Source organism: Eleginops maclovinus, chromosome 24, assembly GCF_036324505.1.
Source record: "Eleginops maclovinus isolate JMC-PN-2008 ecotype Puerto Natales chromosome 24, JC_Emac_rtc_rv5, whole genome shotgun sequence".
NCBI classification, from domain to species: domain Eukaryota; kingdom Metazoa; phylum Chordata; class Actinopteri; order Perciformes; family Eleginopidae; genus Eleginops; species Eleginops maclovinus.
This window is the reverse complement of record NC_086372.1, coordinates 8,674,755-8,796,650: the sequence shown is the minus strand read 5'-3', so window position 1 is coordinate 8,796,650 and position 121,896 is coordinate 8,674,755. Positions and strand designations below refer to the sequence as shown.

The window sequence follows — 121,896 nt, the reverse complement described above, 5'->3', positions numbered from 1 at the left end:
AGCACCTCTTTTCACCCTCTGTCTGAAACCAGAGCCCAGTCTGCTCTGATTAACTATCCACCACCAAGAGATGTCCCACCCCTTATCCTATCACGTACAATGTGTTGGAGTGCTAGCCAATAGAAGCGCATGTGTTACTCACTATGGTAAGGAAGAAAACAAAGGAGTCCAATGGAGGCATTTCAGGCGGGGGGGAAACTCTCTCTGGAGGGAGCTCAGGGATTTTAGCCTTTGCAGCCCGTTAACAAGCACAGAGACCTACATAACACACTACAGGAGAGGGACATCCCCCAAAAAGCATAATAGGGCAGTTTTTAACACATTCCTACTTTCGACATCTAAACATAACAGCAGAGTAATGCCATCTCCTATGTTGATTAGCTTTGAATTACTTTCCCCATGACCTCCTAGTTCAACTTTGTTATGTAAACCACGTCTGATTTCTGACACTGGAACTCTTTTATTGACATTCAAAACCACCTGGTGGTAACAGCCATCAGCAAATACATAACCGAGCAGCACCAATGGTCTTCAGAAACATCGTTCTATTGTATCAAATGAATGAGAATAACTCTTTAGACTCTGCAGCTTTTAAAAATCCTTTTGATTTCAATTAATACAATAGTACACCCACCCAAAAATGACTACCACGCTTCCGTCTGTGTAGTGATACGGTAGAAAGTAGTTCCTACATCAAACCGCTCACAGAAGCCATTATAGTGTACATATAGATTGATAAATACCGCCACATGCAAAAGAAAATAGATCTATTTTGGATTTAACTTGGACCATTGACTTAGAGAACCTCTTCCACATGAAGTCAAGCAGCGAACCTGCTGACCTTGTCTCCACACGAGGTCTCGGCTGAGGAAGATGGAAGGGGAATTTTTTGGTGCTTTTATTTACACCAGAACTTCACCTCAGGACAAAAAAAAAAAGGGATTTCAAACAGCTGCTGATGGATACGTCGGCAGGGTTGAACCTGTGACCTTTTGTTCTCGGACAGAGAAGCTGTCAGCCCTGATCTCCAGACAGGTGTGGCTTTTTGTTGTCAGGTGAGGTGAGAAAAGGGCCGGGATCCTTTTGTTGCACCTGAGGAGATATTTCCCAGTGCCGCGTTTCCTTTTTCTCCCCTTTATTGGTTCAGAAGAGTTTTGCTGAGCGGGCGCGCTCCCCTGTGGAACAAGACAATTGGATGGTCCATTCTTTCTTCACATGTTATAAATAAAACGTGCCACACCTCCCAAAGTCACACCTAGGACTCGCTCAGTATCCCCACAGTCTGCTGCTGTTGACCGCTGAGTGCATTGTGTGGGTTGGGGAAATTGCTCAAGGGTACTTCTGACAGTCAGTGTTGAGAGAAGGATGAATTATGCATTTTTTTGCTACCTCTACCTCAGGCAGACTGGGGATTTAAGCTAGCAGACACACGCCTCTGTGTTTCCAGGCTACAGTAGGAGTCTGTGATGACGACCAGTGTTCATGATTCATCGATTACTTTGCCAGGTGCCGAGATGAATGATTATAAAACCGATCTGCATGTTTATTTTGTTTAACGTTCAGCTGTACAGTGAAACACGGCTTTCCTTTCAGGTCCCTGTATATGGAACAGTTTTGTAAGTATGGGGCGCTACCAATTCTCCATATTTCAGAGAGGAAGTAGAACCATTTCCCAACCATATGAAAATAAAGAAATAGCAACAATTTCATCAATAAAATGTCTTTACAATGGAAATACAGCGTCCTTTTGCTAATTAGGGTGTTTGTATGAAGGGAATAAAATAAAAGGTTATGGTTGGCAGGCATATTAATTTCAGCTAGCGAGGAAGTCTCAAAAGGGTCCACATCCCTGAGTTTCTGGCTGATAGTGTCTGTTGAAATGCACTTTGCATTAAATTGAGGATGGCTCAGGAGGATCCGCTTGTGCAGGAGCATGCAGTGCACCAAGCTGCTCTTGATTCCTAATCAGGAGCCAACAGGTGATCCGCATTACCTCCAATCAACTCAGGGGAAGTGTGACTCATCTGAAATCAGTTTGAAAAAGGCAAAGACAACGTGTACCAAAGAGTGAGCGACCAAGTTTACAGAAGCAAAAATAGTTGGAACAGAAGCTACTCAAGAAGAAGATTGATGAATTTAAAGGGGTACTCTGGCTGTTTACTGGCACACACTGTACAAACTGAAGCACAGATAATCTGACTTTGAGGCCATCCTGCAAGTGACATAACAGAACTCAACAGCATCTTCATTGTGACACCATCAGGATTATTTTTCAGATTTAGGACAGCCTTCTCCAGAGTCACATAGGACATTACGTAACATTATTCCGCATTAGGTATCACAGGCTAAGGAGCATTCCTCAGTACAAGTAAACTGAATGGATTATGCCAGCCTTGATCCCATAATCTCTGTCTGTCATGCAAGACGCGTCAGGAAATTGTCCGATATGAGAATTAAATGCTCACTGTCAAAACCAAATGCACCAAATTCACCTCAAAGGTCAATTTACGACACGCCCAAATGAACCAGCATCAATGACAGATTTCTCCAGGTTTGAACATTGTTGGAAACATTTGGGATAAGGTCAGCACAAAACTCAACAGAAAACATCACCTGTTTTACTGTTGAATGCAGAAACGTTCTGAATGTAAAGCAGAATGTGTCATTTGGTTCACTTGTAGAAGGAGAGGGAAAGAACAGAGCAGAGCAGGGTGATAAAGAAGGCATTATGAATTAAATAACGAGCACATACCGTACTGAAGATACAGTATCATATATGATATCCTGTTAATATAAAACTCCTACTTTGCTGAAAGCATTCCTGCTACGTTGGAAAGATTTACAATGTGCAGTTTACAGATGAAGGAATTTACAGCATATACAATGTGCGGGGTGTTTGAACGTGCATACTTCTCTGTCTGTTTCTTCAAACACAATTATTTTAAATGGAGGGGAAAAAGCAGAATAGGAATCCAAGTTTTGGATAAAATATGATGTTTTAAGAGGAGATAAAAAGGCGTGTTACGATTGATACTTTTTTTTGCAGTTTCCTGCCAGCTCCCTCTCTGAATGAATGTGTCGAGGGGTGTGGGTTCCATCGTGGAGGAGATCGTCTCGATTTTTATTGCCATTGGCAGAAGTCATAGACTAAATAATGGTTGTGTAATGGAATCGGTGCTGCCTAAAACACAGGGAATAAATGTTGGTGGTCATGTTCATTCATGCTGGTAAAAATCACTGCCTATTCAAGAAAAAAAAACCCTATTCAAAGCAAAGAAATTATGAACTTTGGAAAGACACTTGATGGTGCTGCATCGATCCAAGATTTAAAACCACTTGTGTGTCTGGTACACTCAATGTTACGATACAAGGCAAGGAGAAATCGCTCCAGCTCTGGGAGCACATGTTCACCTCAAAAGGCATCCCGAAGCCAGATGAATCTTGAAGTTAAAGCATTCTTTTCCTTCTTTCTGCTTTGGAGAATTTTCCAGGAATAAGATCTCAGATGTGGAGACAAAAAGGCGCCTTGCAGATACATGGCACATGAATAATATCACCTTAGAAATGTTTGAATAAAAGCTTCTGAAAGGAATTATGCAGGTAACACCACACATTGTGGCGCTTTAGAGCTGGCCCGAGGATAGAGCCCTGAGGCTCCTCAAGGGCCACGTCGTAAAAGAGAAACACTTACGCCCCGACATGACTCAAGTTTTGGGAGTTTTCACATTTATGACAGTAGGTGTTTTCTCTCAATGAACCACCCTCATGTCTGTATGCTAAATATAAAGATGGAGCCAGGAGACAGTTAGCTTAGCTTAGCATAGGACTGGAAGCAGGGAGGAGTAAGTAAATTATGCCTAAAAACATTCAAATCCAGCTACCAGCCTCGCTAAAGATCACTAGTTAACACCTTTATCTTGGTCATTCTGTTCAAAAGGGAAGGAAATCGAAGTTGTGAGGGTGCTTAGTTTTGAGGTCTTGTCAAAATTCGAATCACTTGGCCACTTTACAAAATACAGTCGCTTTTTTAAAACTCAACCGTCTCTGAAACCACAAAGTAAATACAACGTCTGCATATATTCTTGTGGCAGGGACAAGAGGAAACATCCTTATCCTGACCCTCGCTGGATCAAACCTGCTCCTTCCAAATCTAAGTCAATGCTTGACTGAGATGCCTCATAGTCTCCTGTCTCATAAAACTTGATAGCTGAGTTGGATTTGAATCCTCCCACGTCTCGAAAATGTACGTTGGTGCAGCAGATATGAACGCTGATTGTCTGATGCAGGATCGTTGTTCCGGAGAGATTTCACACGAGCGTGAAGCTAAAAGGGAGTCAGTGAGCTGTTGCGGGGACACTGCAAGATTCTAACAGGGCCTGTTCTGCGGCTTTGGCGAGGGAACAGCTGGCTCGTCTCAGAGCTGAGCTCTCTCCGGCCTCTTTCCGACCAACATGTGGATGTGAAGAGAAGCCCAGTGTAGCATTTCCACCCCTAATAAGCCTGCACTGTTATCTTAAGGAAATCCTCAGGAGCTGAGAATCAGTCAAACTGCGGATGTGTCAGGGGTTACGAGTGTAGTCCATAGCAAATGGGCTAAATCAAAACTTCTCTTGAGAAGATTACCACTGGCAGAAACAGCACTAGAGCAACAGAAAAACAATGATGAGCTTTTAATAATTTCCTCAAAGATTTCTCTTCATTACACGCCTGAAAATGTCATCACGTCATGGACGATTGGTAGTCAGCAAAAAAGCCTGTAATAAGCCCTCTTTGGGAGATGAGAGACATGGAGGAGGCGGGGTGCAAACCAAAACAAGCAGGTTGATCTTTCCATTTGATAAAGGCTGAGTGGGAAGCATCCCTTATTTGAATATTTACAGTCCAGTGGCATCTGCGTGTGTAGGGATCAAGATTTTCCAAAACGGGCCTGTGTGTAGGAAGGTCATACCTGGGTGAGATGCCTCTCACAGATGGTACCCATATTTCCACTGTGTACCTCGGTTCAAGTTCTGTACATCATCCAGCAGCTGATCTCTGGTGTCAGTACAGCCGGTGATAACATGTATTTTCTCTTGAAGTGGAATATCTCCACAACTGCTGGAGGAATTGTATGTCATTGACCTTCATTGGTTAAGGTTAGTATCAGTTACAGGCTAGATTTTAAGCCTTGATATAGGGATATGGCTCAGGTAAGGCATTGGTCGGTTTCTCACAAGGGTTCTCACAAATCTGTTCCCATCTAGATTCTAACTACAGAGAGGGACCCTTGTGCACCGGCTGAGGCTGCATTTACTCTTTACTTTAAACAAACCTGGCCATTGCTATAAACTGAAGCTTTTATCCTCCAGATCTGAAGACTGGCGAAGGACTGGTGTTTTATTTGACGAGTAAAGTCCCGTAAAATGCTTGGTCAGGCCTTTCTGAACCTTGGCTGATCACAGGTCGTAAACATTTAATACTTCTCTCTCTTGCCGCATGTTTGTGGATGTAGAACACCTTCAGTGAACTTTAACCTGGACCATCACGGTGGATTACATCCAGGCCGTCCTCCTTCAAACACGATTTCAAAGCAGAGAGGCATCTGGTCCTGATTTTTAATTCGACGAACTGTCCATCGATTGAACCCCCGAACCACACGGTACCGGGGCGTCACGCCTCTGATCCGACGATTGCACTCTCATTTTTGTTTTTACAGCCTAGACATATGCTAGGGTTGGAGTGTGCTTCTTACGTATGTTGCACACAGGGGATCTCTTGTAAAAGAAACGTTGCTATCAATGGGATCTCCTTGTTCAAATAAAGGTGCCAAATCAATTCAAATCAAATGTGACGCAGACAGGCCCAGGAACATGGCTTCCAACCACCGCATGGGACCATTACGTGTCCGTCTTGTGTGAATGAATGAATCTAGGCCTATATGTAGTAGTGTCTATGAACTGAGCCAGGATCCATGATGTGTACCTCCCTTACAGCTCATAATGTGCCGCGGCGAGGCAAAAAAAGCAACAGCGCGTATGTAATATGTCAGGGGGAAGTGTGTCATGCATATTTGGGAGTTTGAACACTGTCTGCAGCCGTGAGAACCTTACAGAGTTTTGATTACATTTCTTTATTGGCTGTCCCTCATGAGTCTGACTCTCGCCGGTCTCAGGCGTGGTGGGGCTAGAGCAGTCGACAAACAAACAGACGGGGCTACTGCTTGGAGAGATGCCTGGTTCACTCTGGACTTCCCCTGACTGGCTCAGCGTCTCGGCCTCAGACACACACCTGCTATCAATGTGTTTGTGTGGTAGTGATGCGGTATTTTGTTTTCTGGCTTTGTTTTAAACCGATCTGGTTTGGGAAAAACAACGAATTAAAAAATAACCAAATTTTAAAAGTTGGTAGAGATATCACATTAGAACAAAAATAACAAATGTGTCTTTTAGAGCACTGCTAGGTAGTTATTCTGTTTGATATTCTAAAACAGACCTTTTTATTTTACATGTAGCATTCACCAATGAACACGTGGAATAGGCTGATATAATTTGGGTTTTAGGAGCCTTTTTGGACACGAACACAGCACACGGGCATGTCTGTTATTGGGGATTTTGCCACAGTTTGCTGCACACCCCCTCTTTTGCCGGATCTGTCTCTGTTAGCAAGGCTTGGATAGAAATGCATGTTGAAAAACACACAACTTCTACACATTATGAAAGACTTGGATATCGACATGTTTTTGGGATGTGCACAAACATCGCAACGCCAAACTTTTCAAGAATGTGGTTGAAGGAATGAGGAATGCTGTGGTTACACGGTCTAATAAGTCCACCACTGATGGAATACTTCGGACAGCTGCATGCAAACAGGACCTTTCGTGGACTATCGATCTTCATTAGCCATGTAAACTGCTTTTCCAGGAATATTTGATTTTGGAATAGGGGCCAAAAACGGATCATTTTGTGGGAATAGTATCATCATTTTGTTTCCACAACTCCATACAGACATGCAGGACGAGCAGCAGAACAATGGTTGAATCGAAGGGGAGGAACATTTCAGTTTAAAATGAAAGAATTCAGCAAAATAACACAACAATAAAAAGATAAGGAGTCTCGGAACATGAGGGACGCGCAGCAGGTGTTGCAAATGAGCCTGACGAGGTGATCGAGGTTGAGGGAGAACCACACTGTCTGAAACACACAGAAAGAACACCCACATATCTCGAATGTAACTGATTTGTATTGCTTTAATGTTTTTTTTTTCTCCTTAGGAACAGGTAAGCCATGACAATATAATGTAAATGATAAGCGCAAACAAAATCTGAGACCCTTTTGTACATTCATAGTAGCACATTCATACGACAAGTCCCATCTGTACACCGGGTCACCGAAATCACTGAAACATGGCAACGCTCCACTCAAAGCCAACAGGTCAAATGTTATTTTAAATTTGGAGATGTTTTATTTTTGTATTTATCCAAAAGATTGCATTGTTAGTAGTCAATCATTTAAACCTCCTTGCTTTAAACAAAGCGCCGCCACACACACCTCCATTCTCTAACACTGACTGAGATGATGACAATGACACAAAGAATAAATAAGAATAAATAAATCAGTGACTTTTCGAGAGGGCCGGAGCAGACACCTTTTGGCAGTCTGACAGAGATGCTGTTATGAGACACGTCCAAACTTCATGTACCTCCAGCCGTTTCTCTTTTGGCAATGTGAAGTGCTTCGTTTACGCTCTTCCAACCGGGGCACAGCGGACCTGTTCTTGAACGGGCAATGGAGGTCGACACCAAAAAAAAAGGTTTTCATGGTGAATGTGTAAACCCCAGGCCCCCCCCTGTGTGAATGTAATGACCAAAAGCACACATTCCTGCACGTGCTCGAGCTAAGTTTTGCAGCTAAAGCTGAGCGAAACGTGTGCGGAACAGAACAATGGAGTAAAAGCGACATGCACCATAGTGTTTGAATCTTTGGCAAAATCATAAATGTAACTGTCATGGGTGCTGTTTTCATATTGCATTAGAGGGTTTTGCTCCTGAAATTTTAGCGTGCTTCCCTTTTTCAAAAAATCATCTACCATCTACGACGCGTTAGCTTCTGTGAGCTGTCGAAAAAAAGCGCTCAAATGCTTCTGTCCATGCAATTCAGACGCTTCTATCTCACTCATGCCCTACCTCGTTCTGAGAGAACGCAAAAAGGAAAATGAAAAACATGACAAGCCGAAAAAAAAAAACCCATATACATGTACAAAGTAATGTACACCATATATTCAAACACATTTCAAAATCGTCAGACTTTGAAATCATTAGCCAAAATAAGTATATCTTTTTTTCTCAACCCCGTTAGGTAATCTTCTTTATCTAGACTGTACAATATATGTATATATGAGTAATCATGAGGGACCAAAGCAACAAAAATAAATACTTTTTCGCTATGTCACCTTTCAAAGTAGTATATCTATGTACATTTATATCAATATCAATTTCCCTTAGCTTATTGTGAGTGGTTGAGCGTGTGTTCAACAAGCAGGCATTTGCGCACAGTGTGGAAACTCCTTTAGTGTTTTATCTTTTTGCCCTAAAAGGTATCTAAATGTAAATTTGGACGACACTGTGGAAGGAAGAAAAACAAAGACTGGACTGTCCTCGATACAGTGAAAGGTAACCCTGGCTCAAATGAAAAGAAAAACAAAGGGAAAATAAAGCATCTCACCATCATGTGACTACTTCAACGATGGGTTGTTCTACGTCTTTTTCAGGACTCTTTTTTTTTTTTGAGTACAAAAAGTTTTCATGCAGTCTTTGACAAGTCATACAACCTCAGTGTCCAAAGGTTTTAAAGTCATTTTTAGCACACAGCATAGAATGTTTTCAGTGATGTTGAATGTAGCTATGAGGGAGGGAGGGGGGAGGGGGGGGGGGGTGCAATTTGGGACAACAACATGCATAAAGAACAGTGCATAGGTCCAGGTCATTGGGGCCAGTCCCTGGTGATCTCCAGTGTGTTTCAGTGTCTATCAACAGATCCACTACTGCAAGCAGTTGGTGAAGGGGGAGGGGGTCCAAGCCTGGATGAGTGGCGCCATCTTGTGGTCTCTCTCGTCTGCCATGCGATCAGGAGTTGCTGATTTCCAGGACAGTAATCCGATAAAAGCGAGAGGGGGTGGTCAGGCTTGGACTGGAGGCCGAGGTGATGCATCTGTGCACTGGTTTTTTTTTCTGGGTTTTTTTTCTCCAAAGTCTGGTTTGCAGTTCCCATCAGTCACTGCAGAGCCCTTTCCGACACACATCAGACCTGGAAGCGACCACTCTAAAGGATTTCATGATGAGTTTCGTGGAAGGTAGAAGAACCAAGCTTAAAGATCAAGCTAACATGCATAAGGTCTTCAGACACTGTTTTGCTAAAAGCCATCAAGGCCAACATTTTTTTCCTGAAGACGAGTTCAAGAAGAACATTTTTTTTCTTCATCTTTTGAAAAGAGGAAATAATAATGGCTTAATAGCTACGTCATTCTTGCACTTGTATTGCAACTACCTTTGGTAAATCAATCAACAAAAAACGACAACAGAATACCCCTGAAACATACGAGTCCTCACGCGTTCCTCCACTGAACTTTAGTCTTTAGCCAGCGTTTTTCTTCGAGTACAGGTTTCCCCCCGTTAGTAGATTTCCTCCCTTCAATGGCCTTCATGTTTGTCACGTTCACAGCTCCACACCACACTTCCTCTAAAGCCCGCTCTGGATCCTCGCCAAAATCCTTCACCTCTTCCAAAAAAGTCAAGACAAACCAGCAAGGCAGAGAGAAAAAGAGAGAGAAGGGAAACAGAAACAAACCGACAGGAAACAGAAAAGAAAAAGGACATCATCGAGTCCCGGCGACACCAATGACGGAGGAAGATTTCAAAATGGCCGCTGCCATTCGGACGCCAAAGGGTTCACCGCTTCATCATCTTGGAGGCGAAGCTGACGATGGCGGAGGCGGGCTGGTCCGGGTCCAGCTCAGCGAACAGGTGGCTCACATTGTCTGTTGTGCTTCCTTGTTTCCTCGCCACAAATCCAAAGAGCCTGTTGGCAACGAAAAGAAAAGCATTTTTGGTACTCAAGCACCATTATAGCCTAAAAAAGGTTTCTAAAATGCACAAAATACCAATTAATCCTCATTTTAAAGCAATTAAACTTACTTCACTGAGCCACCTCCTTCTTTGCCCCACCTATTAAAAGAAAACAGATTTATTTTTTTTAAAGAAAATGATCGAAAAGTAGATTCCTGTAACAGTAATAGGGACATTGTTGGTGGGTTCATATTACAAGAAAAAAAAAACATGGACATTCTCTGAGTTAAAATAGTCAATCCAAGAGAAATGAGTTTAATTCATTACAACGTTCAGTAATTATTTATTTTTTAACTTACAGCAGCCATAATGTGCATCATAGATTTGTGTCAATGATATCTGTACAAAAATCAAGTTAGCTTACTTTCTGTCCTGGGGATCAATGTCACAGAAGGTCACCGTGTTGATGGGATAGTGTCGCCGGAAGAAAAGCCTTCAGACAAACACACAGCAGTCAGCACACATGCATACATTTCACAAAGCATACATTTCTATATTTGTAAGATTCCAATGTGATAGAAGCATATTTATAGATAATAACAGAACATTTTAGGTCCATTTCGGATCGTTTGTGAAGTCTGCTGCCTGCAATGATTAAGTCCGCCACAGTGTCTTCTTCAGAATCACCACATGAGGGCGCCAGAGTGCCACTGTTTCTCTGCTTACTTATTGACTCTTGTTTATCAATTTTTTAGAATTATTACAGGAGATCAATAAGAAATATACACACATATAGATTTCCTTGATTTATTTTTCAAAATTATTTAATTTTTTCATCTTTATTTTCAGCTCTTGTTTTTAAGATGTATGTGGCTTCTTGTCCTGTCCTGTCAATTGAATTCACTGGTCGTATGTGTGCAAATCAAAATAAAATAAACCCCATGTGCCATCTTATTGGAAAGTTTGTGCACGTAGACTTACTTCCTCTGACTGTCGGTGAGCGTGATGCCCTGCGTGGACACTTTGAAGTGGACAGTGGTGGCTGAAGGCTGAGGGTTGCTCGCCAGCGTCTGACTGATGGCCTTGGCGATGGCCTGTGGCCCCGTCAGAGACTCCATGTCCACAGAGCTGATGTAGAGAACATTGCATGCTAGGAGCAAACAACACAGAGGCACGGTTAGATAAATAAAGGAACGGGAAGTGCATGCAGTTCAATGTAAGGGGAGGGGTGTCTTACAATGGAGGTGTATCATGCACTGCACAGTAACTGGATTATCTTCAATACATGCGTTTCACTTTCACTAAAGGTCGTTTTAGGTTAAAAGCAGGCAGCATTCACACACAGTGCATGATGGAGCAGAGCAAAGCAGTCTTTATTTACCATGAGCCTCCTCAGGAACCTTCTGAACTGTAAGGCAAGAAGTGAGCAATTTAAGGATAAATGTAGAAACCATGCCCCATGCCAGAAGTGTATTCTTGGCAGTAAATATATATTGTTACATTAAGACAAGTCTCTCCTGATTGAAATAGCCTGGGCTGCGATGGAACAACATCTGAACCGTTTCCCAATAATCACTATTTTTCGTGCCTCCATGCCTCCATTCCAAAAATATTCACGTTGCCTTCTGCCATGATGATGGAAGCAGAGGTGCATGGTGAAACCCTTTTTAAAGACAGCTGTCCACTGCTTACCTGCTCCCTGTTTCAGGAGTTCGACCATCGGATCAGTAGGAGTGGCGAGTTCCAGCGCCTCTTCATTTGGGTCTGTGCATGCCAAGATACAGAATAACTCAGACCAATGCTGTCAGAAAATATTCATAAGTACAATCTAAAAGAGAAAGGGTGACGCTGACCTTTGGTGGGGATCATGAGCTTACAGGGCAGAGCCAGCGGGGTCATGGAGTGTTGGTACACCAGAGCAGAGAGACAGCCTGCAAACACAGAGTCTCTGATGAGAGGGATCACTTTGATTTGACATGATAACACACAGGACTGGATGATGGGCTCACCAAAGTAGGGCTCGTTGGGACAGCCCTTCAGACGCACACCTTTAGGGCTCGTCTCGATCAGGAAGTGCCTCACCAGCTCGTTGGTCAAGTCACCAACTGAAGACATATTCAGACAAGCTTTGGAACTGATGTCCTTTCTTTCTTTAAAAAATGGTCAACGTATTTTGTCCCCTCTTCTATACGCACCCATAAATGTATCTGGAAGATGAATTAAAAACATTTGAATAAGACTTTTTAAGACTCCCACACTGATCTCTACCTTTCTTGTTCTGCTGGATGGTGGGCGGGGGGCAGGCCACCTTCATGGCCAGTCCGTAGGCTCCTCTGAAGGAATGGCTGTCCCTGATGACGAAGGCCCCCGGCTCCCTGTCCTTCAACACATTGATGGCTGGAAGGAGGAGAGAGGGGACGAACAAGGAGGGAAAAACAAGGACATGATGACTATTGTTATTTCCTCTCCCTCACTTGGAGATGGATGAATTGGTAGCGGCTGTAGTTTGGGATCCCTCACCTTGCTCTCTGGTGATGTCCGGCTTGTACCAGTACTTGGACGTGTCCTGCACAAACTTGACGTTCATCTTAATGTCCGGATAACCATCTGTTTGGAGACAGGGGAACGATAAGTGGAGAGGACACAAACATCCTGTGAGGCAGTAAACTCCTGTAAGCTCATGTCCAGCTCACCGTATATGGACTTGGGGACGTCGGGCAGTGTGTGCGTGCCGGACAGGTTTGGTGTGCTGCCCCCGCTGGCCGGCGTCAGGTTCTTGTGGTCCGTCCTCTCTGCGTCCCCGCTGGACATGTGCCTCTTCTCCGGCAGCTGGGGGGAGACGGGGAAGGCGGGGGTGGAGGGGGGTTGGGCGCTCCCCTGACGGGAGGCAGCACCCAGCTCGTCGGGCGTGCTGTGCCCGCTCCCCGCCATGCGCCGCCCCATCAGGGGACTGGGGGGCACCCCGCCGCCTACTGTTTTAGGGCTTCGGCCAATTAGAGGGCTGGAGGGGACGGCTGGAGTGGGGTGTCGGGCCAGCGAGGGGCTGCCCTGACCCAGGCGTCTCTGCAGGGCGGGGCTGGGCGGCGTGTTGGTGGCCACAGTGCGGTGCAGCGTGTTGGGGCTCCCGGGGACCGTGTGGACCCCCATAACGCTGACCTGGGAGCCCTCAGGGGACGCGGGTCTGTTGGAGTAGGAGGGGGAGGGATGAGCGGCGCCATCGGAAGAACCAACCCTCCTTCTAAAGACAAAAAAGACATCATTATTATTTGCATCTTTATTACGCTACATTTGATTTAGCTTTTTCCAAAAAGGGAATAAATCAATTAATATCCTGATTATTTCCCAGAATAACCAATTCATTGTTTTGTCAATAAGACGTACAACATTTGTGCAAAATGTAAGTCCAAGGGGATCCAAGGTGGTCTTTAAAACTGCACTTAATGATATAGAAAAGAAGAACGTAATCATATTTAAAGACTTTAAAAAGAATTACACTTCGAAAACGACCTTTAATTGATTATCACAATAGCGGGGGAATATTTATCTGCTGGTCTGCTAATAGTTGCAGCTCTTGTCTGTTTTAAGGGTCGACAGCATCACAACCAATCAATACGCTGACTACCGTCTGACTATTGATTATTTCATTTGTTGCAAAAAAGGTTTATATCATGTTTATTTTTATTTTCTTCACAATTTGAGTTTCAAAGGTGCTCCACTTTAGCACAATGACACCCGCGTGCATGATAAAGTGACACAGAGTGTGACTGCACTCACCCATCAGCGCTGTGGATGGGACTGCAGGAGGAGAGAGGAACGTTAAACCCTCTGGACTCCCCGAAATTGCGATTATCTGAAGAATACAAAGCATCGGAAACACACATAGTAAGTGTCAGCTTAGCGTCTCATTCAACATGTGGTCCAGAAAAGAGAATCTGAGGAAACCTGGGGTGCAGAAGTGAAAAGAAAGCATTTTGCTTGCAGTGTAAACAACAAAGGAAGTGTGTGGAGGTCAGGAGCTGGTGCAGCAATGCCCTTACCTTGATCTCCATCATTAGAATCAGTGTCTGACAGCGAGAAAAAGCAAGAGAAGAAGAGATGTGTGGAAGAGGAGGAGACAAGGAGGACACGTGAGCGAAAAGCCAGAACTGCAGAGCTCATTTAGTGGAACCACCTGCAGGTGCAGTACCACCTTGGAGCAGCAGGTGGCAGCAGAAGCAACAATCACTGTTAGACTGCAGAGCTACAGGATGACATAATGCAGAGATCCTGCACAGAGCACTATCACAAGGTACACAGTGTTTTATTGCACTTTGAGGCTGGTAAACTAATGTTATCGTCTGTCTGACACTATGAACTACTCTGTATGAGCAAATAAGGGTTATAATAATTCATTACATTTGTGTTTTTAAGTCCGCCACATCATTTAGTTTAATTTGGTTATGAGAGTGTGTTTGCTCGGTTTGGTTAGTTTTCAGGTGTTGTTTGATTTCAATATTTAGATTTAGGAAGTTGTGTTGTCTTTCGCTTCCAAACTAGGAAATAAACAGTTTCTTTGCATTGGATCTACAAATGATTTGAGATAACGCTCATTACGTAAATCCACAGCTGTGATTAACTGTGAAATGTTGAAAAGGTAATACTGTTTCATTTTCTTTTTTCTTGAAGGATGTCTTAATTTTGGTTTAGGACAGCATTTTTAAATACTCTATTGAAGCATTATTATTTTTACCCTGAATAAACTTCGTGCACGTACCATCAAACACAATGTCTTAGTGGTTTTGAACATCACATATGCCTGAATTGAGTTAGTATCTTTGGATTTTCCACAAGAACTATGACATCTGCATGAGAGACAGAACATGAATAAGTAATATTTAATAACTGACCTGATCCACCGTGGTGGTGAGGCTTCAGGCCCAGCGCTGACAGAGGAGTCTTAGTCAAACCTGGAGGAGAGCGAGCTGCAGGGAGGACGAGAGGAGAAAGGAATATTACAACAAAGCAGACACACCACGATGGCAGTGGGATGAGAAGTGTACACAGAAGCCATGCAAGGATGAAACACAACTACCTTAAGGAATGAAAAACAGTTCTGAGATATAAAGCAGGAATTAAAAACAAAATCAGGTACAAATTCAAAACAACATGTAAAAATAAGCGCTTTACAAACATATTCAAAGTAAAGGTGTTTACTTTTTTATACGCTCATCAAAATCTGAATGATTTGACATGAAAGATGTCAGATATCAGCGTCACCAATAATCCGAAATCTTTTTCAGTGATCTTTTTCCGGAAAAGTACAGGTATGAAGTCATGTGAAGTTTGGCAGATTAAAAGCATGCTGTCATTAAAACATGATTTGGTCCAGGTTAGATTGTGGACGGATGAGTCAACAACACTGGATTGAGGTTGAGGATGAGGTCGATGTTGCCATGCGTGGCGGGGAAGATTTACTTCCAAAACAAGATGTCAGAAAATGTCTCAGGTGCCAGAGAGGAATCTCACTTTGTGTTCCATCGAATAGACATCAATTCTTTTGGAAATTCTTCTTTTTCAGGAATGCTTTACTCACTAAAGAACCCAGATCAATATCGCGACAGGGATTTGGGATATTTGCTCACTTAAAGGGACAGTTCTGATGTTTTTTAATGGGGATGTATGAGGTACTATCCATAGTCAGTGTATTATCCTTTATGTTTTGCTGAAGTTTGCTTAGCATCTTGGCTAAAGCTTTTGTCTGTTTCTCCAAACTTGTGGTGATTAAACGCCCGTCTACAGAGGTAAAACACTGGCTCTGTTTAAGTACCTCATAGTACCCCCTTTAAACAGCCGAACTATCCCTTTAAGGTGGCATGGAGAGTGTTAGATATGAACCACAGAGAAGATTCTTACTGCAACAGCTGTGTATGTTCAGGACTGACTGCAGGAGGGGGGGGGGGGCTGGTTAAACAAAAGTATCCTAACAATCCGTCAGAAAAAAAGTGGTTTGTAAATAAGTTTCATTGTGTGTGAATTTCATAGGAACATTTGTTTTGTTTTTTAAAGGACATGTAAATGAGAAATCATGAAACGTGACATCCTATTTCTAAATATCTGGAGTGTAAACATTTTAAATATGCAGAAGAAGGGAGGAAAGAAGGATACGTCCTGTTCTCTTTACATAAGGACACTTAATTTGCCTCCTGAGGGAAAAATCAAAGTCAATCTACATCTCGTGTCCTTCACAAATACGATTTGCACACACCTGCTCTGTGCTGTGCTTCTCTGTCAAGTCATGCGGGGCTTCATGTTTCCTGAAGCAAATTCATCATTTGTTTAACAGTGTTGCCAAATATGCAATGTAATGTAAATGCTGGCTTTATAAACTAATATCATGTTCATAATAATACACCTAATATCACGCAGATAATGCAGGGCCAACTTTTGCTCGTTTTTGTACAGTTCTTTCAATTTATTGGCCTAAAGTTTAAAGTATATTCCTATTGAAATATTGTAATGTCAATGGCAAAAACATCTCCCGACTCCGGCCTTCACTCTCCGACTCTGTGGCAGAAACACTCGCCTTCATCACGTCCCGATTGGACTACTGCAATGAGGTCCTCTCCGGGGTTCCCAGCAAAACCCAGGAGAGGCTCCAGCATGTCCAGAACTCTGCCGCCAGAGTTCTCACCCGAACCGAACCATGGCAGCACATCACCCCCCACCCTCATCCACCTTCACTGGCTCGCTCCTCAGTACCTATCAGACCTCCTCCATCCCTACACCCCTTCACGGAGTCTGCGGTCCTCGGACACGGGCCTTCTCTCTATTCTCTATAATTTAAAACATATAATAATTGAAATTTTCCTTGTGTGGGAAAAATACTTCTGGACTTTGAAATGTTTTTTTGATTCTCATATCTGTGCTATTTAAAAAAAATATCAAAGAAATCAGAGGAGGTTTGGAGCTATATCGCTTCAAAACTAGGAGTGAGCAGCTGTGTGCTCTCATTAAAACACGTGAGGACCGAAGGAGAGGGCCCGCCTTATGCAAAACAAAAAAGGGTCACATCTTCAGCAAATACATTTTTTAAACCGTTCTGCGCCTCAGTGTGCTGTCACTCCTTCTCTAACACGAGACAGTGATGGATCGAACCTTCATCTTTGCTCTGCTCCTGCTGAGCTTGTCTGCAACTCTCTGCAAGTACGTCTACATCCAACAGCAAAAAACGTGGAATGAAGCTCTGGACTATTGCCGGCAGTTTCACACAGACCTGGCTCCTGTCAGCAGCAATCATGACAACAACCGCCTTATGAAGCTTGCAAATTACTCCTCTGACTTCAAGTGGATCGGACTGAAAAGGGATCCTATAAACGCTGGGAAATGGACGTGGTCCGGAGGTGCGGCGGTGTCCAAATTTTTCTGGGCTCAGGGTCAGCCTGACCATGTCTCTCAAACCCATGGCTTAATTTCTAACTACCAGTGGCACGATATAGCAGCAGACAAAAAATTGTACTTCTTCTGCTACAGAGTGGTGGTGGTGCGGGAGAGGAAGACTTGGCAGGAGGCTTTGGAATACTGCAGGGAGCATCACAGGGACCTGGCGAGCATTACCTCGGACACAGAGATGTTGCTGATCCAGAGGGAGCTACAGAAGCATGGAAGTACGGAACGAGTGTGGACAGGTTTGCGTTTCTTCCCCGGAGGATGGCTGTGGGTCGACAAGAAGAAGCTAAGTTACCAGGCCTGGGGTCAAGAGGGCCAACCCGAGTGTCCTGAAGTGAAGCTGCACTGTGCGGCCCTACAGGGGACGACATTTTCCCTCCATGCCTCAGCTGGGACAGTGCACACTAATGGTACAGGGAGTTATGGGGTAAATATTGCTGCAGATGTCAAAGAAGGTGTGTGGGCGGCTCTTGACTGTGCAGAGAGTCTTCATTTTATTTGCTACTGAGCGTATAAGCTGGAAATGTATATGTGGTACTGTTAGAAATATTTCTGAGTTTAGTAGTTCATTTCTTTGGCTTAAACTTATTCTTTTGGCTACTTATGTTAAGAAGTTTCTGAAAGAGTTAATGATTTAGCATTTTTTGTGTGTTTTTGTGCCTTTTTTGAATCATTTAGTTTTTATTTTGAACTGTGCAACTTAACTACAATTATATAAAACATAATTAAATAATGAGTTCAATAAAACAAATTTAAAATGCTGTCCTTTCCTGCTTTTTCAAAAACATTTTCTCACCATTTCGACTTAAAGAAAGTAATACAGATCAATTTAAGAGAGGATTTGAGAGTGCCCCGAGTCTGCAGGCAGGGTGAACCTACACAAGTTGAAGTAAGGAGTCTGTGGCGACACGGGGAAGCTGGGGGTCTGGGGGGAATTCTCACCACCACCTCTGAAGGTGGGACTGTTGGCGAACCCTTCCGCATTGTCGTCCTCAAACGCCTCCCGGTAGCTGTGCATGTGACCCTGGAAGAGGTGCAGAGGGGACAAACACACAGATCGATATGACGATATGGAAATTGCACTGGCACTTCCTCTGAATCACATCATCACCACTAAATGCTGACCTCTCTGGGTCTTCCCCCCGGGTTGAGGGTCAGATTGTGGGTGAAATCCGGTGAATCCACCATCGACGTGTTGTCATGGCTGCTCTGGTACTGTCCCTCACTGGTGGTCCGACGCCGACCCTTCTCCTGAGTCACTTCTGGGGTCATTCCTCTGGAGCGAACCCCTAAAACGCCACAAAATATTATCCATGTGGAACTCTCCTCGGTACATTTTGAAAGCAGCTCTTTTATATTGCTTGTGCACCACCCTGGGGTTATTTTCTGAGAAGATTAACTATGATAAATAACCCGCTTTTATCATGAGAGCCAGACAGAGAAAAGGAATATGGGAAGTCAAGAAGTGAAGGGAATACAAAAAGCAGAGGATAAGGAGAAAAATTGCAGAAATGATTTAAAAAAAGTCAGGAAAGATTCCACAAATGCAAAAAAAAAAAAAGGAAATAAATGAAAAGCGAGGGAAAGTGGACAAACCAGAGAAGGAAAAGGAGCGATGGCGGTCAGATTCTTGCGATGTCATGCTATCACTGATGCCCCGAATACGAGCGTTGTACTCTGTTCCCAGGGAGGGAGGGAGGTCAGGGTGGTGGATGGAGGGCAGGAGGTGGAGGAAAAAGGCGGAGGAGGAAGGTGAGAGAGGTGCAGAGGTGGGAGCAAATGGTGGGAAGGGTTGTCCATACAGCAGAGAGATGGATTGAACAGAAAAGGGGGGAAAATATCAGAACAGGAATGGATCTAATGAAAGTGAGGAGAAAATCAAACGATATGCCAATGAGATGACAACTTGTTTATTATCCAATTAAGTGTTACTGCTGCAAGGTGGAATGGTTTTTATACGTCTATATGGTTCATAATGATATCATAAATGGTTAAAAAAAGGATGAATCTACACCTTTCCTCCACTGGGAGGCGCCTGAGAGCATCCACATGGTTTCACCTGAATGTAGATATGGATGTAGACCATGCATGAGAGCTGGATCTTCTCTAAACTCTTGGCTATTCTCACTCTCATTCCATCTCCACTCTCACCAGCGCTGGTTTATTTCAGCTGTAGAGCTAATTTTGCGACTACAGGTCATTCCTCTGGTACGGCGACCCATGACGAAACTGCTGAAAGCTGCATGGTGCTGGACACTAAAGATGCCTCCAGTTGAAGCTGGAACAAGTTGCCTATTAACAGCAGATTACAATATGATAAAAGCCTACTCATTTACTCCTCTCCATTTTTTCAATCATATTGGCAGAAAACCTGACCTGAACCCGCCTAAGATATGCAGCGTAAATGAACTTCATGTCTTCATTAGTTTATCCTTCTCCTTCGAGACAATAGCCCTAAGCCTTACCAGCGATGCGTTGGGCAACCAGGCCCTCCAGGTTAAGCGTCTCCTCTTCTGCCTCTTGTTCTCTCGGCAAGGATGAAGAAGACGTATCCTTGGGCTGGGGGGTGATTGTAGGGAGAGGAGAGGAAGAGGCACTGTAGCCTGGATAAGGAGACGAGCCCCGCAGGTCTGGGGAGTGGGAAACCCCTCCCCCTGTGTGGGAGTTCACAGGCTTAACTGGAACCTGCTGGTTAAAATTAGAGGAGGGATCTGATGGGTATTGGTGGGCTGCTTGGCGTGTGTGGAGGTAGGGCTCTGGGGTGTGCGTTGGGGTGATGTTTTGGTGTTGATAGCCAGCGTTGGACCTCTGGGGAGAGTATACTGGAGACTCCATCACTGGGCTCTGGTTGGGCAACGCTGAGACTCTCCCAGGTGACCGCTGAGGCTGATGGAAGTTGCTGTTGACAGACCCCGAGTTGTTGTAACCATGGATAGCAGAGTCCGCCTGGTATGACGGTCTTGCAAGGGTCTGTGAGAAAGGTGCCTGGGATGAATTGAGGCTGTTCTCCCCAGGAGGAGCACTCTGGGACTTGGACATGTGGGAGTTGATTGGGTCCAGGTCGAGCATGAGCATGTTGAGCGCCTCGATGGACTGCTCGATGTCCCGCTGCGAGGCGGAGGTGGGGAAATGGGGCAGGCTATGGGTTGACTGAAGAGGGGGGCCAAATGGATCATCTGGGAGGCTATACTGGTGCCAGGTGTTGAGACCTCTTTGAACAGCCTCCCGGCTGCTGGTGCTCCTCTCCGGGGCCCTGGGCATCAGTTTGGGGTTGGTCTCAGGGCTGCAGGCAGGCTGATTCCCAAATGACTGTGATCGGTACATCCCGCCTCCATTTTGGTAGTTGTTGTATCCCCCCTGTGGCGATGCAGAGTCCACAGACCTCTCTTGCATCGCCGTGGGCGTTCGTGCTCCATGCACAGGCATCTCGCTCAACTTTTCCCCAAGAACAACTCTCTCAAGGTAGGGTCCGTCGTTTGGCCTACTGCTGGGCGTCTGTGATTGGTAGTAGAGGTCAGCCGGTGTGGCGTGGCCCTCTAGAGACGAGAGTGTGCCTAAGCTGTCCACGCTGTTTCCCTCTTGGCTATTGGGAAGCTCGTCGTCTAGAATATCTGTCTCACGTTCCTCTGTTGAAGGGGCGCCAACAAGCCTGGTGTGGCCCCCGTTCACATGCACCTGCGCTGGGACCAAGTGTCGGACACCACCTCCTGGACTGGTGGACGTGGACAGGTAGGCTTGTCGCTGGTGAGTTGTAGCTTCGAGACCGCTCAGAAGCTGGTCGAGCTCTCTTTTTTCCTGCGGACTGAGCGGCGGGTGGGTCGCTGTTGGGTTGGTGGGGTTTACGGCGCCCTGTAAGGACTGGCTGTGCTCATCAGTACGATCAGTCTTGACGGAGGCGGTAGAGTTGCCTGAGTCGCTGCTCACGGAGAGGGTGTGGTCAACAGTGGGAAGGGAGGCGTGGCCTGTCACTGGTATGGTTTGGTCAGTGGTTTGGAGAGGATGGCTGGGGTTTTGTAACGGGTTCTCAACATTGGTCAAGGGGTTTTCATGGACTGGGAGGCCATTGATGGTGACAACTCCCTCCAGGGAGTCTTTCTTGCGGACCCGGGCATATAGACTTCCATCAAGTGGACCTTGGGTGTGAACAACATCTGAAAGAGACGTATACTGAAGTCATTAAAGAAGTTCCATGTTTTTATGCAGGTCCAACCATACACAGAATTGAAAAGTAGAAAAAAAGGGACACAGTTTGTCTTTTTTGAACTGCATGATGATTCTGATGAAAACAAAACTTGCTCGAGGTGATTTCAACCATCTTGTCTTCACACACAAAAATGTTTCATTGGCTCAACCTACATTAGCATGGACTTGCATAACACCAGAAGCACAGTGAACCCCCTCTGCACCCATCTTTTTTGCCTCTCAGGTTCAGCATGTAGCGCAGCCACCAGCAACACAGCCCCTCCGGCTCTATTAATAGCAAATTTGCAGGGCTCAAGCGACTGTCACGTTGCGTCAGAGCAGGCCCGCATGGTCTGACGTGAACCGGGGCGACTCCTGTCCAACACACTCAAACAGCTGGTCTTTGCGAGCCAAACAGAAGAGCAGCAGTGCCAGTTTGAAAGCCCAGAGGATGAGCTGTCTTCAAGTTGATTTCTGGCTGCTGAATCATGCTGGTAATGTCATACTTATTGCTTACAACTAAATTCTGTCTAAAGACATTGGCATACTTTTAGACAGTCTTTAAGCTTCTACAGTAAGTGCCATGCGATCTCTCAAAAGCCACGTTATTAGTCTGAAATAAGGTTCAAATTGTTTTGGAAAGTTATCGCTGCTTCTTGGCAACAGTGAATACGAATATGGAGGAAATTCACTATTTTTTTCTAGTATCTGAAAGTATTTTGTAATTAATTCTCACATATGTTATTTAAAAGTCTGTGTTGAAATGTTGTAAGGAAGAGCTTTGAAAAACACTTCAAATATAAGCCTCATTTGTGGCCCATGAACACACAAACAGAGGTATGGTACAATACTGTATTTCACACAGAATATGTACTTTAATTATAGGCCAGGGAACCTTAAAAATAATATACTTGCTCCCATAAAACGCAAAAATCACACATGAAAAAGTTCATCCTGTGGTGAAACTTATACACACAAAGGAAAGCAAGACACCAATCCTCGCTTCCCAAATCTAGATTACATTTGCAAAGCGAAACAAGACATATACATGACCGCGGATGGCTCATATGTGCGGTATTCCAATTTCGGCGACCCCCGCAAGCAGATGGTTAATCGCTTGGGCTGCTGCTATTTCAAAACCCATGTCAACAACAACTTATAGTCAGAGTAGCAACAACAACCAAAGGGCAGGCGAGGAAGTTGTAAACACAATTTGTTCCTGTGGTTGTTTTTACTGATGACATGATGATTAACATTATGAGAGGAAGTGGAATGGTGCACATTTTATTTGGAGCTGTGTTTAATTTGGTGTGACCACAATGTATTACAAAGTCTTATCGTCAACAAGACAAGACGGAAATATAGTTTGAATAAATAACTATATATATATTTTTTGATATTTTTGTTTTTGCCAGGAATAATGAATTCAATTCTGGATCTAAATTATTATTATTTTTAAATATATATTTATTACGGGACTTCTATTTTTGAAACGCCTGGTATCATAATTACATCACATCAACGTATGGAAACTTCCTCTCTTACCTGAACTTTAGGTCAACCCTCAGAACCCTCAAGAAAGGATGAAATATTCCTGTTTCTCTTCCAATTACATCAAGAAAAGAAAGACACTTTTTAGTCCACACTGTCCTGTCCGGTAGCCTCTCAGTGACTGAACATTCTCCTCCTGAGCTTCTTCTCTTACTCTCCCTGTCCTCTCTGATTCATGTCCTCTCATCACCCAACATGTGCTTTACTGGAGTGAGGCGGGGCCGTAGCGCTGGAGCTGCCGAAAGGGGTGAGCTGGCACTCTGGGATGATCTGTGGCTGTTCCCGGCAGCGGGGGAGGGACTCCACCACCGCCGCCACAGCCACCACCTCCCAACTGCCTTTGAAGCAACATCATTTTAAGTAAACTACATCTCCCACTACCACCTGTTTGACTGCAGCACCCCTGCCTGGTGAGGTAATTAGAGGGGATCCCCTCACTCACCGTAACCCTTGTCGGACTTCCAGCCTTTCTACGGAAAGATCTTTCACTGCATTGAACACATCCTTAAAGACTAAATTGGTTTACCTTTCAAGTACTCAGGATCTGATTATTAACAGCATTTCAAGATTTTTTAGAGAACTTGGTTTACATTTTCCACCAGCTGAGCGCTGACTGTCTTTGACTCTTTTGTTTCTCGCCCTTACTTGCAACGAAATAGGGAATTCCCTTTTTAGAGGCTCATAAAAGATGATCTTTGAGTGCTTTGTGGCGAAACACACAGCTAAAGTCATTTTTTTCCAGCTACTGGTTAACCCCTCCCGAGGTCATATCAGGGGAGACGGTTATATGCCATGTCACGGCTCATTGAGGGGAGAAAGGAGCAAACCCAAATTGTTTTCTTTTTGGTGAGAGGCTTAAGATGCTGGTGCGGTATCGCCGTTATTGCCTGTTGTTGGGGATGTTGCCACTGAACAACTAACTTAACTGACCCAAAGGCGTCGAACGAGCTGCTCTTCCGAATCCAATCAACCAGTATTTGCACATTGAGGTGTACGAAGAGTAAAACATCACCATAAACTATCTTTCCGAGCAATCATTTGCAAAAAATGACGTTTAACTAAGAAAAATCAAAATCAAAATGGTTGACATTTTGTGCCAACAGGACTCAGTGGAGGCAGACACTTCACAGGAGCGACTCACAGGTCAAGTAGAAATGTTTCCAGAGTCTCATCTCTAACACTTTCCTCATTATTTGCTCTTGCTCACACTCGTGTCCAGTGCGCACACATTTTTTGTTTGCGGCCGCAGAGGTGACTAGAGTTAAAATAGTTCGCCCTTCAACGCAGACTCCATTGAATTATGACCACTGGGATCCAGGTATAAACCAAGCATGACGACATAACAAAACCATCTGATGACCCTGCGTCGCTTGCTGTACAGAACACGGATAGCTTGAGATCTGAATAGCCTAGCATTAATTCCACCGGCACAATCAACTACCTCTCCATCTGAATAGAACAAATACCTTTCTTCTGTTGTCAATAAATAGCTGCAGCAGACCCCAAATTAGATCGGTTGAGTCACCAAGGCTTGGCTAGCACTAATACCTTAGGACTTGTTTCCTACTATGGTTTACAAGTGTAGCATTCTCTCTGCCCTTCTCACCAGTTTTCATTTACATATTTCATGACATTTAAATAAGGTTCATGGAGTATTTCCAAACTTAAGGATAAAACTGAATGTTAATGTGGCATCTTAATTGGCCCGTTTGTCAATTTGGCACTATATCGGTCACTCGCACAATCCCACACCTGTCCATTCCCTATATTCTCTCGTGCGACAGGTGCTAACCTCTCCTGTGTGAGGCGCATACAGTGCTGCACACACCCACACACACACACCCACTGCACCTGCCTCTTGGCTGTATTCTCTTAAGTGTTCGCTTGAGTGTCTCATTGCCACACCGCAGCCTTGGAGGCCATTAAAAAGCCATTAAAACATCTGTGGCCAATGGTTTATTATAAATAGACAATATGCTACACAACTACTGTTATTGCTGTATCAAATGCACCAGCTGGGATGTTGATAATATACATAGTTAGTACATTTGAGATTAACACGCCCATGGTGATTGAGGCGACCCATTTGTCATCGCACCTATAAAGCAATAAGAGCATGAGTGTGTGAGCCATTTTGGTCCTGGCAGTGTGGCTAAATGTGATTCATGCACACACATTACTTCCTAGTTCTTGGTGCGTAAAGCTGGGCTACTTTAGCACCAATCTTAGAACCCATTGGCTTTGGTCTGACTTAGATAAACCTTTTGGGCAAGGGACGTATACCCAGACCAAGGATTTCTTTTTTCTGTGTGAGCTTCATATAGTTCACAGTCAGAGTAGCCAATTAGGACAAAAAAAAAAGGGAGTTAAGAGACGACGCTTATGACCGGATTGTTTCCCAAGTCATTTGTTTACACGCTACACTTACCTCCGGTGATCATACTTGCCTTTTAAACATATCTATTTATTTCATTCAGCTGGTTTTAATACCTATCACTGAATCCAAAGGTCCTAAATAAGTCATGTTGATTAATTGATAGTTGTTAGTTTCCAGTACAGAGGTTTCTCAGTGCTCCGTGTTAGGGCCACTTCTGTTTCCCCATACTTTAATATTTGTAGTCATTTTATGTTGAGCATGTTGTATAGTAAAGTAACTTCTAGTAACTAGCACCTATTGATCTAATCGAGTCTAAATGAAAAACAAAAGATCCACCACCAACTATTTTAAAATGTGCTTGGGTGTTTCCCTCCTTTAGGATTTTCTCATTAGCTGCTCTAGACATTTTCCGGGGATGATGGAAACTTAAATATGGGCTTTACACTCTGAAATGGGACACGATGACCTTATAAAAGGACCAAACCCTTTTTTGCAAAACGCAGACACCTATAAATATAGAAGCACACCTAACATTTACATGCATTATTAAAAGAGGCCATGGTGGCTGTCTGACCCTCTAAGGAAAGAGGTCCGCAATCTTAGCTTTACTGGCTATGGTGTTCGATTACATACTGCATATGCTTTAAATGCTAATGTTTACTCACATGCGTGCAGGCAACTACTGTAAGAGCTATTTATAGTGGGAAGTTGCCTTGTGGAAGAGAAAGGACTCTTTGGGTCTATGGGTGAGGAGGAAACTGGGAGGTGCGTGTGAGCCAGTAAAACTGGGAGGATAGGAAAAGTAAAGAAGCATGAAAGGGGGGACAATATGATAGAGTTTAAAAGAGACAGAAACAATGCTACACGCTAACTTCAAAAAGCAGGAGGAGAGTGTGAACTGCACAAAAAGCCTTTAAAGGAAATCTATTGGAGTCAAAGACTTCTGAGGATAGTAATTTTTAGTAAGCAGTTGGTATGCATCTTAATTATTAGTAACATTTAATTGCCATTTTCATTTGTGGCTACACTTTGACTCAGACAAACTCATTTTTAGTAAGTGCCAGAAAAGATTAAATAGCCTAAGATGGATTTTTTTTCCCCAGTCAGGCATGTACAGTACTTTCCCAAACACACAAGGTGTTGTCATCGAGCCACCGAGTATCTCTCAGCAGTATGTTTACAACTTTCATATCGCAGTGACGACGGCAAGTCTGCATGCCAACAGTGGGTGACTGGGTTTGACTGACGACTGAATGAGATGTCCTTAAAGAAAGTATCTCCTTCAAGAATTCCACGCAACGGGGTGAATAAATATACAAGTCTGGCTTTTTCAAGAAAGAAATAAAAGGGGTAATTGAACTTATTGATTGCAAGGCTTGTTTTGGGCTGCAAGTGAATCAGATCACAAGACAGAAGGAGCTCCACCGATCGAGGTGAGGTTTGACAGTCCATCAGGGTAAAAGGTGTCATGGTTGGTGTATCAGTGACTGGCACAAGGAAAACTGTCCCGGTTTTATATTTGCCAAGTCTGCCTCTCAGTCATCTATCACCGAGTGTCCAGCTGTCACCGTTTGAGGTAATGTGACGTGACGGAATCAGAGTCTGTCTCCACGATTGCTTTTCAGGGGTGATGTCATCCATCCGCCTGTCTGTCTATGAGTGACTGTCATAAAACACTCTCTGCCTGGCTGTCTCTATATCTGACAAACAGCTGCACTGCACATGTGATGCATGCAGCAGCTCTTTGCAACAGATCCAGCTGCAGATTGGGATTTGGAAGCCAAATCAACCCCTAACGAAAGTTGAAATGTAAAAACGTCGCTAATGTCGCGTGGTATATTAGTGATAATAAACCAAAATCATCATCAATGAGGAAGAAGCATCCATGTTTGCATTTACTGCATTTTTTAAACCAACTGTCAGTTACTTTGCATCATTTTAAAAGGACGATGAAGAGGAGGAGTTGAATGGAAGAGGATGAAGCAGATGTGAGGAAAGGTAAAGAAGGCTGATAATAGGGCTGATGATAGGACAATGGAATATGGAGAAGAAGGGGAAAAAGAATGAGGAGAGGGGCAGGGAAAGGAGAAGAAGCAGGATCAAATAAAAGCTACATGAAGGAAGAAAAGAGGGTGATGAAAAAAAAGTGAAATTGCACATGGAAAAGAAAAGGTTAGGGATGGATTAAAGGGGGGAAATAAAGCAGAATAACTAAATGGGTAACTGCAGAGACACACAAGGTGGTTTCAGACAGTACCACTTTTATAACTTTTCCTTCATTTCTAGAAAATTCAACCCGGCACCTTTTAACCGAAGCCTCTCAAAATGGGTCAAGTTAGCATCTTTGCACAAGAACTTAATCATATAGCCAGAGTAATGTTTCCTCAGACATAAAAAGAGGACCAAAAGGACGGCGTCAGGGTTTTTTTTTGCTGGCCTGCCTGTCTGCCTCTGTACGTCTGACTGTCCCCTGACTGGCGGGTTGGTTTCCTGTGCATCTGTCCGTCCATCTGTCTTTTACTCGGGAGGATCAGTAGCTGTCATAAAAGTGCATCTGCCTGCTGTCTACCTCCATGTAGGTCTGTCATCTCTGTCTGTTTGAGAGCTTTGGGGTGCCGTGTTTATACATACTGTAAGCACGGCACTTAAGGGATACACTATCAATCTGTGGCATTTGGATTAATACACCCGCATTGATAACCTTTGTGGATTACCTTTAAGTAAAGTTAAACAAAGCAACAAAACCAAGACTTTCCAAACTAATTTCTCTTCTAATTTTGGAAAAGAGACACTATTAAAGTGTACAAATGAAGTTAGCTCAATCCACATGGTGACATTCAAATATGAAAAGGACAAGTGGGACACAGACGCTAGGAGACATCTATGCAGACAGTAGGAGAAAGGAGGCATTAACGGATGAGGAGTGGCTCAGCAGGGGGTTCTACAGCAGGGATTTGAACCTGCTGCTGCAGCTCACCGTGCTGTCAGCAAGAGGTTGAGTACAAGCATTATGTGCTCATGCAAGACACACACAGAGCGCTTTAAAGTGCCTCGCTTGGTGGCCACTTTCAGTGTTCATGGGTTTGACTCTAAGCGACTCTAAGGTGCAATAAACGTCTTTTTTTATGCATGTGGCAAAAAGTGACACACATATCTTTATGGCAAGCCGCGTTACTGAAAGTCAGTTATGATGTTTAGGGTAAAAGATAATAAAAATAATGACACATCCTACATCCTACATCCTGTTTTAGCATGTTTAAAGACTTTCGATCCTGTTTAAGTCTTAGTTTTAGTGTTCTACGATTAAAACCACTTTTGCAGCAACCAAGAATAAAAACATGTATAAAACAGTATTGAAAATACATACAGTACAGACAAATACACGTACACCGTGAACAACATGTATCCTACATCTCATCTCCAGTCTCTCTGCAGCTCACATGTTACCAAACCAAGCTGCCTAATAGTTTTGGTGCACCCAAATTGCAGCTCGCTCATAAAATGTTCCACACACAAATTGCTCGCTCCATGACTCACTCTATACCATATCGGAGCCAAACACACAGGATGTAACTGCGTTGACATGGAAACGCAATAAACAGACAAACACACTCTTATATCTGCAGACCGAAGGAAACAAAAGCTGTCTTCTTGTCATTTTGTCTCCGTGTGAGAAGATGGGTAAAAACCTGCAGGATTCCACAGAGAAACACACAGCAGTGTTTGACTGTGTAACAAGCAATAACACATTTGAGGTTCAAATTGTTAGAAAAAAGCGAACCCTTGTATTTACAGTTCTACTCACCAACCAACGCTGGTCAGCTGCGTCTGTCTCTGCTCAATTTCACTTCGTTCCTTATTCTCTCCTTCATTCAAACTCCAGCCCTGTACACAAAAACTTACTTGGCAAATCTTCAAAAGTCTGGTGTTTCTCTGCTTCTCTCTGCCTCTCTGCGCCCGTCTCTCTATCTCCGTCTCTGACTCTGTCTCTATCCAGCTATTCCAGACATGTTTCAGGGCTCGGCCCCAGCCAAATATGGGACGAGGGCGGTAAACAAGGAAGACAGGCTGTGCTGTCACTGGGCCCTCTGCCCTACTGTACACCCTACACACACTGGAACACACACACGTATTCTCCTGTGGCGAGACGTTATGTTTAGTGGTTATTTTCCTATTTCAGAACTCAGGGGATCCTTTTATTCCTAGAACACCTTTGACAGTAATTTGATGTGGCGCTGAGTACTTTTGTTACTTTTGGTCAAATTAGGAATGCAGGAAACATCAACTCGAATCACCAAAGCTGGGGCGTGATGCAGACCATTTCAATTATGGAAGGGTAAACAAATCAATTAATGTATTTTGAATGACTTGCACAAAGTACAACATGGGCAAATATTACCTTTTGGTTAACGACGAGGGCTAGGTTTGATCGATTTGGAGTTAAATCAGTACTCCTATAGGCTGAATCCACAATCCATTTTGTAATACTTTGCACCCGCAACAAAATGTTCTCTGATTTAATTTCTATATAATACCAAACAATGTTTTTGGGCCTTGGTTAAAACCAAAAACGGCCGCCAATGGTTCCGTCCATTCATTAGATTTCTTGCTTTTCTGAGCTTTAGATGTTTTGTGATATAAAGCTTTAGAAGTTCTGCAAATGATGCGACAGTGGCAATGTTTTTCTGAAGTTAAAATGATTCATATTACATTTTTAAGAAGCAAATTTGCCGGAAGCAGTGCCTTCGCTCTATGGCCCAAAGGGCGGCCTTCTGACTGGTCTGACCCTCGGGTCGACAGCTGCCACCACACCGCGGTGCTATTAGTGGAGCAAAGGCAAGCCGACAAACACAAGGTGCACTGCACACACTCTTAACATACCACATAAAAAACTGCAGAACACCCACACAAACGTACAAACATTTAAAGGCATACACAGACCCTACTAACACAAACAGCTGGACTAATACAGCACTGTTGCACGCACACTTCACGACCCCCCAAATACCTTCCGTTGAAGTACACTAAAGACGCCGCTCCTCACGTTCCCCATGAGCATGTACATCAGTATGAAATTCACACAACTCTAAGCTGCATAATCCCACCGACCCTTTAAAGACACCCATCTTTCGTTGAGTCCTCTCAAATGGATTTCAAAGGTCGCGGGGTTTAAAAATGGCGTCGGGATGAGTGCAGAGCCCCAGATGCATTCAGACATCAACGCCTGAGGATGAAACGTCCGTTTAACGCCCGGACAAATAAGCAAGTCTGGATTCTCCAAATGATATCCGATGAGTGATAACTGTCCACTGTGTAAAAATAGGCCATTATGTCAAGTCAATGTTATGCGTGTGGCATCAGGGTGTGCGGCCACTTGGGTTTGTTTACTCAAATGTATATTAACTGCTATTTTCCCAATGGTGCAATGACTTTTTCCAACAACAAACCAGAAAGGCAAGGTCTTTTTCTCTCATTATTCAAACGCAAGTTCGCCTAAACAGGTCAATTACCTGCATTTCAAAGCCTCAAAGGGTCTACAATTGTCTCAAATGAAATGTATTAGATCTTAAACAAAGCTCTACTAATGTGTCAACAGTAAATAACCAATGGGGAAGTCCAAATTCAAACAGGCTTGGATGGAGATTTCTTTACAAGATGGTTGAAGAGAGAAGAGGGGTCCTATGAACCTCTGATGCTGCCTTTGTATGAAGACGTTAAAACTGGAGACAATAAGAACCAAAGCGTAGGCGTAACTTGACATGTGAAAAACATCGAGCCACAGTGAGAAGTTGGAAGAGACGGCCAACATATCTTGATATCGTTTGGTGGCATTCTGTGTTTCTGCCGGTGGCTGGAGTCAAAGAGAACGCCGGACAGCGTCTGGATCTCAAGATCGTCCTTAAAAGCTGTTCCACAAAACCAAGGATGATATCAGTAAGCTGTATTGATTCAGACAAAACAGTCAAGTGCAGGGCGGAGCAGCTGAGTAGGGATATGTCACACGTCCTTTATATGCCTCATAGTGAGACTGCCAAATACATAGAGCAGGGGTGTCCAAACCTTTTTCACCGAGGGCCACATACAGAAAAATACACGGAGAGCTGGACCACTGATAGAGGGGAATATCGCCCCATAAGTTAAGTTACAAGTTAGCAAAACAAATCAAACGTAGGCGAATAATGCGCGATCATTTCAAATGGTTTAAGGAAAAAACAGCCCGTCTCTCTTTAGGGTTTCATTTATTCTGTTGGCAGCTCATTCCTTAAAACAGAAGCCTCAGATTGCTGATAATAAGAGTAAATATGAAGGTTCAATTTGAAGCTGGTTATGGAAATAAATTATTGGGCTTTTTTTTTTCTATCAACTCAGATTTGTTAGAAAATGTTTTACGTTCTAAATGACTGAATTTATTTGAAATTGGGCTCATTAATATATGTGAAGTACAATATAAGACAAGCAAAAGTTTAATTTGTGGGCCACATTCCATTATACTTTCAGAATTTGCTGAGGGCCGATTCAAAATGGCCTGCGGGCCGCATTTGGCCCCCGGGCCGTTGTTTGGACACCCCTGACATAGAGTATCATTTCATGTCATTGCAAAGTCTTATATCTAACATCTTTACTGCAATTGTGTTACATTTCCATTTGGGTCCGGGCAATGTCATTGCTACATCTTCCAATACAAGCAGGATATACTCCATTCCCGCACCTTTCAACTGTGCTCCTGCACCAGCTCCCTCCGAACGATCCCATTCTCACGTCCAAAGCTGCAATTAGATAAATGAATAAACTGGCCGAGAGGTTTTTTTTTTTCTTCTGCTGAGTGCATCAGAACCAAGCCACCCATTCAATTAGGATCAAACTTGCAGTGCTTGGCCATTCCCACTGACCTTCCTGCAACACAGCAATTACCGCAACGGTTCTCTGGGGATGTTCATAAAAATGAAATGGGTCTTTGTGAAGCCGTAAAAAAAAAAAATCACATATATAAAAGTGGATGCAGCGCTGCAACGGCTGCCAACTACTGACTCAACTCAAGTGTGAGTACACCCGCCTGTTTCTTAGATTAACAGCAATAAGCATAAATCTCATCATCACGGATTGCCAGTTATGTTAACGGGCAACCCTCAGGATAACACTTCTGACAAACTCTAGGCCCAGGCATTGAAATTCAGGTAATACTGAAACTAAATTAAGAATTCATTTGAATTGAAACCAGTTTGCGTTTATGGGGTGATTTTGATGAATGAACAAGAGGGGGAAATCAAATTATCACAACGTTGAAAAGGTATGCAAATGGTGGTTATCATAATGTGTGTGATTATGAATCATGTCGGGGAACAGAGTGGTTCAGCTGTGAGAGTACACAAAGTGTAAATCAGCCCTAACCCTAACGCTGATTATTGGATATGTTTCTCGTTATTTTGTTCAGAATAAAGTATATTCAATTTGGATAATTTCTGATCATATTAATGTGTGAAGAAATTCACGCTCAATGGTGGCCGAGTCGTTCCTTTATGCCATATTTGGGGTATTTGGTATTTCTTGCACTGATACTCCAATGGATGACTGACTCGTTAGGAGGGGGGCACATGATACAGGCTGACCAAATTTCAAATTCCTGCAGCAAAAGCCAGGAGTGAATGGAAGTTTGGATTCATGTGGGACTTGCCGGTGGTGTGTCAGGTTACACCCTCCCCCTGGGAAGTGGGCAGCAGCCACCGGCAAGGCGACTGACGCCCCCCTATTTCTGCAGCGGCTATTTAAAGGACTAATTGACAGACCAGGGGGGAGGAGGGTGGGGGAGAGCTCAAAGAAGTGTTTAGAGGTGGAGAGGAGTAGAAAGACACAGATGGATCTTGTCTTCAGTAGAGTGCAGAGTGCATCAACACCACATATTTGTACGTGTGTGTGTGCGTGTGTGTTGTGTGTGTGTGTGTGTGTGTGTGTGTGTGTGTGTGTGTGTGTGTGTGTGTGTGTGTGTGTGGACATACCGTGCTCTCCGTCCACAGTCTCCTCACAGCGTTGGCTGAAGCTCTCGTATGAGTCCCAGCGGATCAGAGGATCCTGGGTGTTGTAGTCCACAGAAACGCTTGGCCCGTTCTCCAGGTGTCCTAGGCCTGAGGAACATATGGCATGATGGGTAATGGAGTACTCACACGATTAAAAATGAAAACACTTTCCAATATCTTTAAGAACAGCTGTGTCAGAAAGCTATCCAACACATCACGTCGGATAACTTATGGTACGTTCTACACCATTTCCCCCTTCTGTCAGGTGGAATGGATTACCTCGGATTTTTTCTGGTCCATATGAGAAAACAAACTCCACCTTCCCATACTCTGGGAACCTCTCATCTGCATAGAGACACAGTATAAAAATAATATTTTTAAAACAAAGGACACAAACACACACAACACTGCATGACGATAAAAGCAAAATACACACAAAAAATAAAGAAAACATGGACAGATATTTTTAAATTTAGAATTCATAACTTCATTAAAACAAATGGATCACAGAGACATATTCAACAGGGCAATCTATCTGCTGTCTTCATTCATTTTATTAATACATCATAATGCAGAGGTGCCTTCACCACCAGAGGACCCTTTAAAGGGCCCAAAAATGTTCAAAAAAATACACATTTTCTTCCATTTAGTGCAATTATTAATAGAGATTTTGGGCGATTGTTGGATCTTAGCGTGGTCGGCCTTCTCTCAGATATTATTTAACTCACACCGAAACAATCCACAAAGAAATGTAGCACAAAATGTAAGAGGAAACGTATTGTTTTGTATTTAATGTTCTGTGATTGACATTTGATCACACACACACACACACACTAACATACACACTAGTACTGTAAATTCACACCCACCCGAAGAGCCGTTACCTTTGAAGGTCTCGTCCAGCTCGTTCTTCCCGAACACCACCCCCAGGTCGTGGATGGCGCAGGTGTGGAACTGCACCCTGAACATCACGTCTCTGGTGGAGTTCCTGAACCTCTTGTGGTAACACTTCAACTACGGTGGGTAAGATAGAAAAAAGATCAATCCATGATTCAACTGAACAATCAGTACTGTCATGGGAGTATAAATAATGGAACCGTACCAAGATGTCTCCCTTCAGAAGCAGGCCGGGTTCAATAGTGATGCAGATACTGGTGTTGCTGTCTCCTTGCACATTGCTGTAGTGGAAACATTAATAATGTCAGGTTAAATAAACGGGACGATAAAGTCATCCATTCAAACTACACTGAAGCGGAATGAAGGTTTCCGTACTATATTCCTGACGTATACACTGGTTGCATTGCCTGGTAGATCTTCAGGAACGGACGGCAGCCTGTGAAGCGAAACAAACAAGGCCATTAAAGCATTTCAGAGACAAAGAAACAGTAGGTCCTCTCTGTGTGCGCAGCGGCAGATACTCGCCTCCTTTGGCCTCAAAGTTGGGTATGCCGTGCATGATGACGTGATGCAGGAACAGGGGCTTGTTGTTGATTTTGATGTGTCCGGAAAGAAGGCCGTTGAAGTATTGCACATACCTGCAGATAAAGAAAAACAAGAAACGTCCCTAAAGTCAGAGCTGTGTATGACTTCCACAATATATAACAAGTGTTCTTAGATCACACCTGGCTAGGAAAACACACCAAATCCAAGCATTGAGGTCTCATCCTGTGTGTCTAAATACAGTGTATTAGTATCAATGATATTGCTTTGTTATTTTGGTCCCTACCTGAAAGCCCTGCAGGTGAATCCCACTCTGACTATAAAAGCAGCTGTACACGCTGCGGGAAATGTCAGAGTGAATCGGTGTGTACAGAGGCCAGCCGGGGTCGGTTGAGTTAGTGTGGTCTGGTTGTTAATGATGATAATGATGATGGTACCGAACGCCACCTTGACCGTGGGGTCCCCCCCCCCCCCCGCTCCTTGGGCTGTCAGTGGCCAGATGGTTTAGCCTCGCAGAAATTCAATTAAACAGAGCGGGGATGCCAGGAGAGCAGAGCTGGGTGTGTGTGTGTGTTTTTTATAATCAATGAATGATTGTTTACCCTTAGCAAACAAGGAAGTAAAAATAGACGGAGGGAAGTCCCAAATTGAGCTAAGCAGGAAATAATTGCACGTCTCTTTCCTTCTGTTGCATTTAATACTTTAGTGGCAATTACAATACACCAAAATGGAGTTTCTTCCATTATATGAATTCATTAAATGTCTCTTTCATCTGCTTAATAGTGCCCCTTTATGGCTTACATTATTCCTCAATAAATAGAATAGAATCGGAGGATGAAACCCTCTTTATTGTCACATACATGCACACAGCAGAGCACACACAGTGATTGGTCCTCTGCATTTAAGCCATCCTAGTACTAGGAGCAGTGGGCAGCTATTGTGCAGCGCCCGTGGAGCAATGGGGAGGGTCAAGGGCACCGCAGCAGGGCCTAGGAGGTGAACTGGGACCTCTCCAAGTAGCAGTCCACTTTCCATATTTCAAGTCTGTTCGGGGACTTGAACCAGCGACCCTACGATTCCCAGTCAAGCCCCTACTGACTGAGCCACTGCTGGACAAACACAGTACAAATACAGTATCTCCACACTTCTCTCCAGACTGAATGAATACCCTAAAGTTGCGTCTACAATGTCAGCAAAAGAGCAATACCGGCCTTTTCTTCATGTCCTCCCCTGTCTCTCACCCTTTCCTGTCCACTTTTTAGCGGTGCTCCTCTCACCTCCTAAAAATCGTTTTTATTTCACCCAGACCCCAAAAAAAATTGGCACTATTTGAATTTGTATGTCGACATTAGCATCGTGAAAGGGTTGTGTTATGTTCCCTAAATCTCTATCCCGGTTCTCTTGGGAGCATTGAACATAAAAACAAGGTAATGGTGTTGAGAAACTCTCATCCCATTTCCAGTTGACTCGGATGAGAGCCTATCCTCCCAGCGTGGGCTTGCTATAAAATGCAACAGGTAACACCTTTAATCCAAACTTTTAAAAGGCTTTTATAGCAGCCGCACCGGGTTAAGCTCATCTCCTACTCATGATGTTAATGTCACACATTCCAGACCATAATACTTGAAGACTCCAGGGGCAGAGATAATTATATCCGAAGCAGGAAATAGCAGCGGGGCAGAGGGCAAGCGTATAGACCTGTTAGAGAATGGCTGAAATGAAGTGGTGTTGAGTCCCCTGCTGTTTCCTGTGTTTCCTCGTTTATTCCCTGCAACCTTTGTCCTGCTCATCTTTTTCCGAGAAGCAGAGGGAGAGGGGTCGAGTCTTCAAGCTGTTAACTGTCTAATAATGCTATTAATATGATAGGTGCAGATTTATGAGTTAGAGGAGGATGTTTGAGATGATACTCCCCCACAGAGGGAGCTGCATTCAAAATGGTTTAAATACCTTTAAACCACTCTTGATTGGTTTGACCCGTTCTGGTTTCTTGAGAAGGCCATTAACTCAACAAGTGGAGAAAAATGAGAGGGAAATATGCTCTGATATGCTGGAATGAGCTGCCACCAAGCCTCCCCAGAGCCACTAGAGGAATCCCTCAGACAGACAAGATAGACGGCTTCTATTGAAGCTGTGACGTTCAATCACAATTATCCCAATTAAAATTAAACTGGAGATAAACAGTGGAAAAAATGGAAGGAATGCACTGTAAAATGATACTAAACCAAAATGGGAGACCCGGACAATGATCAGTCGGTTTGTCTTGTTATTAAGTGCTGCAGGGATTGTTTTGTAGGCCAACCCAGAAATTAGCATAGTGGTGGTTTACCCGGCAACAGCCAATTGGGATCTTTTCATTGGATTACTGCAAAAACTAAGATCACTGGCAAAGATTATGATACTCACAGGTTTCGTTTCGCAGGAACATGTCGACAAATGAAAAGTCTTAACTAACTTTATTTTGAAAATCTAGTAAAAAAAAAAACCCATTCAATAGATTTTTGAAAAGAGGAAACCAGAGGTGATAAAATGCTGACTCATTCCCGCAGCACTCTGTTGACCCTCTGCGGAACTCCGGTGATTGTCCAATCATAACCCAGCAACCACGGTGCCGTCGTACGGTTAGAGCGATACACCTTACAGGAAGTGTGTGGTTGTCTTCACAGACTCACAAGAAGTGAAGTAAAGACTGACCTTATCTGTGACGGCTGACCCACAGGAAGTGCTTTGTCCTCGTAGAAGCGCCTCATGGCGAACCTGTCCAACGCCTGGTCAGCACTGCACGGCACAGAACGAGACTTTTTGTTATTATTTGCCATACTTCAGCGCAGAACAGCCTGTGTTCTGGAAGTCATGCATATTTTCCCGAAAGTTAGAGATTTAGAAAATATCCCCTGGCCTTCATCAATTACAAAGCAGCATTAAATCCTCCTGGCTCCCTCCCACCTATTAACATCTGGTTGTGTTAAAGATTGATGACATTTTCTTCTTCTCAGTGCCAGAGAAATAAGCTGGATTGTTTTGCCATAATAATCACAACGGTGTTTAATAAGTCCCAGACCTCCAGGCCTTTCTGTGATTGATTCATTTTCCTGTCCTTATAAGACCTTCTGAGGAGGAGATTCATGGCACCAATGCAGTTAAAATTCCATTTTTTAAATATTGGTTCTTTACCTCTGCTAATCAAGCTCTTCTACAGTCAATAAAATGTGATGCTGAGTTTCAACAAGGTGTCGGATGTGTCTGTTGGTGGTTTGTACCTTGCGGATATGTTGCTGTAGTGCATGTACGCAGCCACCACCACGCCCGTTCGTCCTCGGTTCCCCTGTGACACAAAAAGGAGAAACGTATTATTTCAACTTATTTGAGAATGTAATAATTTCAGGGTGGATAAAAAGATCTCTGTATTACTCACAAACAAACACAGGAACAAATAAATGCTCCGTTAAATAGCTTGAAATCCCTCTGCTTGTGTAAAGTGACTGCTAGGACTCCAAAAGGCAACAAGTACAGCAAGATGGGATGGATTAAATAACCATAAGAATGTATGTTGATTTTGGAAGTTCAGCAGCCATATGCAGACCCTCACCCTACTTTGCTTTCCATTTTTTTTCTCCAAAATCCAAACTTTTCCTTCCTAAATCTTTGTCATTCTCCTAAATTCACTATCAGTTACCATCATCAGATAATGCCTAACTGCTAGTTAAAACAACTTGTAATACAAGACACTCATTTCCTCCCAGCTTCACCTTGTTGTGTAGCACCACCACGTTGCGGGGGTCTCCATTGAGCCACGTGTCGATGGCCTTGCACATGCTGCAGATCTTATCCAGCGCCGGTGCATGGTGGTCCGGCCAGCCAAACTCCAGAACCTGAAGGGATTAAAAAAAAAGGATCCAAAGTTATTTTAAGTTTAAACTTCTCTCAAACAAGAGCTCGCTTGATAGTGTGTGTCTCGACTAGAGCTTCAACCAGTTAAACAAATAATGTTTTCAACCCCTCAGAGATTTACTGGACCTTTAAAGATGGGAACTGGGATGGACAAGGTTTTAGAGACAATTTGCAGCTCTATTCTTGATTCAAGCAACACAGAGGCTGAGGTGTGTGTACCTTTGGGTTTAACTTGGAAAGGTCGCTCCTCCACTCACTCAGGTTGAGGATCTGAAATCCAAGAGAGACAAATATAAACACTTCAAATCACAAAGAAATGCATTCCTCAAAGTCCCAATACAGAGTCACATTTGTGCAATAAATAAATAGCATTCAGTCCAAAAACTCTCAAGCGATTCAGTCATGTTTTCTGGCTCCTCTTGGTTGGGTGGGGTTCCTCACCAGATAGTGCTCCCCGTGTTTGGACCGCAGCATGGTCGCCACCTCCTTGAGGTTGGTGGTGTAGCTGCGTTCCTCGGCGCCGGCGGGGAAACACACGGAGATGATCCTCTCCGTGATGTAGACCAGGTCCACCTCATAGCTCTCCTCCATGGCCTGGACCACACTCTGAATCCTGGAGGGTGGGGGGGGGATGGGTGGGGGGGGACAGATGGTACCAATGTTCAGCCTTGTTACAGCTGCTGTGAGAACATCTCTCTCTGATTTCTCTCGTGGACTAACAGATTCAAAGTAATCAAATGTAAACTCCCGCAGCTCACTCCTATATTTCTTGGAGAGGAAAAGATATACAATTCCTGACTGGCTGTTGACACGACCTCTGATGATAATATGCAATCTATTTCACCGGCCAAACAGCGATCCTGTTTATTGGCCGGTGAGCACGCAGTAAAGCCCTGCATGAAGAATATGTGGAATGATAATTTACATTCCAAGAAAAAGGGGGAGATATTTAGCATTTCATCAAGTACAGTTGAATTAAAGATCAAAATGGATTCAACTTCACAAAGGTTGCAGAATGTGTCTCCCTTTTTGTCCAAACAATCTGCATCTATAATAATAACAGTAGTTTGTCTCACCCCGACTGCTTTCGCCTTATCTCCACACTCTTGCAGGACCTCGTGGATCCCTGCAGAAACACACACAGATATGATGCAGAGGGGGAGGGGGGTGGGGGGGAGAAAAGGATTCATAAGCAAACTGCGTCTGGTAACGATGAGGATGTTATTGAATTACAATCTGACATAACGTGTTAAAGGAAAGAGCGATCACAGAAGCGACACTGAAGCTGAGGAGGAGGAATACAAAAGGATTAAATAGGACAAGCGGGAGGAATAAAGCAACAGAGGAAGAAGAGGAGATGAAGAGGACAATAACAAAGGAAGATGATGGGAGAGAAGAGGAAAAAGATAGATGATGATGAGGAGGAGAAAACGAAAGAGTAGAGGAGTAATAGCTGATGGAAAAAGAACAGGAAATAGTGGGATTAGAGGGGGAAAGAAAGTAAAGTAACTAAAGAGGAGGAAGAAGAAGAATTACAAGAAGGATATTGAGGAGGGAAAAGAGTAAAACAACATCCGGACTCAAGCAGACACTTTAATTATCCCTTCCTGTACCTAGTTATTTACTGGGGATATAGCAGCAGTCGGGCTGTTTTACTGTGACAGGCCTGCAGAGGGAAATGTTGCTAAATCCGCCGTACTGTTGAGGAATCGCTGCATTATAGATGCTGGCTCTTCCTCCTACTGCCCAGAGGAGGAAGAGGGAGCCGTCGTACGAGCGAGAGGGACAGCCGAATTTATCTCCTCCACTTTTTCTCCCACAAACTGTGATCTTTATGCTCAAGCGGTGATGTTCTCTAATCGTGGAAGCAAGGTTAAACACACAGCTCAGAGCTCCATATTGGTTCTCACACATGAAGCTAACCCCCCCCCCCACCACAGACAAACACCCCACCCCCACCCCCCACCCAAGAGCCAAAAATGGGAAGCATAATTCTCCGTGATTTGACAGGAAGCAGATGCTAGGCGGACCGCGGACGCTGGTGTTAGCGAAATGAAACAGGCTGTTCACATGGGGCCGAGGGGGGTGTTACGCCGGCACGTTTCACAGCGATGAACAATCTGTTGTCTTGTAGCGACACGGGTACTTGAACGCCTCATGAAAGTTAATTCAGCATGTCATTTTCAAATGGACTTGGGGTTGTATTTGTCCATTGCATAGGCTATTATCATTACCCTCCATGAGCACATTTCTTGGACAGTTTTTTATATTTCTGCACAAATTCACTTTTTTCTAAACCCTGCACTGCTTTCTCTTGTATTTTTGGATCTACTGTACATATTTCTATTAAATTATTTTATACTTTTATTGTCTATTCTTTTGTTTTCAGTTATTTTTAATATTATTCTTAATTCATTTTACCTTTTATTTTACCCGTTTATGTAATGCACCAATTCACCAAAATAAATGCATTGTTTCTCCTGATTCTGATTCAATGAGACTTGTATACAGTATAACCCTCATATAGTGCTTTGAAGAACATAATTAAATACATACACATGAACTCATTTGTACTTACTTTAGTCGCTTAACTTAACAAACTAATTTAACCCCAATCCTAAATATTTTCCTTAGCTGAACCAAGTTCTCCTGTTGCCCCAAACTGTTCTACCCTTCCACAGGCGCACTGATCCTCTCTTGCTGCTAAACATTGGTAAAAAAACACAACTTTATCAAAAGAAAAAATGAAGGAAATATAAAGATTAGCCTGTTTTATCAAACATATCACCAGGAAGACCATGTGGTGTGATCGAATGCTCCAGAAACTCATGGACCTTATTAATGGGTTTCGGTTAAAACAAAATACACATATGCGCACGAGTCAACACTTTCACCTCCAGGGTTAAACCAATTATATAATATTTAGCAGAATGATTGACTTCCTGTGTGGGAGGGGCCTACCTTGCCGAACAGGAACCCCGTGCTCCACCTCCAGGATGAACGCAGGTGGCTGAAAGGTCTTCGAATTGAGCTACCCAGAGGCATGGCTAACAGTCTCTATGTTTCACTATTCAGAATATAAGATTAAAGAAATGTCCTCATGACAGAAGAAGATGCCAGACTTCATCAGCGATTCTATAAAGCACCATCTTCTCTTCTTCCCTCTGGATTGTCTTCCTCTCCTGCTCCCTCTCGCCCACTCTGTTGTCTGGAAGCACTCCTCCCTCGCTCTCATTATCTCTCATTATTTGGGACTCCCTCCCACAGCCTCTCTCGTGTTCCTGACTCCCTTTTTTTCCCAAGCTGTGTGTTTGTGGACTCTATGAGTGTACTGTATGTTTGTGTGTGTCTGCTGCACATGTGTTTGACCACAGTTACCCTTCACGCTATCGAAGCGTTACAAAGCACGGAACATGAAATGGAAACTACTTTTTCTCCCTAATCCATTGTTGGATTTCTTTTTTGATTATGCAGTTAAATGAAAACTGTAGTGAAATTGGAAAACTGCATTCAGAAAAGGTCATTAAAGGACATAAAGGTCAAATATCATACAATACTTATAATTGCTGGCCACTCATTGGCATTTTAATTGCATTCCCATAGTTGTAATACATAATAAAGCCATAAGATGCATTATAATCCCATATTTCATGCAAAATAATCATTTGAAATAAGTTTATAATGCATTATAGCTTCCAAATAATTGTCAGTAAGTGAACACAAACTATAAATGAATGTGTGTGTGCTTCATCCTATCCTGAGCCACAAACTGACTTCAAAATGCCCCACAGTGCCCCAATTATGGTCACAGTGCGGCATTTGAACTGACAACCACCATGGATGTGTCCTAAATGGACAGACAAACATTCCATCAGCACCCGGTCAGCTTTTACCAGGAGCCGAATTATCAACAGAAGTCTCCCCCTCACATAAACAGAAAGATCAAAGGGGTTAAAACACCGACTAAAGGAGTTTTAACCCCAAATCGGTGTTTTTCCTCACACTAAGAACCCTTCTCTTCTCTTTTCTTCGTGTGAAGTCACAGGCTGTGAATTAATCCCAGCACAGACCGGTGTACAGAAACTAATCTATGTTTATAATCTGGCTCTGAATCATCCCCGCAACTTCTGCTGCCGATCTAAACAACCTGACGCCAACACTGACTCACCATCGTGACTCACAAAAGAAGAAGAAGAAGAAGATGATGATGAAGAACAGGGAAGCTTTTATCTGTAGAATAAATGTTGCTTCTGGTTTCATGAAAGGAAAACAAAGACACGAGCGCCCTTTAATCTTAAAACATCTTTGCCTTTGTGACGCTTTTAAAGATTCTCTTTGCATGCCTGGCGGTTCTCCCCTCTCCTATTTTTCTGGAATTCTTGGAAACCCACCGCCCGTGCCCGCACCTTCAATGCTTTTAGAGATGTCAAGCTGAACATGCCGGGTGCCGGGCCGGGCCTTGGCAGCGGCCCCTGGCACAGAACCCACTCCATTTACAGTGAACTGGCAGCAACAGACTCATTATGTAAGGTATGCAGAATCTGACTTTACACTGGCACCAAACAGAGACACGGTTAAACCATTTCCCTCAGGTCACCTGGATTCAATCAGGGAAGTGTATATAATACTCATGGCCTTCCTCATTGGTCACTTTTATTCCTATTTTTGAGCTCTAATTTCAGGTGTCTTAATGCACTTTTATTCAACTACAAATTCAACTACTGGTATTTTATTTTTAATTTATTGACATTTTATGCGCATTTTCATTTCTAATGAACTTTATTTTGAAAGGAAATATTGTACTTTTTACCTATAATCAAACAACTCTGATACATTTTCAGATTTACCTACAAAATACAAATATAATATACTAACATTTATATTGTTAAGATACTCAACAGTAAACCAATTACAATTCAAACGCACACTAATGCAAAAGTAATCCAGTAATCTAATAGTATTCTGGAAAATGGCATTCTGCATAATGAGTCATTTTGGTAGTATATTTTGTAAGGTGCAGTACTAATATTAGAGTATTTTTGGGGGTATTTCTTATTTTACTTATGACTGTTTTTCCTGATTATTTATTATATATAATTCATAGATTGCACAAGAACACCCAAATGTATGCGTAAAAGTGCGTGCACATACATTTGGCCTTACAGAGGACTCTGAGATTTGTCTCCAGGCGCTTTGCTGAATGATAACAGGTATGAATGAACAGCATCTAAAGCATGTCTCGTGGCATTAACACTGAGAAAGAAGAGGTGTTACTCACCGGTGTATCTACATGCTTTAATGCCAGCTGAGGAGTGGGAGGCTGGAGAGAGAAGTGAGACAGAGTCAGAGAGTTAGTCATTGTTTCTCTCACAGCGAGGGAGGAAACAACATGGTGAGGCGAAAAGGATGAGGGAGAGAGAGAGAGAGAGAGAGAGAGGGGAGAGGATAAATCTGGCTGTCCGTTCAATTGTGTGTCAGTTTAAAACACACGGGAGTCCAAACTCAATCCGGATGAATATTGTAATTATATGTTTTACCATATTTCATTATTAGGAATTCAATGCGTTTTTTTTATTGCAATTTTCTATTTAAATCAAGCTCGACTTGCTGGATTTGTTCAGTGCTTTCACGATCTAGTAAATTATAACTTGAATTATAGCAATGTCCATTTATGAAATTCAGGGGAATGTTCACAAATGTCTTGGCGACGAATCCTATAGGAGAGAGGCATAGATGTAAGAGTGGAAAGAAAGTATGGAACAGAGACAGAGAGAAAGTAGTTGCCTCTCCACACACACTCACAGACACACACACACAGCTTGACAGTGATCCATGTGTTAAGGAAAATCTCCTAACTGAGTTAAGTACAGCGTCTTAGGCTCTATAAACAAACCCGGGGACTGTTTAACAAGCTGCTGCAGTGCTTTAAAACGGCCAGCGTCCAATGTAAATAAGTGAAAAGTAGTTACTGTGGCCCGGAATGTTCCTAATTTGGTCCTATCATCCGCAGTTAATCTTAGAAAACACAGAACAGAATGCCACTTTTTACTGCGTAGAAATCAGGAGAATGATCAAATTGCTTTCCCCGCTGCTTTTCTAATCATGTCCGGCGATTTGCTGAGCATGCATTCTGTATGGAAAGTGAACGAGCGCTCCCGTTTCAAGCTCATTAAAGAGAGAATGACTCGAGCCTCTGTGTTGCAGTGCGTACACTTTGTCTTGTAAAGTAGCAGCCCCTAGAGGAAAGGAGAATAACCACTTTGACTGCTGCTCAGTGTCTGCCCACTGCTATTCTGAGGAGCATTTGAATAGCATCCAAATCCAACCTCATCAGTCCTTAGAATACTTCTATTCTGCGGCTGCTTTGTCACAAATCGATACTGCAAACTGATTTTTGAGTATGTAATAAATACCTGCGTACAAAACACACATTAAGTGTTCAGAATGAGGGTTTTACTTCGAGCAGGGATACTTTATAACCTGTCCCAAGATCTAAAAATTGAATGAATAGAATGAAAGCTACATTTTTCCTCCAGAAGTGGGGAAGATTTATGACTGATTTATATCTGTTGTTTTACATTTTTCCACTTATCATCAGCTGGCAATGAAGCCTTGGAACGCAACGAAGCGGCATCGGCGGTGAAGTAGAACCTGCTATGGAGTAACATTCGAACAATGCCAAAGATTTAACATTTTAAGGAACAAATGTAGGAAGTGTTGGATTTGCAGTTAGAAGAAGGTTTATTGCTAAGCTGGTTATTTGAATTGGTATGCAAGGGTCAAGAACATAATATAGAACAGAGAAATTACAAAGAATATCAAAGATATACTCTGAAGAATATAGTGTGTACATATTACAGCAGGAAGCTGTACAGTGTTGTGCAAAACTGTAGCGCCTTGGGTCATTAGAAAAATGAATGTGTTTCGTTCTGTTTGCCCAGAGAAATCTTAAAGAGGTAGATGTTGAGTAACAGTCAGCGAAAAAATGGTCTGTATAACTACAGATTATATCGGGCCCTTTTAATCCTCACAGGAACATTTCTATTTGCTATTTGTGCGTTTTTTAAATTTGAAAAGTTTGGTTGTTAGATATAATTCCTTTTTTTTAAATGATATATATTACTTTAGATCTCAGTAGCTGTGAGGTGAGAAGAATACTTGATTTTCTTTCCTGCGGATACCTTTTTCTGTAAGCTCTAAAAGAAACAGCTGCCTCTGACATCATCACCATCAAATCCCTATCCGCTCCACAGCTGACATGTCGGGCTTGGTTTGCACTGACAGGATTTTTCTTGTGGGAAAAGGAGGAAGCTCTTATGGTTATAGCCTCTGACCTTTGACCTCTCAGCGCTCCCTGTGTGTGGTTCTGCCACAATCCCAGGGAGAATCATTGCATGACGAAGGGGGATTTCAAAGGCCCTTTAAATACCATCTAATTTCACACACACACACACTGCAATGACACACACACACACTCACCGGCTCATTGTTGGTCGTTATCTGACATGATGTGGTCACCTGTAAAGGGAGAAACAGAGAAATCGTGAGTAACGCGACAAAACGATCATCTCTGAAGTACTTTTAAAAACACTACTGTTTAAAGTGCGTCTATTTTTCTGTAGCAGCAGAAAGCAGGAGACGTCTCCTCCTGAGTGTTTCCTCCTGAATGCCTGAGTATTCCCCAAATCACCCTCTGCAGAACAGAAATAGCCCCTGCCTCATAAAGAAGCCTCTTTTAACTGTTCCTCAGTGTGGGAAACATGTCCCGGAAAAATCACACTTGGCACTGATTCATATTGAGAGGGAATGCTTCCTGTAAAAGTAGGAGCAACTGTTAAACCACGCCGTCGGTTCACACACGGGTTGAAGCATTTAGCTATGTCTCTTTAATTCTTATGCATGATGTTTCTGACGGTGTGACATTTTGCGTTTGTGTGACCATCTTTCCTACATGCAATGATGCCTTAAAAAGATGGAATAAGCACAGTACACTTCCATAAATTGCCTATATGTTATCACAACCACACAAATCCCATCAGGGCTGTTTAATTTCCTTAATGAATGGCTTCTTCTGTAGACAAATCTCCAAAAATGATGACAGAAATATATCATTACGCATCCAATGTTGTCAACAAGCACAAATCTTTACAGCACCTTTCATTTGCTAGGATATAAGATGAAGAAAAGACAACAATTCTTCTTTTCTTTCCTTGAAAATCGATTCAAACGAATATTAGATGATCAGAATAGTTGCAGATGAGTCAACTAATTCTTTAATCTTGGGTATATTTAGCGAGCCTGGCTATAACATCAACTACCCTTTCCTATTGATCGCACTTTGCATATTCCATACAGAGTTTACAAAAGCAATATTTGAATTAAACAGCCTATTAATCACACACAATGACACAGTCACAGCTATGCTATTACTGCTCTGTGATACAATTCCATATAGTGATCTTGAGGTACACATTAATGATAAGTTAAGGTGTTGTATTTTTAAATATAATCATCCAAAAGTGTTCATATCTGTGTATTAGCATGATAAACAAAGCACACTGTTGTAGTAGCCCTGATCTCAGGTGTCCATTGAGGTATTTCTAGTGATAGTACTGCTTTTTTTTTTAACAACAAATACAACTGGGTGGCACTCCAGTACTACAGCCTGTTGCCAGAGCTCTTAGCAACAGCATCACTTGTCCTCTAATAATACTATCACCTCAGAATTAGAGCGGTATTGACTTCCTCGTGTTCCGATGTAGCATCTTTAAATAGCGGGTTGCTTTGATACTCAACACATTTCACTCATAGTGTCCATGGCAGTGTGGCTCCCAATAGTCTGTGCACAGCAAACGCTGATTAGGATGCACAAACAGGGCCTCTGCGGCGCGCTGATAGACTTCCATTTGATTGTATTTACTTTAGTGTGCACGACAAACATGCACGTGGGAGCGCACGGACGGATGTTTACGAGCGGAGAGATGACAGCGCGCTATCAGAAGACTACAGGCTCGGGCGGGAAGGAAGCGGCTGTAATTAGTTTGCTCTGGGAAAACAAAAGACTCATTGACTTTGTAATGCTATCATGAAGCGTGTCAGAATACAGGAGCGGGATAGCATCGCAGCAGAACAGATCCAGGGCATGCTGATATGTGATGGCATCAGGCCACAAGCTGAGCTGTGGCCTCCTTCAGCTGACCAACAGTGTGAGTGGGATATTTTAAGAGGGGCCCCAACATGTGTGTGCCAAGAGCTGCAACCATTGACAGAAAAACAATGACCAACTTTATGTGTGTGTGTCATTTGGCATGCAAAAATGGCACGAAATGAACGTGTCCTGCTCTCTTCTGTACTTTTGTTCTGTACTGAAAATATTAAGCTTAGAATGACTATCAAGGTATTTAATCAGGGTTTATTGCCAAACAAGGAATTAGCTTTGGTGTATAATAGTGCATACATGAGTACTTTAAAGACACAGAGAGGAGTTAAAGAAGTACATCTAGAACTATTAAAAAAGTAATATCATAAAAATACATCAAATAAAAAGACTATGACAAATTACTTTCATTAAATTGACTTTGAGACATTTTCTCACTATTTTCTGGTTATTATATTTAGCAAAAAATCATTAATGACTCTGAGAAATAAAAAGCAGATTAATCCTATTTTTGTGGAACAATCACAGCAGCTCTGGTTTCAGACAGAGGGTGAAAAGAAAAACAGGCAGTATGAGAAACATAAAGAGCTTTTTGGACATTAAAGCATGTCCCAGTAGAGACACTACAACAAATATGAACCTGAGCATCATTGGGCCCAAATACAATCACCTTCATCTAATAGATTTGACCTTAAAAGCCAACATTTCAAAAATCCCCCCCAAGGTATGCAGAAACTATTGAGTAAAGATTTGACGACCAAATGTATTCTGGGTCGAACACTCAGCGGCCTAAATGACGGATTCATATCCAGCACACTTGGACTTTATCCTTGTTTGTGTATACGTATCGAGGAGCACATCGAGGAGGTCTTCATTTTGAATCGCCTGGTTAATAAAGTGAATGAGTAACAACTGTTGCAGCTGTGAGAGCTACAGGGAAGTGGATAAAACCAGAGTGAATGATATCATGTTCAGCTTTTGTTGGAAGCACATGAAAGTTGCTCGTATACCAGTAAGCCAGGAGCCAGTCGACTCACGCTCGATCTTTACAGTTCCTGCGCTACCTGGGGCCGTGGCTGACATTCATATATCAGTGTTGGCGGTCCCGGTGGCCCCGGGGCCTCGTAGCAAGAGCATCTGCCTTTTATTTACAGCTGACAGCGCCTGTTCTGTGCGCTGTACTGTAGCATACGCCTGCAAATGTCCTGATGATGACTCCCTCCAGTATTGATGTGAAGGTCACAGGGTTGTAGTAATGACTCTGAGTTTCAGATGCTACTGTGTGTTTAAAAACAAGCAGCTGGTTGGAAAAACACCTTAAGATTCTACCTTAAGTATCACACTTAAGGCTTACATTGTCTTCAGATAAGGGACTTGTCATCAAACTCTCTTAATAGGTTTTCTTAGTTAAGGACTAACTATTTTTACTGCATTATAAGTGGTTTCACAGCTGTAAAATGGGCTTCTTAAGTGTTTTATGCAGCAGTTTTACGGGATTCCCTAAGTGTAAGGCCAAGATAAAGTCTTACATTCTAAGAGAAAGGTGTAACCAGCCACTGATTCACTTTAGAAACATTTTCATGGAATCAGACACACTCCTTGTTGACATCACATCACATTTTAAGCTATGCGGTCATGACAGCCGGAGCAGCAGACAGAGAGAAATCACAGACTTCTTAATCTCACATTCCTTCAAACAACGTGTCTCTAAAATCCGCATCGCCACGCAACCAAGTGAGAGAACAACAGCTACCCTGATTCATCCATATATGGTGGGTGCAGCTGGATGGCGGACTTATACAGGATTCACGTGGTCTCTTCCAGCTCAGACGGATAAAAGTGGAGGGATTTCAGAGAGGCCCTGCCACACGCTTCAGCAACAGAAGTGTGGGACGTTTTTTGCGACTGAATATCCTAAATCAGGATCATTGACCTTTTTTCTGTGGCCTCTGAATGAGTCTCCCCAATCCCTTGCCACCAAGTGAACCAGTAGACCACAAGGAAAGCTCTGCAACATTGAGTGAAAGACAATCAAAGTGGCTTTTGAAACAGGGAGCTTATAATCTCATCGAGTCACGAGGGGCGTCTGGGAAGGCACTGAACTAGAACAAGGAGTCAAGCGAGCCACCGGGGGGGCCCCTGGTGCAATTTCAAGCCAGCCAAGAAGCCTCGTTAGGGGGGCAAGCGGAGGTGAGCTGAGGCGGGACGTTGTTGAATTACCCGCAGCAAAGGTCAAATGTCTCAGGTGAGTCTCGGCGACTTCACGGAGCTTCCCTCCTTTGTCTTGATCTCGTCCCCCTTCACAATAAGAGCGCAGATCAGCCAGAGCTTTAATGATTTAGCAAAAAGTGCCGCTCAGGTACTCATGTGGGTTTATATGGAAATTGAAAAGGAGAATATCAAAGCAGGACTCTGGAGCCTGGTCCACTGAGTTGAATCGTTGTATAATGAGTTAACGTGACGCTGTATAAGTAGCACATGTGATGAATCCACGCCAAGCAGGCTGGACCAAGCATCCGCTGAAAACTAAGCAAGAAGAGGACTGGCTTGCTCAGCAAAATGACACAAAGCTTGCATTGATTGTTGTTGTTCTACTTCAAGAAAATGCACAAAAAACATTTTGGGGTCAACCTTGTTGTTCTTTTTCTAAAGCTCTCACATTGGGCTGCAGTTTTCCCGTAGATGTATGCCCCTTAACCCTCCGACATAGCATTATCACTTGGATCTTACTTTTATTTCAGCCCAATTGATGGGAGAATGCATGTTTGCAACTGTGCATAAATCATCATTGGCTCCAATAAATAAGCCCGCCATTGGTCCAACCACACTCAAAATTCCTCAAGCACTCCTCCTGCCCACACAAGAGCCACTGCCGCGCTGATGGCAGTTTGCCTGAGAAAGTAAATTCTTCACTTTCCAAACGGGGGCCAAATAAGGACTGAAGCTCAAACAGACTCTTTGGAGGGATTTATACATCGGCTGGGTTTCTGTTTAACTTGGAAGGCTAATAAATCCGCGACGGGGAAGAGCCGGTTCCTTCTCTCGCTTTGACATTTTGACATAATGTCAAGTGTGCACCGTGCCACGTTCGACCGAGTGGCAGTGTGTTGTTGGCAAGAGCCCCCCTGGCAGGTTCGAGTGATGTTGTCAGTGGCTGAATAATATCGGATGCGGAATATAAAAAGTTGTTGTAAAAATAATGGCAAAATAAATTAGTCATGCAGAACGCTGCCAAGGAACAATAATGCGTGGGAAAGTTTTACCACTGAAACGCTGTCCATCATTTATAAGAGTCCATCATTCAACGTCTTTTAAAACAGATAATCCACTCCATAAACACATGTCTGGTCAGCTCTTTGTCGGATATTTGGAATAACTGACTGTAAAACATGCTTTTACAGGCTGGGCTCGCCCATGAAGGTCCGAATGCTGTTTCAGAGGCTTGTGCGCCCAAACAGGATGGAGAAGGGCTGGTTTGTATACACATGAAGTCTAAATAATAGTTTTTGTAAAGTAGAAAAAAAGAATCCACGCCAGCTGTTTTTCCACTGGTGTCCATCAACACCCGGTAGCACAACACAAACAAAGTCTTCACCGCTGCATGAAAACCATCCTGTCAAACAAATGACAGGACGGTGACTGGATGGAAAGAACACGTTTGAAATCCACCAAGCAACGAGTTCCCATCTAAATCTTTTTTCATATGAGAACAAAATCACTACCACATGGTTAACACGCCATAAATAAGCATAAATATCGGCCGACGGGCACAAGCGTTTGCTTCCACCCTAAATGGTTCGGACAAAAAATACCACAACACACACGGGGTTGTACACTACGAGATTCATCGGAGTGGATTGCCTTATTATTCCAGCTATTTTGATTGCCTGGGAGCTCCGATTTGGGTCCAACAAGGGGTCTGACACTGTTTGACCTTCTAACCAACATGCCGATGTCAGGTTTGCGGCCCAAAAGAACTTCATCAAGTGGATGCGAAAGAGGCCAAAGACCATGGATCACTGAGATATTTGGTCAGGGTCAAGCCACAGTGAGTGGTGAGTGGGCTCTGGCTTGGCTGCTTCAGCAACATAACTGCGAGCTACAGACGACAAAATACCCCATTAAACAAGGGAGTGATGGATATCAGATGTGCAACTGTGGCTCACTTTGGACACAGGTTGCAAACTTTCGATTGTAAAAGCTCAAAATAATCTCATAAAGGTCATTTTAAATCGTGCGAGAGGTGGGTAACATTTCAAACCCAACACCTGAGTGGGTACTGGATCGTGGGAAACGAGCAGTTCTTTAAAGGCGAGTCTTTCATGGAAGTTGAAAGCATGTTTTCATCATTACTGGATAGCGCCGATGTTGGACGCTGCTGATGGGTCGGTTCCGGAGAGCCTTTTGCCTATCAGTTCCTGCTTAATTAGGGGTGGCTGCAGGATGCTTTCTGTCATTCCACCACTAATAGCACGGTGAAGCCAGATTGGAGAAACAACGCCAAGCCAAAATCAATGGTATACACAGGGAGAGCGCAAAAAAAATATAGGCTTTCTAGAACACAAGATGCTCAAAAGGATTCAGCTGCAATTACTTCTATGGAAGCCTTCATTTATGCATGTCGGCACTTTCCTATATCTGAGAGCAGTTTGAGTCACCTTGCACTGAAATGTCCTTTTAATCTAAACTAGCTTTTTAGTGTTTCACTTGCCAGTCTGTCACTAATTGACAGAAATAAGTTAGTGGGTACGCTGAGCCCTGGCCTCTTGTGTGGTTGCATTTTAAATGCCATCCTCCCTGGTCAGTGCTGCTTTTATAACCCTTACCGGCACATACTTTGGAGCTCACGCAGCTTGAGTTTTCACAGCCTCCCTTTTTGTTTGTGTTTTCCTGAAGCCTACAGAGGAATATCTTAACATTCAATCTGAAAAACAAATGCGCGACATATCAAAACAAATATCCGCACAAACACGTGAGAGGAATTTCTATTTGGCAATCACAGTTCAAAGGTATCTTCTTTGCTCCCTTTCAAGATGATTTCCTGCGATTTATAGGATGATTTTCTCAAGATTTTTCTAAAGGCAGCCAAGGATTCACTTCTGTGATGTGTCAAAAAGATGAACTGCCTTGAGGTATTTTATTAAGGAATGGGAGAGACGAATGTAAGAGACGAATAGTTCAAGAGGGAAAGATCTAGGTGTCGTCCAATGAGCATCGCTCAGAGAACATCTCCGTGTTATGAGGCACGAGGGAGACATGAGTAAGGGCGGTTTAACAGGCTTTCTGGGCAAGGTGGAGAAAGTGGTAGTGCATTTTCCCTCAAGACTTATGGCATATGAAAAACGAGATGCCAGGGCAACAAAATCAGATTCAAGGTTGTGTAATGTATTCAAATCAAATTCAAAATGCGCCACAAGAAAACTGTGCAGCATTAAAAGAAAGACTTTAATTCTGGTGGCGTAATAAAACCGCATTCCTTCCCGTTGTTTTGACTCTGGGGTGGGAGACAGGACATACAAGTCTGGTGACCTCTTGACCATTCATGTTTAACTGCCACCCGCGTGTTAGCTCAAGGTCAGAGGTGAGTGATTGCCATCATCAGTCTGCATCCTCTCTCAAAGGTGTCAGAAAGAAAAAGTGTGAGAAAAAAGCCAAGGATCATGGAAAACACTGTCCTTGACCAACTGCTCCGCTTTATCTCCTGTAACGCCGGAGCAGATGCGAGGCAATCTGAGGCTGAGAGGGTAAACACGTGTTTGCCTGCTGTGTTGACCAGTTGCTCCGCGTCTCCCTGCCTGGCTCTTGCCGCCACAAATCACTTCTCGTCGGGTCATGAAAGGCTGCCGAGCCTCAAGCAGCAACTCAAATGAACTCTGTCCGTCCCGTTCCCGTGGGAGAAACGTTCCCATGTCAGACTACATGACATCCACAAGAATCCCTATTTGTTGGGGTTACAAAACGCCTGCTTCAGCAGATTTTCTATGAACTAAAACTGCACACAATCCTGACTGAGGTACATGTAAAAGCCCAAAAGAATGCAACGGACTAGAAATTCAGAAAACAAAAGCATACAACAGATGGAATACACTGCAAAAAATAAACGCTCTCTCTCCCAGATGCCTTACCTGCACGGCGGTGCAACTTTTTCTCACGCTCTCTGTCCCCCTCTGCCTTGTTTCTACTACTGCTTTTGCTCCCAGCCTTCAGACCCCCCTCCAGGAGAGAAAGAGAGCAAGAGAGGGAGTACCAAATACAGACACTTTCCTCCTCCTCCTCCTCCTCCTCCTCCTCCTCCTCCTCCACCCCTCTCGCTCAAAACAACAGCAGTAATCCCAAACGCGTGCCAGAGAGCTACTGAACTCGATTCTGTGTTTATGTGTGCGCGCATGTGGATGTCTGTGCAGCCTCTGGACTGGACCAGGATACACTCCTTTGTACTGCTGGCTCTGGTTCCTCCCGTCACCTGCCAAGAAATGTTGAAACACGCTATATAAGGCCAAGAAGCGGCTTGGGGCTCCTTAAGATTCTGGTACCAAAAAACGAGAGAGCAAAAGCCGTCCGGGGGCAGACAGAAACTGTATCCCTCCCTCGGTCTGTAGTCCTCTCTCTCTGTCTCTATCTCCTCCCTCCTTTTCCTCACAGCCCTCTCTGTTGACGCATGCTTGACAGGGAGCTAGAGGGAGAAAGCTACGTAGCTAGAAAGACTTAGTTTTCTTCTTGCCAACACTTGTCTTAATTCAAATTGACCAATATTGCTTCTACTCTGGTGTAATATTGTGTACGTTGAAACTTATTTCATGCGGTATTTACATTTGAATGCTCACATATACTCATTAAGTTTGTATATTGTAGTCCTAATATATTGTAAATTCAGTCGTATGTACTTCTTCTTTGTTAATGTATATCATTTCATTAGAAATATGACATATTTATAGATTTTTCCAATAGGTTCTATTCCTGTTGTCATTATGACTTTGCAATTTCTGCATTACCAGTTCCCAGTTGCTAGCTTGCTAAATTGTTAGCCTCTGTTGCTTCTAGGCCCCCCTTGACACCAAAAGTGACATTTACAACTCATAAAGACATTAGAGGCAGCAGAGTGACTTTGTGGAGGACTGTTATTGGAGTTTCCCAAAGCATTTAGAGTCTAGTGTTATGTGAAATACAAACGCTCTAATTATTACATATCATGTCATGAGAAAATCTGGATGTTCCACAGAGCCACGATTACTTTTGCCATTATGCCTTTATTTAACTTAACTTCTCAAGTTACGTTTTAAAGGCTGCATTAAAACGGATGAACACAATAAAGTGGTAGTAGCAGAACAACGTTGCATCTTGGGAAGGAACCCTCGAAGGCAACACTTGTTTTGGAGGTCTGTCATTTTTTCGTGCAATTAAAACACCGAATCTAAGAGTTGAGAAGAAAAGCTGCAAAGCTGTACTTCAGACTTGATCTACTATCTATAAGGAAGCACAGGAAAGCTCTTCTCAATGCTCAGCAGCGGGACCCGAGATCCCTCTTTTCTGAAATGCTTGGGAGGGAAAGATTTGCCAGTCTCCCGTTGGGATTTTAGCACCCGGGGTGAACTCGGCTCTTGACCTCCAGACAAGAACTGAGTTAAATTAGGCCATCAGTCATCTGCTAGCACCCGGTTATTAGGCCTCCCGTACGGTTTGTCTGCCAGCTCTATCTCCCGACTGCCGCGCTGCATCTATACCGCTGAAGGGCGTCGCTATGGAGACGTGCTGTGATGGCTCTTTGATGTGACGCGTTTGCGCCGGGGAAACAGACCTGCCTCTGTGAACGGCTGCTGAGGAATGAGGAGGCCTGGCCCCCGTGAATGTGTGTGTTTGTGCGCCCACGTGTGTGTCTCATCATTTTCTCTCCCCCCCCTTCACCCTCACCCCCGTCCTCTCGCTGTCTTGTTCTACCTTGTTTCACTTTCATGCTTGGATAGTTACTCCCTTTTCCATGCCAACATTCTTGAACGCACCTCATCCCAGCTACTATGCACGTCTTACTGTGTTTTTGGTCTTGCTCGCTGCACTTTCTCCCTTTGGAAGATAATGAAGCAGATGAAAAAATAAAGAACCTTAGAAGGACCTGTAAAACACCACTGGCACGGAGACTGTGTAGTGGAGTTATTTTAACATTTTGGTCGCTTCAAAATGCATTTTTCAGCATTTGGTAGTTCTTTCCTTTACAAGTGTGTGTTCCTTCTGGTTAAAAACAACCAAGATGGCCAAAAACTAAGATGGCAACAGCAGGAATGTAGTTCATTTCACTGTCTTGCTTCAATAATTAAACCATTCATTAAGAAAAGCCTTCAAAACAATAGTCCACAAACCAATGACTTCACTGCGATTACTTCTAAATACAGTCTATGGTTTCTAACACTCAATACACATGTTTGATATCCGCTAAAGCACACATGTCAAGTACATAAATAGTCACAAGTTCTACAGTAAGTAGTAAAACGGGGTTACTCCTGAAATATTAAAGAGCTCCTGGGTTGCACTTTATAGAGCATGTAATTTGCCTGAGCTCTAATTAAAGGCCTCTCCCAGTTTTCACACGTGCACACATGTTCGGATGTGGATTTAAATGTTAGGATGCCAGGATTAAACAGACCAGACCTCAAAACACTTGACCCTTTACATTCTGCACTGGAGGAGGCCCGGCTTAGCTGGAGTCAGGCTGAGACGAGCTTGGAATGTGCGTGATTTGACTCAAAGAAGAAAATGGGGTTTTTTTGGTTTTCTCTGTGACAGTAAAAGTCTGCTGTTGCAGGTGAAGACTTTCCCTCTTCTAAAATGCTTAGCTGGTTCTAGCGCATCACTGCTTTTGTTATGTAAGCTGCGAGCGAGCTCGGCTTGACAGAGGGGGATTTTGGGCTAGTCGAGATGAAATGGGATGTCTGAGTCTCCTCGCTGCAACAATATCCTCTGGATTTTCTTTTTGCATGACAAAGGAACTATTGAATCAACTAAAAATAGAAACTCAGCATGTGACTGGGTTGCCAAATCTGCTTCAAAACATTGAAAACCTTTGAGAGAACGAAGTGCATTTCTCAGTTCATTGAAGTATTAAGAACTTTTTCTTTAGCACACTGGTTTTAGTTATTGATTAAGAGATGTAATTATTACTGTCACTTCTTTTTGATATTTAAAGACAATAGTTACATAACCCAACTGCCCGGCCTTTCCACTATCTAATGACTTCCGAAGATTACTCTGAACAATGCACAAGAGTTGAGGAGAATTACACTCAGAGTCTCCACCTGACAGACTGAAGTTTAAATAGGTCAACAGGAATACGCTCCTTTGGTTTGAAATGTGTCTCAATGCCCTCTGTTATTTTATCCTTGCGTCTGTGACTCACTTCCTGGTCCGAATGTTTCACCCCTAGTGCTGCTCCAAGATCTGTAAACATCTACAACCACAGGAAGTGGAAAAGCCTGAGTACGACAGCACTTTGTTCAGCTCCAGCTGACTGCAGCAAAAGTAAACAAGTCGTGAGATTTTTTTAATTGCCTGATGAACACAAAAACGTGTTGAAAACAGTGAGTGCTGTGGAAGGATGGATGCAGATAGAAAATGGTCCCCGGGGCCTGAGAAGAACCGGGGGTAAATATCAGGAATTCATTGCCTGGTCCAAGTTTTCCCAGCTGACCTTTAATGTTTTTATTCGACTAGAATCAAACTGTTGTTTCCATTGCCTCTTGCTGTTTTACATTTGCCTTTTTACCTTTTTCTAGTATTTTTCCAGTAGAGTTCTGGGAAGCCAGCAGGTCTCCTCTATCTTGTCTAGTTTGTGGTGCACAACCCACCTAGCTTCCAATGTTTTTCAATACTTTTATGCAGAGTGCAAGACAGAGCTAGACAAAATATCAGAAAACAGACGTTTTCCAGTCCAGCAGTGGCTCAGTCAGTCCAGCAGTGGCTCAGTCAGTCCAGCAGTGGCTCAGTCAGTAGGGGCTTGACTGCGTAGGGTCGCCGGTTCAAGTCCCCGAACAGACTTGAAATATGGAAAGTGGACTGCTACTTGGAGAGGTCTCAGTTCACCTCCTAGGCCCTGCTGTGGTGCCCTTGAGCAAGGCACCGGACACCTCCAATCCCCCCTCCCCATTGCTCCCTACGATAGCTGCCCACTGCTCCTAGCACTAGGGTGGGTTAAATGCAGAGGACCAATTTCACTGTGTGCGCTCTGCTGTGTGCATGTGTGTGACTCAGATTCTATCTATCTTTTCCAGTTCAATTTGTCTTGTGGCTGAGGTAGAATTGCAGCAGGAAAAAATGATGGCATGTCCGACTGCACCATGTTGTACTTAAGACACGGAGGATTTTCTAAAATGCAGCCAAGGAATGACAAATACACCGTCCAGCACTGTCGTTTACAAGTGGAATACTCAAAACTTCTTCCCTCGCTTGTTTAGTCCAACCCCACCATTCCCCTTCGGCCCTGCCTCGCCTTGCCAAACCTCCCATGTGTGTTCCAAGCCGCCAGCCCAAAAGAAAAGCAGAAACCACTGCAGCGGCATTCCAGAGCTTCCTCCAAGACATGGCAGGGATAAATCACAAGGAATAAGTAAGCCATGTTTCCATGCTGCGCTATCCAGTCAACACAAGTAAACATGATCCCTTGCACACACGCATAGCCCCGAATTTTGGGTGGAAATACTGGATTCTGATTGGTTTCTGCCATTGAGGAAGACAAGGTGTTCACAAAAATCTAAAGTAAACACTAATTACAGCCTACATTCTATGGGATTACTTCAAAAACAAAGACGTGTTTTAGCACCAGGGCTTCGTCTGGAATTCACCGTTACAATTTAAGCATTGTATTGCTTAAAATAGACAGAGTCACGATCCACCTCAACGTACGCAACCGCAACTACTGCATTAAGGTCCGTCTCCAAGACGATCTGGGTTAAGAACTCATTTGAAGCCCATCTAGAACATCTCCAAAAAAAGACGTTCACTCAAAGATGTTTGTGGTTGTAGAGAAAGGAAAACAGAAAATGAATGGTCTCCAAATACTATGCTATACTTTCAATACCTCTCCGAGTTGCTACACCCCTGCACGCCCACTCGCCTTCTCAGGTCAGCTGATCACCTGCTCCTGAATGTGCCTAAAAGTTAAAGCTCAAAGCCCCTAAACTGGGCCCCCCCCCCCCTAAATATGAATAAACACACATGTGTGTCTCTCATCATATGTTAAGAACATTTACGTTTATCACAGACATTAAAATCTGAACAGGCTCCATTAAAAGGCCGTAAAAACACAGAGATGCTGCATAAAACGTGACGACACGAAGCTTTGGAACAACTGTGTTTTAATGTCCCGGTTACTACACCGAAAGGGAAGTGGAGGTTTTTTTCACGCCTACACCGAAACACTGGCGACGACTTCGTGGTGCTTGATGACAAATTTACGGTTCAAGGTCAGCGTGGAGCCGGCTGAAGGAAAGCATCTCGCTCTGCCTAAATCCACACGCGTGTTTGCACAGAGACTTTCATTTTCCTGAACTTTTACGACCTGAAACAATGAGCCGTACTGTTTCCTGTTTATTTTTAAATCGAGGGGTCATTTCACTGGAAGGAGCCAACACAAATGTTTGGTCTCGAGTAAACCAATTTAGGGATTAGCACATTAGCAAATAAGGATTAGGGAAATGGTGCCAAAGCTGTAACTTTTTAACCTAATTAAACTCAATTTCATCAGTTCTTCTCCTCCCAGACACAAAGCATTCCCTGTCCTGTGTCCGTCACCACCAGAATGAATGACTCATGACTCTGGTTTTCCTGATTATTCCCCCAATTGCCACCACAAATGGCTTTGCCTGATTTAAGAGCTATTTGGGATTTTTCTTTTTCGGAACACGCAGCTTTTGTTCCTACGGTAATATTTGGGTAGAGGAATGGTTTCTGGCCATCTAAAAGAGTAGAGGGACGTTTGTAACGTTTCTCCACACAAGTCACAACTAAAACCACTGAGAGTAGCCTTGTTAAGCTCTGAAACCTCCACCCTTTCCCTGCCTTTTCTCCATCATTCATTCCTCCTTTCCATTTACTCTACACATGCATTCTTCCCCTTTGCTCTGCAGATTGGGATCAAATGGTGGTGGTGAGACTATGAAGAAGTTGTGATTCAATGCAAGGAAAGCACTGATATACTTCATGTTGCTGAATGATGCTGTACTCTCTCGGTTGGAATCCTCTGCGTTTACAACCCCATGTGCCAGCGGCCTCATCAATTGAATGGGAGCGATTGATTTTGGGCAAATGGGCCATAGGAATTTCAAAATAAAGGCGCAACGTGAAAATGATGTTCTGTTACAATGTTTTCAACTGCATTGGAGTCGTATGTTAACGTCTGTGATCATATATCGATGTTTCAAGAGAGAAATATTAACTTTAAGAACCAAAATACAGCTGCTTTTTGAACAATATAGAGACAAACAATTACCAAGGTCACGTGTGCCTACAGAACCAGTATAAACTCAGTAAGAATAAGGAGTGGAAGATTATTGTCTTACCTTAACTTCACATTTTCTGTGAAGTGACAACTTGCACGCTGGAAGACAAGAGACACAGTTAGGTTAACAGAGAAGAGCACACCTGGATGAACAGAAAAAGACACACACAATCTCTAGTTTAGACCAACGCAGGAGTACAAATCAATTTAAGAGAGCACAAAGTCACTTTTCAGAAGTCACTGGTTGTCAATTGCGGTTGAGAATGTCATGCACTGTGTCTTTGCTGAATGTGCTGCAAAGGAAACAAGGTCAGCTCCATCCGGACTAACATGCTGTGGTGCTGCCCCCAAGTGGCCACATAAAGCAAACATCCATCCATACATTAGTGTTTTTTTCTCCTTTAGAACCTTTAGAAAGAGGTGTAAAATGTTCAGACAACATGAAACGCCTGGATTATCCTCAGTAGAAATAGGACTTTGATCAAATATTGATGTCATAATGAGAAACAGAGAAAGGGCGGACCTCTAGGTGTGAAAAGAGTGCGTACAGGTAGGAGAGTTGACCCCCCACACCTGCTCTGTAGGTGGTCCCCAGGTGGTGGGGGGTGTTTTTTCACGTGTGAGCAGAAGTGACGACGGTGTTGGTGCAGGAATGTTCCGGGTGGTCTCAGAGAGAGAAGCTAGAAAAGCACTCCGGTTCATTTATGCAGGCCGGTGTAATGGTGATGAGCGCTTGGTCAGTGTGTATGTGTGTGTGTGTGTGTGTGTGTGTGTGTGTGTGTGTGTGTGTGTGTGTGTGTGTGTGTGTGTGTGTGTGTGTGTGTGTGTCGAGCTGATTGGTAATTATTTGAATATTTGTCCATCTAATTATCTACTTATTACTGACTCCTATTTCATCGAGTTGGTCATGTAGGTGAAACCCTAGCTTATTTTGATAAAGCAAAATGCGTCAAATCAGTGATTTTTAAATGATAAAATGAGCCAGGAGTGTATGAAAAAACAATACAGATCTGACATTTTACAATCATTTGGGAAGTTATACAAAATAAGCATCTATCTATATATGTATTTGGGGCTTAAGAGGATAAGAATCCACGTTTTGATTCCATATTTGACAGGAAAGTTGTTAACATCTAGTACGACTCTGGCGAAATGTCAATAAATCTGCCTCCCAGCCTCCCGAAAATCTCACTATCTAACATCTCTTTTGTTAAACCTGCACAAAAACCGTGTAAAAACTTCCCCTCACAGGCCCATTGTTGCCTGGCAACTGGTCCCGGGTTATAACACCATGAGAAGAGCGTGCAGGTGACAGAACAACCTCAGTCACTTAGGCGTGTGTACATCCCCAACACATCTGGATGTCAATGACACATCTGATCTCTTTGTCCACAAGCCCTCTAGCAATGTGGTCTTTTCACTGGGGCGCCTAGCAACACTTCCTGGTATCTGTAAAGGGCAGGGAGGATGTCCATGTGTAGTGAACATACAGTGCTGTAAAACGCTCAGATTTAATAGCACTTCTTCGCTGATTAAACCACATTTGCGCACATGAAGCAGCTCCTGGAGGCTTTTTTTTTGGGGGGGGGGGGCTTTCAGCTGGATGACTTTAAGCTTTGGCAGGGGAAGCTTACTGTATTTTAACATAGGGGATGATTGAACAAAAGGGGGATGAAAGGGGAAGTAATTCTCCCGTGCTCCCCTTTGCTCTCTTTTCCCTTTGTTTTGCATGCCTATCTCCCAATCCCCCTATACCCCAATTTCTCTGTCTTTATCCTGCCTCGCTCTACCCCCCCCCCCCCACCACCCCTCTCCCCTCTTTCCCTTTTTTCCCTCTTATCTAGGCTAATGCAGCAGCAGCAGCAGCAGCAGCAGCCATGCTAATTTTAACAGCAAATCCTCAGCCAAAGCCCTATACAGGCCCGCTCTGCTACCACCGGGCTTCCACTCGGCTCCTGCTAAAGACGCAGTGTTTGTACTTCAAAAGGGAGAGTGTGTGAGAGAGATGGATGGATGGATGGAAGGAGGGAGACAAGAAAGAAAATGTAAGCTGCCCGGGAGTCCTTTCACGTTAATTTCCCCTGGACTTTTTCTTCGGAGTGACAATAAAACCTTCAGTTCTTCTAAAATTAGAAACCAAAACCGTGCGAGGGGATAGTGGAGGGAGACGGGGCTTAAAGGGCAGGGAGGAAGATGGGAGAGACACCGAGGGAGAAAAACAGCAGACACATGCAAACATACACACTGTTTGCACACATTGGAATAAAACAGGCAAAACAAAGGAGATGGAGACTGAGAGACAGATGTAGAATACCACTGTCAGACACATTTTACATCACTGTAAACTGAACGTATTTAGACTTTGGGACTGATATGATCAAATCAGTTCATCAAAATGTGTAAAATAAGCTTAAAGGGGCCATATTCTGCTCATACTGCCTGTGTTGCAGCACCTATTTTTCCCCTCTGTCTGAAACCAGAGCCCAGTCTGCTCTGATTGGTCAGCTGGCCGGCTCTGTTGTGATTGGTCAACCACTTAGAGATGTCCCGCCCCTTAGCCTATCACGTACAATGTATAGGAGCGCTAGCAATAGAAGCGCAAGTGTTGATGTCATTATGTTGGGGAAGTAAACAAAGCAGTAAAAATGCATTTGGCTCCTCGATGCATGAAGCATGAAAAAAAAAAAGTTGATGCACGAGGCATTTTTATTCTTGCATCTGTTAGTGTTTCAAAAAAATGTGCACATGCATGATCTTGTGGTCATATAGAAGAAGATGTTTATACATAATGTTAAAACCTTATCTGCCAACATGTTTCCCTACTTTATTGAACCCCATTGGTTCAGACTTGCTGTGATTGCTCGTGTTTTTCCCAGCCTCCTGCCCCAACAGGAATCAGGAGAACATACACATGAATGAATACCTCATCTCCCGTCTGCTCAGAGTCGGAGTTAAACTCACCTTTGCAGATGAGGCCCTCCTTGGTGATGGCCTGCTTGCATATATCACAACTCTTGGCCTTCTTGAACGGCTTCAGCTTGAAGGTGTGTGTGTGGACGCCCTCCAGCTCGTCGGGCTGTGGGAGGAAGAGGAAGGAAGAGAGATCAGGAGGGAGTCGGTTGAATGGATGCCAGCAGGTCCTCGGCCAATAGCAACACATTTGGGATTCAGCTATGATATACTGGCCTACGGCCGCTGCATGTTGGGGGTTCGATCTCAGGCTGTCGAGTGTTTTAATGAATGTTTCTGGCCTTTTTTAAAACCAAAAATGCAACATTATTCAGTAAATGTCACATTTTAATATAATACTGTATTTCAACCAATACAGTGTTTTGTTTATTTAATTAAAAAAAGACACTTTCATAGCTGACATGATTCTGTGTCACAACGTTGCATGGACATGCACACACACTGACACGCACTGACACACACTGACATAGCCCGCCCACCAGCAGAGGATGTTTTTCACTTTGAAGTTTTTAATTAAAAGACTAATTAATGATGAAGAGGAGAGAGAGGGGGGGGGGGGGAAGAAAGAAGCCTCACAGCAGCCAACAACCTCAAAAAACTCTAGGAATGATGTACGCCTGGGTGTGTATATAAGTGTGTGTGTGTGTTCATACTGTACTGTATGCATGTGTCTGTGTGTGTGTGTGTGTGTGTGTGTGTGTGTGTGTGTGTGTGTGTGTGTGTGTGTGTGTGTGTGTGTGTGTGTGTGTGTGTGTGTGTGTGTGCTGGGATATTTCCTGCCTGAGGACACAGAAGCTCTAGAAACTGCACCAAAAACTGAGCAGAGCAGAGGGAATAAAAAGTGCTCAGCGTTTTCTGTATACCTCAAAGCAATGATATTCAAATGCAGATGACCGTGGTGACGGTGGGGTTGATGTGCATGTGGGCCGGGAACCCTAGAGACCATTGCAAAAAAAAGAATTCCGATGTATTCCTGATGAGTAGTGACATTCCCAACACTTTCAAAGCATCATTACGTCAAAATAAGATTGTCCCTCCAAACAGCTGCGCCTTGCTCAATGTTGATTTTAACGAGGAGGATCCGAAATGCAGCAAGAGGACTGTAACTGGGTCACTAGATTTTCCCTTTGATGGTACTTTAACTCTTAAGCAGCTCAACCTGACACAGAGCTTAAACACATCACCAAAAAAAGAGAGGTTTTGGGGGAAATTATCATTCAGTTTGGGGCCTGAGTGACGCATTGCACACAAGTCATTTATATAGTTTTAATTAAAGCCGGTTTGATACTATTTTCCTGATCTGAGGGTAAAAAAAAAGCTGGCAGTTTGTTCCGCTTGTTTCTCACCTTCCACCACTTTACTACTGATTTCGTTTCGCACAATCCTTCTGTCTGAACAACCCCCATGGTGAGTCATAATGATGATGTCATTTCCTCTGTGTATTTGTGCAGCTGGGCTTGTCTAGGCTGGGCTCTGCTGGACTGTAAACTCGATTGAAAGCAGCATTTTAAAGACACCTTGTTCCAACTATCACCTTGAAAGAGTCTCTTCATTGAACTCACGTGTCAGCAATCCCTTGAATCATCTGAGAGGGAGTTGTAGTTTTTGTCTAATCTACATTTTGAAGGATTCTTGTAAATGCCGCATCGATTCCCAAATAAATAAAGTGATTAGGATCTACTTTAATAATAAATCAATCAAACCCCAAAGTCAACAAGCTGATTTTTCTTCCAGCTACGCCAATTTTCAGGAATGCCAATTGGACCAACCAATCAGCATAGAGCACAAGCTTCCCTCAAAGCTGCCCGGAAACAAAATAACTATGGAGTAGACTATGCAAATACTAGGGTCGCACCTAAAAAAATATTGGGGATTTATTTCATATTTTATAAAAGATATAAAAGATTTCTCAGAGACAAAACAATGACAGACGTAATATATGTTAAGCTTGAACCAAAAACATTGAGAATACCTTTTTATTTAAGGCCATAAGCATTAGAGGATGAGACTTTGAATGCCGGTCGGTTTCGCTGAAATAACTTGTGGTATTCCGTAAAGTACCTCTTTCTAAAACTGGGCAATCCCAATCCCCTACTCTTCATATCACGTGTATCTTCTTATAATTTAAGTTAAAACCATCTGCCATCCCAACTAATTCTAACCACTACTTCTACAACCAGAACTACTTCATCTAAAAAGGACTCCAGGTGATGTGAGGCCCACTGATGAAAGCAGGACAAAGTATTGTAATCCTTAGCTTCTTTGTCTTTGAGCTCATTTTCTCCCCGATGCTCCCCGGTCTTTTTCTTTTTTTCCCTCTCCATGTGCCGCAGTCAATTTGGCTCAAAGCTATTACAAAAGTGTATTTCTCAGCGTTTTCGCTTCACTATCTCCCTACATCTTAATGGCTTTTGTCACACTGTGACCCACTCGCCAGAAGCTCCACAGAAGAATCATGGCTGACCTTGGCTGCACAGAGCCGGACGCAGCGGGCTACAACAGGTAGCGTTCACCAAACAATAGGCTGTGTGTAATCCGACTCATTAAAGACGTTGTTCTTTCACGAGCAGGTAGATATACTGAACAGCAGCTCAGGTTCAAATACAAACAGACACTTTCATTAAAGGGAAGGGATGTAATCTGAGCTGAGTGATACCCGTCGTGATTATTGGAACTGCTGAGATGGACGAAATAAAGAAGACGGTGCGAGAAATGGAAAACAAAGGATGGTATAACCATGCCAATGAAAATAAATACAACAGATGAGTGTTTTGTGAAACTGTAACCAAGCTGGAAAAACCTGACCTGACAATACCCTGCTTTGACTGAAACCTCTTTTTTTAATTGCCTTCTCTTCTTGCTTTTATCAGCGCTGTCTCTTTGCTGTCACGATCGACACTTCCTGCTTTGGGACAAATAAAGAATTTCTGATTTCTGGCAAACCCAATTAAAAGCATCAGACTAAAGTTGAGAGTAAACAGCTAAGACGGACATCTTTTGCAGTGTGCCGGTCTAGGTTTATAAATAGCAGTTGAAGCACCTTGGTGCCACTCTCCAGCCCTGATGTTAAAGATGACCTGGCAGAAAGCCGCCAGCTAAACCAATCAGACACCGCCAGCTGTGTCACAGGCAGGAGCCATGGTTACCTGGCTGCCACAGCAACTGAGGTCAACGTGTCCTGTCAGACAATGATGGATGAGGTAGGAGTTTTTCAAAAAAGGACAGAAAAACATACAACCACAAGTTTGCACGCACGCAAACATGCCCACGTTGAGTCTCGCCACTGCACATGGTTGTTGGATGGCTGCCATGTAGCATCTGGGATTCTACTAAAGAGAGGGAAAAGGGCCCCAGCAGCTTAAATGGCGAGTAATCAAACAAGAGTATAACAGGGATCATACTTAGTTTGAGTGGAAATGACCCTCAGAGTTTCACAAGCTCACGCACACTGGGTCCCGGTTCTTAAAACTTTTCATAAAAGATGTTGCTAAGGCTCACTATTAGGCCTGTAATCAGAAAGCCCCTTCCCTAATGAATGCCATCAGCATCTTAACCATCCATGACAGATTGTATTATCCGGTACGAAACAACTTGCTTCCTGAGGTTCAAATCGAGGAAAAGAGGAAGTTTTGCCAGGGAGGGAACATTGGGATAACTTTCCCAAAAAGTTGACATCACTTACAGAATAGCCAGGTATAAATGTTTCAGATGTTTTCTAGATGCTCCTAAAATGTTTTCCGCATTAAATCTACTGCCCTTGTGAGATTTCTCTTGAATGATCTGTGGAAGAAATATAATCGAGATACGCTCATAGTTCAAACTCCAAGGTATTTTGCCGTTTGTCACCACGGGTGTCGCCAAAATCAAGAAAACCAAGAGACTCAGGACAGTCATGAAGAAATCCAAAATGCCATGCTGAAATCTCCTCCGTGTCGTGTGAGGAGGAGAATCCCCGGAGACGCCGCAGAGAGAAAATGGAAAGGGGCGATGTGAAGTGAAAAAAAAGAGACAGAGAGGGGAAGGAAAATGGATGTAGATGGAGAGAAAAGGGGGGATAAAGGGAAAGAGTGAGTGGTCTAAGAGCAAAAGGATGGAGGAAGAGGAGGAGAGTAGGTGTTTTTGTGAGAGTGTGTTTGTGTGTGTGTGTGTCCAGGCTTATAGACAGCAGGCACAGTAAATCAAGGCCCTGTGCTCCTCTCCCCCAGTTGCACTTAGCTAATGAAAAGCATCACTACGCTACCTCGACCGCGACCCCACTTAGAGCCAAGATGTGGGAGCAGGAGGGAGTGGGGGGGGGGGGTGGCTCTCATAGGCAATGCTGTTTTCTTCCGCACCGGGACAGGGCACGGACACAAATTAGTCCTGGCGCATGGCATGCATGTATTCTGTCATGCGTGTACACCTTAAGACATAAACCCCACTCATTTGTTTAGATGGTCAAATTTATAACCCCCCCCCCCCCCACCCTCTGCCAGATTCATCAATGTGGTGTTTTTTAAATAAAACTGTTAACAATCTAGTTCTATTAGTCGTCCTGTTTTTCCTGGAAATACTTTTGGGAAGAAGAAATTCTAGAGGCTGCAGCAAATACTCTTTCCTTCCTAAGGCTGTCCCAGGTAAGATAAATACCATGTGACAGAGAAAGTGAGTGAGTGAGGTGAATTGTTTTCTGAGTTAGTGACTACCTGGTTGATGGACGAGGTGAGCAGAGGGAGCGAATGAGTCACCCGGACAAAAAATAAAGAAAGGAACGAGCTCCAAACCCAGCTAGAAAACGCTGGATGACACGGCTCGATGAAGTCAAGCATGAGGAACAGGCCCCACAGACACTAACAGGCCGGGGGAAAACGAGAAGCCCGGGATGAAGAAGCAGAGCCACACCTGCTTTCAATTTCCACCAAATTGAAATTCTGTCAGACACAATGGGCGCCTTTGTGAGACAGAGGGAGTGAGAGAAAACGAGCAGGAGAAACACAACAAGAGGGAAAATGGAAACCAGGATGATATTTGTCATATTTGTGTGTGTGAGCGTGTCAGCATTCACATGTTTACCCCTCCAGAAAGTTTCATAAACACATACAAACTATGGTGGAGTTTGCAGGGGAAGAACTTAGATGGTAACAGATTTGATCAGAATACTACGGAGACAGAATTTGGTAATAGGAATAAATTATGAAAGAAACTGTATTCCGTGAAGTCTAATCCATGCACCTTGAAAAAAAACATCACTTTTTACTCATTTATTAATAATCCTATCCTCATAAAGTGACCTTTTCTCTCCAAATGTTACCACTTCTCCGAGAACACAGTCGCAAATGTGCAGAAATGTGTGCACAAATCTTCCTGAAACACATATGAGCTACTTAAGTCCAGGCATTTACAAATGAATGTCAAAATGTCATTTCAATTCAAAAACGCGTTTGGGTGTTCGATACAAAATCAAATAGAAAAAAGCTGAGGAACATATTCCTATGTTTTGTGGAATCAATCATATTTTTACAATTTTCGGACCCTGTCTACCTCCATACTTCATTGGAGTATGGATCTGAGTACAAGACCATACACGTGAGCTCAGGATGATTTATTTACGGCGCTGAATTCAGCCGAACCCACTGGACTGACACTGTAGGGCGGTGGCCAGGTTGTAGCAGATCCCTCCTTGAAGACCAGAAACGGTCCTGCTTTAATGTGGGTCTGATGTCTTACGGATGCAACAAATAATCCACATGCATCTGTGTGTGTACGTGACGGTGTAGCTGTTATGCTGTTTGCGCGATATGATCAATACCAGGTGCAGACGAGAGAGACACGAAGATCGATGAGCTGTGATCATGAAGTCTGGGCCGCTTATGATCATTAGCCAGCTGCTAATGAAGCTCTCCTCTCTTGAGTCCATCTCGGGGAAACACACACACACACACACACACACACACACACACACACACACACACACACACACACACACACACACACACACACACACACACACACACACACACACACACACACACACACACACACACACACACACACACACACACACACACACACACACACACACACACACACACAGGACAAGAGCACAACAGAAGCCCTTAAAGGTATATTGAAAGCCTTTCCATTTTCCCTACATGTTGATACACGTGACAACTAATACATATTAAAGGAGACTATTAAACAACAGCAGTAGCATTTTTTCCCCCCAGAAATGAAAGTTTGGGGACAAAATATAAACATAAATTGGGATTTGTTCCGCGGATATCTCTAAGGATTATGTTTTTGTATAATATTCATTCTTTGTACTTTCTTCCATTATCATCTTTTAGATTTGGTTCATTCGTTCCTTCCATTTTCATCAGTGGCTGACTCGGGTTTTGCTATCTATTCAAGCTCTTAAAAATCTTAAACGATACAACATGTTGAGAGTGCCTATGGTTTCCTGCCAATAAATAAACACTTTTCCATCCAATGGCCATCACAACTTCAAGCTTTTCCTGATGTTTGATTGTCCACAGATAGAACTTGGGCAGAGATCCAGACTTGGGTATGAGATGCGGGGGCAGAGTGCCCGGGGGAAGTGTGCTCAAGCTAGGTCGCGGCATGGCTGGTGTTGGCCTGGGGGCCTAGAGGGAGGCGCCCGGTCACATCGCATATAAATCATCTGGTCACGGGTACACAGAGCGTTGTTTAGCCAGAGTGACGGCTTAAGCTCTCTGAGGACAGTCTGACTCTCAAAAAACAGTCCCACACGCAAGGCATGTATATAGTAGACACATGCACAAATGCTGAGAAAAAAAGGAGAGCATGGAGGAAGCTCCGGTGAGAGTTGGAGGGATCTCTGGCTGTGTGGCAGCTGAGCAGTACATCAGGTCCCTTTCGGAGGATGATGGCCAAAAGTAGGTCTGAGTGCAGTTCCATGTCTTTTGAAGGTGGGAATCATCATCAAAAGCAACATTATTATTACGTCTAGTAAAAAAACAACTTTTCCTCATATTCTTTTACCAAAAACAAACTGCAAAGAAAATGGCGCAGTCCGATTTTGAAACCCCAGAGGGTCAAACCAGCAATAAGTGGCTGATGGAGCCACATGACAGTCTGCCGATATTGCTTATCCCTGGGATTTTTGCCAATATTTGTAGAACTTCAAATCACTCCGTTGACTGCAAATTAAACAATTAAGAAAAGTATTTTCCTTTTCATGTTGTCAGGGAGAAAGCTTCCTAGCCCACACATACTGTAGAGAGCGCTTCATTACTAAAGAATGTCCTCACTCAACGCAAGCTAATCACCAAGCATGGGTAGTAGAAACGCTTCTAATAGCAAAGGAAACATACATTCCTAATACACGCCACACACACAGACATACAGAGGTGACACATACAGAGGCTGGGCAGGCAGTAACGGTACAATCAAAGGCTGATTGATTTTCAGAGCTCCCCGGGGGTTCTGTTCAGTCAATAAGGAACTCTGTTCAGACAACTGAAGACATGATGAATCTACCATACATCTTTACTTACAGTTTTTCACCTGCCCAGTGCTGGACTGCGGCATGAAGGAACTGTTGTTTGTTGATCAGTCCCATAAAAGTGAGCTGATTATTATGCAATCTGTAATGTCCAACGGTGTCACAACAACGTCAAGCGACGAAATCACAAAGCAAACAATCACCAGTGTGAAAACAAGCTGTTGTTTTCCATATGCATGGACATTCAACCTTATCTGCCATACTTTGTCCCAAACTGTGATCAAAATCTAAACTATTGGGAAGCCAAAGATAAAAAAACCTGGTTAGATTTAGTTCGACATCGTTCGTTTGGTGGCGATTGGCTTTTGTTTTCATCATGAAGTCACAGTAGTGTCATATTCAAATGTATGGATGTATAATTATAGGTTATTTATTGTCCGACGATGACAGATTATGCCAAAGCAGAATATCCAATATCCTGTGGTTGCAAAATGCACTAAAATTGCATAGAAGTCTAGGATAAAATGAACCACCTGTGATTCCCCAAAAAAAACAAAACAGGATTGGCTAAAAACCAACATGGCGATGAGCAAAACGCTAAACCGAGGCATTGAAACAACAAATGGTAAACCGATAGGTAAAGTCACGGTGTAATCCGCCAAACAAACATTTTGACTGAGCAATGATTGCGCAACACCAGGTACTTGCAGTATGTTATGTTTGCCGTGCAATTTTACAAAATAGAAGTCGAGAGTAGTTAGCATAAGAAAACATCTGAGGTCTGCACTCAAACTTGTGACTCTGCATAATCCCAGGTCTGGCAGCACTTGGGTAAACACAGACAGGAAATTCTTCAGTGAATTAGCAAAAAAAAAATCATATTGCAGGTGCTGTGTCAAATAACGGTTGATGTTATTCATGGCAGAGCTGCTTAGCATATTGCAGAGTAGTAATGAGCACACAGAAGTATATTTGGCCAGTGCTGTACGAACTAGCCTTCATTTGTGGCTGTTTCTGTCAGCACGTCAAATCTAATATTCTCTCTCTGTGTGTGCGGGGTGATAAATAATTAATAGCGTGTATTTGAGGAGCTTTCTTAGAAACCGCCTTTCGCACGTCACTCAGCTTCCCCTTGCTACCCTCCTTCCTCTCTCTGCTGATGTCACAACGCTCATGTCCCCTCTCTGTTCCTCTCCATCATTATTTTGGTTGGATTGGAAGCCTTTGCATCCGGACAACTCAATGTCTCGCTTTGCATATGAACTGCGTGGGAGATTCTCCTCCGCTCTGCCTCTTTCCCCTTGCATCTAAATGGCCCTCTCCCCCACTGCAAGCTACAGAAAAGTAGGGCAGATGCCTCATTTAACACTTGGGTAGGATCATTATACGCTGAGTATACATTATACCAGAAAAAGGGCAATAAATACACCTTCTTCTTCATTAAAGGTGGTGTTGCATTGCAGCTAGGAGCATAAAAAGGTGTTATGTGGGGTGAGACAGTATGTTTACATACAAATGCTCATTGGATTTTAGGATGAGGTGGCATCTTAAAAGGCAGACTTCAGATGTGGAGGTTTCTCAAACACAAGAGATATCAAAAAGATGTCCCTATTCACCCTAATTCCAAACCCATCATCACACATGTCCAGAGGTGTGTTGGCGTGCTTGACTTTTTCTTTCTTCTTCTTTTTTTTCAAACTGAGATGCTGCGTGGAAAGCCCCCGGTTCCTGACACACTCAGTCAGTCCCAGATAGCAGGAGAAGTGAACAGCAGCAGATTAAATTATACAGGAGAAACCAGAAATAGCTCGAGTGCCGAGGCCGCGTGGACCCAACGCAAGAACGCGCTGATGCGAGTCGCCACAGAGCAGTCAACTAGATTAGTCCTGCAAAGATCACGGGACCGAGTCAACCGCTGTAGATCTGCCGGCAATCTTGTCATATGTGACGAATCTGAACTCGACCTGTAGTGACCAGAAGATGGGGAGTGGTGAAATCTAAGTTTGAATTGCACTAGACCCGAGTCGCTTTTTGACCAGATGTCCATGAAAAAAAGTCAACTGGGTGCCAAAAATAACAAGAATCAGACGCAACAGGTGTGCTGCTGTGTTCTCAATTCAAAGGAGCTATTGACCATGAACTCCTAACCTCCTCAATACTTCACACATCAACATAACCGCCCACTTGACAACACTATGGAAGGGCTATTAGAGCAAATGTCAAAACATGGGCTGAAAAGAAGCATTCAGAATTGTGATTGTGTCAGGCCTCTTTTGGGAAATCTGCATCCCAAATAACTACATTTTAACCCATATCCCCTTATTTCTGGACCCGAATGCATCCCTGCCTCTGAGGTCTTACCCAAAACATGCAGGAGAGGCAGACCCAGGTCCTGGCCCTCCCTGCCAGAGCAGAGGGCAGAGACAGAGAGACCGAGGGCATCCTGAGAAAAAAAGAAAAGGGCTCTCCAGGCTCACGGAAGAAATCCACGGTATTCCAAGACATTCCCAAAGGTTCCACGCACGTTTTGGCGATGTAGATCCATGATCGAGGTGCACAGAGGGGAGGGAAGGGAAGGCTGCTCTCGTGTTCTCTCTCTGACGGCTTCAGTCAGTCTCACGCATCTGCGCTCCCTCCCTCTCTTGCTTCCACTCCTGGTCCTTCCCTCTCTCAGTCACTCTATTGTTCGCTCCCTCACTTCTGCCTCCCTCGCTTGTCCCTCTTGAAGTGTGGTAACTTTATTCCATGTGGGAAAGGGGGGAGGTGAGTCTTGGCCTTTATTTCTTTCTCCCTCCCCTCTCCTCAAATGATCCCTCCTTTTCCCTTCCTTTTTCTTGAACCCTAACACACACACCCTATTCATTGACCACCGTCCACCCAGTTTGGCTTCCCTTGCGCCGCATACCTCACCTCTCTTTCCCTCCACCTCTCCGCTCAGAGCATGCTCGCTCATGTCTGCGCTAATGTCACTTCAAATTTTCATCGGCAAACCCCCTTCCTGTTTCCAGATCTCCACTCTCCCTTCAGAATATCTGCAGGACTCGACAGCTGCTGTGACGCAGCTGAGAGGCCGGACAAACAGTGGGGAGCTAACAGGTAAGGGCTTCACAAGTTGGCAGGGACCATTCCAAAATATAGCTGAGATCATCACTGTGGTGTACAGACATTGCATACGCACATGCTGTCTCGTGCACACACTCAAAGAAGGGCCATGTGCGCACAATAAGGACCATATGGCCGTGCAGCGCTCTCCAGCAGTGACATACTTTATGCAAGAGAACTGACATAACTTGTCCTGAAAACCCATAAGGAATACTTTATGGGGTATTCTGCTTTAATGGACTGTTCTTGGAAGCCCTTTACTTTGTCTATCTTTCTTTTATTTTGTGAAATGTAACTTGGCGTCTATGTGAAAAATAAAAACTGTCTGATTGATTTTTAGTTAGTAGTGTGAGTTGAGCTCCAATAACACTGCACACTGCACAACCCATAATGCACCACTGTGGCTTTATTTATCATGCTTGGCAAATGCCCAAAACACTCATTTCCATTCCTTTCCGCTGATTAAAAATACATTATAAAAATAAACCCCTTATAGCGTTTCCTGCTATTTCCTTGTCTTCCATCCTTGCTCCTGTCTTGATAGCTATGCTTGCTAGAGGTCCCTGTGGCTCCCTTTGTTTTCAATTATCTGATTGGATGATAAAACATGTTAGTTTGTGTCGCAGGCCGCTTCGGACTCACATCCACGAGGCTGACAACTACAAAACATTCAAACTAAGCCTTCAAATCTTCCAAAAGTGTAGTTTCCAAGCCTAAAATGACATAAACCTGATGACATCATCACCTTTTCCCGGCTTTAATAAGTGTCCTGGAGCTCATCTGATAACTTAATAAAGTGTGCCTTTAATTGCACTGCATGCTTCTCTATGACAACTCCTTGAGGTTGCGTCATAGTGCTTTTCTGAAGGAGATCTTACACAATTGATGATAACCCATTTGATCATGCTTGCATATATGCATAACTGTGTGTTTGTCATCCTCCCAGGTCCTATTTGTGCAGAAACAAAGTATTCCACATGCATGTATGCATACATTTCCCGAGCACATGTGTGAGGTATTGCTCCATGCATGTGTACATCTACATCAAGTACAGCACTGAATCAACATTATATCAGCGGTGCGGGCACATTACATCACTCCACAGTCAGATCCATAAAGGGCTAAGAGCCAATTCATTTTGAGAAAACACCCTCTATTGATCCCTGCTGCACTCCATCACTTCCACTGTAACAGTTACCACAATCCATAGGCTAACCTGACACAAAATCTGTGTGTGTGTTTATGTCTCCCACTGTGTGTATTAACATAATGTCCGCACAGTTGGGGGAATGCTTGTCATGTTAACTCCTGAACAGTTTTTTGTTTAGTTTGATACATGTTACTTTCTCCCTGCAGCCAACTGGTGTAAACTGGGTTGCTAGCAGCCTCTAGTGGCCTCCAACCAATCCTCTGCAGACAGGTAAGCTTTTATAAAACGTACACGTGCATGTTTTCTTTCTGTCTGGGTGCAGCCAGAAGAGACATTTAGGTGATGCTTCACCACCTGCAAAAACCATTGATTTTGGGTGTGCTTTTGGGAGTGGTGTATTTTCTCAGTACAACATTTTTGCACAGTGAGGTCAGGTTCTTATTCCCCTATTCCCAATGCAACATGTCGGGACTCACTGAAAACACTGGCAGGCAGGCACAAGCACACATACGCTTTATTTCCCACAGAATTGCACTCGTGGAAAAGGGTGTTTAGGCCAGGGTGGGACAGTTAATCTCTCTATTAAATCTAATGATGTTCGCAGCCTTTACCGATATAACATTTGATAGACATACACAGACAAGAGCTCCACCAACACACCCAAGAAGTTCAAATATTTTGGTTGTGCTAGATATACTGCTTGGACAAAATGGAAAAGGGGAAAAAAGAGGATTCCACATTGATTCGGCAGGCCCCTCTTCTGTCGCTGGAGAATCCATCACATTAAAGCTTTAATGCTAAAATAACAGAGCATCCATCATGCTGAACGCCAGCCCAGAACACAGCGAGCCATTCAGATCTCTGGGCGCGGTACATGCCCACCGCCAGCCACAGTTGGACGACATCGCTCAAGGTGGAAGGTGAGCATGTGATAAATACAATGAGCAATGAATGGGGTTTTCATGCATATGCTGGGAGAAGCAATCTACAGCGTGAGAATAGGGAGCCATTCAGCGGACAGTTTTCCCATCAGCCTCTTCTCTTTTGGCTGTCTGCAGTACTGCCTGATGTGAATTTACTGCCCTGGGGGACATTAGTTAAATGAATAGCGAGGCAAGTAAACACAAAATGTAGAGGAGAGGAGAGGAAGGGTGAGGAGAGGAAACAGGGAGAAGCAGGAAAGGAGCATTATATGAAATTTGAGGGAAGAAGCGGAAAGGAGGAGACACAATCAAATAAAAGAAACAGATGGGAAGGAGAGGAAGGAGACAAGGAGATGAGATGAAAAGACAGGAAGGGAAATCCAGTTAGAGGAGAGGAGAGTGCAGGGGAACCAAGGAGAGGAGGAGAAAACTACAAAAGGGGAAAAGAGATGAACGGAAACAAGTTCAAGGCAATTCAATGAAACAAATGGAACAAGAGGAAAGGACACACAGGGAAAACACAGGGAATAAGAAACAGAAGGGGAAAAGGAAAGGGAATACAGGAGAGCAGAGAGGCAGAGGGTTCCCCTTCCATGGTACCACCGTAGTGTCACCATAGTAACACACATGGAGAAAAAATCATCCCCTCCACCTCCCTTTTGTTTCCCCATGTCTTTGTCAAAAAAACACTGCACATTCACAGTCAGAAGACACACATGCCCGACAATATTCCCATCTCCTGTTGTAACCCGGCCCTGTCATGTGGGGACCGTGTGAGCCGGGTTGCCATGGAAACTGAACACCTCACAGCGGTCCTTGGAGGGAAGACACAGAGCCTTACCTCTCCACTTTCACCTCCCAGCCGGTCACGTGACCAGCTGTGGTGCTGCAGCTGGAGCAGCAGACTCAATGGTCCGTCATGCACACTGCAAGAAGTTCTGTTGTGAGGCAAGGGGCCCGTTTGTTGGATTGTTCAATGAAGCTACATGGGGCCAAAGAGGGGCATGCTTATTGCTGGGTCATTTTTTTCAACACTCGCTTCTTATATGAGGAATTGCTCATCAGGCAACTGTTGCAAAATCAAGTGGTTGCAATCCTCAGTTGGTCAAAGGTTCACAAAGGAACTTTCTGAGATTTCCTTTGCAGGTGAACAAGTGTGTGCTTTCCTATGTGAGAAGAAAAGTTCAATATGTGCGCTAGGTTAAGCCGTAACACCCATCAATCTTAGAATATGTGAAAAGGAATTGGTGCCACTGCAACCACCACCCTTTCCTTTTCCAACGGTACACCATTTCGTGTCAAAGCATTTGTCCGTAATACAAAAAACAAACATTTAGAAAGGTGGCCCTACTGGAATCTATGACTTGATTTTGGAAAATAGCTCAAACTAGTTGAGCTTTACTGCAAACAAGTTGCATTGTTCACAAAATAGACACAAAAAGGATATCTCAATAGTGGTTATAATACATTTGAAGGTGTAGGTACAACCGTTGAAGATGTACCTAAGCTTCTTGCAGCTCTAAAAACAATAAGACCGGGGTCAAATCCGGAAGAAAATGGTGCGAAAACCTTCTTTACTATCGATTTAATGACAGCATATGTATGAGAGTGTTCCTAAGAGGCAGAAAATGTCAGACAAAAGGAAATCCTTTCTCTAGATTGAAGGAGAAAAAAAAAGCCAATGCTGAGAGGACATGCTGAGCTAAAGCTGTGACTGAACGAACATAATGGGTTGGGGATTCATTGCATAGGGTCGAAGAGCTATATAATGAGTGTGTGTGTCTGCAAAGGCAGTCACACACACGTTTAGGCACACATACAAGAGAGTGCGACAAGGGGAGTGTGGTAGGATTGAGCGCGGGTGTAGAGATAAGGAGCTGCGGCAATGGGGCGGGGGGGTTGCTGCTGGTGTTGCGGGAGGGTGTCGGGGCTTGGAGAGACGGGCGGCTGCAGCACTATATGTTACGGCGTCACCACGAGCAAAATCCCATCATCGCCACCAGACTTTATAACACCACCGCTGCTGGAACGCTTCTCATACGCAACGGCAGAGGGAGAGTTACAGCACTGCAACACTCAAGTTTCAAATCTTTCCAGCAGAATTAAAGCCTTCGCGGTTCCGACGATGGCGATCGATTTGAAAGATATGAAGGGGCGTGAAAGTGTCTTTACTTTAGGATAATATTCTCACAAGGGGACATCATTTTTAAAAACTGCTGAGGGTGCAGTGCATTAGGCTGATTTGGTCAGTCCTGCCTTAGGACAAGGGCTATAAAAACAGGTCTCTCTTGAGATGCTCATGGATCACCTCGGGCACTGTTTCTGGTGCCTTCACATGTGTGTGTGTAAGTGTGTGTCAGAGGAAACAGTGCCATTCAGTTGATATACATGATTGATTGTCAGCTAGAGAGGAGCACAAAAAAAGGCAAAGATTGTGGTCCGGGTTTGGCTAATAACGCTTCCTCCGGGGAAACAGACAAAGAAACAGGAGTGTGCGTTCGGCTGATACCATTCATTGAACTCCGCTTGGCCTTTCTGGCTCATACACATGTGCCATACAACCAACGGGATATGGCGCAGGGATGAAACACTCGCAACCCTCGTCGAAACCGAACAAATACAGCATGACGTGCAATGGCTGGAGATGAATGGTTCCCTTTTTACGGGAGTACGCAAACCCCCAATAATGGTGCATTACAATTCTGCAGCTCTGAAAGCAAGGTGACCCTATGTATCAGGAGCAACCACCATTTGTTCCAGGTGGTTGCTGCAAGTGCCTTGCTCTAGGGGCAAATCCAAAATCGGATCCACATGGTTCCACAGCACCTCTACCTGGAGCAGCTGCCTGGAGACGACTTGGAGATGTAACACTGACCTTGAATCGGCACTTAGAGGGACACCAACCAGTCTTCCAGAGCCCATGGTCCATGACCAGTTGCCAAGCTCCTTTTCACAGCTACGTCATTTGGTGGTGTAGGTAAAACCGACTGAATGCATGTAATGGATGAGTGGTATGATTGAGGCCCAGTCCGATGTACATTTCATGCAGGATGAGAATTCCAGATACATTTTGGGGCATTTGTTGCAGAAGAAAGTCACCTGCGTGGGCTGAAGTGAGACATGAAAGACGACATGTGCAGAGCTCATCATTTAAGTCAGTTGGATCCAGGCTCAATCTCCCATTCCAAGCAAACCCCTTCCCCCCTTCCCGTGAAGTCTTACCTTGTCTCGCTTAGCCCCCCGCAGAGGGAAGAAGCAGGCGAAGAGGAACTTGCCCCAGCTGACGACGGCAGCCAGGCACCAGTTGAGGCGAGCCATGCCTGCGTCTGTCCCGTCTCGTCTGCCAGCCTATTATCTCTCCCCTCGGTGCCGGGATAGGATCCTGCAACCCCCCCCCCCCCTCTCCCGGTAAAAAGAACGATGTCAAGCGAAAAAAGACCCCGCAGAGAAAGGAGACCCTCTTGTCCTACTCCGTGGAGCACAATTGAAAAGCTTTCTTCAAGTCAGACGACGACTAGGGTTTTGTTTTTCTTTCAGGTTTTTTTTGGGGGCAATTTTGGCAACCTGTCTGGCTATGTGTCTGCAATTCCAATTTGAAGGGGGGGCTGGTGTGAAGCTACTGGCGTCCCACAAATGGACTAGACCTTTTGACGGTCTAGAGGGACCCGAAGCGTCAAGAGCCTACAACTGTCTTCCTGTCTTGCCATCCATCTGTCTTTCTTTTTTCTTCCGTCTCTTCAGGCTCCACAGCCGGGTGTAGATGAGTCAGTCCTCAAAGTGTGATGAGCACCGTCGGCTGCATAATGCGAAGAGCCCGTTGCTGATCGACGACACTGTTACACACACACGCACGCTGGCATGCCCCACAATCCCAGTCTCTCACACACATTCACGCACATGTACGCTCTCCTGCAGAAAAAAACAAACAAAAAACGCTGTCCTGGCACATACATCCACAGGCAGAAGAGCCCCCCTCTCGTCACACAGTTCCCCTCCAGGCTCAGGATCCCCGGTGCTTGGCGCTCACACACTCCACTTACACACACTCATCTCTCTCGCTCTCTCTCCTGCTCTCTCACACATACACACATGCACTGATGCTGCAGCACTTACTCAGCCAGCGCGGGAGGAGGGGAGCAAAAAAAAAAAAAGAGTGAGAGGGGGGGGGGGGGGGGGGAGAGAAAGGACTGGGAACATAACGGTTGAAGAAAAAAGATGGAAAACAGAAGGGTTTTTTTTTTCTGCTGAGAATGACAGATTGAGTGTATTCATTGAGTGTTTGTGTTTCAGAGTTGAAGGCAGTGTCGCCGAGGAGAAGATGTGCGTATGAGCGAAAGTGCGCATCAAGTAGTGTGTTCACCGGCAGAGGTGGAGGAGCGACCGAACGGGCTGAAAAGAGTGAATGGAGGAGTCAAGATGGATGGATGACAGACATCAGGAGAGAGGGAGAATTACAAAAAGGGAAAGTCGCAGGGGGGAGAGGCGGGAGGGGGGGGAATGTTTGAGAACACTGATGAACACACACACAGCAGCATGCGCAACATACGCACACAAGCGGACACGCAGCAGCCGTCACGGTGCAAGGCGGATACAAGGCAGGCACAGGGTGAGATGATTGTAGTGTGTGTGGAGAATTGGGTCGAAGGGAGAGAAGGAGGGAGGAGAGAAAGGAAGGATGGAGGATGACAGAAGAGGAGAGGAGCGGGGTGTTGAATCATTGTGTCTTGGGTGATTATTTCCCTTGCACACACACACACACACACACACACACACGACTGCAGGTGGTGCACAGGCTCGTTCGCTGTGCTGCAGTCTCTCTACGCTTCAGTGGGAGCACATTTTCACTGCAGAACGCTTTTCTCTGCTATACCCCCCCCCCACCACCACCACCACCACCACCTCCCCCCCCCCCCCACCCCCACCCAACCCCTCCCGCCCGGCACACCACCGCCACACCAACGCAATCACAACACATCAAAGCAATGAGCGAGGGAGATAAAGTGTAGAGAGGATGCTGTTCTGTCAACCCCGAGCTAGCTAAGCCTGGGGGGGTGGGGGTGGGGGGGTTTTGTTGTGGGGGAACATAACGCAAATTGTTTGGCCGTATGGAAATGCGTTGGCAATATAAAAAAAAGAGGAAAAATGACAAATCTTCCCATTGACAGAGAACTGCTCCCGTTCGAGTTGATTTTCATACGTTCTGAAATCAGCATTCAGTGCACATGTCAGATATAAACACAGTGCATCATCTATCCATACGTGTTCCTGTTTGAGATGGAATCATGCGACAACGGCAGAGCGAATGCTTCTCCAAAACAAAGCATTTGCAGATATGGAGAATAATTGCATAACATGTGACTGATTCATCTTTGTGATTCAATGGTCCTCAAGAACTACTGATTGAATGAATGAATTCAATCATAAAATATACCCTTGTCTTGTTCAGGGTTTTGTCTTACCTAGGAAACGCCAAGCGTGCACCGTCATACCAAAATGCAGTTTTTACCTGTAAAATGTTAAAGTGATGCCAGAAAACAACATTTCTGTTTGTCTAATCGGTCTAATATCTCCTACAATATGACAATGGTGTCAAATAAACCGTCAGACGGCAGAGACAGCTTTGTTTTGGTCGAGTTGTTTACGTCCAAGGCGCCATCTTGTATACGGGCGAGAATGTATATATCTTATATAGAAGATCAGCGCCACAGTATCGCCCTCATAACACTATATTCTTTTTTTTAAAACACTGGTCTGAACTGCTTTCCTTGTCCCGTGTGGAATCAGACTTGATTTAACTTAAGTGATGTCCCTTAAATCCAAACGACAATCTTCTTCTACACCTAACCGAGCTTTTCCCTGTGAATACTGGACGTTTTTTGAAAGACTGCATGCATGTAAGGATTGGTAGCTACCAAAGAGGATTCTGGACCTTTAGGACACGCCTTTGATACATATTTTGAATTCAACAAGTATGAAATTCAACAAGATGTCACAACCGATCAATGTATCACATCACCTGCAACAACTGTGATGACATTGGTCAAACGGTCAGGACCCGAGGGAAAAGCCTGAGCGAGCGGCGGAAACAGAATCCACAGTTTGCAAACAAACACCATGACTGGTCACAGCACAGCAAGATCAAGGAAGATATTGGACACCAGATACTATTGTTCAAGGAATTCACGACCACCATTTATCACATGACCAAAATCTCAAATGAGGTCTTATAATTGCCCCTCAGCAAGTTCCAATCCAGTCAGAAAGCCATGGGGTCACGTCTCCAGCATCACTTAATCAAGTCAGTCAGTTTAATCTATATAGCAACATATCACCAATTTCACTCAAAGGTATAAATCATCTTCAACGGTAAAAAAAACGTAAACAATATGAATCCTTTTCCCATGATGGAGCATTATGCAATCATTGCTGAATAATAAACCAGCGTAAAATCAAAGTATGAGAAGGCGTGCGAACATCGCGTAGAGCTAAAAACAACTCCAACAATTTCAGAATCACTTTCAACGTACACAAAAATGATTTTCTAGCAAAGAATGTGAATACTGTTTAATGATCAACAACGCCGTGAAGCTACTGTTCACTACAGAGGTTGACGCGTGATGTCAGTATGAGGCTAATGCAAAATGGCAGCTCTATAGAAAGAATGTCTTAGATGTCTGACGGACCAACACCATAACCTGATGTTTTAGATCTGGCTGCTATAGGGGGAAAAAACTTCACACATCCATGCTTTGGGTATGGACGATGAAAAATGTGGCACCAAAAAGCAAATGGGCCCAGAAATGCAAAGCAGACAGTGTGTTTTTCCTTTACGTCAACATTATTAATGATGTCCTCTGGACCTACTCCTTTTACACTGGCTCCACGCATACACTATATAGCATATGAAAGTATTTAGACAGCATTTTATAAGCGTTGATGTCAAATTAAAAAGAAATCATGGGAATGTATTCCGTCAGCAAGATTTCTCTCTCAAGAGGACATTTGTGTTTCCTCAGCGCAGTGGAACGAGGAACACGGTTTTGTCCCGCACAGTTTTCTGCAGCAGTGTGTGCTGTACATCTCAGTGTGAGACTGGGCTTGTGTCCCACTCTCTTGGCAATGCGCTGACCTTTCTCATTAGGCATAAGCAACTTGCATAATCACTGCTGACTTCTATTGACTGGCCTGTCACACTGCCTATCCGTTTGACTGGAAACCCCGTGAAAAAGTGCCGGCTGCCAAAAAAACTTCTCCCTCAATGACTTTCCCCTGTCATCTGCAGCCGGATCAGAATCTCTCATTTTTCACAGAGTGCACAAAAACAGGGGCTTTTTACAATGTTAGCTACTTATCCTCTGCACCAATTGTCTACCAATATTTATCCAGCTCTTTTCCCTTCTGTCCAAATATATGCAATGTTTGAAATATTCACAACCTTATTCAGAGATTAAATATTGTCCGTTCATGTTGTAAATGTGGCTCATAATGACCCTTCTACAAGGTCAAAATCTGACTAAATCCAATTCAACTTAATGCTTTTCACAACAAAGCCCGTTATTCATTTACATACTATTAAACTTCCTGCCACTACTACAGCAGTTCTGCCACATCAGCGAGCTGAGTGGAAGAAATGGAATGACCTAATGTGGCCCTGACTGCATTTAAAGGGGTGGTTTGTCATTGGAGATATTACGCTTATTGGCTTCCTTGCTTAGAGTGATATGAGATGATTGATACCACTTTAACACCCCTTTTAAGGCCTAATGTGTAAAAATTGTGGAGGATTTTTAACGTCAATTGCTTCATTCAGTGTTTTTCCCCCTCTATTGTTGAATTGGCTACTTAGAATACGATGAACAATGAAAGGATTCCTACCAGACGCCAATGCTGATCACCTCCCCATGACCCAACGCTACCTCACAACGCCACTGAACTTCGTCTTTAGTTGTTTCTTTGTTTGCGAGACCCCTGGCGGCACAATATTACATGTTGCTCACTAAAAAAAGCCCTTGAGCAAGGAGTAACTGCGGGGTCGTGATCAGCAGACAGATTACACGTGTGACCTTCTAGGTGTGCAAAAGAAACGAAATAATAAGGAAGGAGAAACTCACCGCCACAGTTTGGAGGCGTGCGGTGATGTCACAACGAGCCTCCGATGGCCACGATGTAGTCATGGTTGTGATTGACAGCTGGAAAGCGTGGCATACAAGCTGCAGGAAAAAACAGAAGGAGGTGCAGAGTTTAGTTTTTCTGCACTGGCATCCCATTCACATTCAGAGCACAGAGTGTGCACTGTACTGAGCAGACAGCAGATTAGGTCCCATCACACACCTCATCATTCACTAACACGCAGACTCATCTGCCTTACACCTCTCTTGCACTCGCCCTTATATATTCCTTTCTTTTTCACTTGCTCCTCTCCTCCATTTGGTTTATTCCTCTCCTGCCCCTTTTCTCTTAGTATTAGCCTCAGAAATATACCCTCTGGACTATTTGCTATCCTTTCCAATGACAAACCTTTCCACAATACATTGTCAAATAACAACGCACCATTTAGAGACCAATCATTTAGGACTCAATGAAATGCTGTATGCTGAAGTGGAAGAGCACACACCCTCCCATGCCCCTTACACTGCAGGCATGCCAGCCCTGACTCCTGGGTGCAAGGTGCCATACATAAAACATAATACTACATAATAGTGACGACACCTGGTTGTTTCAGAAATGTCCCTCTTCATCATGTCTAATCCAGGAGAGAGCACTGCAGAGGCAGAGGTGACCCTTATGGCCTGTGATCAATGATTCAGTCTATTAAGTGAAGGTGCTTTGATCAGTGATTCTCAATGACACTGGATCATGTACTTCAGTGATCTCCCAATGATTGAGTATTCTAACCAACTGTCTGAAGCTTAATTTGATCATATTAACTAGCATAATTATTTCTAATGCTGTCCAGGAGATTTGAAGCCAACAATGAGTGGTCCTCTGGTTTAAATAAAGGCTGGCCATGTTTGTAATCCTCTGTCAATTATTTCGCAACGAACACGTGTTTGGCTCGGACCTTAAGTATTTTTTTTAAATAAATGGTTCACAGGAAACGCTAAAATAAGGACTCTTTATAATAATAGAGTATAACACTCATATGGAGTCAACCTGCTTGGGGAAACCTCCAGGTGACAGGTTCATCTTTAGCGGGAGCGAATGATGTGCAGGGACAGGGAGGCCCTTGGATGCGCTTAGTGTGGACGTCTATGAGCGGTGACACTTCCGGGGCCTGCTGCCAAGGTAAACTCAGTTATCCAGCGATGTCTGCTCCCCTCCCCCCTTTCACATACACTAACACACACACAGCGACTTTCAACCTTTTCACCGACCCCATGGGACAAGGAAAGACAGGAGGTATAGGGTGATGATGAAGCTAATGACAGAGAAGTGGATCTACCCTCTCTCAGGACTTGAGCAACAACACCATCAATTTGTACTTGCTATTATTTGCGGAATTGAAACCGGTTGGACGTGTTGTGAAGCCGATGTTTAACAAAGAAAATGTTGTTTAGGTGTTTTTGAGAGTTCGAGTCAAAGCTAAGGTGTGTGTGATGGGCAAAATATAAACAAAAGTGTGTCCTTAAACTGTGATGGAAGTTTACAACCATAATCGTTGCTAAATTTGTGTAAACTGGATGAGGTTTCAAATCCGCCTAATTGTTCATGTGTTATTAGTGATGTCACTGTGGCTTAAGATCACTTTTTTTCCTACACATCCCCATAGATCACCTTATTCATTTATACTTTGACATAGATGTCAGTATCAAGAATCCATTGTGGTGTTTTGTCAGTTTTACTGTTTGGATAAGGACAGCTGATCTGGGTTCAGCGGCAGCAGGCAGAAGGTAATCAGTGATGTAAATGGCCCTGATAAGCTGCAATCAGGTATCAGCCAGACGACAGCCGCGTAATGCAACTCAACAGACACGTTATCGTCGCAATCAGCTGCGGTCCGAGGCCAAATTAGAATCGACCTCTGACTCTCTGCTATGTTCCTTTAAATCATCCGCACTATGCTGCTTTCACCTTCTCGAGGCATGCACAAGCGGGGAAGGTTGAATTGTGTTTGGCTTTTTTGCAGCAGACGAAAACTGAAATGTAGACGCATTCGTGAGATGATAATTGGAACTGATGGAATTACAGTTATCAGAAAGGACGGCACACTTTGATACAGATAAAAAGAGGCCTACAGTTGAGCTTTTCAAAAATGATAAAGAACAAAACACTGCTTTGTAGATCACAAATGGGACACACATTTGCGAACAAAAACTCTAAGAATTGTCGAGCTTAAAAGCTGGCCATGGTTACCTCGCTGCCCCTCTAGCAAAGCGGAAAACTGCAGAGAAATACAAATGAACATACAATTGCAATAAAGTGCAAAAAGTTCAAAAATAAAATAATCAATCAATGTCGTTCTCAATGTCGTCTTGACATTGAAATAAAAAATCCAGCAGGACATTTACAAAACCTTAATTCAATGTCCTCCTTCTAGTCATCACATGTGCCTGGTACATGGGAGCAGGATTGTGGCTATTTTCATTTGGAACAAGCTCAAAAAGAGCCTGGAGGTATCCATCCACCCCCCCTTCTGTCCGAACATCCAGCTCATAGCTCATGTCCCGCTGCTGACTTGGCTGTTTTCCAGTAGGGTTTGTGGCGTGCTTTTAGCCCCGCTAATGTAGCTACCTATGTAGGTTAAAGACCCCCTCGTGGTCAACAAATACACCAGTGCCAGGGGAGACATCTCAAGGTGAACACACTGTTCAGATCATACACTCTCCCTTCAGAGGTGGCGGAGACAATAAATAGGACAGGAACAACAATGTCAGAGAGACATATTTCAGCTCTGATTGATTTATTCTGAGTGGTACATGACAAAAAAAACATTGAGCCATGACAAATAGTCTCTAAGCACGTTGGGTTTCATCCAAAGAGATGTACAGAAGAATAGCATACATGTGATTGCTTATTGCAGCCAGGTTGTGCATCCTTTTTGCAATCGTTTCTATAAATAACTGAAAGCACATATAGGAGAGTGGGTTTTGCTCCCTAAAAATGTACTCCATTTAATCCCCCATTCCTGTCTGCTGTGCTTAGGAATTTGCAGACCCCTTAATTCCCTAAATGAGCAAGGAAGTCAATAGGACGACTCCGGGCCCTTACTCAGTCTAATTATACACATTTATCACCAATCAAAGCCTTGGGTTTGAATACTGACCGCTGAAACTCTTTGTACTGGAAGGCAAAGTGACAGTCCGACCGCAGTCCAGTTCATCCGTAAAGCAAGACCAGAGCAATTTGCAGTGCTGAGGATTAGGATCGGAGCAAATAACCATGGAACCAATGGGAGACAACAGAAGAGAAGAGGCCGAACGTCCTCTGAAAAATCACAAAACATTTCAGATCATATGAGACTAGGCAGAGCAGAACGGCAAATTCCTTCACAGACTTGAAGCCAAGAAAATGCTTTAATCCCAGCGATTGCTGTGTGGCGGGAAGACACAAAGATCTGTCTGGACCAATCTGAGGTTTATGTAGTGGGCTTTAGGGCTGAAAATCAAAAATACGATCTTTGGCAATACGGTTCTTGCCACTATGAACAAGTATAGGTCGTTTGTTTTCCCAGTAAGGTGAGAAATACCATCCATCCATCCATCCATCCATCCATCCATCCATACATCCATCAGGGTCGCGGAGGTAACAGCTCCAGCAGAGAGCCCCAAACTTCTCTTTCCCTGGCCACATCAACCAGCTCTGACTGGGGGATATATAATCCCTCAACCTGGTCCTAGGTCTACCCCTTTGTCTTTTCCCAGCTGGACGTGCCTGGAACACCTCCCTACGGAGGCGCCCAGGTGGCATCCTCACTAGGTGCCCGAACCACCTCAACTGGCAATGCCAAGGAGCAGCGGTTCTACTCCGAGTCCCTCCCGGATGACTGAACTTCTCACCTTATCCCTAAGGGAGATGCCAGCCACCCTGCGGAGAAATCCCATTTCGGCCGCTTGTATCCGCGATCTCGTTCTTTCGGTCATGACCCATCCTTCATGACCACAGGTGAGGGTAGGAACGAAGATGGCCCGGTAGACAGAGAGCTTTGCCTTCTGGCTCAGCTCTCTCTTCGTCACAACGGCGAAAGCGACTGCAGTACCGCTCCCGCTGCTCCGATTCTCCGGCCCATCTCACGCTCCATTGTTCCCTCACTCGAGAACAAGACCCCGAGATACTTGAACTCCTTCACTTGGGGTAAGGCTTCATTCCCTACCTGGAGTGGACAGTCCATCGGTTTCCTGCTGAGAACCATGGCCTCAGATTAAAGAAGCCAAATTATGAATGTTCTGACACAAATACGATTACAGCGTGTTAAGTACAAAATCATGATTTGAAGAGCAAGGTGTTGCTTCATGTTTATTGAAATGTGTCTTTTGTCTGGACCTAGAATTTGGTTCAGCAGCATGTACACTGTGGCCTTTTTAGATGAGAAAAAAGCAATATATAGATATGAGTGAAAGAGGTCACACTGACCAGTTGCAATGAGTGACATTTACTTCACATTGTGCCACTGAAGTCCGCCGGCTTTTAAGCAAATAAGAACTTTGGACAGAAAGAAAGGAGGAAGAGCAAAACACTTGTTAGGCACTGGAGCAGTTCCCTTCCTTTTAAATCTCCTTATCGTGGGGGAAGGGGGAGAGGAACAAATAGGGGAGGACAGACAGCACAACAGACAGAGTCAGAGAAGATGCTAAAGGTCCATGTAGCTACCTTACTACTGTCCCTGGGAACTAGGGTTTTGTTGGTTAAGGCACAAAGCCAACTGGTTAAGATAATTATGGTCATGTTCAGAGGGGATAATAACTAGAGGAGATCCGGCAATTCTTAAGTAAGTCTAATTGAAAGTTTTAATAGTCGTTTGCTGTGGGCGGGAGCCAAGATCTTCCTACAAACTAGGTTTATGTAGCTAGGCTAGCAGGCTAAAATGCTAAATGAATCTTGGCAATAGGTTTTGCACTAGAACATGTATAGGCGTGAGTCCCAGTAATGGTGAAATATACATCATCCATTCATGATATTAGATATTAAACATCTTCCACCTCCAAATATCCTAGGTATAAGCTAGTCAGAGTGATTTTTTCCTGACATAAAGCTCTGACTGGGACATATAACCTCACTGGCTAGTAACACCCTCGTTTTTCCTAGCTGGATGCGGAATCTAGGAGGCACATTTAGGTCCGACATCAATGAACAAGGAGCATGGTTTAAAGTTTGGATGATTAACTTTTACTTATCCCTAGGATGATGCAGCACTGCGGAATACCCCATTGTGTGTTCGGATCTTTCTTCTAAATGACCTCTAGCCTTTGGTGATAGAACGAAGACTGGCTATCACAAGTTGCTCGGGTAGCTGTCCAACGTGTTTAGCGATGCAGTTCGTGCCCGATTCCAGGAGCTCAGTATTGTTGCTCACTCAGTAGACAAGAGAGATATTAGTACAATTTGATGCATTTTACTGTGTAGTGGTTCTTGTAAGCTTTCAGAGTTTCCACTACTCGAGTGGAAGTCATGGTTTCTGTGGCGTATTAAAGACCAATGTAATTTTGAAAAATAATTCAACATGTTAAGTCAAAACCCATTCAAGCTAAGCTTCATGTAACAGGCTGCTACAGATTTCGCAGCAGAACTGTGCCTTTAGGTGAAATAGCATATTTTACCTCACATGACGTTGAATAGTACCTTTATCCAGTTACTGATCCCCTTTAAGATGATTTGACAAAAGAAGGGGATGAGCAAGTTGGCTACTGGGCCAGTTCCCTCCTTTTAATTGTTATTCTGGGGAAGGAGAGGAAAGGTATTAAAGAAAGTGGGGGACTTCTTGCAGTCTAAAAACACATCTGCTATCATCTGATGTTGATTTAGCTTTTTTATTAGCTTGTAAACTGTCTACTTTAAAAACAATCTGGTTATACATATTGTTCTCTGCAACTCTAGTATGGCATCTCAAGTTCCTGATCTGACTGCAAACAATTGTCTAGGAAAAGGAATCTTGGCCCAGATATTTGCTAGCTACACCTGAACCCCCCAAATATTGCGCCTTTCCACCCCAGAAATCTTTTGTCGTCAGACCAACAGCCAATTGGACTCAAGGTTGGGGAGACATATGTGGTTTTACCCATTTGAGTGTTTTTTCTTTTGCTTGTTTCACACTTTTTTTGGGGCATTTTTTTTATTGTACAGCACAAAAAGGGGTCAAAACTATTGGATCCTTTGTAGGTGTTTATTATTCATTGTTTTTTGACTGGTCTGGGACGGCCGATCAACCTTCCTTTAGACCCGAAACTGCGAGCATTTGTGTAGCTGCAAGGGCAAATGTGTGAGTTAGTGTTAACTCTGACTGTACTGTGCTTCAGAAAAAGACAAATGCCAAATTCTGCATTCCCCTTTAAAGCTCTTGGCAAACCTGACCTCTTTCGTGGACAGAAAATGGCGACCAGATATTAGCTGAGACATTTTGAGGAAAACAGCGAGAGATGCAGAGACCTCTACTCTCCTTCAGAGCCAACGCCATGAGAGGCAGTGAGCAATGTGTCTCTCCTGAGGGAATAATGGGAAATGAACCGTTCTAAAGGCCTAGTATATCCAACGGGACACAACTTCAGGCATCGCTGCCAAAGTGTCACAACACTGGCAGGCCGCAAAACACTGACGCACACAAACAAAGACACACACAGAGGCTATCAAAACATACAAAGAGCCTCGGCGCTGCAGTCCTTTGGCTTGAAACATTAAAGGGACAATATGAATTTCACTAAAAATAGCAAATATAAATGACCCAATTTGAAGGTTTACTTTTTAGTGACCACAGACCAAACTTATGCACGACTGCCGAGAGGGGAGCTGAGATGGACACATTTCGCCTGCACAGGAAACACATAGCTGTAAAGATCATGCATTAAAGCCAGCTGACTCTCAGCTGATCAGAACGATGATGATGTTTTCCGGTGACGGCTCCTCTCTGCCTTTGCCCGGCGCCGGTGCACTGTTGCCATGGGAGATGTTTATGTAAGCCATGCCTAATCCTGTTAACTGTTACTGCGGCTGCTGAGCAGCAACACTGTTCGGCAATGCTGCTCTGCAAAAATTGTCTATCTTAAGTCCTTTCAATGAGCGCCAGGATTTTACTTATTCTTGAAACAAGTGAAAAAGGGAAACAGGAAGGGATCATTTTAGGCTTTGAGGGGGAACAAAGAAGGGAAGACAGCACAGAGAAGTGATCGGGTCAAAGCAAAGCACAGATTTTGGGGAAGTTTGAGTGTTCAGTCATAACGCTTGAGGATGTTTTCTCTAATGGTCGACCTGATAACAATGATATAATTAGTTTGAAATAAGTAGCAATTGGGACACGTTTCCCTCTCATCTTGGAACCATCCCCCATTGACACCCATAAGATGTGCCTTCACATTGAAAAGACATACACTATATTCCAGACATCTCTCCAACTATTGACCTACAGTACTGATGATCTTTATCTATATGTCAGGGACAGGAAAGACAATGAGAAATGTCAAGGCAGAAGTTATGCAAAGCTGAGCAAGACCCTGTAATGCAGCACTGTATCATCGCATACTGGAGAGCTGTTACTAGAATTGATTTTTTTTTGCAGGGCAGTCTAAATCATCATGGACTATAAACCCCTACCTCACTGCCTTATCTTCAACCTTCACCACTGCCATAAAAAGACATAACCTTTAAAAAATGTTTACCCTTCAATAATATGAACATTATGTGTGTATTCCGCCATCTTCTGTAGAAAAGGATCGGCAAGGGAGAAGTCAAAGCCTAATTATCCCGATTAAAAAGCAGAGAGTATGAACGAGTCATACAAAAGAGGATTATACAGACATGAAAGAAGAGAGGGGGGGGAGAGGAACAGAGCAACAGAGAAATGGAAGCTCATGTAAAATCAGACGTGGATGATGGGAAGTCGCACACATGCAGCCTCACAAAGGAGATTGGACAGGGAACCTATGCATCGCTGCTCTCCTCCCCCATTCTCTTCACTCTCTTTTGCTCCATTAGCTTTATTACAGCCTCTTGGCTGAGGAATTGGGCTATTGAACTGTTACTACATCATGAAGGTCAACAAAAGATCCATTCTGGTTTTGATACTGTTCTGCTGTGAGTATAAAGGTGTTTTCCCAAAGCCACAGATGAGGATGAGCTTTTATGTATACAGTACCTGGTTCAATTAAGGTATGTTGGAAAAAGAAAATTACGAAAAAATAATCCATAGTAAATCATTCAGGCTAAGGTAGATTTTGAGCCACTCCAGAGGTTGAGCTGTAGGGACCACAATGTCAGTCAGAGGGCTGTTCAAAAACCACAAAAATATGGAATGGATTGCCTTGAAAGTTGGTACATTCATGGTCCCAAGAGGATACTGACTTCTAATGTTACACCACCAGCATCAAACTAATGGCAGTCCGCTTCAGCTGTATATCGCTGGTTATCAGAAGTTTGCAGGCTGACATGCTTATTAACTAAGGTGAAGGTAGACACTACACTTTCTTAAGCACAGGATTTCAGCACTGTAAACATGTTAGCATGCTATCGTTAGCATTTCAAGATGCAATTCCAACTGTACTTCAGCAGTTTAGTATCCATTGGCGGATACAAAAATACATAAGGGTCATCAAGCCTTCTCAAACACACACATATACACACGTGCCTCACCTCACCCCCCACCTCTTGTTTCTGCTCAGCAGCCGGGGCCTGTAGCCCATTAAACACAGTTTTGTTCTACTCAGCGCGTCATCATCACTCTGATGCATCTGATGATCACAGCGCGCAGAGGAGCATTAAAACACAGGCTCTGCGAGACACCAGGGGAGCACAGGGCACTGGCCTCATCGCAAACCTTCCGAACCCCCCCCCCCTTCCTTTGTTGTGTGATACTGGAACAAGAATGAGTAAAACACCTTTAAGGATTTTATTAGTCACACTCCTAGGATCACGGAAAACAGCAAACTTTAAATTAAAAGAACCCATTTTTTGATGAAGACTACTTCACAATCTAATGCTGATAATACTTCTGGCAGGACCATCTGGACCAGCATCCTCATGGAAAAGACAGTACCATCAGTGTGCAATATACTGCTGTTACACTGTTACGGGCTGGAAAACACTGCAATGACTGCATATTGAAAGCCCTGTGCCATAAAAAGCCAAACTCAGGACAAATCATATTGGAATGCCTTCAGCTTGCTGGAGAATTTGCTGTTCAAATGAAAACATTTATATGGATAAGCAGTTTTGTGTTTTTGATAAGAGCTGTAGTGAAAAGGACTGTTGACTGTTAGGCGCAGCACAGCGGCTCGGTCCTGTAGAACGTAGAGGTCCATACAACATAAAGACTACAAGCACTATAATTCACCCTGTGTCCTGAACTTACTAGTTTAATAGTGAAACCTGCAGCGAAGTAGCTCCCTCAACTTCCCCTTCTTCTCCCATTAAAAGGTCAAAGTGTATTTGACCCTCTTCGGACCAAGTTGGCGTCTGCCTAATGTCTGCTTTAACACCCACGGACCGGCTGTCCTGGTATTTTTGTTCCCAATGCCAGGAGCCAGGGGTGCAAAACAAGGTTTAAATCTTACACCACGCTCATTAGAGGGACGAACCAGCAGCATTCTACCACCATTAACGCGCCAGCTCAGCAGTAGCAACAGTGGGGCGGCGAAGTTGTGATGGAAGCCGTGCCATGACAAGGTAGGAGCTTGGAACCTAGACCAAGACATGGACAAGCAAACTTAAAACGCACATACAAACATTCACTTTCAAATTAGCTATGAAGACGAATAAATACCAGGCTCAGGCATAATTTTGTGGGGATTTCTTCTGTGTTAAAGTACGAACACATGCTGTACCATTCTGCCTAAAGACAAAGGTAGAAAACCATCAGAAACATTGGGCTCTTTGACTTGAATTCAAGTGGGAAAGCATCCTGACCCCAAAGGAATGTGAGGATATTCAGATGAAACCTGAGAAGATAAAGAACATCGGAACCAAATGATGCTTTCCCTATTGACAGATTATGCTGGAGTTTTGGCCAAGACTGCGTTCCATGACGGTAGATGATATGAAGAGTCAATAGGCAATAAAGCATATAGTGCAATCTTCATGTCAGTGATATCCATGATTGGTAGTTTAACTGTACCATGAACTCACCAGATCATGAGCGATGAATTCTCCTTCTCTCTGATTAACACAGCTCGTTTTTTTTTTTCCAATTCATGCGGCTGTTACGTGAATGCCATTAAACAGAGCTGTCAGTGTACACCATGACACACCAAGTGAGAATCATGCAGGAGGCTTTTCGGGGGACTAGCTGGAGCAGACTGGAAGTCGAACGTGTTACATCCTCCCAGGCTAATTTAATTATAAGTGCCATTTATTTTCCCATTCATCTTCCACACGGGGAAAACCACGTTCCTGTCGGGAGAAGCCTTTGTGGTGAATCCACTCGAGACAATTCTGCGGTGCAGAGTGCAATGCTTTAAAAGGGAAGGGAAACAAATGATTTGATTGGATCATGACTGATTTCAAGAGTACTACAGCTACTGATGTATTCCTCTGAATCCTACTTTGTCAGCCCTCTTGTTCAAGGCAGCAGAATTGCGTTTGTCACTAAAAGGCATCCAGTTTTTATTAAAAAGGAAAATATTGTCCTGATACAATCGTGTTGCTTTAACTCTAATCTGTTCAGTATCTGTATAGTGTGAATCCTATCCTTGAGATATTTATAGCAGTATGTTTTGTAATGTAATCAGTATATGTGCTTTCCTATGCATTATTGAGGGGAAATACATATTTATGATACAGTCGTGGCACAGTTTTGCCTTTTGCTACTTGAAGACATCATGCACATCCAGTATGACCCACATACTGTCTAATATGCTCCTCTCACCTTCTATCACTCTTCAGGCATGGACAAACACAACTCTGCACACGCAAATACGCATCCCGTGCCTCGTTTTGCGGGCCGACTGGAAGGGTTTGACATTGTATAGTTGACGTGTGTGTGATATGAGGAGTGACCCGCGTGTGTGGAGGGTAAACGGAGTGACTCCCAGGGGGGGCAGCTTGTTCTCTCCAGCCCTCTTTTAGAGTTCAGACAAGTCCCATGATGCTGAGAGATTAATGAAGCTGCGCTGACACCGTGATCCCAACAGGATACACACACAGTCACAAGCGTACATGCACACACACTATTCATTTCGCCCTATGACAGTTTTCATGTACCTGCGATGATGTGAGTCAAGTATTTGTTACACTGAGGGTGGTACACCGACATACAGACATTAGATTCCTTAGAAATGAACGTGCATTTAATTGGAAGTAAGACCTTCAACAATACATCTCTCCAGTTTTATCTAATTGGGCTTTTCCATTTGTCCCATCAGAAATAAGTAGAATATAAAATGGGATGTTTCCGCCCCTCTTATTTGTCGTGAATAATGCCAATTGATTCAAACCTTCGGGAGTCTTTATCTGAAAAGCTCAGATGAAAAACGCCTGAGTGTGTCTATGTTTTTTTCCTGGCCGAGATGCAAGCAAGCTGCACCAGAGCTCGGGAGAGAGGAGAGGGTGTCGCATTAACACACAGACTTATCTCATGCCTGCAGTCTGACCGCGTGCCTTACAAACTGCAGCAGTGCCTCTCTGTGCTCACAAACAGGTACTACGATTGTGCATCTACCAGTAATAGGGTTCTCCTGTAAAAAGCAAAAAGAAAATCCCCTCAATGTGTACAAGTGAAAAGGTAGTTGAGGTTAGGAAAAGATAGACAATATACTGTTGGATGTATTTGGGCCAATTATTACAGCTGAGGCTAAAGGTTGATCCAACAAATGCCTTTAATTATGTATCTGCATAAAAACACTCTGATGAAAGTTTGATGTAAACTAATATAAGTAACACTGACAAAAAGAGAGTCCATAAAACGTAACATTACAAATTCCAAATACACATTAGGATATTTAACCTTAAAACTTAGCGATCAATCAATACATTTGACTCAATATACACAATACTATTAGCACAATCTGCCCTTTTCTATTGAACCTACAAACTTACCAAATCATTTACTGTTTATTTATCTTAATTTACTTTGGAATAAAGTGTTAGCTCATTGAAATGTAATGACGTTTACCAAAACAGTCTTGTGTTTCTTTGAGTTTGAGTTGAGAAATATGATCACATTGAAGCAGTGTTCGGGACACCTGAAACCGGTCTGATACTACTGTTAGTCCTCAGAAATAGAAGGTGAAACACAACCAGGTGAAGGAGGAGATAGTTCTCCTGCTCAGGTTTGCTGGTGATTTTCTATCCCGTCACTCCTGCTGTGATGAAACACTTCCACCTCTTCAATTCTTGTAGAAAAGATTAGTCGCCTAATCTGCGGGGTTCGTATGAGACGGGATGCTGCATGCGCCCATGGAGGAATGATTAATAGAAGCGGTGTAACCAAGGCAGTGATTTTCACACAGGAGGACACTTTTCTCTTCCCAGAGATCATGAGAAGGAAAAATAATAAGGCCAGCAGGAGCTGCAGCAGAAACATCAAAAAGTAGAAACCCACGGTGCGGTTGGCTCTGTGGTTACTGCGCTTCAGAGTTCACCCTGAGGGCTGTACCATACATGCACCCGTAGCAGTAGCACACGGACAATACGCAAACATTTGTTAGAAGGGATGGGGGAACAATCAGCACCATGAATTCTCTGTGGGAAAGTGTGATGTGCTCCCTCATGGTGAGAGCATCGCACAGGAGCCCGCTGGTTGGCTGTAGGAAGACCCCCTCATGCAAGCTCACCACTATCCCTCCATGTAGGCCGGTGCTAACGTGAACACTGCAGGTGTTGATCATCCTGAGGTAGTGGATGCCATGGCAAATAAATATGTAGCGTTCAACGGCCATTAGAGCCAAGGTCATCTGGGCAGTGAGGACAAAACACCGTATGATACAGAACTGTGCAATGCACCAGCAGCCATAGATCTGAGTTTGCTTGCGCGAGATAGACGTCAGTACAACGGAAGCGGTAAGCAAAGTTAGCCCTATGCCACAAGCCGATATGTTTTTCAGCAGAATGAACTGAAGTTGCCACAAGAGGTGCTTGTATCTCGATGTCAGAAAAAGGAGGAATCCGTTGGCTGCACATGAAACAAAGTCAGGAAAGTTTTGTCCGAGAAAGAGAAATCCCAGGAGAGACAGGTGGACATTTTAACCACGTCTTCACTCAAGCCGACGGTAGCTGTCTCGTTGGATGTGTCAGAGACAGGGCTGTATGAGGAATTCAGAGGCTCATCCATCACTCAAGGTAGAACACCAGTTGCCGTGAGAAGGGACGCAGGTCATGAGCAGAGTAATTGTGAGGAGGAGGGGCCACGAATGAATCAATGAGCGCATGTTTGCATATGTTATCGGAAAAACCTCTATAAAAAATGTCAAGGTACTTCCTTCAATCACATCACAAGTCTTTTTTACCTTTATTAAAAAGGTATAATACAGTTTTCCTGCTATTAACTTTAAAAATGTGCCTTTTCAAATATAATGGAAAGGCATATTTTGTAGGGATCGTTTACTTTGGTTCATTGAATTATCAATCTAAATCGTCTAAAGTGCATTATCCTATTGAAATGGAGTCCGATTCAAGAACTACGGTGCCATTACAACTCTAAGAAAACAAAAACAGCAGTATAATATTGAAAGGGTTGCATAATTCCTGCTGTTTTTTCCCTTCCCTTCTCGACAGAACAATAAAGGGATAAATGGTAAAGCACTTCTGACATTTGATACCCTGCCAATTTAGTTAGTTTACCCACTTACAAAGAAATGAACAGTCTGTCATTTTTAGGGTAGGTTTATTTGAACAGTGAGACAGAATATGAAACAATGAATCCAGAAATGTGCATTAAAATAAAGATAGAAATAGATTTGCGTTTCATTGGGGGAAATAATTAGTTGATCCCCTTGCAACCAACAACTAAATAAGTCCTCTCCCTTTAAGAAAGATGTCAACTCGTTACCTGGATAAAAGACACCTGTCCACAGTCAATACATCAGATTACAACCTCTCCACCAAAGACAGGTCTTGTGATCATGGTGGAACTAATGTCTAAGGACATCAGCGACAAGATCGTAGACCTGCACAAGGCTGGGATAGAACACAAGACCACCAGCAAGCAGCTTGGTGAGAAAGAGACAACTGGTTTGATTTTTAGAAGATGGAAGAAGCACAAAATGACCATCAATCTCCCTTGGTCTGGGGCTTCACGATCAATGATCAATAACTACACAGGAGGGACTGGTTAATGATCTGAAGGCAGCTGGGACCACAGTCACCAAGAAAACTATTGGTAACACACTGCGCCGTAATGGACTAAAATCCTGCAGCGCCCGCAAGGGTCCCCTGCTCAAGAAGGCCCACGTACAGGCCGTCTGAAGTCTGCCAGCGATCCTCTGAAGGATTCAGAGAAGGCGTGATGTATCAGACGAGACCAGAATCAAGACCTTTGGCGTCAACTCCACATGTCGTGTTTGGAGGAAGAGAAGTGATGACTATGACCCCAAGAACACCATCCCCAGCGTCCAGCATGGAGGTGGAGACATGATGCTTTTGGGGGGGGGGGGGGGGGATTCATCGCATCGAGGGGGCCAGGTACCATAACATATTGGCTGATAACCTCCTTCCCTCAGCCAGGACACTGAAAATGGGACATGGATAGGTCTTCCAGCACGACAATGAACCAAAACATACGGCCAAGGCTCCTAAGGAGTGGCTACAGAAGAAGCCCATTAAGGTGATGGAGGGGCCTAGCTGGTCTCCATCCCATAGAAAATCTGTGGAGGGAGCTGAAGCTTCAGTGGCTAAGCATCAGCCTCCAAATCTGCAGAGAGGAGAGGACCAAAATCCCTCCTGAGATGTAAGCAAACCTGGTGACCAACTACAAGAAGCATCTGACCTCTGTGCTGTCCGACAAGGCTTTCTCCACCAAGAACTAAGCCATGATTTGCAAGGGGATCAAATACTTATTTCCCCCCAATTAAATGCTAATTAATTTACAGTACATGTTTTTTTTAATGTACATTTCTGGATTTGTTTTTGGATATTCTGTCTACCATGTAAATAAACTACACTGTTCATGTCTTTGTAAGTGGGTAAACTAACGAAATTGGCAGCGGATCAAATACTTATTTCCTCCACTGTATATTGTGGCAGCCATCATCTTCTTTCAAGCATCGTAGTCAAGAAAGCTCCAGCAAAGAAAACCCCCACATTGTTCCATGTAGGCAGCCTCGAGATTTAAACAGCGACTGATATTTTATTTGAATTAAATAAAGTCTTGTACATTTCACAGCTATAGGTGCCTACACAGTAAGCAAAACAAAGACTACTCTCTGTCCATGTGCAGAGCCACTCCACAGGGTGGCTCAAGACAGTCATGTGAATAAAGGTGAGCTGAAATGAATCCTCAAATGATCGGCTGATATGAAAAAAAAGAGAAGATGAGGTCCTCAGTTTGTGACTTCAGGAGGCATTTTCATGCAGATTCCTTCCAAAGTCTATTTCTGAAAGAAACGTGAAAACATATTTCAAGAAATGGTCATGCTTTGAAGGAAGGGTAGCTGAAGGTCTTTGGAATGAACACAGACTTCATTCGTTATACTTTAGAGATATGTTTAAAGCTCCGAAAAGTTTTGTAATGGAACTTTTCAGTTAGTGATATCATATACTTTGGAACAGTCTCTTGGCGACGGTCTCTTGAAGGTGCCGTGACATCCTCCATCTTTACTTTCAGCTCGTTGCTCCACCTACGGAGGCCTAAGACAGGACAGCGTGGGAGTTCTTGATTCCGACCATGTTGTCTACACTGACGGACCTCCTCATAGATGATTTACTCAGGTCTTTGTACTTGTCCTCGCACAGCCTGGAGATGGCCTAGAGACAAAGAGATGCATAGAAAATAGAGATTATTAACAGGATTACAAAACTTTTTGAAATAAAAAGTGATATGCCACACTACATTTCCCAGTTGTGGGACTAATGAAGGATCTCTGACAACATTTAACAACAAATATAATCCATTATGATATCTCAAGTAACCCTCCCAACCCTGGTTACTAAAACAAAACAACGAGACGGGCCAGATTTCGAAAGCATCCTCACCTCCAGCTTTTGGGCCCGCTTGTTGCTCAGCGGCTCCAGGGGGAAGCTGAGGTTGTTTTCGTCCGCCAGCGAGCGCAGGTCGAAGTAATACTTGGCGTAGACGCTGGCCGGGACGTTGATGTTAAACTGCAGCAGCTCCAGGAAGTGACGCTCCATCTCGTTCCTGCAGGGAACACAACATGAATCTCCTCGAGTGGAGCCGCATTGGGCTGCAGCAGTGGAGCGGTTATTTCATGGCTGAAAGGCAACACTCACATGTCCTCCACCGTGATGTCTTTGAGGATCTGGCAGTAGTCGACGTTCCACACAGCCTGGTCGTCCCAGACCTTGGAGGCCAGCAGGATGGCGCCCAGAACGATCCGCTTCCAGTTACAGGGACAGATGTCCATCTCAGCGTATGTCAACAGCCTTTCCAGGTATACCTAACACAGAACATACCTTCAGGTTTATAGAACATATATAACAGTAGCCGTGTGCAGGGGGCAGGAAACGATGTCAAATACCCGTTTTGTATCAATACTTAGATTTTTGCATTGGTCCTTACAATCCAAGAGTTCCTGATCTCGTCGTCTTTCCAGATGAACATTTTAATTGTTTCTTTGAGTAAATGACTTCTCCCTTGTAATGTCTGGATGATTTCAGGTTTGCCGTAGATGTGAAAGGGGTGACAGTGATGGAGACGAGAGGGTGTGAATCTGCAGTAAACTCACCAGAGTGACGATGGCGCACTCAGCAGTGAGCTGCGCTGAGCTGAAGAGCGTTCGTATGAAGCGGTAGATGAGTTTGTGTTCGGGGTCCACCACCGAGTAGTCGTCTGGAACCTTTTCCCGCTGTTGGGCAGAAGGTCATTGGTCAATCGGCTCAGAGCAAACAGTGCATTTCTCCTCGCTGTGATCCAACGCCTCAACTCACCGTCAGAGGGTGCTTCTTCTCGTCGAATATGTCCAGCGAGCGGTTTGAATCTCTGCAGGGGAAGGACATGAAGCAATGTTAAATGTGCATACTATATGATTGATTTCCCAATTGTACCAAATGACACACCTGTGGGGGTTTGAATATGTTTGTTTTCTCACTTCAGCCTAACACTAAATGGCATTTCAATGATATGATGAACACATTTATCTATTTGACTTCATATGTATAATCAGAAAACCATAATAGGTCCATAAAACCTTCAAACTGACTAACTACCTCACTAACTGACGACCTCACTGGCTCCCTTACTAACTGACCGACTAACCTGGCCCCTACCACAATTGTAATAATGATAACGGAGATGAAGATGAAACAGTGTTAAAAAACAAAAACACATAAGAGGAGGAATTTATGATAGACAAACTGGTCTTACCTGTTCTTTATGTGATAGTACATGGCCAATGCAACGCTGGAACAAAGAGAAACCGACAGTGATAAACCGTGAACCACTGCATGCGATTTTCATCCTCTCCTGCATGTCTCCCAATATCCGCCGTTAACTTTACCGGCTGATATGCATCACGTGTGTTGGAATGGGGCTGAAGGACATGTTGATATTTTCTCTGCATTTTAGCAAAGAGGCAGATCTAAGACAATGCTAACAACAGGTTAGCGTGTCAGCTCGCAGCAGAATAGTTGAAATAATTTAAAAGGACAAACACCTTGACTCTTTCCTTGTCTCATGACCAACATTTGCTCACAAGGAAAGCAGAAGTACAAAATAGAATCTACTTCTGTGAAGGTATTTCAGACGCGAGGGAAACTCACTTACCATTTGATCGTGCTCTTGAGGTTGGGCTGGCTGACTGTGCTGTCATCGATGAATATTGTAGAGCAGGAACTGTACTTCTTTGTCAGCAGCCCAGGGGACATCTGCCAGAGAGGAGGGAATAGAGGATGCTTAAAATGAGTGGAGGGATACTTGTTAAAGTTTGGATGAGGTACTTCCCCATAGTCACCTGCAGAGACTGGGGTTAGGAATGTTTTTCAACCAATAATAAAAAGGTGGTTTGTTTGTTAAGACTTGATTTTGGTGGATCAGAACAAAAACACTCATCCAATAACTTACAACAAACTAATTAAGGCAAGGCTGGACCAACAACCCCCGGTTATTGGGAGGTAAAACACTGTTTTCTTTTCAAAGGAGTGTAGTTGCATAGGAAAAGCAAGGCTGGCTGAAGGCTTTGGTTAAACACTGCCATCTGAAACTGTAATGCGCATTACGAAATAAATTAAGTCTTGGTGTTGCTTTATTTTGGTTGCCAAAAAATGTGATGCTGCTCCCACAAACACAGCAGTACATTGCTTAGCTGCAATGTGGTCTACTGGGACCACGTGGATCGCCATAGACTGTGGATAAGTGCCTTAAAAAAGCCCCACTGCAATACATCCAAACCATCCTTTTAAATATTGAATTAAAAAGGCATTTCTGGTTCAAATGTCTTCAGATTTTGCCCAAGTGGATTTCAAATGTAAGCGTCACATACACCCAGACCCGTCACTTACATGATTCAAGTAGTTGCTTTTCCTCTTCTCACGCACTGAAGAAGAAGAACAAAAAGTCAGTGGGTTTAGGAGAATGGTAAAAACATATTAATGGTGACGCCTTTAGCAGGGAAATGCTGACCGTCTGTCTGCGACTTGTTGAGGAAGAGGGTGCTGGCTCTGGGGTGATCTGATGGGTTTGACTCTTGGGCCAGCTCTGTAAGAACGATAAAATCCTGAATCAGTTTGTCCTCAGACTTACCATAATGATCTATGTTGCCAAGTGTCCTAAATAAGCAGCCAAGGGATTCACCACCCACCGTCCGGGAGCTCCCTGTCGCTGATGTGCTGCAGGTAGGTGCCAGTGTCCTCGCTCACATCCTCAGTGGTGGTGATGGGACACTCCTCCAGTTCCACCTCCCTCCTGTGGATCTTGGGACTCTCTCCAGGAGAGATGCAGCAAGACACCGAACCTCCCATGTTTGACCTACAACAGTCCTGCTACAGCCAGCAATGTTTCCCATACAACTCCTGCAGCTTAGGTTTAATCTAAATCCTCTAACTGGCAGTCAATGAAAGAAACCCCGATCTAAAGCTGACTGACTGTTCAGATAAAGCATTTAGTTTACAAGGGCCCAGTCTAGCCTGTATTTTTGGCAGCAAAGTGAAGAATCCTGCTTCAGAGTAGAATGGGATTTAATGACAGCCCACTGGATGTCTGCAGTATGTGCAGGACAGCTGACATTTTCAGGGCGTGTGCGCAGCATAGCACTGGAGCACTTTAATAACAACAACATGCGTGAATGTAATACTCTTTGGGCGTTAAATGACTAATATTAGCTCATGTTATTGAATAAAAGCTAACATACAAAGTCACAGGCTCCTCTAGCTCCCTCCATAGCTAGCCGGCTAATGCTAGCTTTCGCAGCTCAATCCATTCCTGGCTTGAATGGAATAATCCATATTTTACTGCAGCTATAGTCCCTGTCACACTTAAAGGCTTATCTACACAATTAAGCTTTACATTACCTAACTGGAAACCACTCCAGGGATCCCTAGATACGTGAAAAGATAACGAGTTTTGGAATTTTTAAGAGGTAGCCAACGTTAGCTCTCATCTCGTCGCATTTGCAGGAGACACGTCTTGGATGTCAAATTCAACGCAGCAATGAAAGTTCAGAGGTAACTTCCGGCTGCAGCTTTTCAAAGTAAAGGTCCTCCTGTTTTTGATGGTGGCATGGTTAAAACATCTCATTTAGTGACGTAGATTTTTTTATATGGCAATGTGTGAGCTGATTTCTTTATTTCTATGTAAGGAAATGTCATTTATATATATCTATTTATCTATATTTGAAAATCATGATTTTTACAATTTGGTTAATTTGTTCAAATTGTACGTTCAATAAGAAGAATTTCCTAAAATAATAACCATCTTATAATACTTTGAAAGAAAGAACTTTTACATTTAGAAACCTGTGAAAGAAAAAATAAATGATCAACAACACATGTGGCTCAGGTTGTGACCCGCAACATATATTTCACACCAAAACCTGGGAGAATTTACACAAACATTACTCTTTCAATGCAAAGAACAAAATAAAGCATAACATTTTAAACTAAGGATAACGAAGTGCTGCAGTGCCTGGCAGCAGAGGTAGAGAACGCTCCTGCTCCCCTAGCCTCCTTTTATCCTGGTGATTAGTGGAGATCAGGTGCACCTGTGCAGTGAGGAAAGAGAGAGAGAGAACAGAAAGGGGGATGCAGCTTAATATCTATTTTTAATAGTGTTAAACAATCATGTGTAACATTGTATTTAAACATACTGTCCAGCAGTGGCTCAGTGAGTAGGGGCTTGGACTGGGAATCGTAGGGTCGCCGGTTCAAGTCCCCGAACAGACTTGCAAATATGGAAGGTGGACTGCTACTTGGAGAGGTCCCAGTTCACCTCCTAGGCCCTGCTTGAGCAAGGCCCCGGGCGCTGCACAATAACTGGCTGGTTAAATGCAGATATATTTGTAACACAATAAGCATCATGGTTCTGAATTGGACATTTCCCTCACGTCAAGTTTAAAACTGTATGATGCAGCTTTAATATTCTGCTATTTCCAGATTTCTTTGCTTTTATTTTGTGTACAGGAACGCAGGTACAACGGAAACTGTGTTGGTGCTATGTGCTGTGAGCTTTACATAACTAGTGGGCTTGATCTGCAGGCACCGCCCCCCTAATTAAATAGAAAACACAGCCGTTGAGGAAATCCTTTGCGGACACGCCCATTTTAAAACCAGGCTTTCCCATTGGTCACTTTAGCCAGCTTTTACATGATTCGTTGAAATCGCTCATTGATGAGGAGTGAGCTGGGAAATGAGACTTACAAATATGCAATAATGTTTAATAATGCAAAACTGTCAAGTTGTCCCTAAAAGAGGGGGGAATTGTTATGATATTTTAGAAGAAAGACGACAGCAGGATTTCAAAGAATGTGGCACTGAAGTACATGGAACCACCAGAAGATGGCGGCATTGACTCAGTAAAAGAGCCAGTCGCCTCACAAATACCAAAGAGTTTCAGAAGTCAGGAGGCTTGGAGTGGAACAACCGGCTCTCAAAGATATATTAGACAGGGACTATTAATACACTCATTAAAGACCTACGGATTTAATAAAGATTATTATTATTTTCCAAAATGCGTTAGTTTATATTTTAGGGTTGGTAATTCTGGTCCGCCCTTCATTGCTGTAGATGGCGGTAAGGCATCTTTAATGCTGGTTGCCAGCCCCAATACAACCGTAAAAACAAGAAGAAGAAGAAGAACACCACAGAAGAAGAAGAACCACACTGCGCATGAGTAAAGTGACAGGTAAAATATGACCGTTGTGTACTAGTTTCTACCCCTTTTTAAAAGCATGGCTCTGGTCCCATACGTAGAAAATCCGTTACCTGCCCTTTCGAAACTCCATAATTCATCAGCACAGTTTCGCTTTGCTAACCATGACCTCCATCTTACCCAGGACTGGAAGAAACTCGGGGTAGCAGCCGTTGTATGGGATGCGGTAAGTGGCACATTGGTGATGACACGAGTGCTAACGTCTAATTGTTTGACTAAAATCATATTACGTATTTCCTCCCAGGCTGTTGTTATGTGCATATACCTGGAGATGGGGAAGGTGGAGTTGAAGGGGAAGGAGGTCATTGAACTCGGAGCTGGTACTGGATTGGTGGGAATTGTCGCAGCACTGCTTGGTGAGTTCACTGTCCATGAAACAGTCAGAAATATGAAAACTAGCCATTTAATATCTCATTTTTAACAGTCATCATCAACTATTGCCACATTTAAAAAAAATAAGATCATAAGATATAATGGAGACATGTGAAATGGTCCCCAAAAGCTATAGGAAGCTTGACTAGGGGACAATAAACATACCATATAACCCATACATTTGCACTTTACGCTTTTATAAAACCCTTATGTAACCTTCTTAGGTGCAAAAAGAGTGACCATCACGGACAGAGAGCCTGCCCTGGACTTCCTGTCTGCAAACGTGAAGGCAAACCTACCCCAGGACTCCGAAGGATCAGTGGCTGTGTCAGAGCTGACTTGGGGTGAGGGCCTTGAACGTTACACAGCAGGGGGTTATGATGTGGTGCTGGGAGCAGACATCGTTTACCTGGAGGACACCTTTGTGCCGCTGCTGCAGACTCTGGAGCACCTGTGTTCGGACACTTCCGTGGTCTTACTGGCCTGCAAGATCCGCTACAAGCGAGATACAGACTTTTTGAGCATGCTGAAGCAGCGTTTCACCGTAGAAGAGGTCTACTACGACAAACAGAGGGACATCCATGTGTATAAATCTTGGAAAGTGCCACCTCGGAAGGATTTGTGACATCAGTTTTCATTCATTGACGGTCTTTGTAATAAAATACTGATAAGAATCCAATAAAATAAACAAAGATTACCAGAAACACATTTATTAACAGCTGCCAAAAATGTAAATATTTGAATAGCTCTAACATAATGCACTGTATTATACAAGTTGGTGCTGACATTTAGAAAGTGTGAATACAAAATTAATGATAAGCAACATTAAAAAAAAGCATACTATGTCATGACTATACATAATACCTAACATAATACGACATGGCATTCCATTGTGATGACATTTTTGTTCGCGGTGAAGAAGTCCATTTGAATTGCTCGCACTTAATCCTCTTCTTGATTTGATAGGTGTAATCCAGACGTTCTGGATGAGAACGGACACTCCACATATCTAAAACCGTCCCATACGATGCATGATAATGCCTTGATAATTAATCAGCAATAAAATGCAGATGGACACTTTGTGATGAGCAGTGGTAGGATTTTCCTGGTGTATGAAATGTGGTAGGATTGTTTAAGCAAGGAAAGTGTGCATCCCACTTCCTGTAAACAGAATTTGGAGACAGCCTCTTGCTGATGCCTTCACAGACCTCGACCCCACTATGGTACATAGATGGGCCCAGGTATTCTTATTACAAACCAACCTGAACCCCAGGACTTTTCAACTTTGCAGAAATCCACATGTGACATTACATTTTCAAAGACAGTATAACATATTAAGCGATCTCTGATTCCAGTGACGGGCGATGTGCCTCGAATGTGTTTAACAAACATGGAGACAAAGTATTTATTTCATTGTAAAGAAGTAAGGCTCATTGTTTTTGATTTGCATTAAAAAATAATCTAGGAAGTAATGAATCAAACTTAAAAAGTGTAATTAACACTGTAGTGCATTAGGGGGAAAGCCCTATTAAGTGTTAGGATGAGCGGTTCTAAAAATAACTCGGATGGAATGCCCATTACTAATAGGCACATTTTTAAACTCATGTAGCTTTAAAAAATGGATTTCAGAAAATCCTTCATACAAAAACATTATGAAAACAGTTTTAACACAAACTAGTTTAACCATTTTTTTGTTGTATACATACTAGCATGAGCTGCATTTCAATTTAATCCAAATGTTCGAAACAATTCGACCTGTCCCGAAATCAAAAACAATGAGCCTTTATTCATATGTTTGTGAACATGCATCAGAAACAACCGTAAAGAAATCTGTAACGGTAAATGAGAGCTTTTGAGTACTTTGCAATGTGTCCTTAAAGCTGCATTTAACATGAAAACCATTTTACAACCCAAACATACTGATTACATTTTTTGTTCATCCCATATCAAGGCAAAGTAAAAATAAAATGGCATTATGCAAGCTGATAATCTGATACATGAAACAAAACGCAGCTAAAAAAGATAAAATGTCCTCTGACACGGCCTGTCTACATTTCGAAGCGTTAGTAACAGAAGTTAATGCGAGTGATAGAGAGATCGGTTACGATTTCAAACGTCGCCTCTCTCAAAGAGTCTTGGGGAGATTCACCTGTAAAATGGTCATTGGCGATGGTAGTGCAGCCGCTCCCTGTTGCTGGTGTGTATCCAGGCACCAGTGACTGGAATGCTTCCCTTTGGTGGCGTTGCAACAAAAAAGAAGAGGAAGAGGAACAGCCTCATTGTGTGTTCCCCACAAGGACCCTGTAGATGGTGTCTCCTCCACGTCCGTTCTGAACATTCCTCTGCCCTTTCATGAAGTGAGAGTGTGTGTTTTCTAATCCTGGTGAGTCACTTTACTGTAGTTTTTAAAAAGAAAGCATAAGAGTAGAAAAAGGGGGCGTGGCACCCAGATGCATGGCTCCTGTGCCGAGTCTCTGTACATGGGGACAGACGCTTGCTGTGCCCACCCCCCCCCCCCTCTGGCAGGCACGTGCTGTTGTTTCTACTCAGATTTGTGGCAGTACAAGTCTTTGAGGGCTTTCAGTTCCTCGATGAGGGTTTTGTTCTGGTTCTCCAGCACGGCCACGCGGTTTTCCAGACACTTGACGTACTCCTTCTTCTTCCTGCGGCACTCGCGGGCCGCCTCCCTAAGTGACAGTAGGATATGTGTGAGTTTATGCCTGTGGTTAAGGTCTGAACATAGGCTACAATTACCTGTATGGCCTAGCTTCTTCTATGTTGCATGGAACATTAACTCAATTAGGAAAACACAAATAAAATAGAATAAAATAAACTTGCTGATATAGAACTTATTTCCAGAAACAGAACAGCTTTAACCACAAAAGTACAAACTATTAAGTGAACTTCATGACACCCTTACCTGTTTTTCATTAGTCGGACTTCCCTTTTGCGCGTGACTTCCTCAGTGCCTCCTCCTGTGCCCATTGCGGGCGAGGTCGCCATGACGACCCCGGGTGTGATGGCGCTGGTGGGGGCTGTGCGGATCTGATAGGCCTGGACGTCACCAGAGGCAGCTGACAGAGAAGAGATACAGAAATTAAAGCAAAACTCATTGCAACTGTTTTTCAAAACTCTTCAATTCTCCCTAATAATGCTTCAGCAGAACAAGGACAGTTTTCCTCACCTTGTACAACCACTTGGTTGCTAGGCACCAGGATCTGCTGGCCGTCGCTGGTCTGGGCGTACTGCAGGATGGTGGCCCCCGACTGGGCTGCATTGGCCATGGTCAGCGTCTGCAGGCTCTGTACTCCATCTGTGCCGTTATTGGCCAGCTGGATGGCCCCACCCTGGGTGATGGCAACTGCAGAGGGACATTATAGTGTTATAATCAGTGTCAAATTAACTTACTCTGTAAATCCAATGCACATTTAAAAGTACTCACTGTACTGGCCACTGCTGGTCTGATAGATGGGAGTGGGCATGGTGACCGTTGTGATGGCGGGGACCGAGTCGTCCTCCGATTTCTCTTCTTCGATTCGAGGCACTGCGGGAGCGTCCGACGATAAATCGTTCAAAATTTTCCTGTAGACGGGGACAATCACAGCGATATCTCAGCAAACTTTTGACAATTTGTAGAGCAAGTTAAGGTTTTTGCATAAAGCTTACAATAATTTATGAAATGAAAGAGCATCAGTTATTATCTTTCTAAATTCAGACATAAAAACCCCAAAGATAAGATGTTACACAGACCTATAAGAAGGTCTTCTGGACAGGATCTCTCTCCTCTTCTGAGAATCTGTAACACTATCAACAGATTCCTGAGAGTCCTCGCTCTCAGCAACAGTTGAGATCTGTAGAAAAACAATAATCATTAAAATTCATTTTTATGTGAACAGCTGTCATTACTAAAAAACTGATATGTGTTGAGCACCATTTCTTTATACAATAGCAAAAAGTCCATATGTGCACACAAAGAAAATGATATTCTTTATAGTAAAAAACTAAATTATAACCAACTGTAATAAAACCATAATGAATGCATAAGGATTGTCTCTCACCTGTACTGTCTGGACTTGTGGAGACTGGATGACAGAGGGCTGAGCAGCTTGGATTACACCGTGCACCTGCACTGTCTGACCGTTGGGTAACTGCACGAGAGTCACTGTAGGACCACTGGTTGTCACCTGGCCAGCTGCTATAGAAGCCTGCAACCATGACAACCCAGAGTCATTCCCTATCTGTGTACAAAGTTCTCACAAGTATCAATTCATTTCCAACAGGTATAATGCAGCTTATATTGAAATGTGTACAGTACTATTTTGAAGATTTACCTGGGCCAGGGTGATCTGTTGGGTCTCAGACTCCGAGACAACTGTTTCACCACTTTGCTGTGTGTCTGCACCAGCCTCCATTGTCATTTAAAATCTGCAAAGTAAGTAAGAAACTGCTCATCATCATGATTAAACAGGACAGTGCAGCACAAACAGTGATAATGAGGTATTTGGTGTACAGAAAACACTCGTGAGGTTAGCCCTGTCCATCAGCGTTGTTGATGGTCTAAAGGAGGGTGTGGCTTAGCTCAACATGCTAGCATACAATACACAAGTAAAACATCGTATACGTATTGGTAAAACAGTGCGTCACCTGTGGTATTTGCTATAATCAATAATATAAGATCAATGTGAATATTTTAAATATGATACACACATAAACACAGAATGCTAAAGTGCCTGGCTAGCTATGTCCTCGAGTGTTACCAATGTACAGTTAGCATGTAGCTAGCTAGCTAGCTTCAGCAGTAGGAGCTTCATTGATTCTGTTAGCATGCTAACAAGCTAGCTAATAGAAGTGCAGTGCATGCTAGCACATTTAGCCGCCATTTACTAAACATTTATCAAGGCTCTATTGCAATTCTTTTTGTCCACTTTTAACAGCCTGTATAGCAGTATGGCACTTCGCTGCACAATTCAACTGCTTGTGAATGAACATTGCATTGACTTAACTAATAACGTTAGGTTGCTAGCTGTCAGCATTTATGGAGGGAAATGTCTGCATGCATTGAATGCCAGTTATGTGTGCAACTAGAGCCTTTTTTCTCCCACTTTCACTTACGAGTGTTTGGATCATTTTTACATTGTTAGTATTAGCATGAATACATTTACTTGAACGATTGCTTCTGTAACTCATTTCTAAACAATTTATTAAAAGAAAAATAAACATTCAAGCCCACTCCCATATTAATACCTATGTCTCAGTTGTGCTGCGAGCCTTGCAGAGACCGACTCATTTTGAGAGCCTCTGCAACACCGCCGCCATGATCTCTTTGTTGGCTTTGAGCGGATATTAGGCGAAAATAACTTCTCTGGGCAGCCATCTATCTGTTTAGCAAACATCGGATGCGTATCCTCTTACCAACACAGACTCGCTTCGTCACTCCCGGGTCTACGGAGCTCCACTTTTATTCAGACCGACACGTAAGAGACCGCGTCAGGCTACACCTCCGTCGCGTCACCGAGAACAACAACACGGAGAGGAGGACGAGGGAGACGACGAAAGCGAAAATCAGCTCTGTCGACAGGACCCGAATAAACACGGAGATACCCGGAAAGGTCACGGAAGTTACCGAGGTAAGGCTGAAAAACCACGGAGATAGCCGAGAGAAGTGCTTGAGTTTGTGACACTGAAGCCGAGCATGCGCCAGGTGTTATAAGTATAAATCTATTAAAAAAATAAAAATAATTTACAGATATCCATATATTTGGCATTGGAAGGAACAATGGACATGATATAAATAGTTCACTGCTTTCAGTGTTAAATGTGATATGAGAAATTATATTTTTTATAATAATTTAATGTTTATTTATGTCAAAATTACATGAAGTATCGTACTTAGATATTTTATTTTAATATGTAAGTTCATTGCGAATCACATGTTGGATTTAGAAACATTTTTATTTTCTATAAATATCTTGTATATTGTCGAAATTTGAAATGGCAATTCTCTTATACTCCACATAGTGGCAGCAAATTCCTTCTTTATTTATTCCCCCCATGATAGTCAGCATTGCCCCATTATGTTACACTTAGCTCATCTCTCATTTATCCCAGCCTGATATTATCAATTATCTGTGAATGGGACTGGTCTTAACTGTGACACTGGCTTTGTACCACCAAACCATATTGTGATTTTAATGACAAACCAGTGGGCTACAGCCCTGTATTACTTATTATGTGTTCTCTTTACAGCCCTCGTGATTCACATTACATTTGCCTCTCCTTGGTCGTTGAATCTGGCCATAAAATGTACTCATTAACTGTGTGACTTGGTGTATGTGAGGAGGACCGATGCTGTAGGAACCAAATGGGTTCTAAGCTGTGGCAGCTGGTCAAAATCCTGCGGGGAAAATGAGACTTCAACCCAATTTACGACCATCATCTCTATGTGCGAGGTCATTTCGGAGGCCTTTTAGTACGCACATACACACACACGCACACAAGTCAAACATACCCATCTTCACCTATCGAGTGATTGACTACACCAATGGTGCGAGCATACTCACTGGTAACCCAACCAATATTGTGTCCTCTGCCATAAAACCTGGATGTGTAGGCAACTCAAGTATTACATTTTGCTATTTTCTGTTCAAAGTAAGGCACCAATAATGCACTGTGCAGTCATCTTTTCCTCATTAAAATCCTCCAATAGCAAATATCACAAATGTGTGTTGCAAACCAGCCTTCTTATCTGTTTCTGAGTCCATGTCAATAACCTGATTGGACATTGATTTCCCTTAATAATGACCAGCAGCTAGGATAGCCTAGGCAGACCATAATTAGCCTATGAGTGGGGAGGTTTCATTAGTTATCACTGAATGTGCACTTGGCTCTGCAAGCTGTGCACATTTAGATCATTTGCAGTGTTTCTTTTCCCTCCCTTGTGAAAATAAGTCTTCAATCTGTATGCATGTTGTGCACATTTCATCCATTTTACACAAAAATATGCTATAGAAATGAGAATTCTCATTCCCAAGATACACTTATATCAAGGTTGCCCACAATAATAATAATAATACCATAATGTAAAAACCTTTTGCAATTTTCCATTAATGTACACCTGCTATTATATTCATGTGAAAAACGGAATATTTTCACATATCTGAAGCTGAAAACTGTCATTTTGTGGCCATGGTGTAAATTAAAATGTAGTCCATTAGTTTTCTGTGTATCCACTAATCTTCTCCGCTATGATTCTTGTATTAATACATTTTAATTCAGCTTCTAAATCCAAATCTTTTCATGTTTCTCAGTTGAAAACACATGAACGCACAAACACAATCAGCCCGTGCTTGCATTATTCACTTCTTTATCACATCACCATCACATTTGAGTGCATATCAACATTGTCAGCGCGCCTGGTGATTACAGCATATTTACGACTCGGACTGCTAATGCTGGCGAGTTCTGGCACGGAATATCTGATTGCGCGCTTTACCAGCAGCGACTAACCCTGGCTGTAAATCACTGCAGAAAACACCCACAAACAGCCGAGTAAAATCATGCCACTGACGTCCAAAAAGGGTGTAGGAGGAGGAGCGGGATAGGAGTTTAATCTTCAGAATATGAAGTAGAGACCTGACTCCAATCCATGGCCCTTTCCTGTCCCCTTAAACCCAGCTGTCAAAGCCCCTGGCTTAACACAAGCCTCCAAAACCCCATCGACAGCAAGCCCTATGACACTTTCTCTCCCCCCCCCCCACCCCATTTTTCTCTTTCCGTGTGTCTTCTTATTTTTTTTAAATCACTACCTTGTCTAAATGATCATCTTCGGTGTTTGTAACAAGCACACACAATAACATGCATGACATATTCCGTCAACATTTAAATGCAGTCTTCAATCCAACCCTGTGGAAATACCATACCTGCCACTCAAGCAGGGCGTTATGGGAGATATGGGTTCATATGTGCAGGAGGGGAATATGAATACAGACGGAGGGGAACATGCAGTGCATTTGAATACCTGACCTTATATGCATGCTTTTCATTGTACGTGGAATTACCTGAATCGCATATGAACCAGTGCACCTGGCAGACGTTGCCATGGATACCGGGCCCCCACAGTGTGTGTCTTTCTCTCTATCGTGCACACACAAGCGTGGTTCTCAAACCTGAAGTTTTTCGGGGATATATTTAGGGAAATGTTTTGAGGTGCAGTATGAAGCTGCCGCTGCGAGGCAGGAGTTATCTAACACACAGAGATTGTGCTGACCCAGACCTCTTGCTAATCTCGGCTGGAGGCAACACCGTGTATTGGGCGATCTCAATCAATCCGTCAAGGTGTCAGCTCCTCCCTCCCCTCGCTATCTCTGCCTCCTGCAAGGATTTTTCACCCGCTCCCTTCCCCCTCCTCCTCCAACCATGCCTTCTCTTCCCCTTTATTTGTTAAAGGTTATTCTTAAGGGTGTTTTTTTCATACAATACCCACATGTACGGAGGGATAAGGGGGGGGGGGGGGATGCAGATTTATTTTATATCAAGAGTCAAAATGTCAGGTATGAAGTCAAACTTGAGTTATATTTGGCTTACGTGGTGGTTCGATTTATTCTCAAATGGTTCATGTTTATTCACCACATTTCAACTTTATTCTTTGAAATGTTTTTTTTACTTATTTCCCAACATCTGTTCTCCAAGTGCGAAACAAACACATGCCCTTCAGTACATTGCAAAGAGGTTTTGGTCATTGTTATATAATTCCTTCTCGAAAAAAATCCACAGTCCGTGTTCTGTGCAAAGCTCAATTCTGCCGAAGCAAATATGAAACTTATATGAGTTATGGTACTTTATTCAAGATTTTCAGGACCAAGATGCCCTGAGATCCTCCAATATTAATTTGGATAGTGTATTACCTCAGATACCATTAGTATGTAACAAATCCTCATACATGGCAAAACCTTGCTCTACAAATGAATCCTCCCAGTTCTGTCTTTAAAGGGCCCTGTTATTCTTCTTTTTTGGGGGGGGGGGGGGGGTTCCCTTGCTTGTAGTGTGTTCTATAGGTGTTTGTGCATGGTCTGCAAAGGCTCAAATCCCTGTGTTCCCTCCTCCTTAGCTAGCGCTCCAACACCTTGTACCTGAAAGGCTAAGGGGCGGGACATCTGTAAGCTGTTGACCAATCACAACAGAGCCAGCCGGCTAAGCAATCAGAGGAGACTGGGCTCTGGTTTCAGACAGAGGGTGAAAAGAGGTAGCATGAGCATTAAAGCATGGAGAATTGTCCCTGTAGAGGCACTAAATACAAATATGAAACCTGAAAATGAGCATGGCCCCTTTAATGTGCCGGTATTGGCAGATATTCTTATTTAAGATATTTCCAACAAATCTCAGATACAAATAGCAAATAAGAATAACGTATCTTTCAAAAACCTTAGAGACACTTGGTAGTGAAGAGTGCTAACTTGAATTGTTCATCTTGTTACTCTCAATATGTTCAGCTTTGAAGCATTTGTAGTTTTTCTCCTTTGAATGGCAAGAGTTTGAAGCTGGTCTCGGGTGTTTCTTTATCGCCCGTGTTTGTCTTCACACAGGTAGACTGGCTCTTCCCACTCGTGTTCGTCAAACAAATTGGAGTTCTGAAGCCATCTCGTCTTGTGAGGAAGTGCCGGCTGATACCGGGCTTCTGTGGAGAGAGATAACTGCTCGCTCAGGTTTTTAAACAAACACGCAAAGAAGCTCTTCACCGTAGATATAACATGTTTGAAATACCGTATGATCTAGCCAAGCAAGTATATTTACGGTCTCATTGAGGACATTCGTCAAGTTTAACGTCAAAAGGAGAAAAAAAATAGTGCATTTAATACATTTTAGCTTGCTTTCTTTCTTAAAACAAATCCTTGATGGCTTTTTTTCTTTTGGGGAGCTGGAATGAGGGTGTTAAAGACAAAACACACACGGTTGGCTAGGTGCGTGTGTGTGACTTGCTACTTCCTGTCATAACATGTCATTCTGGACACTATTACTCCCAGCAGAGGCCGACTGCCGCTCACTCACACACAGCGTAAGGTCATCTGTCAAACAGAGAAGCCAAGTGTGTTTGTGTGTGTCCGTGCAGTTAGAGAACACGCCCGTATATCTGCTCCATCTGGGCTTGTGATTACATATGTTATATATGTTGTTTTTATATATTTATATATATGTGTTAGACCCTGGGAAGCTGTCATTCACACCGGCAGAACACCGTCAGCTTACAAACCTGGCTCTCATCCTTCACCTCCTCTCGCTTGCGGAGTTCAAAGGTTGCCATGGCTACCGGCATCCCAGTGGGAACACAGTGTGCTCTGCCCCGGAGCCATAGGAGCAAGCTTGCGTGGCAGGTGGGGAGGATACGGGCGACCTTTGACCCGTCAAGGTCTCGCTAACAGAGAGGAGAAGTGGGGGGTTAGCGAAGCAGGGCCGCGCCGAGGTTGTAAATTCAACTGATCCTCGCGCGGACGTTGTGGGCGGAATGGCCTTTTTGCTCCTGAGCCCGGCGACTGGTGCCGGCTGCCTCCTGGATTTCAGAGACCCCTGGGCTCGCGAGATAGCCGCCCTCTAATCCGCGAGTCTCTCTCACCTTGCCTCCTCCGTGTTCCCCTGATAGTGCATCTTTTGTGTCAGATCTTTGCAGCTGTCACCGCGGCGGCTTGTAAAGATGATGCCGGCTTTGTGTGGTGTGTGCATGCGTGTGTGCGTGTGTGTGTGTGTGTGTGTATCTGAGACAGAGGCTCAGAAAAAAAAACCCACATAAAATAGTGAAAGATGTGAGAGGTGCCTTTACAAACTCCCCCCCCCATCCATAAAAAAGAGTGTGAGGCACCCATGGGGCAGGGAATGTCACAAATATCATACATTTGAAATATTAATGCTAAATAAGGGTTGTCAGGGTATTTCAGAAATTATCCAGTGAGGCTTTCAACAGAAATGTACCAGCTGATCTTTAGTGAAGTAGAATCTGATTGAAAATGTTCTTGGGGAAATGTTTGCCACTACTCGTTTTCATTCTCTGCTTCTTTCTCTGCTTTATACTCATTCAAATTCATAATCCTGACACTTGATTCAATAGAACAGTTCCTTTTTGCAGTGTTTATTCCAAAAAATGTAGAAGAAAATGTTTCACTTTCAACTTTTTACCCTCTCGACTGCAGGAATTTGACTTTGCAAACATGCAGCGTGCATTTTTAATGGTCCGAACTTGCCACAGCGCTCAGTCCGTTGTCTTTCCAAAGTCTGAATTTTGCAGAAATATTTGTTCAGAGGAAAAGCAGCCAGAATGTGTGTGTGTCTGTGTGTGTGTGTGTGTGTTTCCATGGCTGTGTATGCATAGGGGAATAGAAGGGGACAGTCAGGAGAAGGGTTATTTACTGCGCGGCCCAGGCGACCTGTCCGTCCTCACGTCCGGCCCCAGCAGATTAAGATGCAGCCGCTGGCGTCTGCCAGACCCGGCTGAGATTGATGGGGAACACGGGGGCCACAGAGGCCCTGCAGAATTCTGAGCAGAGCCTGTGGGTAGCAGCCAGCCATGCTGCTAGCAGACAGCAGCTCCTCTCCTTCCCCGCCCGCTCTCTTGTCATTCTTTTTTCTGACTTTTCTTTATCGCTCTGTTGCTCTTCCTGGCATTTTTTCCTCAATCTGTCACTCTGCCACTTTCTGCATCCCTGTTTTTCTGTCTCTTTGTCACTCTATCGCCCCACTGTGCCCCCCACAACCAGTCTCGCAACCCCCCCCCCCCACCCCCCCACCCCCATGAAGATGCTGTCTCAGCAGCTTTAGCCGATTTGGATGTCATGAAACTGCAGGTGTGTCAGCATCATGTGTGCGGGGGAGAGGGGCAAAAATGAGGAGGGATATGCTCTCGATAAATAATTCTCTGGTTAAGATGGGTGTGTGTGTGTGTGTGTGTGTGTGTGTATGTATGTGTGTGTGTGTCGGCACAGCTGAAGGAAGAAGAAGCTATCTTCACGTGTCAACATCTGCATGTGTGTTTAAATACGCTAAGTGTTTCAAAAATGATTGTGATGTTGCAGTGATGGAATAGGGGATACATGAGAATGGAAGATGGATGCTTGTACGTGTGTGTGTGTGTGTGTGTGTGTGTGTGTGTGTGTGTGTGTGTGTGTGCAGACGAGTGTGTGTATGCTGAACAAACTGCACTGGCAGGATTTTTGTTGGAGTCCCCAGGGCAGAAGACGCATGAGTCAGCGGCCAGTAGGATTTATGGCCAATTGATTAAATTAGCATTTGTTCTGCTACTGGGGCAGCAGCCTGTCAGTATAAACATACAGTGAAACACACACACACACACACTCCCACGTGGGCAAACAAACATGCACCTGTACACAAACTGCAGTAAAGGAACGTGGAAGGAATGGAACAAGACAATGAGGGAAGACAGAGAAAAAGAAGACAATTAGCAACGGTGTCAATAAGTCAACATGATTAACATCAGGATCACTGGGATGTAAATACTGGAAGAAACACACACTCACTACAAGCCTCCTTCCTTAGCAGCTCCTTCATGCGATGCAGCGTGTGAGCAAGGAGGTCGCACACACCGGGCGTGCTGACAAGCCTTTTTTATGACATTCATCAAAGCCATCTGCCATTTTCCGCTCAATTAATTTGTTATGGGAAGTGGGATCAATTAAGTGCGCACTGTAATGGCTTTATATCCTTGTTTCCCTTTTATAGCCCAATATTTTCTGTGCTCCACTCTGGCATGAAAAGGCGAAATCGATATCCCCAGCTATTTTCCCCTCCCGTGGACTAATTTGTTTTTGCCACTTTCTTCCTGGCATGATAAACCGGCTGTAATGAAGGGTTATGGCGAGGAAACATAAACCGGCACTGGAGCCAACAAGCGGACTGGGCATGCTCCGTCCAACGCAATCCAAGAATCTACTGATCCAATTTGGATGTCAGGAGATTCCTACACTTAACTTAGTAGTATCAAGAGGGATTGACCTTCGCCCCGTTATCATCCGACACATTGGTCACCCGTCGTGGAGGCGAGTGGCTTAAGCGGGACGGCGATAAGGACAATGGGCGGCTCGTACGGGATGGTTGGTTTGACAGTGACGGGTGGCGTGGTGTCCGCCCGCGACGCCATTAGTACAAGTGTCACGAGCCGCCGGTGTACTCGCCTCCTCACCTCGACCCCTGCGATGTATTGATCGCATCCCCATTAAGCCTGCTGATGGGCTTGATGATATGATGAAGAAGTGGGGGAGTGATGTGGGTGTGTTTAAGTGCGTGCATGTGCATGACTTCCGAGCAGGTTGAGGGACCATCATTACTCCTGGAGCGGGCCTGATGACATTGCCATATTGATTTTGACATCATCTGCTTGGGATGTGCTTTAGAGGACCGGGTCTTAAACCAAGGCGACCAAAGTGTCACCTTGTTTGTGTCAGCAGGCTTAAAGGGCCACCAACTGTCCATGAGCTTAACATTATGATGTTAATGTCTTATGGAAGCGATGATTGTATGTGCTGCTTCTTTAAATTGGTTTTATTTTAGCTGCCACGGAAAGAGTTCTGTTTTTATTTGCCCGATTTTAGTGATTTCTGATTGAATCCAATGTTGTCCACGGTGCTCACACAACCCGTTCTTAACCCTAACCGAAATCGAGTCCCAATAGTCAAATACAGATGGACCAAGGCAACCTTAAGCTTCTGTACGACCAGGCTTTCAAATCCAATGTAAAACCGTCCATGTCATTATTATAGTTTTAGCTTTAAGAGCGAGAAAGTCTATGTGGAGCAGGTGGAAGGGGAGAAGGGATTAGTTAAAAACAGAAGACAAAACCTACAACGAGTGACCTTTGTAGTACAAGTCAACATTTACTTAAATCACCTCGCTTTTTGTTACTTAAAAAGATTAACAAATGTACCCACTCCACTAACGCAAACCACAATCGTTTACAAAGCCTAAGATAAAAGCCGCCAATGACTTCACTTAAAACCACAACTGGTCCTTTTTGCATTTCAGCTTCATTACGATGCAATGAGATTGTAGTTGCTGAGACTTTGAGGTATTAGAACAGGTGTTTGTTGTCTTGACACCAGGGAGAAAAAGCAACCAAACCAAACTCAAACTGTTCCTTCTCTGGCAGAAAACACTGTGTTTGTGTAGTCTGATCTTAACATTGTAAACTGTGAGTTCCATTTTAACAAAGCAGGAAAATGTCCGACTACTAATGTTCGTTGTGCTGCAGGTGCTCCTTCCACTCCAGAGGTCAAAGTCTCCCATTGTTTTCGAAAGTGCATTAAAACAGTTGTTACCGCACCGGCAAATGTAATTCCTCACTTGATGGATGATGACCCTTTTAATTTTTTTTCTTTAGCCAAACATGGATGTGTCGCTCCATAAAGTCAAAATCATTTCATTTGTATTGAAAGTAACTCCACTCTACTGGAACCGCAAGTGAAAGAAATCAATGCGCTTCTCCACCTAAATTTGCCTGCCACTCCGCCTGAAGTTTTTGTTTTGACACTTCATTGCAGCCAGAAGAAGTATGTAACAGTGTGCTGTAATAGAAAGCACGAAAAGGTGCCCATTAATGGATTTTTAGAAACAATGGGCGCCTGCGAGCTCTAGGGGGGGGGGGGGTGGTGGGTAAGACAAGCCTTCAAAAGAACACACAGCAGTTTCACAAGTCAAACCGCTGGTGGGCTTATAGCGTACCGTATACTGCATGCATGGGGAAATAAATTACTTTTCTATATCTTTAAATATCTATAAATCATTGCTGCATTGATTAAATGAGGCATTCATTTAATTACTGTAAACAAATGGATCCAATTATCAGCTTCTACATGGCATTTGTATTGTTGGCCATTGTACGGGGGCAAATGCGGCCCAAAACACTTACATAGCGTGTTTATTTGTATTGTTGTATAAGTGTTTTTGGACGTTTTGGCGTGTTTGTTCCTCATCAGCCTCCGTGTTATTGGGAAACTAAAGAACACAGAAGAAAAAACTAATAAGAAGATTGAATTCTTGTCCTCTCATCCAACCATTTTGATTCAATATAATCTCGTTAAAAAAGTCAATCGAGTACACGCTCTACCAAATGTCCACTGAGATCCCGCGGAAAGTGGGCCGAGCAGCAGAGATGAAGGGTCATCTTGCTTGACATAAGTTTCATCCATAATCAGGCATCCAACTCGGGCTGCAAGCGGTAGGCGGGGAGGGGAAGGGAGGGCCCACAACTTGGCTGCCTGTCAACGCCAGCCGCAGATTAAAACTCCATCGATCCGACTGTAATTTATTCATCAATTCAACCAAAAATTAAAACATTGACCTCGTTCTTTGGAAATTCTAATCTTGTCCGATGTGGTGACATGAATACCAAGCGAGCAGTCAAAAAAAGTGGGGACCTTTTTTATTCCGGGCGGGAAAACAAAAACCATCCTTCTTCTTCCCTATCGCTTTGGAGTTCAAAAGCGAGACTATTAAAAGTTCTACGCTGCAGCTCCCGCTTTGCTGCTTCTCCCAAACCCTTAGGACATCCACTTCTGACAATAAACAACTCATACATTTCTCACCGCCGCGCCAAAACCTCCGTTCCTCTCTCCGCCATCCGTATTCTCGTCACTCCTCGCGCTCTTCTGATCTTTTCCTCCCTCTCTGGCTATCACTGGGTGCTGTCTTCCTGGGTGCAGTTACACACTGTAACTTTCTTATCACCACATCAAAGCCTCGTCTCTTCTCTACACACGAG

General features: G+C 43.7%; 4 protein-coding genes across 24 annotated transcripts; 1 reads left to right on the top strand and 3 right to left on the bottom strand.

The window, feature by feature from the left end:
• Positions 1-7,207: 7,207 nt before the first annotated feature.
• tns1a (tensin 1a) lies at positions 7,208-80,226 on the bottom strand. 17 transcript variants are annotated; one of them, XM_063877691.1, is made up of 35 exons: positions 79,385-80,226; positions 63,514-63,628; positions 60,614-60,651; positions 46,394-46,432; positions 44,193-44,234; positions 39,991-40,040; positions 39,356-39,527; positions 39,134-39,184; positions 38,773-38,895; positions 38,284-38,348; positions 37,718-37,801; positions 35,009-35,121; positions 34,859-34,919; positions 34,689-34,764; positions 34,456-34,600; positions 33,866-33,931; positions 33,569-33,694; positions 19,930-21,615; positions 19,061-19,141; positions 18,590-18,753; positions 18,344-18,488; positions 14,926-15,000; positions 14,077-14,103; positions 13,814-13,889; positions 12,733-13,277; positions 12,560-12,646; positions 12,308-12,436; positions 12,049-12,144; positions 11,893-11,970; positions 11,732-11,803; positions 11,421-11,447; positions 11,021-11,189; positions 10,464-10,532; positions 10,169-10,198; positions 7,208-10,052 (listed from the first exon to the last, which is right to left on the bottom strand). In XM_063877691.1, the coding sequence occupies exons 1-35, from the start codon at positions 79,478-79,480 to the stop codon at positions 9,923-9,925; spliced, it is 5,148 nt and encodes a 1,715-aa protein (XP_063733761.1). In that variant the 5' UTR covers positions 79,481-80,226; the 3' UTR covers positions 7,208-9,922. The 17 variants fall into 17 exon arrangements, with proteins under 17 accessions (XP_063733761.1, XP_063733770.1, XP_063733762.1 ...); XM_063877700.1 differs by having other exon boundaries at positions 18,407-18,488; positions 34,471-34,600; XM_063877692.1 differs by lacking the exon at positions 79,385-80,226 and adding an exon at positions 73,349-73,712 and having other exon boundaries at positions 18,407-18,488.
• A 19,335-nt stretch (positions 80,227-99,561) lies between these two features.
• On the bottom strand, positions 99,562-104,138 carry LOC134860734 (cyclin-Y-like protein 1). 2 transcript variants are annotated; one of them, XR_010165302.1, is made up of 11 exons: positions 103,207-104,138; positions 103,029-103,103; positions 102,908-102,942; positions 102,174-102,274; positions 101,775-101,810; positions 101,339-101,390; positions 101,137-101,256; positions 100,682-100,848; positions 100,427-100,589; positions 99,994-100,198; positions 99,562-99,828 (listed from the first exon to the last, which is right to left on the bottom strand). XR_010165302.1 is itself a non-coding variant. In XM_063877522.1 (10 exons), the coding sequence occupies exons 1-10, from the start codon at positions 103,364-103,366 to the stop codon at positions 100,082-100,084; spliced, it is 1,026 nt and encodes a 341-aa protein (XP_063733592.1). In that variant the 5' UTR covers positions 103,367-104,137; the 3' UTR covers positions 99,562-100,081. The 2 variants fall into 2 exon arrangements, 1 of the variants encoding a protein (XP_063733592.1); XM_063877522.1 differs by having other exon boundaries at positions 99,562-100,198; positions 103,207-104,137.
• A 1,154-nt stretch (positions 104,139-105,292) lies between these two features.
• mettl21a (methyltransferase 21A, HSPA lysine) lies at positions 105,293-107,222 on the top strand. The gene is made up of 3 exons (XM_063877521.1): positions 105,293-105,936; positions 106,015-106,126; positions 106,367-107,222. The coding sequence occupies exons 1-3, from the start codon at positions 105,790-105,792 to the stop codon at positions 106,765-106,767; spliced, it is 660 nt and encodes a 219-aa protein (XP_063733591.1). The 5' UTR covers positions 105,293-105,789; the 3' UTR covers positions 106,768-107,222.
• Positions 106,837-111,687, bottom strand: LOC134860731 (cyclic AMP-responsive element-binding protein 1-like). Of its 4 annotated transcripts, none has more exons than XM_063877518.1 (8): positions 111,555-111,687; positions 110,474-110,567; positions 110,201-110,380; positions 109,893-109,993; positions 109,585-109,724; positions 109,327-109,503; positions 109,063-109,216; positions 106,837-108,829 (listed from the first exon to the last, which is right to left on the bottom strand). In XM_063877518.1, exons 2-8 carry the CDS (start codon positions 110,558-110,560, stop codon positions 108,685-108,687), a joined length of 984 nt encoding a protein of 327 aa, XP_063733588.1. In that variant the 5' UTR covers positions 110,561-110,567; positions 111,555-111,687; the 3' UTR covers positions 106,837-108,684. The 4 variants fall into 4 exon arrangements, with proteins under 4 accessions (XP_063733588.1, XP_063733590.1, XP_063733587.1 ...); XM_063877520.1 differs by having other exon boundaries at positions 110,201-110,347; XM_063877517.1 differs by having other exon boundaries at positions 111,387-111,635.
• Between the last annotated feature and the right edge of the window lie 10,209 nt (positions 111,688-121,896).

Excerpts from the sequence above, each read along its gene's own strand:
- LOC134860734 (XM_063877522.1), bottom strand. The coding sequence starts at position 103,366 with ATGGGAGGTTCGGTGTCTTGCTGCATCTCTCCTGGAGAGAGTCCCAAG. Across the intron at positions 102,275-102,907 it reads AAAGCAACTACTTGAATCAT|ATGTCCCCTGGGCTGCTGAC; the intron begins GTAAGTGACGGG and ends CCTCTCTGGCAG. Across the intron at positions 100,849-101,136 it reads AGTGCGCCATCGTCACTCTG|GTATACCTGGAAAGGCTGTT; the intron begins GTGAGTTTACTG and ends GTTCTGTGTTAG.
- LOC134860731 (XM_063877518.1), bottom strand. The coding sequence starts at position 110,560 with ATGACAATGGAGGCTGGTGCAGACACACAGCAAAGTGGTGAAACAGTT. Across the intron at positions 109,725-109,892 it reads TCCAGAAGACCTTCTTATAG|GAAAATTTTGAACGATTTAT; the intron begins GTCTGTGTAACA and ends CCCCGTCTACAG. Across the intron at positions 109,217-109,326 it reads CAACCAAGTGGTTGTACAAG|CTGCCTCTGGTGACGTCCAG; the intron begins GTGAGGAAAACT and ends CTTCTCTGTCAG.
- mettl21a (XM_063877521.1), top strand. The coding sequence starts at position 105,790 with ATGGCTCTGGTCCCATACGTAGAAAATCCGTTACCTGCCCTTTCGAAA. Across the intron at positions 105,937-106,014 it reads CAGCCGTTGTATGGGATGCG|GCTGTTGTTATGTGCATATA; the intron begins GTAAGTGGCACA and ends ATTTCCTCCCAG. Across the intron at positions 106,127-106,366 it reads AATTGTCGCAGCACTGCTTG|GTGCAAAAAGAGTGACCATC; the intron begins GTGAGTTCACTG and ends TAACCTTCTTAG.
- tns1a (XM_063877686.1), bottom strand. The coding sequence starts at position 73,492 with ATGTCTTGGAATACCGTGGATTTCTTCCGTGAGCCTGGAGAGCCCTTT. Across the intron at positions 63,629-73,348 it reads GCCTCTCCTGCATGTTTTGG|CCCGACGAGCTGGAGGGCGT; the intron begins GTAAGACCTCAG and ends TTCCTCCCACAG. Across the intron at positions 14,104-14,925 it reads TCACCACCACGGTGGATCAG|ACACTGATTCTAATGATGGA; the intron begins GTCAGTTATTAA and ends TCTCGCTGTCAG.